Source organism: Oncorhynchus kisutch, linkage group LG14, assembly GCF_002021735.2.
Source record: "Oncorhynchus kisutch isolate 150728-3 linkage group LG14, Okis_V2, whole genome shotgun sequence".
NCBI classification, from domain to species: Eukaryota; Metazoa; Chordata; class Actinopteri; order Salmoniformes; family Salmonidae; genus Oncorhynchus; species Oncorhynchus kisutch.
In genome coordinates this window covers 83,212,926-83,317,925 of record NC_034187.2, presented here as the reverse complement: position 1 = coordinate 83,317,925, position 105,000 = coordinate 83,212,926, and the positions used below count along the sequence as shown (strand labels likewise).

The window sequence follows — 105,000 nt, the reverse complement described above, 5'->3', positions numbered from 1 at the left end:
ATATGACCCAGTGACCAGACCACATGACCCACTGACCAGACCACATGACCCACTGACCAGACCACCCCTCCACATGACCCACTGACCAGACAACATGACACACTGACTCCATATGTGACTTACATAAACGCGTGTGTGGTCGAAAGGGCACTCGTTAGTGATGCTGGCGTAGCCAATAGCTTTGGGGAACCGGCATTGAGTCAGGAGGGTCCGCCCACCATTAACTGTGACCCTCACCACAGAAACGGTGAGGCCAATCGCAGACGCTGTGGCCAGGAGACTACCAAACATGCTGACCACGAACAACGACCATGTCTGAGAGAGAGAGAGAGACAGAGAGAGAGAGAGAGAGAGAGAGAGAGAGAGAGAGGGAGAGAGAGAGAGAGAGAGAGAGAGAGAGAGAGAGAGAGACAGAGAGAGCAAGAAAGACAGTGTGTGTGTGTGTGTGTGAGAGAGAGAGAGAGAGAGAGAGAGAGACAGACAGACAGAGAGAGAGACAGAGACAGAGTGTGTGTGTGTGTGTGTGTGAGAGAGAGTGTGAGAGAGAGAGAGAGAGAGAGAGAGAGAGAGAGAGAGAGAGAGAGACAGACAGAGTGTGTGTGTGTGAGAGAGAGAGAGAGAGAGAGAGAGAGAGAGAGAGAGAGAGAGAGAGAGAGAAAGAGAGAGAGAGAGAGAGAGAGAGAGAGAGAGAGAGAGAGAGAGAGACAGAGTGTGTGTGTGTGAGAGAGAGTGAGAGAGAGACAGAGAGAGATAGAATTGAGCTCCAGTGGCACAAAAACAGTCAGTACTCTTTCATCTGCACAGAGAGGAAACAGGGATTCTCCCAGGGTGAGAAAAATACATGAATCACTACAGTCACCTACATTTGAAGTTGGAAGTTTACATACACTTAGGTTGGAGTCATTAAAACTAGTTTAACAAACTATAGTTTTGACCAGTCGGTTAGGACATCTACTTTGTGCATGACACAAGTACATTTTCCAACAATTGTTTACAGACAAGATTATTTCACTTATAATTCACTGTATCACAATTGCAGTGGGTCAGAAGTTAACATACACTAAGTTGACTGTGCCTTGAAACAGTTTGGGAAATTCCAGAAAATGATGTCATGGCTTTAGAAGCTTCTGATAGGCTAATTGACATCATTTGAGTCAATTGGAGGTGTACCTGTGGATGTATTTCAAGGCCTACCTTCAAACTCAGTGCCTCTTTGCTTGACATCATGGTACAATCAAAAGAAATTAGCCAAGACCTAAAAAAAAAATTGTAGACCTCCACAAGTCCGGTTCATCCGTGGGAGCAATTTTTAAACGCCTGAAGGTTCCAGGTTCATCTGTACAAACAATAGTACACAAGTATAAACACCATGGGACCACGCAGCCGTCATACCGCTCAGGAAGGAGACGCATTCTGAACGTACTTTGGTGCGAAAAGTGCAAATCAATCCCAGAACAACAGCAAAGGACCTTGTGAAGATGCTGGAGGAAACAGGTACAAAAGTATCTATATCCACAGTGAAACGAGTCTTATATCGACATAACCTGAAAGGCCGCTCAGCAAGGAAAAAGATACCGCTCCAAAACCGCCATAAAAAAAAGCCAGACTACAGTTTGCAACTGCACATGGAGACAAAGATTGCACTTTTTAGAGAAATGTCCTCTGGTCTGATTAAAACAAAAAAATAACTGTTTGGCCATAATGACCATCATTATGTTTGGAGGGAAAAGGGGGATGCTTGCAAGCCGAAGAACACCATCCCAACCGTGAAAACCGGGGATGGCAGCATCATGTTGTGGGGGTGCTTTGCTGCAGGAGGGACTGGTGCACTTCACAAAATAGATGCCTTCATGAGGCAGGAAAATTACGTGGATATATTGAAGCAAAATCTCAAGACATCAGTCAGGAAGTTAAAGCTTGGTTGCAAATGGATCTTCCAAATGGACAATGACCCCAAGCATACTTCCAAAGTTGTTGCAAAATGGCTTAAGGACAACAAAGTCAAGGTATTGGAGTGGCCATCACAAATCCCTGACCTCAATCCTATAGAAAATCTGTGGGCAGAACTGAAAAAGGAACACCACCCGACAGTGAGTAGAAGGACACATAAGGAAACATCAGTAACATCACCCGACAGTGAGTAGAAGGACACATGGGGAAACATCAGTAACATCACCCCACAGTGAGTAGAAGGACACATAAGGAAACATCAGTAACATCACCCGACAGTGAGTAGAAGGACACATAAGGAAACATCAGTAACATCACCCGACAGTGAGTAGAAGGACACATAAGGAACATCATTAACATCACCCAACAGTGAGTAGAAGGACACATAAGGAAACATCAGTAACATCACCCCACAGTGAGTAGAAGGACACATAAGGAAACATCAGTAACATCACCCGACAGTGAGTAGAAGGACACATAAGGAAACATCAGTAACATCACCCGACAGTGAGTAGAAGGACACATAAGGAAACATCAGTAACATCACCCCACAGTGAGTAGAAGGACACATAAGGAAACATCAGTTACATCACCCGACAGTGAGTAGAAGGACACATAAGGAAACATCAGTAACATCACCCGACAGTGAGTAGAAGGACACATAAGGAAACATCAGTAACATCACCCCACAGTGAGTAGAAGGACACATAAGGAAACATCAGTAACATCACCCGACAGTGAGTAGAAGGACACATAAGGAAACATCAGTAACATCACCCCACAGTGAGTAGAAGGACACATAAGGAAACATCAGTAACTCACCCGCACTCTGCTCTTCTTGTTTTTACACAGGAGGATGGCCAGCATTCCTACAACAACACCCTACAGGGATATATTACTGAGATAGTTATTAGACAGGATGATGGTCAGCATTCCTACAACAACACCCTACAGGGATATATTACTGAGATAGTTATTAGACAGGATGATGGTCAGCATTCCTACAACAACACCCTACAGGGACATATTACTGATATAGTTATTAGACAGGATGATGGTCAGCATTCCTACAACAACACCCTACAGGGATATATTACTGAGATAGTTATTAGACAGGATGATGGTCAGCATTCCTACAACAACACCCTACAGGGACATATTACTGAGATAGTTATTAGACAGGATGATGGTCAGCATTCCTACAACAACACCCTACAGGGACATATTACTGAGATAGTTATTAGACAGGAGGATGGTCAGCGTTCCTACAACAACACCCTGCAGGGATATATTACTGAGATAGTTATTAGACAGGATGATGGTCAGCATTCCTACAACAACACCCTACAGGGATATATTACTGAGATAGTTATTAGACAGGAGGATGGTCAGCATTCCTACAACAACACCCTACAGGGACATATTACTGAGATAGTTATTAGACAGGATGATGGTCAGCATTCCTACAACAACACCCTACAGGGATATATTACTGAGATAGTTATTAGACAGGATGATGGTCAGCATTCCTACAACAACACCCTAAAGGGACATATTTCAGCTGGGCGAGACAACACACACAGAAAATCACCCAATGTAAGTTTATTGTGATGGAGAGACTGTGATAACTACTCCACTACATTAGATATCAGTATCAGTCTCACCACTAGTCTAGTAGTACCACATTAGATATCAGTGTCACCACTAGTCTAGTAGTACCACATTAGATATCAGTCTCACCACTAGTCTAGTATAACCACATTAGATATCAGTCTCACCACTAGTCTAGTAGTACCACATTAGATATCAGTCTCACCACTAGTCTAGTAGTACCACATTAGATATCAGTCTCACCACTAGTCTAGTAGTACCACGTTAGATATCAGTCTCACCACTAGTCTAGTAGTACCACATTAGATATCAGTCTCACCACTAGTCCAGTAGTGAGTGCCATTATATTAGATATGGAGTACGCCATGGTGTGGGCTCGTGTGTTCAGGTTGATGTGTCGCAGCACAGCCCCGTGGACTAGCGCCCCCAGTAGGAAGTTGACGTGTCCTACAAGCACCATACTCAGGCCCATCTTCATCAGGGCCTTGGGCTGCTCCAGACTGGCGCAGAACCTACCTATAGAGAGGGAGGGGGGAGGCAGAGAAGAGAGAAAGAAAGAGAAAGAGAGATTGAGAGACAGAGAGAGAGAGAGACACATAGAGACAGAGACAGAGTTAGAAACAGAGAGAACAAGAGAAAGAGAGAGTGCAAGAGAGAGAGAGAGAGAGAGAGAGAGAGAGAGAGAGAGAGAGTGAGAGAGAGAGAGAGAGAGAGAGCGCAAGAGAGAGAGCGCGAGAGAGAGAGAGAGAGAGATAGATACAGGAGAGAATGTAAACATCATAAGGAGGAAGAGAGAGAAGTGAGAGACATTATGATCAAGTCCATGTTCAGGGTCCATTTACTATTGATCTGCTCCACACAGTCCCAGGGTTAAAACCACACTGGAGATGTCACAGGCATTAATGATTACCTGCTGAACACACACACACATCTCTAGGGTCTAGTACTGTCTCTGGTTCTATCCAAACAGAGCCTCTCTACAGTACATTAAGGAGCATCAAGGAGCTTCACATGTATGAAAAGCTGACATGGGTTCAAATGCTATTTAAATCATTTCAAATATTTAAGATGTGCTTGAATGAGCTTGCCATTTGCAATGGACTAATAGAACAGTCCCAAAAGTGCAAACTTATTTCACCTCTTTCTTTAACAGGGTACTTATTGACGTTTAGATGTGCTTGAATGAGCTTGCCATTTGCAATGGACTAATAAAACAGTCCCAAAAGTGCAAACTTTGCCGACAGGCCTTTCCATTCTAAAGCAAACACTTAAATTATTTGAAAGATGTCAAATATTATTTGAACCCAGTTCATGTATGATGTTGGGTAAACATTGTGGTATAACAGAGACATGCCATCTAAAATCACACAACATCTAGACAGCGTGGAATAACAGACATCTAAAATCACACAACATCTAGACAGCGTGGAATAACAGACATCTAAAATCAGACAACATCCAGACAGTGTGGAATAACAGACATCTAAAATCCCACAACATCTAGACAGCGTGGAATAACAGACATCTAAAATCACACAACATCTAGACAGTGTGGAATAACAGAAATCTAAAATCACACAACATCTAGACAGCGTGGAATAACAGACATCTAAAATCAGACAACATCTAGACAGTGTGGAATAACAGACATCTAAAATCAGACAACATCTAGACAGCGTGGAATAACAGATGTCTAAAATCAGACAACATCTAGACAGCGTGGAATAACAGACATCTAAAATCACACAACATCTAGACAGCGTGGAATAACAGACATCTAAAATCAGACAACATCCAGACAGTGTCGTATATTGATAGGCTCAACACTGATCTCAACACTGTGAAACTGAGGCATCATAATGTAAGCTTAGTGATCATAATGTAAGCTTAGTGATCCAAATGTAAGCTTAGTGATCATAATGTAAGCTTAGTGATCAAAATGTAAGCTTAGTGATCATAATGTAAGCTTAGTGATCAAAATGTAAGCTTAGTGATCCTAATGTAAGCTTAGTGATCATAATGTAAGCTTAGTGATCATAATGTAAGCTTAGTGATCATAATGTAAGCTTAGTGATCATAATGTAAGCTTATTGATCGTAATGTAAGCTTAGCGATCATAATGTAAGCTTAGCGATCATAATGCAAGCTTAGTGATCATACTGTAAGCTTAGTGATCATAATGTAAGCTCAGTGATCATAATGTAAGCTTAGTGATCATAATGTAAGCGTATTGATCATAATGTAAGCTTAGCGATCATAATGTAAGCTTAGCGATCATCATGTAAGCTTAGAGATCATCATGTAAGCTCAATGAGTGAATGGGTGTGGAGTCAGGCACAGAGAGCAAAAGGATTCAGGAAAAACACGCTTTAATGTCCAAAATTATACAGGAACAAAAATAGTAACCCAACACAGGAGTAACTATAAAACAAAATAGTGTCCTGATGTGAAATACTAGGACAGCGAGAAAACCCAACAAAAACCACTAACACCTCTCAGACATACAGGAGAACAACCCCACCCTAACAACCAAACAATAAACAGGTCAAACCAATTAGACCAAACGAACACGGAACAAAGGATCGGTGGCAGCTAGTAGACCGGCGACGACGACCGCCGAGCGCCACCCGAACAAGAAGGGGAGCCACCTTCGGTAATATTCGTGACAGTAATGTCTATTCTCTTTCAGTTTACCACAATGTGTCAGAGGACACGTTTCCAATGCACCCGCTGAGCCACCAGGCTCAGATGGGTTTATAAAGATCGAACAGTGACTTTAACCCTACTGCAGCCCATTCCTTCAGTCAAAACTGTTCCAACAGAAACAAGATGGCTCAGTGGGCTGAACTGAAGATGTATCCTGTCAAATCAAATCAAATCAAATGTATTTATATAGCCCTTCGTACATCAGCTGATATCTCAAAGTGCTGTACAGAAACCCAGCCTAAAACCCCAAACAGCAAACAATGCAGGTCTATTAAAATACTGTAGCACTCATTTTCAATTGTCAAAGGTTAAACAGGATTGTGAACTAAAGTCCAATATTCACCTGTATTGGCCATTGTTGGTGATTTGAATCCCCCCCTGGTTTAAGTCATCATCTGTCCAGATGTTGTGTTATTTTGACAATCTAATAGATTTGAATGATGATTTTATGTGTTTTCTCTTTCCCTCCTCGTGGTGAACGTTCCCCGTCAGTCCGTCCCCGAAGCGAAGCACAAGTACACATATATATAAAAGATACACCCAAAAATAGGCGGGTCCCCATGGAATTTAAACACACACACACGTGACTTGTTGTGATTTTCTATTTTATTTTAAAACAACATGAATTCAATCATAATACACACAGAAACAAATAACACAAACTATAGTCAAAATGCAGTTTTTAAATATTTCAAATAAAGTTATTTCCCCCCCCCCCCACAAAAAAAAAAAGTTATTAAAAGGAAAGGATATGATGGTACTTTGTCGCCACTAGGTGGAGAGATAGACCAATCAAATAAGCAAATATAACACAGCCAGGCCTACGTTAAGTTTCAGATATGGTTTAGCTGTGTCCTAGCACCCGCCCCTTTGCCTTGTCACTAAGCATGTGCTCTTTTGGGTGGCGGTATATATATATATATATATATATATATATATATATATACTGTATACAGCGATATATATATGTTTATATAAATATACGTATATACACTACTGGTCAAACGTTTTAGAATACCTACTTATTCAAGGGTTTTTCTTTATTTTTACTATTTTCTACATTGTGGAAAAATAGTGAAAACATCAACACTATGAAATAACACATATGGAATCATGTAGTAACCAAAAACGTTTTAAATAAATCAAAATATATTTTATATTTGAGATTCTTCAAAGTAGCCACCCTTTGCCTTGATCGACAGCTTTGCACACTCTTGGCATTCTCTCAACCAGATTCACCTGGAATGCTTTTCAGGGAGCTGCTTGTGTATGCCAGTTAAGCTTTACAATCGGTGTAGAGCCTATAGCCTATGGGCTAGGCTCCATGAGGTGTGAGACTTATGATTTGTGTGCCTTACTGCACACAAGCTGAGCATCCTTCACAGAGCTTGAAAGGATCTGCAGAGAAGAATGGGAGAAACTCCCCAAATACAGGTGTGCCAAGCTTGTAGCGTCATATCCAAGAGGAATCGATGCTGTAATCTATGGGCTAGGCTCCATGAGGTGTGAGACTTATGATTTGAAACAGCTTTGCACACTCTCGGCATTCTCTCAAACATCTTGTAATGGATTTAAATTAAAAGGTGTGCCTTTTAAAAAATGTATTTGTGGAATTTCTATCCTTCTTAAGTTTGAGCCAATCAGTTGTGTTGAAAGAAGGTGGGGGGGGGCAAGAACAGCTCAAATAAGCAAAGTGAAATGACAGTCCATCATTACTTTGAGACAATGATGTACTGCCATTTCTCTTTGCTTATTTGAGCTGTTCTTGCCCTAATATGGACTTGCGTCCCTCCGTAGAATTTCAGAATCCCGATGTGGCCCTCGAGCCAAAACGTTTGCCCACCTCTGGTCTAGGGCTATTGATGGATTCAAGATTAGCACGTTTCTATTCATCTTAGATTCTGAGTTGGGTCAGTGTCGATAATTTGTGCGGTATTAAAAAATATTCCGCTATAAATTCTCAAGTTATGTAAAATGACATTGTATAATTGTATGAAATGGGCTTTAAAAAGGCCACAGGTTACTAAAAATGTTCCCCATGTGTTCTCCATATTTAAATAAATGTTTAAAAATATAATTATATATTAAAAGACGTGTGTGCAACTTCTGTAAGCACCTCTCTACTGCTCTATGCCACTATGCAAATGTGATGATACGCAATGATGATGGATATGGAATAATTTATTATAACAATGATGATATGGAATACTGTATTATAATGTTGATGATATGGAATACTGTATTATAATGATCATGATATGGATATGGAATACTATATTATAATGATAATGATATGGATATGGAATACTGTATTATAATGTTGATGATATAGAATACTATATTATAATGATCATGATATGGATATGATATGGAATACTGTATTATAATGTTGATGATATGGATATGGAATACTGTATTATAATGATCATGATATGGAATACTGTATTATAATGATAATGATATGGATATGGAATACTGTATTATAATGATAATGATATGGATATGGAATACTGTATTATAATGATCATGATATGGAATACTGTATTATAATGATAATGATATGGATATGGAATACTGTATTATAATGATAATGATATGGATATGGAATACTATATTATAATGATAATGATAAGGATATGGAATACTGTATTATAATGATCATGATATGGATATGGAATACTGTATTATAATGATAATGATATGGAATACTGTATTATAATGATGGATATGGAATACTGTATTATAATGATCATGATATGGATATGGAATACTGTATTATAATGATAATGATATGGATATGGAATACTGTATTATAATGATAATGATATGGATATGGAATACTGTATTATAATGATCATGATATGGATATGGAATACTGTATTATAATGATCATGATATGGAATACTGTATTATAATGATAATGATATGGATATGGAATACTGTATTATAATGATAATGATATGGATATGGAATACTATATTATAATGATAATGATATGGATATGGAATACTGTATTATAATGATCATGATATGGATATGGAATACTGTATTATAATGATAATGATATGGAATACTGTATTATAATGATGGATATGGAATACTGTATTATAATGATCATGATATGGATATGGAATACTGTATTATAATGATAATGATATGGATATGGAATACTGTATTATAACGATAATGATATGGATATGGAATACTGTATTATAATGATCATGATATGGATATGGAATACTGTATTATAATGATCATGATATGGAATACTGTATTATAATGATAATGATATGGATATGGAATACTGTATTATAATGATAATGATATGGATATGGAATACTATATTATAATGATAATGATATGGATATGGAATACTGTATTATAATGATCATGATATGGATATGGAATACTGTATTATAATGATAATGATATGGAATACTGTATTATAATGATGGATATGGAATACTGTATTATAATGATCATGATATGGAATACTGTATTATAATGATAATGATATGGATATGGAATACTGTATTATAATGATAATGATATGGATATGGAATACTATATTATAATGATAATGATATGGATATGGAATACTGTATTATAATGATCATGATATGGATATGGAATACTGTATTATAATGATAATGATATGGAATACTGTATTATAATGATGGATATGGAATACTGTATTATAATGATCATGATGTGGATATGGAATACTGTATTATAATGATAATGATATGGATATGGAATACTGTATTATAATGATAATGATATGGATATGGAATACTGTATTATAATGATCATGATATGGATATGGAATACTGTATTATAATGATCATGATATGGAATACTGTATTATAATGATAATGATATGGATATGGAATACTGTATTATAATGATAATGATATGGATATGGAATACTATATTATAATGATAATGATATGGATATGGAATACTGTATTATAATGATCATGATATGGATATGGAATACTGTATTATAATGATAATGATATGGAATACTGTATTATAATGATGGATATGGAATACTGTATTATAATGATCATGATATGGATATGGAATACTGTATTATAATGATCATGATATGGATATGGAATACTGTATTATAATGATGATATGGATATGGAATACTGTATTATAATGATCATGATATGGATATGGAATACTATATTATAATGATAATGATATGGATATGGAATACTATATTATAATGATCATGATATGGATATGGAATACTGTATTATAATGATGATATGGATATGGAATACTGTATTATAATGATAATGATATGGATATGGAATACTGTATTATAATGATAATGATATGGATATGGAATACTGTATTATAATGATAATGATATGGAATACTGTATTATAATGATGGATATGGAATACTGTATTATAATGATAATGATATGGATATGGAATACTATATTATAATGATCATGATATGGATATGGAATACTGTATTATAATGATGATATGGATATGGAATACTGTATTATAATGATAATGATATGGATATGGAATACTGTATTATAATGATAATGATAATGATATGGAATACTGTATTATAATGATAATGATATGGAATACTGTATTATAAAGGGGACTTTTTTTATGTGTTCCGTTACCTTAGAACTCCCCAGGTTCCCCCCTCACTCACTTTTTGTTTCCGGCACCTTCCGATTCACAAATGAAACACTGAACACAGGTAGTGTAGACTCTAGCTAACCACCATACACTACAATATCCACACAAGCCTCTAGCCAGCCAGCCATATATCATTAGTGTGAAGATTATAAATATTTGGCTATATTCTAAAGTTATTATTTAATAGTATTGAAAATAAATCACAATCGGTAAAAAAAAAAAAAGATCTAGCTAGCTAAATAGCAGATTTCCATCAATCATCAACATCAACGACCAGCTCCCGAGTGGCGCAGCAGTCTAAGGCACAGCGTCTCAGTGCTAGAACCATCAATACAGACACCGTGGTTCGAATCCAGACTGTATCACAACCGACCGTGATTGGGAACCCCACAGGGTGGCGCACAATTGGCACAACGTCGTCGTTGTAAATAAGAATTGGTTCTTAAACTGACTTGCCTGGTTAAATAAAGGTTACGTTTCCTTAACTAAAAATCAGCTGATCGCCTTTTTCAGATCATATCTTTTGGAGGCACTGTAACTAGCTTGCTTACAGTTTGTGACGAGTGAGTGTGTTGTTGCAGAAATAAACAGGCCTGAAAACATTTTAAATGTTCGCTACAGAGGCAGCTAGTAGTCGATGTTATGAAGATCAAGACATGACTGATAAAAGTCCATTTATATTTTTCAAGGGGGGGGGGGGGGTACCCTTTTTTCATTTTGAGCACCTGCTCCCTGAAAGGTCTGTACACTGCCCTGCATTTCACTGTAAAGAAAACTTTAAATTACTAAGGAAAAAATAAAAATAAAAATTACGAATTAAGATAATAATAAATGAACCGTAAATCTAAAAAGGTAAAACAATACAGAAAAAAGCAGGGGGGCCAGATCAGATGAGCAGGGGGCCAGATCAGATGAGCAGGGGGCCAGATCAGATGAGCAGGGGGGCCAGATCAGATGAGCAGGGGGCCAGATCAGATGAGCAGGGGGCCAGATCAGATGAGCAGGGGACCAGATCAGATGAGCAGGGGACCAGATCAGATGAGCAGGGGGACCAGATCAGATGAGCAGGGGACCAGATCAGATGAGCAGGGGGCCAGATCAGATGAGCAGGGGGGCCAGATCAGATGAGCAGGGGGACCAGATCAGATGAGCAGGGGGCCAGATCAGATGAGCAGGGGGCCAGATCAGATGAGCAGGGGGCCAGATCAGATGAGCAGGGGGCCAGATCAGATGAGCAGGGGGCCAGATCAGATGAGCAGGGGGCCAGATCAGATGAGCAGGGGGCCAGATAAGATGAGCAGGGGGCCAGATCAGATGAGCAGGGGGGCCAGATCAGATGAGCAGGGGGCCAGATCAGATGAGCAGGGGGCCAGTTCAGATGAGCAGGGGGCCAGATCAGATGAGCAGGGGGGCCAGATCAGATGAGCAGGGGGCCAGATCAGATGAGCAGGGGGCCAGATCAGATGAGCAGGGGGGCCAGATCAGATGAGCAGGGGGCCAGATCAGATGAGCAGGGGGCCAGATCAGATGAGCAGGGGGCCAGATCAGATGAGCAGGGGGGCCAGATCAGATGAGCAGGGGGCCAGATCAGATGAGCAGGGGGCCAGATCAGATGAGCAGGGGGGCCAGATCAGATGAGCAGGGGGCCAGATCAGATGAGCAGGGGGCCAGATCAGATGAGCAGGGGGCCAGATCAGATGAGCAGGGGGGCCAGATCAGATGAGCAGGGGGCCAGATCAGATGAGCAGGGGGACAGATCAGATGAGCAGGGGGCCAGATCAGATGAGCAGGGGGCCAGATCAGATGAGCAGGGGGCCAGATCAGATGAGCTGGGGGCCAGATCAGATGAGCAGGGGGGCCAGATCAGATGAGCAGGGGGCCAGATCAGATGAGCAGGGGACCAGATCAGATGAGCAGGGGGCCAGATCAGATGAGCAGGGGGCCAGATCAGATGAGCAGGGGGCCAGATCAGATGAGCAGGGGGCCAGATCAGATGAGCAGGTGGCCAGATCAGATGAGCAGGGGGCCAGATCAGATGAGCAGGGGGCCAGATCAGATGAGCAGGGGGGCCAGATCAGATGAGCAGGGGGGCCAGATCAGATGAGCAGGGGGCCAGATCAGATGAGCAGGGGGGCCAGATCAGATGAGCAGGGGGCCAGATCAGATGAGCAGGGGGCCAGATCAGATGAGCAGGGGACCAGATCAGATGAGCAGGGGGCCAGATCAGATGAGCAGGGGACCAGATCAGATGAGCAGGGGGCCAGATCAGATGAGCAGGGGACCAGATCAGATGAGCAGGGGGGCCAGATCAGATGAGCAGGGGGGCCAGATCAGATGAGCAGGGGACCAGATCAGATGAGCAGGGGGGCAGATCAGATGAGCAGGGGGGCCAGATCAGATGAGCAGGGGGCCAGATCAGATGAGCAGGGGACCAGATCAGATGAGCAGGGGGCCAGATCAGATGAGCAGGGGGGTTGCGTTTCCTTGCTGAGACGTTACATGCATCAACCAATGATTGGATGCGACAACATCGACTGTGCAGTCGGGCACCAGATTATCATAAGATGCGGTTAGCTGATATGTAAAATACCGACATTTGTGTTGTAAACTCTGGTATTCGTCAGCAACGTCTGAGCAACGTCTGACCTGTTAAATCACTTTCAAGAACTCTTAACCTTCGTCAGTCTTTCACCCTCACAGAGGTGTGTCCGTAAGGGAGGGTGAGGAGGTGGTTGGCCATAAAAATTACATTTGACTAAAATAAATGTATTGATAAAACTCAGGTTTTGGTTAACAACATTTAGTCAATAAAGATTTGTCATCTAATAAAAGTTCAATTGTAAAAAGTTTAATGTCTGACTCAAAATATAGATGTACTTTTCTTCTCCATGGCTAAGTTGGCCTCGTTGCACTCCTGGTACTCTGCTGTCGCCGCCAGCGTCTGACACCCATCACAGTCCAGCTCAGAGCACCTAATGTTGGGGGAGGTATGGAGGCTTCCCCGATGACTGATCCTCAGCACACGGATGGCTATCAGGTAAAAGATCTCACACACGTTGAGCACTATACACACAGCCGACGCCCCTACCATGAAGTAGGTAAACACCCTCTTCTCTGTGGGCCGGCCGATGTAGCAATCCACCTGGTTAGGACAAGGCCAGAGGTCGCATATGACGCGTCTCGGCAGGTCAAAGTTGTTGTAGATGAGATGGAGGAGGTAGAGGAACGCCACCTCGATGGCCGTCTTGAAGAAGAGGCTGAGGAGATACGTCCACCAGAGTCCTCCGTGCTTCTGTCCTGTGTTGTCGTAGAGACGGGCATTCTCGCCGTGCGTGATGCGGTACTTGCGTTCGCGTTCCTCACGGTACGCCACGTGCATCACGACCATGAAGGTGGGACAGGTGACGAAGATGAGCTGGAGTGCCCAGAGCCGGGTGTGGGAGACAGGGAAGAAGTGGTCGTAACAGGCATTGGCGCAGCCGGGTTGCCGAGTGTTGCAGTCAAAGTCTTTCTGGTCCTCACTAAAGACGCGTTCTGCGGCCACGACGAAGACCATGACGCGAAACACGAAGACTACCGCGAGCCAGATACGTCCAAACGCGGTAGAGTATTTATTGACCCCGCTAAGCAGCGCCTCGAACGTCTTCCAGTCCATGGTGAGATCGAAAGTGGGATCCCCTTCTTTCACCGTTGAACTTTCACCCGGCTGTGTGGATGAGCTTCTGCCTTTGGACTTGAAGCTGGAGGAAGAAGAGAAAGCGATTCATTAATAAGTGTATGAATAACGGTTGAACAACCAGGGTATGTATTGAGCCCCGCCAACCTCCATTTCAGGGAAAGGGAACTACTTTAAAATCAAGTTCCAGACCCCTTGGCATCACCTAACACTGCCTTTGCCATCGCCTGCCCTACTGGAAGGAATGAGAGGTAATAAAGCCTAAAAAAACAGGAATCATCTACGAGCTGAACAACATATAATACAACTCTTAAATTTTACATAGAAATAAATTTCTTCTGGGTGTTAAAGTAGTTTTCTTTTGAAAGATCTGTTCACAGCCTTTTATTTAGACTCCGATCAAACTTTTCATCCAAATCTCCCTGCGACTCTCTCTCTCCGCCTTCTGAAGCTGTTTGCTTAAAAGGAGTGGGGTTCTTTGAAGAAAGGCGGCTTTAATATTTGATCAAAACACTGTTTGACTTCCCTCAAGAGTCTAATGCTCACGAAACCACATTTTGTTGTTGTTGCGGGATTTCGTAGGAGAACATCTTGAGCAAAGTCATTGCTTATGAAACAGTGGAATCATGTTCAGAAACAGGTAGACTATATGATAGTTTACTTGTTGTTGAATACACATCATTTTGAGGCAAAAGTCATTCGTATCACTATTACAGATGGATTAAAAGTCAAGTCGTACTTACAGTTGTTTCAGATCACTAGGCTGATTGATGCTCAATTCATTTTAGCTTGTCCGTCTCTCTGTTCAAAGCTTGTCCGTCTCTCTGTTCAAAGCTTGTCCGTCTCTCTGTTCAAAGCTTATCCGTCTCTCTGTTCAAAGCTTGTCCGTCTCTCTGTTCAAAGCTTGTCCGTTTCTCTGTTCAAAGCTTGTCCGTCTCTCTGTTCAAAGCTTGTCCGTCTCTCTGTTCAAAGCTTGTCCGTCTCTCTGTTCAAAGCTTGTCCGTCTCTCTGTTCAACTTTGCCTCAGTCTGATTTGACTAATGAATGGCAGGGCTGAACAAAATGGCTGGACTACTGTAATTCTGGACATGATGATTTAGCCACACTCTGGAGGTGTGGTCAAGCTTTGGAATCAATGCTGGGTTTCTTTTTCTCTCCGCTGACCAGTTAGTGACGCAACACCCTTGTTAAAATCAACATTGGAGTTGTCATGGTGACTAAGTGTTCCCACCAGGTGAGTCTGGTATCGGTAACACCCCAGGCCCACACAGATGAGTATTGGATTGGTACCACACCATGTCTGCCTAGTCACCCTCATTTATCCGGCACTGCCACAGATTCCGAGATAAACGCTGATCCTTTATTTGCCAGGAGAGCTGGAACTACAGAGGTATCGAGATGTGGACATAAGAGCACCTCCAGTCTCACAGAGAGCTGATACGGGGACCATAAGTGTTTGAAGTATTTGTTGTTGATTCATATTTCTAGATACTCAAACACTGAACATTTGGTGTTCATGCCCATTCAGCAAATGTACATGTATATTTGAGTCATTTAGCAGACACTCCAGACTAGACGGCTCAATCAGCTATAGAAGGTGTCACCTATCGCCACCACATCACACAGCTGTACAGCTAGTCCTGCTGCTGAGGCTGATGGGGATTTTTAGTCATGCCGGATGTGACTGTGATCAGATAATTTAGGAGGGGTCCTTTTAATGTGGATAAACTGTACTTCCACCCCTGCTTACTGACCACTCCCAACCTACTACTGCCAACCTGAAGAATAAACTACTATTGAATTCATTTCATTATCAAGGTGTGTCATTTTGTGGTTCTCTTTCATTGCAAAAAACCCCACTTTGATCTCATCAGGTGTTTGTTTGCAGCATGACACGTGGAATTCACTTTGTTACATTAAGGTTCATGTGGATGTTTTAAGAGGGACTCTTCATTCAAAATGTATACATCACATATGATCATTTATCTGTGAGATTGTTGAGGTTGCCTAGCGGTTAGAGCGTTGGGCCAGTAACCGAAAGGTTGCTGGAATGAATCCCAGAGCTGACAAGGTAAACATCTGTTGTTCTGCCCCTGAACAAGGCAGTTAACCCACTGTTCCTCGGCCGTCATTGTAAATAAGAATTTGTACTTGCCGAGTTAAACTAAGATAAAATATGTGATTTAATGACATTGTGTAAAGTGTTGAAAGTGTACTACTCAATTCAATACCTTCTAGTGGAACACTGTTGCACTTCCTGTTGTACTGTAAAATGGCCTAGAAATGGTTGCTGGAATGAATAAGAGGCTTTGGATCCAGTCAGTTTTGTGCTTAACTTTTAAGTTGAAAATCATTATGATATTTCAGTTGAAATTAAAGAGACATTTATATTTATAGAAAATACAACAACAACAAAAATATAATAGATCATAATAAAATATGTTTTATTTCAAATTACAAGCAGACTACAATCATCAGGCTTGAAATTATATTACACGTGTCAATAACTAGACAATACAAGAAATAATGTACATTTCATGAAATGAAAACTTCTTACAAAAAAACAAACAGATGTCATGTCATTCTCTAATTAATCACGACTAAATATTTTCCCGTTTTGGCAGTGACTTTGTAAACAGCATTTTGGAGTATCCCATATACTCACACTGAACAGTATATGTGGCCCTTGCCTTGACACAGACATGACAGAATGTTGCAGTCTTTCCATAGGCTTTTCTTCCAGACATACTATCTACTAACTACTACTAGACTTACTAAAACACAACTGATCAACTAATCATCAATGCCTTGATTAGATCCATCTAATCACGTATTAATACTGGGCTTGAACGGAAAGCCTTCACAAGTTATGGCGTCTCCAGGACCAGAATGAAAGATAACCGTCTTAAGAGACAGTCACACTGTAACCCGGAGCAGGGCTCTCTCTCTTATCCAGTCCACCATCCCCATCAGCCATATTCATCTTCTTCAGTTCAGACTGCTTGAACACAGAGGTATCTTTCTCTGTCAGGGGTATGGTAGCTGGCATGGTGAACTGGGGGCTCTCCCTGATGGCACGGGGTCCTCCACCGCCAATACACTCCCTGCACTTCTTCCCCAGCAGGTAGAGGATCTCACACAGGGTCAAGAGTATACACACCAAGCTTATCACCACCATGAAGACCGTGAACACTCGTTTCTCTGTTGGCCTGGGGAGCAGACAGTAAAAGATGAGCTTTGTGAAATAGTATAGGTTTTTGGTCGTTCACAATAACAAAGCATTGTAATCACATTCTGCTTTAGCTCATCAGCCGTTCATCACCTTCAACAAGTGCAGCATTTGTGATACTTCGTGCTCAATATATTCTCCTGATGGTCAGGTCACATGATCAGGATAACCCTAGGGCCATGCCAATGATCAGTGCAAAGTGTGCTCTGTTTGTAATAATAATTACCTGGCAATAAAGCAGTCCACCTCATTGGGACAGGGGTCCTCTGAGCACTTCACCACCAACGGGAAGAAGTACGCATCGTAGATGTAAAACAACAGAAAGATGAACACGCCGTCTACTGCCATCTTGAAGAGCAGACTGAAGAGGTAGGTCCACCACAGGCCGCCGCGCTTCTTCCCCGTATTGTCATACAGACGGGTGCATCCCTCGCCGTGCTTCAGACAGTGTTTCCGCTCTCGTTCATCTCTGTAGGCGACGTGGAGGACGACCAGGAGCGAGGGACAGGTGACGAAGATGAGTTGGAGTGCCCAGAGCCGGCTGTGGGAGACAGGGAAGAAGTGGTCGTAACAGACGTTGTGGCAGCCAGGTTGGCGCGTGTTGCAGTCGAAGTCTTTCTGCTCGTCACCCCACACTTTCTCCGCGGCCACGACGAAGACCATGAGTCTGAAGATGAAGACGACAGAGAGCCAGATACGACCAAACGCCGTGGAGTACTTGTTGACCCCGCTAAGCAGGCCCTGCAAAAACGCCCAGTTCATAGTGGAGGTACAAGTTGTAGAATTAGAATTCGAAGTATAAGTTCAGTTCAACCTCCAACAGGCCACTGGCTCTTGCCACAACCGCCTCTCGTTCCCAGTGGGCTTCTACCCTTCTGGTAAAAAAATATACTCAACTGCACTCAGGAAAGGCAGGTCTTTAATAAGACCTACTCAGCTTGGTACAAGAGGGGAGGGATGTGCTGCATGCCCATACTGAGTGTACTAGCTAGGTAAACATAGCTGCAACACCCTCAGCTCAGTGTTTGAGTAGATTAGGGAGTGGCTGACAACTTATTATTCAACTTTTACCATAGAGAGAAAGAGACTGTGATTCAAACCACAAAAAGGAGAGAGAGAAATATTTTCCTTGCGATAGTGAAGGTGTAAACTTAGCAAAATAAAGTCTGAACAGTATATATTTGACAGCTAACATTAAATTGTAAAAAAAAAATCAAGCAGAAAACTAGAAAAATTAACAGCAAAAAAAGTGGTTTGATGAAGAGCGTAAACAACCCTCCCCCCAACAAATAATACATTGAAACCTACCCAACCAGACACACAGACCCACAAAACTAGAACATACACCTTCACTGTGTAAAGTAAGTGCCTTAATGTGTTTGGACCACAGGAAGTGTAGCTGCCTTAATGTGTTTGGACCACAGGAAGTGTAGCTGCCTTAATGTGTTTGGACCACAGGAAGTGTAGCTGCCTTAATGTGTTTGGACCACAGGAAGTGTAGCTGCCTTAATGTGTTTGGACCACAGGAAGTGTAGCTGCCTTAATGTGTTTGGACCACAGGAAGCTGCTGCCTTAATGTGTTTGGACCACAGGAAGCTGCTGCCTTAATGTGTTTGGACCACAGGAAGTGTAGCTGCCTTAATGTGTTTGGACCACAGGAAGTGTAGCTGCCTTAATGTGTTTGAACCACAGGAAGTGTAGCTGCCTTAATGTGTTTGGACCACAGGAAGTGTAGCTGCCTTAATGTGTTTGGACCACAGGAAGTGTAGCTGCCTTAATGTGTTTGGACCACAGGAAGTGTAGCTGCCTTAATGTGTTTGGACCACAGGAAGTGTAGCTGCCTTAATGTGTTTGGACCACAGGAAGTGTAGCTGCCTTAATGTGTTTGGACCACAGGAAGTGTAGCTGCCTTAATGTGTTTGGACCACAGGAAGTGTAGCTGCCTTAATGTGTTTGGACCACAGGAAGTGTAGCTGCCTTAATGTGTTTGGACCACAGGAAGTGTAGCTGCCTTAATGTGTTTGGACCACAGGAAGTGTAGCTGCCTTAATGTGTTTGGACCACAGGAAGCTGCTGCCTCAATGTGTTTGGACCACAGGAAGCTGCTGCCTTAATGTGTTTGGACCACAGGAAGTGTAGCTGCCTTAATGTGTTTGGACCACAGGAAGTGTAGCTGCCTTAATGTGTTTGAACCACAGGAAGTGTAGCTGCCTTAATGTGTTTGGACCACAGGAAGTGTAGCTGCCTTAATGTGTTTGGACCACAGGAAGTGTAGCTGCCTTAATGTGTTTGGACCACAGGAAGTGTAGCTGCCTTAATGTGTTTGGACCACAGGAAGTGTAGCTGCCTTAATGTGTTTGGACCACAGGAAGTGTAGCTGCCTTAATGTGTTTGGACCACAGGAAGTGTAGCTGCCTTAATGTGTTTGGACCACAGGAAGTGTAGCTGCCTTAATGTGTTTGGACCACAGGAAGTGTAGCTGCCTTAATGTGTTTGGACCACAGGAAGTGTAGCTGCCTTAATGTGTTTGGACCACAGGAAGTGTAGCTGCCTTAATGTGTTTGGACCACAGGAAGTGTAGCTGCCTTAATGTGTTTGGACCACAGGAAGCTGCTGCCTTAATGTGTTTGGACCACAGGAAGTGTAGCTGCCTTAATGTGTTTGGACCACAGGAAGTGTAGCTGCCTTAATGTGTTTGGACCACAGGAAGCTGCTGCCTTAATGTGTTTGGACCACAGGAAGTGTAGCTGCCTTAATGTGTTTGGACCACAGGAAGTGTAGCTGCCTTAATGTGTTTGGACCACAGGAAGTGTAGCTGCCTTAATGTATTTGGACCACAGGAAGTGTAGCTGCCTTAATGTGTTTGGACCACAGGAAGTGTAGCTGCCTTAATGTGTTTGGACCACAGGAAGTGTAGCTGCCTTAATGTGTTTGGACCACAGGAAGCTGCTGCCTTAATGTGTTTGGACCACAGGAAGCTGCTGCCTTAATGTGTTTGGACCACAGGAAGTGTAGCTGCCTTAATGTGTTTGGACCACAGGAAGTGTAGCTGCCTTAATGTGTTTGGACCACAGGAAGTGTAGCTGCCTTAATGTGTTTGGACCACAGGAAGTGTAGCTGCCTTAATGTGTTTGGACCACAGGAAGTGTAGCTGCCTTAATGTGTTTGGACCACAGGAAGTGTAGCTGCCTTAATGTGTTTGGACCACAGGAAGTGTAGCTGCCTTAATGTGTTTGGACCACAGGAAGTGTAGCTGCCTTAATGTGTTTGGACCACAGGAAGTGTAGCTGCCTTAATGTGTTTGGACCACAGGAAGTGTAGCTGCCTTAATGTGTTTGGACCACAGGAAGTGTAGCTGCCTTAATGTGTTTGGACCACAGGAAGTGTAGCTGCCTTAATGTGTTTGGACCACAGGAAGTGTAGCTGCCTTAATGTGTTTGGACCACAGGAAGCTGCTGCCTTAATGTGTTTGGACCACAGGAAGCTGCTGCCTTAATGTGTTTGGACCACAGGAAGCTGCTGCCTTAATGTGTTTGGACCACAGGAAGTGTAGCTGCCTTAATGTGTTTGGACCACAGGAAGTGTAGCTGCCTTAATGTGTTTGGACCACAGGAAGCTGCTGCCTTAATGTGTTTGGACCACAGGAAGCTGCTGCCTTAATGTGTTTGGACCACAGGAAGCTGCTGCCTTAATGTGTTTTGACCACAGGAAGCTGCTGCCTTAATGTGTTTGGACCACAGGAAGCTGCTGCCTTAATGTGTTTGGACCACAGGAAGCTGCTGCCTTAATGTGTTTGGACCACAGGAAGCTGCTGCCTTAATGTGTTTGGACCACAGGAAGCTGCTGCCTTAATGTGTTTGGACCACAGGAAGCTGCTGCCTTAATGTGTTTGGACCACAGGAAGCTGCTGCCTTAATGTGTTTGGACCACAGGAAGCTGCTGCCTTAATGTGTTTGGACCACAGGAAGCTGCTGCCTTAATGTGTTTGGACCACAGGAAGCTGCTGCCTTAATGTGTTTGGACCACAGGAAGCTGCTGCCTTAATGTGTTTGGACCACAGGAAGTGTAGCTGCCTTAATGTGTTTGGACCACAGGAAGTGTAGCTGCCTTAATGTGTTTGGACCACAGGAAGTGTAGCTGCCTTAATGTGTTTGGACCACAGGAAGTGTAGCTGCCTTAATGTGTTTGGACCACAGGAAGTGTAGCTGCCTTAATGTGTTTGGACCACAGGAAGTGTAGCTGCCTTAATGTGTTTGGACCACAGGAAGCTGCTGCCTTAATGTGTTTGGACCACAGGAAGCTGCTGCCTTAATGTGTTTGGACCACAGGAAGCTGCTGCCTTAATGTGTTTGGACCACAGGAAGCTGCTGCCTTAATGTGTTTGGACCACAGGAAGCTGCTGCCTTAATGTGTTTGGACCACAGGAAGCTGCTGCCTTAATGTGTTTGGACCACAGGAAGCTGCTGCCTTAATGTGTTTGGACCACAGGAAGCTGCTGCCTTAATGTGTTTGGACCACAGGAAGCTGCTGCCTTAATGTGTTTGGACCACAGGAAGCTGCTGCCTTAATGTGTTTGGACCACAGGAAGCTGCTGCCTTAATGTGTTTGGACCACAGGAAGCTGCTGCCTTAATGTGTTTGGACCACAGGAAGCTGCTGCCTTAATGTGTTTGGACCACAGGAAGCTGCTGCCTTAATGTGTTTGGACCACAGGAAGCTGCTGCCTTAATGTGTTTGGACCACAGGAAGCTGCTGCCTTAATGTGTTTGGACCACAGGAAGCTGCTGCCTTAATGTGTTTGGACCACAGGAAGCTGCTGCCTTAATGTGTTTGGACCACAGGAAGCTGCTGCCTTAATGTGTTTGGACCACAGGAAGCTGCTGCCTTAATGTGTTTGGACCACAGGAAGCTGCTGCCTTAATGTGTTTGGACCACAGGAAGCTGCTGCCTTAATGTGTTTGGACCACAGGAAGCTGCTGCCTTAATGTGTTTGGACCACAGGAAGCTGCTGCCTTAATGTGTTTGGACCACAGGAAGCTGCTGCCTTAATGTGTTTGGACCACAGGAAGCTGCTGCCTTAATGTGTTTGGACCACAGGAAGCTGCTGCCTTAATGTGTTTGGACCACAGGAAGCTGCTGCCTTAATGTGTTTGGACCACAGGAAGCTGCTGCCTTAATGTGTTTGGACCACAGGAAGCTGCTGCCTTAATGTGTTTGGACCACAGGAAGCTGCTGCCTTAATGTGTTTGGACCACAGGAAGCTGCTGCCTTAATGTGTTTGGACCACAGGAAGCTGCTGCCTTAATGTGTTTGGACCACAGGAAGCTGCTGCCTTAATGTGTTTGGACCACAGGAAGCTGCTGCCTTAATGTGTTTGGACCACAGGAAGCTGCTGCCTTAATGTGTTTGGACCACCGGAAGCTGCTGCCTTAATGTGTTTGGACCACAGGAAGCTGCTGCCTTAATGTGTTTGGACCACAGGAAGCTGCTGCCTTAATGTGTTTGGACCACAGGAAGCTGCTGCCTTAATGTGTTTGGACCACAGGAAGCTGCTGCCTTAATGTGTTTGGACCACAGGAAGCTGCTGCCTTAATGTGTTTGGACCACAGGAAGCTGCTGCCTTAATGTGTTTGGACCACAGGAAGCTGCTGCCTTAATGTGTTTGGACCACAGGAAGCTGCTGCCCTAATAAATAAAAATACTAAAAACACTAAAACAGTAAATAAGAAAAATGATAAAATAAAACAGACAATAAATTCAAGTTGACTCAAACTCTTCATTATTATCCTCGGCTCTGGCATCTTCCCCAATATTTGGAACCAAGGTCTGTTCACCCCAATCCACACAAAGTGGAGACAAATTTGACCCCCATAATTTACCACGGAATCTATGTCAACAGTAACCTCATCAATGGCAGACTCCAACATTTCCTCAGTGAAAATGATGTCCTGAGCAAATGTCAAATTGACTTCTTGTTAAAATACGTGTAAATCCTGCATAACTGACAAACAAACAAACCAAAAGCAAAGTCTTCTCATGCTTTGTTAAATCCCAAAATGAAAAGCAGTGTTAGGGGGAAAAACCCCACGATATTATTAAAAATGTTCACAAACAAGTGTGAGGTCAAAATTGGCAATAAACACACATGCTTTTCATCCATCAGGGCCGGGTGGGTGAGGCAGGGAAACAGCATGAGCCCCACTCTCTTCAACATTTGTATCAATGAATTGGCTATGGCACTAGAAAAGTCTGCAGCACCCGGCCTCACCCTACTAGAATCTGAAGTCAAATGTCTACTGTTTGCTGATGTTCTGGTGCTTCTGTCACCAACCAAGGAGGGTCTACAGCAGCACCAAGATATTCTACACAGATTCTGTCAGACCTGGGCCAAGTAATTCTCAGTAAGACAAAAATAATGGTGTTCTAAAAAAGGTCCAGTCGCCAAGACCACAAATAATAAATTCCATCTGGACACCATTTGCCTAGAGCACACAAAAAACTATACATACCTTGGCCTAAACTTCAGCGCCACAGGTAACTTCCACAAGGCTGTGAACGATCTGAGAGAAAAGGCAAGAAGGGCTTTCTATGCAATCAAAAGGAATATCAAATTTGACATACCAATTAGGATCTGGCAAAAAATACTTGAATCATTTATAAACCAATTGCCCTCAGTGGTTGTGAGGTCTGGGGTCACCAACCAAAAATTCACAAAATGGGACAAACACCAAATTGAGAATTCTATTGTCTGTGTACAACAGTTCGTCTTCCAAAACTATTGTCTGTGTACAACGTCAAAAACACCAAATAATGCATGCAGAGCAGAATTAGGGCGATACCCACTAATTATCAAAAACCAGAAAAGCGATTCCCAAACCTTCCATAACAAAGCCATCACCTACAGAGAAATTAACCTGGAGAAGAGTCCCCAAAGCAAGTTGGTCCTGGGGCCCTGTTCACTAACACAAACAGACCCCACAGAGCCCCAGGACAGCAACACAATTAGACCCAACCAAATCATGTGAAAACTAAAAGATAATTACTAAACACATTGGAAAGAATCAACCAAAAAACAGTGAAAACTAGAATTCCTTTTTGTGGTTTGAATCACAGTCTCCTTCTCTCTAAAAAAAGTTGAATAATAAGTTGTTAGCCATTCCCTTGCTACTTAGTTTTTTCATTCAACTTTTTCACTCTGGACGCTTTGAGGTCTCCTTCTTCACAGTAATGCGGAACACACTTCCTCATTGTCTCCGTGCTGCTGTGTAATACTACGCCTTCTAATTGCAGTTGCTGTACTCATAATATACAGGAGGACTATCACCTTATGGTGAGGATAGCCGTGTCGCAAGCCCAGCTTCAGATGCAATCGTTAGGCAAGGGTAATTTCAGTGTAGGAAATGATGAAACAGCGTCTGTGCCACCAGTAAGTACAGATAGCAACGTTAGTATAAATCCCCTCGCACGGTCCCCGCAGCCAGACAACTTTCCCATGGCTTCTGTAAAGAAATGATTTTGCCATGCTCAACCGGTGTCGCTCATTCAGCCGACAGAAACTTTCAACCGGTTCTCCCCATTAAGCAGCGAGTCGGAGTCAGAGGCCGAGCCTTCTCTTGTCTCTACTCCTCCCGTTACGGGGTCTGAGACGCCGAAGCTTCCCACCATTAGCTCTGACAAATTGAAAACCCTAGTCATTGGCGACTCCATTATCCGCAATATTAGACTTGAAAAAGAATCAACCGGCGATCATTCACTGTTTACCAGGGAGCAGGGCTACCGCTGTAAGGCTACATCTGAAGAGGGTGCTGGCTAAGGCTAAAACTGGCGAGCTTAGATATTGGGATATTGTAATCAATTTCAGCACCAACGATGTTGTAATTGTCTCTGGTCCTTTTGGGAAAGTGGATGGGGTTATATACTGCCTGGTTGGCCCTGTCTGTGGGTATCATCGAACGGGGTCACCGTGTCCCTCGACCCACCCCCGTCTAAGCCTCCAGTATCTATGCTGCTATTGTCTATGTGCCGGGGGGCACGGGGGGGTCAGTCTGTTGTATCTGGTGTATTTCTCCTGTCTTATCTGGTGTCCTGTGTGAATTTAAGTATGCTCCCTCTAATTCTCCCTATCGCCTTCCCCTCCCGGAGGACCTGAGCCCTAGGACCATGCCTCAGGACTACCTAGCCTGATGGCTCCTGGCTGTCCCCAGTCCACCTGGTCAGCAGCTCTACCTGCTATGGAACCCTAACTTGTTCACAGGTCGTAATACCTTGTCCCGGACCTGCTGTCTCGACCTCTTAATGGTCGGCTATGAAAAGCCAACCGACATTTACTCCTGAGGTGCTGACCTGTTGCACCCTCTACTACAACCCTGCTGGTCATCTATGGACGTTTGAACGTGACACATTGGTTGATGTAAAAAGGGCTTTATAAATAAATTTGATTTTGTTGAACGTCTAACCTCAGGCTCCCGAGTGGCGCAGCAGTCTAAGGCACTGCATCTCAGTGCAAGAAGCATCACTATGGTCCCTGGTTTGAATCCAGGCTGTATCACATCCGACCGTGATTGAAAGTCCCATAGGGAGGCGCACAGTTGGCCCAGTGTCGTCCGGGTTTGGCCGACAATGTAAATAAGAATTTGTTCTTAACTGACTTGCCTAAATAAAGGTTAAATGAAAAAATGTAAGAACAATCTGACCTTAATGGCCATGTACTCTTATAATCTCCACCAGGCACAGCCAGAAGAGGACTGGCCACCCCTCAGAGCCTGGTTCCTCGCTAGGTTTCTTCCTAGGTTCCTGCCTTTCTAGGGAGTTTTTCCTAGCCACCGTGCTTCTACATCTGCATTGCTTGCTGTTTATGGTTTTAGGCTGGGTTTCTGTACAGCACTTTGTGACATGATGATGTAAAAAGGGCTTTTTTAAACAAATGTGAACAAATGTGATTGAAATTTGATTGATACTGGTAATGTCTGATTGTTTGTGTTTAATTTGCTTTGATGCTTATTTGTTGTTGTTGTGCTTTGTGTTTCCCAATAAAGGCCATTTGAATTGAGAGAGAGATTTGTTGGGTCGGAGACCAAGAAGAATACAACTTCAGCAAGGGCATGTTCATTTCATTGGTGTGTGTGTGTGTGTGTGTGTGTGTGTGTGTGTGTGTGTGTGTGTGTGTGTGTGTGTGTGTGTGTGTGTGTGTGTGTGTGTGTGTGTACGATGAGGGGAAGGCCTTCAAAAAGCATTTGCACCCCTTGACTTTTTCCACATTTTGTTGTGATACAGCCTGAATTTACAATGGATGAAACTGAGATGTGGTGTCTATGGCCTCCACACAATAACCCATAATGTCAAATTGGAAACATGTTTTGTTATATATTTTACAAATGAATTTTTTTCAATGAAAAGCTTAAATGTCTTGAGTCAATAAGTCTTCAACCCCTTTGTGATGGTAAGCCTAAATAAATTCAGGAGTAAAAATGTGCTTAACAAGTTACATAATAAGTTGCATGTACTCACTCTGTATGCAATAATAGACATGATTTGTCATCTCTTTACTCCACACATACAATTATCTGTAAGTCGAAGCTGTGAATTTCAAACACAGATTCAACCACAAAGACCAGGGAGGGCATATCTTGGTAGGTGGGTAAAAAAAAAAAAAAAAAAAAAACAGACATTGAATATCCCTTTAAGCAAGGGGAAGTTATTACACTTTGGAAGGTGTATCAATACATCCAGTCACTACAAAGATACAGGTGTACCTCCTAACTCAGTTGCCGGAGAGGAAGGAAACCGCTCAGGGATTTCACCATCAGGCCAATTGTGACTTTAAAACAGTTACAGAGTTTAATGGCTGTGAAAGGAGAAAACTGAGGATGGATCAACAACATTGTAGTTACTCCACAATACTAAACTAATTGACAGAGTGAAAAGAAGGAAGCCTGTACAGAATAAAAATATTCCAAAACATGTAACTTGTTTGCAACAAGGCACTAATATAATACTGCAAAAAAATGTGGCAACATTGGAAACAGGAGACAAAGGGCTGTGACACAGAGATGTGATTGAAGACAACTGAGGATGGATCAAAAACATCGTCGTCATTAGTGACTTTATAACAGTTACATAGTTTAATGGCTATGATAGTTTTCTCCTAAGGCTGGATCAACACCTTTGTAGTTACTACACAATATGAACCTAAATGACAGAGTGAAAATAAGGAAGCCTGTACAGAATATAAATCCAATAAAACACATTACTGAGTACTACTCTAAATATTTTCAAGCATATTGGTGGCTGCATCATGTTATGGGTATGCTTCTAATCGTTAAGGACTCAGGAGTTTTTCAGGATAAAAAAAACAGAATGGAGTTAAAGCACAGGCAAAATCCTAGAGGAAAATCTGGTTCAGTCTGCTTTCCACCCTGGGAGATGAATTCACCTTACAGCAGGACAATAACCTAAAACACAAGGTCAAATCTATGCTGGAGTTGCTTACCTAGAAGACATTCCTGAGCGGCCGAGTTACAGCTTTGACTTAAATCTACTTGAAAAGCTTTGGCCTGAGAATGGTTGTCTAGCAATGATCAGCAAACAATTTGACAGGGCTTGAAGAATTTTATAAAGAATAATGGGCAAATGTTGCACAATCCTGGTGTGGAAAGCTCTTAGAGACTTACCCAGAAAGACTCACAGCTGTAATCACTGCTAAAAGGTGCTTCTACTGTATTGACTCATGGGTGTGAATACTTACAGTATCAGTCAAAAGTTTGGACACAGTCACCTGGAATGCATTTTAAATAACAGGTGTGCATTCTTAAAAAGTTCATTTGTGGAATTTGTTTCCTTCTTAATGCGTTTGAGCCAATCAGTTGTGTTGTGAGAAGGTAAGGGTGGTATACAGAAGATTGCCCTATTTGGTAAAAAGACCAAGTCCATATTAAGTCAAGAACAGCTCAAATAAGCAAAGAGAAATGACAAGCCATTATTACTTTAAGACATGAAGGTCAGTCAATCCGGAACATTTCAAGAACTTTGAATTTTTCTTCAAGTGCAGTCAGAAAAACCATCAAGTAATATAATATGATGAAACTGGCTCTCATGAGGACCTCCACAGGAAAGGAAGACCCAGAATTACCTCTGCTGCAGAGAATTTCATTAGAGTTAACTGCACCTCAGATTGCAGCCCCCCAAAAATGCTTCACAGTGTTCAAATAAGACATATCTCAACATCAACTGTTCAGGGGAGATTGTGTGAATCAGGCCTTCATGCTCGAATTGCTGCTAAGCAACCATTATTAAAGGACACCAATAAGAAGAAGAGACTTGCTTGAGCCAATAAACATGAGTAATGGTCTGGTGGAAATCTGTCCTTTGGTCAAGCTTCTTTTTAGAATTTAACTAGGCAAGTCAGTTAAGAACAAATTTTTATTTACAATGACGGCCTACCGGGGAACAGTGGGTTAACTGCCTTGTTCAGGGGCAGAACGACAGATTTTTTACCTTGTCAGCTCAGGGGATTCGATCCAGCAACTAGGCCACCTGCTGCCCCAAAATGGTAACTTCTACACCTGCATTGATTGCTGTTTGGGGTTTTAGGCTGGGTTTTTGTATAGCACTTTGCGACCTCTGCTGACATCTGCTGATAAATAAAGTTGATTGATTAATGAGTCCACATTTTTAATTTTTGGTTCCAACTGTCGTGTCTTTGTGAGACAGAGTAAGTGAACGGATGACCTCTGCATGTGCAATTTCCACCATGAAGCATGGAGGAGGAGGTGCAATGGTGCTTTGCTGGTGACACTGTCAGTGAGATGGTTTAGGATGATTTGGACCACAGAGTGAAGGAAAAGCAGCCAATAAGTGTTCAGCATATGTGGGAACTCCTCCAAGACTGTTGGAAAAGCATTCCAGGTGACTACCTCATGAAGCTGGTTGAGAGAATGCCAAGAGTGTGCAAAGCCATCATCAAGGCAAAGGTTAGCTACTTTGATGTGTCTAAAATCTAAAATCTATTTTGATTTGTTTAACACTTTTTTGGTTACTACATGATTCCAAATGTGTTATTTCATAGTTTTGACATCTTCCCTATTATTCTACAATGTAGAAAATTGTGAAAAAATGAGTAGGTATTATCCAAACCTTTGACTGACCTGTATTTTCAGTAAAAACACGTTTTCACTTTGGGTGTAGATGTGTGAGAGAAAAATAAATGTAATCCTTTTATTTTCAGGCTGTAACACAACCAAATGTGTAATAAGTCAAGTGGTACTTTCTGAAGGCTCTGTATATTTCACTCGATGTCATTTATAAGTCTGCATGATAGGGGATCATTCCGGATGAAATACATAAAGAGACATATACACTGAGAATGAAACACATTAAGGACACCTGCACTTTCCATGACATAGACTGACAGGGTGAATCCAGGTGAAAGCTATGAATCCCTTATTGATGTCACGTGTTAAATCCACTTCAAAAATCAGTGTGGATGAAGGGGAGGAGACGGGTTTAAAGAAGGGACGTGTGTGCTATTCAGAGAGTGAATGGGCAAGACAAACTATTGAATTGCCTTTTAACGAGGTATGGTAGTAGGTGCCAGGCACACCGGTTTGTATCAAGAACTGCAACGCTGCTGTTTTTTTCCCCCACACTCAACAGTTTCCTGCGTGTGTGTATCAAGAACGGTCCACCACTCAAGGGACATCCAGCCAACGTGACACAACTGTGGGAAGCATCGGAGTCAACAAGGGCCAGTGTCCCTAAGGAATGACACCTTATAGTGTCCATGCCCAGACAAATTGAGGCTGTTCTGAGGGCAAAAGCCCATAGTGTAGTTGTTCCTGGACTGTCATTAGGCCTACTTTATAAACAGATAAGATATAGAAATATCAACAGGCTACAGAAGGAATAGAATGTTGCCTAATAGTGTTTTTATCGATCAATCAATGTATCAAGCAAACGTATTAACAAAGCCTTTTTTGTCACAAAATGCTTTGCCTCAAAGTACTTTACAGATCACTTTATTATTAGGCTAATGTCTATAAGGTTTGCACTATTCACTTTTTGTGGGGAGAACTGAATGTATTAATGAATAATAAAAAATAAAAAACGTTTTGATTTTCCCTCCCAGATGAATAACTTCCTATATCATCCCGGGACAGTGTGGTGGGGTTAGAGGTCAGAAACTGAGACCGACTCCCCGTTTACCGTTTCTTTACGGTTCTGCTGTTGCATCCCGGGACAATGTGACCCTGCACGGATCACCTTCATTAGCTGGTTGGAAACCGTTACGAAAGTTTTGTTCGGTCGACGTGCACGGTTGAACGTTTCAAGAGAAGTGCCCACATAGCGTCCCCTGCTGCGTTATAGCTACCCATTTAGACGGCTGCGGCTTGCCACAGCAGCGGGAGGTAAGATAAGAGGGGCGCTGCCGGTTAGCATCATGTGTCTGCATTAGCATGCCATTATCTCCCACCTCGGCTAAACCAAGATACCATTTGGTGCAAAGTGCTCTGGTTTGTGACCTAATTAGCGTGCGCTAGTTATTGGTGCAAGGTGGATGCAATGAGTTAGCTAGCTTTACAACTTAGCTCAAGTTTGCTACTTTTAATAGCTTGTAAGTTACTGTCAACAGATAAGAGATAGCTAGCAAGCTAATAATTAGCTAGCGTGATAAGCTAACCATATAGCCGAACCAGGCTGCAGCGCGTCAGTGAAAGTGACTGGCGCTTCTCACCTGGTAAACAACAAGCCAACTTGATAGCTAGTTAGGTCATTTTTATTTAGCAACAGGCCACATCTAATTTAACTACAAAACTTGAATCATATTTGAAGTGAAGTTTCTAGCTAGTTGACCCCAGTGGCATTTCTTCCCTAGTCCCTACACCGCATCATCAAGTGTCGCCTACCTCTCCCCCCCCCGGCAGCTCCATCGAGCCATGCGACAGTGGTGCCTCCCGGCTGCGGCACCGCGAACCGAGCCTCTGCCCACAGGGCGCCTCTCACCCCCGCTGTCAGGTAGGCTGCAGTCGGGCACTGTAATGCCATGGGCAGGGGCAATGACACACATTATTTTACAATCAATGCACAGATTTATTTATTAAGTACATAGCTAACGTTAAACATCATGGCAATAAATACATAGGTTATTTCGGGAAAGTATTCAGACCTATTGACTTTTTCCAAAACGTTTTATGTTACAGCCTTATTCTAAAATAGATTCAATATATATTCCATAAACCCCATAATGACAAAGTAAAAACAGGTTTTTAGAAAAAAATAAAAGGAAATATCACATATACATAAGTATTCAGACCCTTTACTCAGTACTTTGTTGAAGCACCTTTTGGCAGCGATTACAGCCTCCATTCTTCTTGGGTATGATGCTACAAGCTTGGCACACCTGTATTTGGGGAGTTTCTCCCATTCTTCTCTGCAGATCCTCTCAAGCTCTGTCGGGTTGGATGGGGAGCGTCGCTGCACAGCTATTTTCAGGTCTCTCCAGAGATGTTCGGTTGGGCTCTGGCTGGGCCACTCAAGGACATTCATAGACTTGTCCCGAAGCCACTCCTGCGGTGTCTTGGCTGTGTGCTTTAAAAAAATTTTTTTTAACCTTTATTTAACCTGGCAAGTCAGTTAAGAACAAATTCTTATTTTCAATGACAGCCTAGGAACAGTGGGTTAACTGCCTGTTCAGGGGCAGAACGACAGATTCGTACCTTGTCAGCTCGGGGGTTTAAACTTGCAACCTTTCGACTGCTAGTCCAACGCTCTAACCACTAGGCTACCCTGCCGCCCGAGCTGTTGTCCTGTTGGAAGGTGAACCTTCACCCCAGTCTGAGGTCCTGAGAGCTCTGGAGCAGGTTTTCATCAAGTATCTCTCTGTACTTTGCTCTGTTCATTTTTCCTTCGATACTGACTAGTCTCCCAGTCCCTGCCGCTGAAAAACATCCCCACAGCATGATGCTGCCACCACCACCATGCTTCACCGTAGGGATGATGCCAGGTTTCCTCCAGATGTGACGCTTGGCATTCAGGCCAAAGAGTTCAATCTTGGTTTCATCAGACCACATAATCTTGTTTCTCATGGTCTGAGAGTCCTTTAGGTGCCTTTTGGCAAACTCCAAGCGGGCTGTCATGTGCCTTTTACTGAGGAGTGTCTTCCGTCTGGCCACTCTACCATAAAGGCCTGTTTGTTGGAGTGCTGCAGATATGGTTGTCCTTCTGGAAGGTTCTCCCATCTCCACAGAGGAACGCTGGAGAGCTGTCAGAGTGCCCATCGGGTTCTTGGTCACCTCCCTGACCAAGGCCCTTCTCCACCCATTTGTTCAGTTTGGCTGGGCGGCCAGCTCTAGGAAGAGTCTTGGTGGTTTCAAACTTCTTCCATTTAAGAATGATGGAGGCCACTGTGTTCTTGGGGACCTTCAATGCTGCAGAATGATGGAGGCCACTGTGTTCTTGGGGACCTTCAATGCTGCAGAATGATGGAGGCCACTGTGTTCTTGGGGACCTTCAATGCTGCAGAATGATGGAGGCCACTGTGTTCTTGGGGACCTTCAATGCTGCAGAATGATGGAGGCCACTGTGTTCTTGGGGACCTTCAATGCTGCAGAATGATGGAGGCCACTGTGTTCTTGGGGACCTTCAATGCTGCAGAATGATGGAGGCCACTGTGTTCTTGGGGACCTTCAATGCTGCAGAATGATGGAGGCCACTGTGTTCTTGGGGACCTTCAATGCTGCAGAATGATGGAGGCCACTGTGTTCTTGGGGACCTTCAATGCTGCAGAATGATGGAGGCCACTGTGTTCTTGGGGACCTTCAATGCTGCAGAATGATGGAGGCCACTGTGTTCTTGGGGACCTTCAATGCTGCATATCTGTGCCTCGATTAAATCCTGTCTCTGAGCTCTACGGACAATTCCTTCGACCTCATGGCTTGGGTTTTTGCTCTGACATGCACTGTCAACTGTGGGACCTTTTATATAAACAGGTGTGTGCCTTTCCAAATCTTGTCCAATCAATTGAACTTACCACAGGTGGACTCCAATCAAGTTGTAGAAACATTATCAATGGAAACAGGATGCACCTGAGCTCAATTTCGAGTCTCATAGCAAAGGGTCTGAATACTGATGTAAATAAAGTATTTCTGTTTTCTATTTTTAATAATTGTGCAAACATTTCTTAACCTGTTTTCGCTTTGTCATTATGGGGTTATTGTGTGTAGATTGATAAGGAATTGTACTGATTTAATCCGTTTTAGAACAAGGCTGTAATGTAACAACATGGGGAAAAGGGGAAGGGGGTTTTCGATACTTTCCAAATACACTATATTATTATAACTTAATGAGTCATCGGGCTGTGAATCACCACTGTCTTATGCTCAGGACAAATATGTAAGAGATGTGACTGTGGCAAAGTTCAGCCCGCAACTAGGCATTTATATTAACAGTTCTGACTTGTGCCTTTTATTTGTATTTTTACTGAGGCCTCAGTGAAAGTAAGTCAGAGATGTTAAATGATAATATAGATGCCTAGTTGTGGGACAAGGGAAGCCAGATTTAAAAAATATATATATATATATTTTACCTTTTATTTAACTAGGCAAGTCAGTTAAGAACAAATTCTCATTTTCAATGATGGCCTAGGAACAGTGGGTTAACTGCCTGTTCAGGGGCAGAACGACAGATTTGTACCTTGTCAGCTCGAGGGTTTGAACTTGCAACCTTCCGGTTACTAGTCCAACGCTCTAACCACTAGGCTACCTGCCAACCCCCCACTCTAACCACTAGGCTACCTCCCAAACCTTCCACTCTAACCACTAGGCTACCCTGCCACCCCAGGGCCTTAGCCAGATTCATTATCATTTGTAAATCAAGTTGATAACAACGTGTCTCTGATATTTTAGAGACCTTTTTTTGAAAGTGTCTGTGAACTATTCATGTCTGTTTTAACCCATTAGATGCCAGGATGGAGTGTTGTGAGGTGGAGCCACGCTATACCATCGAGCAGATCGACCTCCTTCAGCGTCTCCGTCTCTCAGGGATGACCAAGCCACAGATCATCCAGGCTTTAGCATCCCTAGAGCGGCTAGATCCCGACCATCGCCCCCCGTACTGCAATGACACCCACACCGCCAACCCCACAACCAACACTACCCCTACCACAGCCTCCGCCCCAGCCCCCTCCTCCTCCTCCTCCTCCTCTTCCTCCCTCTCCTTGGCCTCCGTCACCACGCAGACACCCGGGCAGGATGGCGCCTCCCTGTCGCCTAGCAACAGCTACGAAACCTCGCCCCCGCCGCTGTACCCCCCGGCAGTCGGAGTTCAGAGGTCATTCAGCTATGACATCATGGCGGAGGAGGACTGGGACCTGGAGGAGAAGGTAGAGGAGTACATGAGGTGAGGAGGGGGCAAGAGGGCTGTTGAGAGAGTGGGTTTCATTTATGGAGACAGGAAAAGAGATGTGGGCCTATAGGACAGTAATGAGGAGAGATGTGGGTCTATAGGACTGTAATGAGGAGAGATGTGGGCCTATAGGACTGTAATGAGGAGAGATGTGGGCCTATAGGACTGTAATGAGGAGAGATGTGGGCCTATAGGACTGTAATGAGGAGAGATGTGGGCCTATAGGACAGTAATGAGGAGAGGTGTGGGCCTATAGGACAGTAATGAGGAGAGGTGTGGGCCTATAGGGCAGTAATGAGGAGAGGTGTGGGCCTAAAGGACAGTAATGAGGAGAGGTGTGGGCCTAAAGGACAGTAATGAGGAGAGGTGTGGGCCTATAGGACAGTAATGAGGAGAGGTGTGGGCCTATAGGACTGTAATGAGGAGAGATGTGGGCCTATAGGACAGTAATGAGGAGAGGTGTGGGCCTATAGGACAGTAATGAGGAGAGATGTGGGCCTATAGGACAGTAATGAGGAGCGATGTGGGCCTATAGGACAGTAATGAGGGAGAGGCCTATAGGACAGTAATGAGGAGCGATGTGGGCCTATAGGACAGTAATGAGGAGCGATGTGGGCCTATAGGACAGTAATGAGGAGCGATGTGGGCCTATAGGACAGTAATGAGGAGAGATGTGGGCCTATAGGACTGTAATGAGGAGAGATGTGGGCCTATAGGACTGTAATGAGGAGAGATGTGGGCCTATAGGACTGTAATGAGGAGAGATGTGGGCCTATAGGACTGTAATGAGGAGAGATGTGGGCCTATAGGACTGTAATGAGGAGAGGTGTGGGTCTATAGGACTGTGATGAGGAGAGATGTGGGCCTACTGCTTAAAGAGATGGTAGAAGAAGATTAGGAGCGAACGGTGAATCATGAAAAAGAGAAGGATGGTTATTTGAGGTGAACACCGTAAGAGAGGGGAGGTGGGGAGAAACTAGTCTTGCGCCTGGAGAGGAGGATGATTATATCATTATCAGACAACTGCCCGAGGCCCAGGTGACGATGACTTACTCTCCTGTTAGCTGTTAGTCTGGCTAATTTGGGTCAGGTGTGTAGGGAGGGAAAGAGATGATTGCATCCAGGCAATCATCCATATCTACCTCCATCACTCCAGTAACCCTGTACAAATCTACCTCCATCACTCCAGTATCCCTGTACATATCTACCTCCATCACTCTAGTATCCCTGTACATATCTACCTCCATCACTCCAGTATCCCTGTACATATCTAGCTCCATCACTCCAGTATCCCTGTACATATCTACCTCCATCACTCCAGTATCCCTGTACAAATCTACCTCCATCACCCCAGTATCCCTGTACATATCTACCTCCATCACTCCAGTATCCCTGTACATATCTACCTCCATCACTCCAGTATCCCTGTACATATCTACCTCCATCACCCCAGTATCCCTCTACATATCTACCTCATCACTCTAGTATCCCTGTACAAATCTACCTCCATCACTCTAGTATCCCTGTACATATCTACCTCCATCACTCTAGTATCCCTGTACATATCTACCTCCATCACTCTAGTATCCCTGTACATATCTACCTCCATCACTCTAGTATCCCTGTACAAATCTACCTCCTACTGACCCTGTATATAGTAACCTTACCCACTATATATATCTACCTCCTACTGACCCTGTATATAGTAACCTTCCCCCTATATATATCTACCTCCTACTGACCCTGTATATAGTAGCCTTCCCCACTATATATATCTACCTCCTACTGACCCTGTATATAGTAGCCTTACCCACTATATATATCTACCTCCTACTGACCCTGTATATAGTAACCTTACCCACTATATATATCTACCTCCTACTGACCCTGTATATAGTAACCTTCCCCCTATATATATCTACCTCCTACTGACCCTGTACATATCTACCTCCTACTGACCCTGTACATATCTACCTCCATCACTCCCCTGTACATATCTACCTCCTACTGACCCTGTACATATCTACCTCCATCACTCCCCTGTACATATCTACCTCCTACTGACCCTGTACATTGTGTTTTTGTTCTTCCTTGTCAAAGTTGTTTGTGCTACATGGATATTGATTATCAGTTCTAATAGTTGTAATTAATAGTTCTAATTATAGATTATTACCACATGGCTGTGTTTTGGAGTAAGAAGTGAGTGTCCGCAGCACGTGACATTAAAACTTTAGGCAGCACGGCGCATCAACCAGAAACATACATCTCTTTTTAACATAGAATATATGTTAAAAATAAAATTTTGGGATTTCCAACAAATTGTTTCTTATATATATATATATATATATATAAATAACTGATGCCTTCAGTTTTCATTGGGAAGAAACATTGGGAAAATAAAATGTTTGTTTAAAAGAAAAATCTAAAATCAATCACTTTTGCAAATGTGAAAACACAGAATCATTTTTAATTACTACAGATGCTTAAATATGTCACGTTTGCTTTGGAGATGACTTTGCTTTCCGCCAGACCGGGGCTCCTTCCTCCTTCCTGGAGGCAGCCCAGGTTCCACTTTGCTTTCCGCCAGACCGGGGCTCCTTCCTCCTTCCTGGAGGCAGCCCAGGTTCCACTTTGCTTTCTGCCAGACCGGGGCTCCTTCCTCCTTCCTGGAGGCAGCCCAGGTTCCACTTTGCTTTCCGCCAGACCGGGGCTCCTTCCTCCTTCCTGGAGGCAGCCCAGGTTCCACTTTGCTTTCCGCCAGACCGGGGCTCCTTCCTCCTTCCTGGAGGCAGCCCAGGTTCCACTTTGCTTTCTGCCAGACCGGGGCTCCTTCCTCCTTCCTGGAGGCAGCCCAGGTTCCACTTTGCTTTCCGCCAGACCGGGGCTCCTTCCTCCTTCCTGGAGGCAGCCCAGGTTCCACTTTGCTTTCCGCCAGACCGGGGCTCCTTCCTCCTTCCTGGAGGCAGCCCAGGTTCCACTTTGCTTTCCGCCAGACCGGGGCTCCTTCCTCCTTCCTGGAGGCAGCCCAGGTTCCACTTTGCTTTCCGCCAGACCGGGGCTCCTTCCTCCTTCCTGGAGGCAGCCCAGGTTCCACTTTGCTTTCCGCCAGACCGGGGCTCCTTCCTCCTTCCTGGAGGCAGCCCAGGTTCCACTTTGCTTTCCGCCAGACCGGGGCTCCTTCCTCCTTCCTGGAGGCAGCCCAGGTTCCACTTTGCTTTCTGCCAGACCGGGGCTCCTTCCTCCTTCCTGGAGGCAGCCCAGGTTCCACTTTGCTTTCTGCCAAACCGGGGCTCCTTCCTCCTTCCTGGAGGCAGTCCAGGTTCCAAATCACATGTAATCAACTTGCACACGCGGCAACAACAAAAAATCAAATACACACATATGTAGCAGATGTTATTGAGGTGTGTAGTTAAACACTTGTAAACAAAACAAACCAACACGGGAACCCGGGTGACATTAATCTAAACTCCCTCAGTCTCTGACAATATAGGAGACAACGATGCTTCAGAAGTCCAAGTGTTGTGATTCTGCCAGATAACTTCCAACTAATGACGAGAAGCTGCGGGGAATCATTGGTGGCTCATCTTTATCTTGTTCTTGATACCGTGTCTTGTTTTGACTGGTCTATTTTGACATCTATGTAAATATGACTAAACATTTGCCCCCTAGCTGACTAACCAACAACTATTAACACTGTATTCTGAGAGAGACAAGTCCTCCCCTTGTGAAAATGTATTGATGTTTTCAGTGATCATTGGAAGGTTTTAGACATTCCAGAAACCAGAGTCGCTCTGATTTTATGTGTACATTGTAGATTACCAGAAATGTTGAATCTTGAGTCAACATCTTGTTTATGTGAAAATACAGGGGAGGTAAAACCCATATGGTGAAGAATGCATTCACTTCCACCATTAGTGTTTCCCAAACATTTTGTAATCCCGTACCCCCAAACATTCAACCTCCAGCTGTACCCCTTCAAACATTCAACCTCCAGCTGTACCCCCTCTAGCCCCAGGGTCAGCTGTACCCCTTCAAACATTCAACCTCCAGCTGTACCCCCTCTAGCCCCAGGGTCAGCTGTACCCCTTCAAACATTCAACCTCCAGCTGTACCCCCTCTAGCCCCAGGGTCAGCTGTACCCCTTCAAACATTCAACCTCCAGCTGTACCCCCTCTAGCACCAGGGTCAGCTGTACCCCTTCAAACATTCAACCTCCAGCTGTACCCCTTCAAACATTCAACCTCCAGCTGTACCCCCTCTAGCCCCAGGGTCAGCTGTACCCCTTCAAACATTCAACCTCCAGCTGTACCCCCTCTAGCCCCAGGGTCAGCTGTACCCCTTCAAACATTCAACCTCCAGCTGTACCCCCTCTAGCCCCAGGGTCAGCTGTACCCCTTCAAACATTCAACCTCCAGCTGTACCCCCTCTAGCACCAGGGTCAGCTGTACCCCTTCAAACATTCAACCTCCAGCTGTACCCCTTCAAACATTCAACCTCTAGCTGTACCCCCTCTAGCACCAGGGTCAGCTGTACCCCTTCAAACATTCAACCTTCAGCTGTACCCCTTCAAACATTCAACCTCCAGCTGTACCCCTTCAAACATTCAACCTCTAGCTGTACCCCTTCAAACATTCAACCTCTAGCTGTACCCCCTCTAGCACCAGGGTCAGCTGTACCCCTTCAAACATGCAACCTCCAGCTGTACCCCTTCAAACATTCAACCTCCAGCTGTACCCCCTCTAGCCCCAGGGTCAGCTGTACCCCTTCAAACATTCAACCTCCAGCTGTACCCCTTCAAACATTCAACCTCCAGCTGTACCCCCTCTAGCCCCAGGGTCAGCTGTACCCCTTCAAACATTCAACCTCCAGCTGTACCCCCTCTAGCACCAGGGTCAGCTGTACCCCTTCAAACATTCAACCTCCAGCTGTACCCCTTCAAACATTCAACCTCTAGCTGTACCCCCTCTAGCACCAGGGTCAGCTGTACCCCTTCAAACATTCAACCTTCAGCTGTACCCCTTCAAACATTCAACCTCCAGCTGTACCCCTTCAAACATTCAACCTCTAGCTGTACCCCTTCAAACATTCAACCTCTAGCTGTACCCCCTCTAGCACCAGGGTCAGCTGTACCCCTTCAAACATTCAACCTCCAGCTGTACCCCTTCAAACATTCAACCTCCAGCTGTACCCCCTCTAGCACCAGGGTCAGCTGTACCCCTTCAAACATTCAACCTCCAGCTGTACCCCTTCAAACATTCAACCTCCAGCTGTACCCCTTCAAACATTCACTATCCAGCTGTACCCCTTCAAACATTCACCCTCTAGCTGTACCCCTTCAAACATTCAACCTCCAGCTGTACCCCCTCTAGCACCAGGGTTAGCTGTACCCCTTCAAACATTCAACCTCCAGCTGTACCCCTTCAAACATTCAACCTCCAGCTGTACCCCTTCAAACATTCAACCTCCAGCTGTACCCCTTCAAACATTCAACCTCCAGCTGTACCCCTTCAAACATTCAACCTCCAGCTGTACCCCTTCAAACATTCAACCTCCAGCTGTACCCCTTCAAACATTCAACCTCCAGCTGTAACCCTTCAAACATTCACCCTCCAGCTGTACCCCTTCAAACATTCACCCTCCAGCTGTACCCCTTCAAACATTCACCCTCCAGCTGTACCCCTTCAAACATTCAACCTCCAGCTGTACCCCTTCAAACATTCAACCTCCAGCTGTACCCCTTCAAACATTCACCCTCCAGCTGTACCCCTTCAAACATTCAACCTCCAGCTGTACCCCTTCAAACATTCAACCTCCAGCTGTACCCCTTCAAACATTCACCCTCCAGCTGTACCCCTTCAAACATTCAACCTCCAGCTGTACCCCTTCAAACATTCAACCTCCAGCTGTACCCCTTCAAACATTCAACCTCCAGCTGTACCCCTTCAAACATTCAACCTCCAGCTGTACCCCTTCAAACATTCAACCTCCAGCTGTACCCCTTCAAACATTCAACCTCCAGCTGTACCCCATCTAGCACCAGGGTCAGCACACTCTCAAATGTTGTTTTTGTTGCCATCATTGTAAGCCTGCCACACACACACTATACAATACATTTATTAAACATAAGAATGAGTGTGAGTTTTTGTCCCAACCCGGCTTGTGGGAAGTGACAAAGAGCTCTTATAGGACCAGGGCACTAATAATAATATCATAATAATCAGTCATTTTGCTCTTTATTTAACCATCTTACATATCAAACCTTTATTTGTTCATCAAAAATGGTGAATAACTCACCACAGGTTAATGAGAAGGGTGTGAATAACTCACCACAGGTTAATGAGAAGGGTGTGAATAACTCACCACAGGTTAATGAGAAGGGTGTGAATAACTCACCACAGGTTAATGAGAAGGGTGTGAATAACTCACCACAGGTTAATGAGAAGGGTGTGAATAACTCACCACAGGTTAATGAGAAGGGTGTGAATCACTCACCACAGGTTAATGAGAAGGGTGTGAATCACTCACCACAGGTTAATGAGAAGGGTGTGAATCACTCACCACAGATTAATGAGAAGGGTGTGAGTAACTCACCACAGATTAATGAGAAGGGTGTGAGTAACTCACCACAGATTAATGAGAAGGGTGTGAATAACTCACCACATGTTAATGAGAAGGGTGTGAATAACTCACCACATGTTAATGAGAAGGGTGTGAATAACTCACCACAGGTTAATGAGAAGGGTGTGAATAACTCACCACAGGTTAATGAGAAGGGTGTGAATAACTCACCACAGGTTAATGAGAAGGGTGTGAATAACTCACCACAGGTTAATGAGAAGGGTGTGAATAACTCACCACAGGTTAATGAGAAGGGTGTGAATAACTCACCACAGGTTAATGAGAAGGGTGTGAATAACTCACCACAGGTTAATGAGAAGGGTGTGTTTGACAGGATGCACATAACTCTGTAATGTTGGGTTGTATTGGAGAGATTCTCAGTCTTCAATCATTTTCCACACACAGGCTGTGCCTGAGGGCTGAGAATCCACTCTCACATAGGTATGTGGTTGCAAAGGGCATCAGTGTCATAACAGCGCGATTTGTTAAGGCAAGAAACTCTGAGCGCAGCCCTATCCAGAAATCTGGCAGTGGCTTCTGATTAAATTCATTGAATATAGTTGAGAGTCCCTGTAATCCTAGATTCAGATCATTCAGGTGAGAAAAAACATCACCCAGACAGGCCAGTCGTGTGAGAATCTCGTCATCAGGCAAGCTGTCAGACAAGTGAACATTATGGTCAATAAAGAACTTTTTAAGCTGGTCTGTCAATTAATAAAACAACAACCTGTCAGTACTTTGCCCCGTGATAACAAGCGGCCATCTATATGTTTGGCTACATAGGGACTGTTAGTGGAATTCCCACGAGAGAGTATCGGTTAATGTGATTGGATGTTAATTATTTGACTAGGCTTCATGTATTTTGACATTGTGTTGTTATTTTGCTGAACACCTAAAATGGTTTAGTTTTTATTTTTGGCAGTGAAACGAAGCTACTCAGGTGAGAAAAAAACCTCACTGAAATGTATAGCCCCTTTGGAAAGGCAGGAAGTGTGTGTGTGGTCTGTTCTTACTCTGTGGTGTCTGTTGCAGGAAGTGTGTGTGTGTGGTCTGTTCTCACTCTGTGGTGTCTGTTGCAGTAAGTGTGTTTGTGTGTGTGGTCTGTTCTTACTCTGTGGTGTCTGTTGCAGGAAGTGTGTGTGTGTGTGGTCTGTTCTCACTCTGTGGTGTCTGTTGCAGGAAGTGTGTGTGTGTGTGTGGTCTGTTCTCACTCTGTGGTGTCTGTTGCAGGAAGTGTGTGTGTGTGTGGTCTGTTCTCACTCTGTGGTGTCTGTTGCAGGAAGTGTGTGTGTGTGTGGTCTGTTCTCACTCTGTGGTGTCTGTTGCAGGAAGTGTGTGTGTGTGTGGTCTGTTCTCACTCTGTGGTGTCTGTTGCAGGAAGTGTGTGTGTGTGTGGTCTGTTCTCACTCTGTGGTGTCTGTTGCAGGAAGTGTGTGTGTGGTCTGTTCTCACTCTGTGGTTTCTGTTGCAGGAAGTGTGTGTGTGGTCTCTTCTTCAAATTAAATGTTATTGGTCACATACACATATTTAGCAGATGTTATCGCGGGTGTAGCTAAATGCTTGTGTTCCTAACTCCAACAGTGCAGTACTATCTAACTGAGTGTGTTCCTAGCTCCAACAGTGCAGTAATATCTAACTAAATGAGTGTGTTTCTAGCTCCAACAGTGCAGTAATATCTAACTAAATGAGTGTGTTTCTAGCTCCAACAGTGCAGTAATATCTAACTAAATGAGTGTGTTTCTAGCTCCAACAGTGCAGTACTATCTAACTAAATGAGTGTGTTTCTAGCTCCAACAGTGCAGTAGTATCTAACTAAATGAGTGTGTTTCTAGCTCCAACAGTGCAGTAATATCTAACTAAATGAGTGTGTTTCTAGCTCCAACAGTGCAGTAGTATCTAACTAAATGAGTGTGTTTCTAGCTCCAACAGTGCAGTAATATCTAACTAAATGAGTGTGTTTCTAGCTCCAACAGTGCAGTAGTATCTAACTAAATGAGTGTGTTTCTAGCTCCAACAGTGCAGTAATATCTAACTAAATGAGTGTGTTTCTAGCTCCAACAGTGCAGTAATATCTAACTAAATGAGTGTGTTTCTAGCTCCAACAGTGCAGTAATATCTAACTAAATGAGTGTGTTTCTAGCTCCAACAGTGCAGTAGTATCTAACTAAATGAGTGTGTTTCTAGCTCCAACAGTGCAGTAATATCTAACTAAATGAGTGTGTTTCTAGCTCCAACAGTGCAGTAATATCTAACTAAATGAGTGTGTTTCTAGCTACAACAGTGCAGTAATATCTAACTAAATGAGTGTGTTTCTAGCTCCAACAGTGCAGTACTATCTAACTAAATGAGTGTGTTTCTAGCTCCAACAGTGCAGTAATATCTAACTAAATGAGTGTGTTTCTAGCTCCAACAGTGCAGTAATATCTAACTAAATGAGTGTGTTCCTAGCTCCAACAGTGCAGTACTATCTAACTAAATGAGTGTGTTCCCAGCTCCAACAGTGCAGTAATATCTAACTAAATGAGTGTGTTTCTAGCTCCAACAGTGCAGTAGTATCTAACTAAATGAGTGTGTTTCTAGCTCCAACAGTGCAGTAATATCTAACTAAATGAGTGTGTTTCTAGCTCCAACAGTGCAGTAATATCTAACTAAATGAGTGTGTTCCTAACTCCAACAGTGCAGTAATATCTAACTAAATGAGTGTGTTCCTAGCTCCAACAGTGCAGTAGTATCTAACTAAATGAGTGTGTTTCTAGCTCCAACAGTGCAGTAGTATCTAACTAAATGAGTGTGTTTCTAGCTCCAACAGTGCAGTAATATCTAACTAAATGAGTGTGTTTCTAGCTCCAACAGTGCAGTAATATCTAACTAAATGAGTGTGTTTCTAGCTCCAACAGTGCAGTAATATCTAACTAAATGAGTGTGTTTCTAGCTCCAACAGTGCAGTAATATCTAACTAAATGAGTGTGTTTCTAGCTCCAACAGTGCAGTAGTATCTAACTAAATGAGTGTGTTTCTAGCTCCAACAGTGCAGTAGTATCTAACTAAATGAGTGTGTTTCTAGCTCCAACAGTGCAGTAGTATCTAACTAAATGAGTGTGTTTCTAGCTCCAACAGTGCAGTAATATCTAACTAAATGAGTGTGTTTCTAGCTCCAACAGTGCAGTAATATCTAACTAAATGAGTGTGTTTCTAGCTCCAACAGTGCAGTAATATCTAACTAAATGAGTGTGTTTCTAGCTCCAACAGTGCAGTAGTATCTAACTAAATGAGTGTGTTTCTAGCTCCAACAGTGCAGTAGTATCTAACTAAATGAGTGTGTTCCTAGCTCCAACAGTGCAGTAATATCTAACTAAATGAGTGTGTTCCTAGCTCCAACAGTGCAGTAGTATCTAACTAAATGAGTGTGTTCCTAGCTCCAACAGTGCAGTAGTATCTAACTAAATGAGTGTGTTTCTAGCTCCAACAGTGCAGTAATATCTAACTAAATGAGTGTGTTCCTAGCTCCAACAGTGCAGTAGTATCTAACTAAATGAGTGTGTTTCTAGCTCCAACAGTGCAGTAGTATCTAACTAAATGAGTGTGTTTCTAGCTCCAACAGTGCAGTAATATCTAACTAAATGAGTGTGTTCCTAGCTCCAACAGTGCAGTAGTATCTAACTAAATGAGTGTGTTCCTAGCTCCAACAGTGCAGTAGTATCTAACTAAATGAGTGTGTTCCTAGCTCCAACAGTGCAGTAATATCTAACTAAATGAGTGTGTTCCTAGCTCCAACAGTGCAGTAATATCTAACTAAATGAGTGTGTTCCTAGCTCCAACAGTGCAGTAGTATCTAACTAAATGAGTGTGTTTCTAGCTCCAACAGTGCAGTAATATCTAACTAAATGAGTGTGTTCCTAGCTCCAACAGTGCAGTAGTATCTAACTAAATGAGTGTGTTCCTAGCTCCAACAGTGCAGTAGTATCTAACTAAATGAGTGTGTTCCTAGCTCCAACAGTGCAGTAATATCTAACTAAATGAGTGTGTTCCTAGCTCCAACAGTGCAGTAGTATCTAACTAAATGAGTGTGTTTCTAGCTCCAACAGTGCAGTAGTATCTAACTAAATGAGTGTGTTCCTAGCTCCAACAGTGCAGTAATATCTAACTAAATGAGTGTGTTTCTAGCTCCAACAGTGCAGTAGTATCTAACTAAATGAGTGTGTTTCTAGCTCCAACAGTGCAGTAATATCTAACTAAATGAGTGTGTTTCTAGCTCCAACAGTGCAGTAATATCTAACTAAATGAGTGTGTTTCTAGCTCCAACAGTGCAGTAATATCTAACTAAATGAGTGTGTTCCCAGCTCCAACAGTGCAGTAATATCTAACTAAATGAGTGTGTTCCCAGCTCCAACAGTGCAGTAATATCTAACTAAATGAGTGTGTTCCTAGCTCCAACAGTGCAGTAATATCTAACTAAATGAGTGTGTTCCTAGCTCCAACAGTGCAGTAATATCTAACTAAATGAGTGTGTTTCTAGCTCCAACAGTGCAGTAGTATCTAACTAAATGAGTGTGTTTCTAGCTCCAACAGTGCAGTAGTATCTAACTAAATGAGTGTGTTTCTAGCTCCAACAGTGCAGTAATATCTAACTAAATGAGTGTGTTTCTAGCTCCAACAGTGCAGTAATATCTAACTAAATGAGTGTGTTTCTAGCTCCAACAGTGCAGTAATATCTAACTAAATGAGTGTGTTTCTAGCTCCAACAGTGCAGTAGTATCTAACTAAATGAGTGTGTTCCCAGCTCCAACAGTGCAGTAATATCTAACTAAATGAGTGTGTTTCTAGCTCCAACAGTGCAGTAGCATCTAACTAAATGAGTGTGTTCCCAGCTCCAACAGTGCAGTAATATCTAACTAAATGAGTGTGTTTCTAGCTCCAACAGTGCAGTAATATCTAACTAAATGAGTGTGTTCCTAGCTCCAACAGTGCAGTAATATCTAACTAAATGAGTGTGTTCCCAGCTCCAACAGTGCAGTAGTATCTAACTAAATGAGTGTGTTCCTAGCTCCAACAGTGCAGTAGTATCTAACTAAATGAGTGTGTTCCCAGCTCCAACAGTGCAGTAGTATCTAACTAAATGAGTGTGTTCCTAGCTCCAACAGTGCAGTAATATCTAACTAAATGAGTGTGTTCCTAGCTCCAACAGTGCAGTAATATCTAACTAAATGAGTGTGTTCCTAGCTCCAACAGTGCAGTAGTATCTAACTAAATGAGTGTGTTCCTAGCTCCAACAGTGCAGTAGTATCTAACTAAATGAGTGTGTTTCTAGCTCCAACAGTGCAGTAGTATCTAACTAAATGAGTGTGTTCCTAGCTCCAACAGTGCAGTAATATCTAACTAAATGAGTGTGTTTCTAGCTCCAACAGTGCAGTAGTATCTAACTAAATGAGTGTGTTCCTAGCTCCAACAGTGCAGTAGTATCTAACTAAATGAGTGTGTTCCTAGCTCCAACAGTGCAGTAGTATCTAACTAAATGAGTGTGTTCCTAGCTCCAACAGTGCAGTAATATCTAACTAAATGAGTGTGTTTCTAGCTCCAACAGTGCAGTAGTATCTAACTAAATGAGTGTGTTCCTAGCTCCAACAGTGCAGTAATATCTAACTAAATGAGTGTGTTCCTAGCTCCAACAGTGCAGTAATATCTAACTAAATGAGTGTGTTTCTAGCTCCAACAGTGCAGTAATATCTAACTAAATGAGTGTGTTTCTAGCTCCAACAGTGCAGTAATATCTAACTAAATGAGTGTGTTCCTAGCTCCTACAGTGCAGTAATATCTAACTAAATGAGTGTGTTCCTAGCTCCTACAGTGCAGTAATATCTAACTAAATGAGTGTGTTCCTAGCTCCTACAGTGCAGTAATATCTAACTAAATGAGTGTGTTCCTAGCTACAACAGTGCAGTAATATCTAACTAAATGAGTGTGTTCCTAGCTCCAACAGTGCAGTAGTATCTAACTAAATGAGTGTGTTTCTAGCTCCAACAGTGCAGTAATATCTAACTAAATGAGTGTGTTCCTAGCTACAACAGTGCAGTAATATCTAACTAAATGAGTGTGTTCCTAGCTCCTACAGTGCAGTAATATCTAACTAAATGAGTGTGTTCCTAGCTCCAACAGTGCAGTAATATCTAACTAAATGAGTGTGTTCCTAGCTCCAACAGTGCAGTAGTATCTAACTAAATGAGTGTGTTTCTAGCTCCAACAGTGCAGTAGTATCTAACTAAATGAGTGTGTTCCTAGCTCCAACAGTGCAGTAGTATCTAACTAAATGAGTGTGTTCCTAGCTCCAACAGTGCAGTAGTATCTAACTAAATGAGTGTGTTCCTAGCTCCAACAGTGCAGTAGTATCTAACTAAATGAGTGTGTTCCAACAGTGCAGTAATATCTAACTAAATGAGTGTGTTCCAACAGTGCAGTAGTATCTAACTAAATGAGTGTGTTCCTAGCTCCAACAGTGCAGTAATATCTAACTAAATGAGTGTGTTCCAACAGTGCAGTAATATCTAACTAAATGAGTGTGTTCCTAGCTCCAACAGTGCAGTAATATCTAACTAAATGAGTGTGTTCCAACAGTGCAGTAATATCTAACTGAGTGTGTTTCTAGCTCCAACAGTGCAGTAGTATCTAACTAAATGAGTGTGTTCCTAGCTCCAACAGTGCAGTAGTATCTAACTAAATGAGTGTGTTTCTAGCTCCAACAGTGCAGTAATATCTAACTAAATGAGTGTGTTCCCAGCTCCAACAGTGCAGTAATATCTAACTAAATGAGTGTGTTCCTAGCTCCAACAGTGCAGTAGTATCTAACTAAATGAGTGTGTTCCTAGCTCCAACAGTGCAGTAGTATCTAACTAAATGAGTGTGTTCCCAGCTCCAACAGTGCAGTAGTATCTAACTAAATGAGTGTGTTTCTAGCTCCAACAGTGCAGTAGTATCTAACTAAATGAGTGTGTTCCTAGCTCCAACAGTGCAGTAATATCTAACTAAATGAGTGTGTTTCTAGCTCCAACAGTGCAGTAGTATCTAACTAAATGAGTGTGTTTCTAGCTCCAACAGTGCAGTAATATCTAACTAAATGAGTGTGTTTCTAGCTCCAACAGTGCAGTAGTATCTAACTAAATGAGTGTGTTTCTAGCTCCAACAGTGCAGTAATATCTAACTAAATGAGTGTGTTCCTAGCTCCAACAGTGCAGTAGTATCTAACTAAATGAGTGTGTTTCTAGCTCCAACAGTGCAGTAATATCTAACTAAATGAGTGTGTTCCTAGCTCCAACAGTGCAGTAATATCTAACTAAATGAGTGTGTTCCTAGCTCCAACAGTGCAGTAGTATCTAACTAAATGAGTGTGTTCCCAGCTCCAACAGTGCAGTAATATCTAACTAAATGAGTGTGTTCCCAGCTCCAACAGTGCAGTAGTATCTAACTAAATGAGTGTGTTCCTAACTCCAACAGTGCAGTAGTATCTAACTAAATGAGTGTGTTCCTAGCTCCAACAGTGCAGTAGTATCTAACTAAATGAGTGTGTTCCTAGCTCCAACAGTGCAGTAGTATCTAACTAAATGAGTGTGTTCCTAACTCCAACAGTGCAGTAGTATCTAACTAAATGAGTGTGTTCCTAGCTCCAACAGTGCAGTAATATCTAACTAAATGAGTGTGTTCCTAGCTCCAACAGTGCAGTAGTATCTAACTAAATGAGTGTGTTCCCAGCTCCAACAGTGCAGTAGTATCTAACTAAATGAGTGTGTTTCTAGCTCCAACAGTGCAGTACTATCTAACTAAATGAGTGTGTTCCTAGCTCCAACAGTGCAGTAATATCTAACTAAATGAGTGTGTTCCTAGCTCCAACAGTGCAGTAGTATCTAACTAAATGAGTGTGTTTCTAGCTCCAACAGTGCAGTAGTATCTAACTAAATGAGTGTGTTCCTAGCTCCAACAGTGCAGTAGTATCTAACTAAATGAGTGTGTTCCTAGCTCCAACAGTGCAGTAGTATCTAACTAAATGCTTGTGTTCCCAGCTCCAACAGTGCAGTAATATCTAACTAAATGAGTGTGTTCCTAGCTCCAACAGTGCAGTAGTATCTAACTAAATGAGTGTGTTCCTAGCTCCAACAGTGCAGTAATATCTAACTAAATGAGTGTGTTCCTAGCTCCAACAGTGCAGTAGTATCTAACTAAATGAGTGTGTTCCTAGCTCCAACAGTGCAGTAGTATCTAACTAAATGCTTGTGTTCCCAGCTCCAACAGTGCAGTAATATCTAACTAAATGAGTGTGTTCCTAGCTCCAACAGTGCAGTAGTATCTAACTAAATGAGTGTGTTCCTAGCTCCAACAGTGCAGTAATATCTAACTAAATGAGTGTGTTCCTAGCTCCAACAGTGCAGTAGTATCTAACTAAATGAGTGTGTTCCTAGCTCCAACAGTGCAGTAATATCTAACTAAATGAGTGTGTTCCCAGCTCCAACAGGGCAGTAATATCTAACTAAATGAGTGTGTTCCTAGCTCCAACAGTGCAGTAGTATCTAACTAAATGAGTGTGTTCCTAGCTCCAACAGTGCAGTAGTATCTAACTAAATGAGTGTGTTCCTAGCTCCAACAGTGCAGTAGTATCTAACTAAATGCTTGTGTTCCCAGCTCCAACAGTGCAGTAATATCTAACTAAATGAGTGTGTTCCTAGCTCCAACAGTGCAGTAGTATCTAACTAAATGAGTGTGTTCCTAGCTCCAACAGTGCAGTAATATCTAACTAAATGAGTGTGTTCCTAGCTCCAACAGTGCAGTAGTATCTAACTAAATGAGTGTGTTCCTAGCTCCAACAGTGCAGTAATATCTAACTAAATGAGTGTGTTCCCAGCTCCAACAGGGCAGTAATATCTAACTAAATGAGTGTGTTCCTAGCTCCAACAGTGCAGTAGTATCTAACTAAATGAGTGTGTTCCTAGCTCCAACAGTGCAGTAGTATCTAACTAAATGTATCTAGTATCTAACTATACACAAATCTAAAAGTACAAGAATGCAATTAAGAAATATATAAATATTAGATTGAGCGATGTCAGAGTGGCACTGACTAGAATACAGTAGAATACAGTATGTAAACATTATTAAGGTGACTAGTTAGTAAATACAGTAGAATAGAATACAGTATATACATATGAGATGAGTAAAGCATAGACTAAACTACAGTAGAATAGAATACAGTATATACATATGAGATGAGTAAAGCAGTATGTAAACATTATTAAGGTGACTAGTTAGTAAATACAGTAGAATAGAATACAGTATATACATATGAGATGAGTAAAGCAGTATGTAAACATTATTAAGGTGACTAGTTAGTAAATACAGTAGAATAGAATACAGTATATACATATGAGATGAGTACAGCAGTATGCACACATTATTAAAGTGACTAGTTAGTAAATACAGTAGAATAGAATACAGTATATACATATGAGATGAGTAAAGCAGTATGTAAACATTATTAAGGTGACTAGTGTTCCATTATTAAAGTGACCAGTGATTCCATGTCTTTGTATATGGGGCAGCAGCCTCTAAGGTGCAGGGTTGAGTAACCGGGTGGTAGCCGGCTAGTGATATATAACAGTCTGATGGCCTTGCGATAGAAGCTGTTTTGCAGTCTCTGGATGATAGCGGGGTGAACAGGCAGTGGCTCGGGTGGTTGTTGTCCTTGATGATCTTTATGGCCTTCCTGTGAGGTCGTGTGCTGTAGGTGTCCTGGAGGGCAGGTAGTTTGCCCCCGGTGATGCGTTGTGCAGAGCCTTACAGTTGCAGGGCGGTGGAGTTGCCGTACCAGGCGGTGATACAGCCCGACAGGATGCTCTCAATTGTGCATCTGTTGAGGGAGAGGTTATTTTCCTGGCACCCCTTCGTCAGGGCCCTCACCTCCTCCCTGTAGGCTGTCTGGCCGTTGTTGGTAATCAGGCCTACTATGGTTGTCGTCTGTTAACTCTGTGGTGCCTGTTCTTCTAGGAGGGACAGTAACCTGGTGAAGGAGGAAATTAAAACCTTCCTCAACAACCGCAGGATCTCCCAGGCCATCGTGGGACAGGTCACAGGTAATACATTTATTCTGCTCAGACAGCTTTCAGTGTACCTGTAGGGGGGAGGGTTACATCATTTTTGTTTGGCTATTACTGTCTTTCTGTCTAGGATATTTTCTAATGTGTTCACCCTGGCCCTCTCCTCCTCCCCTCTTTCTCCCCTCCTCCCCTCTTCCTTTCTCTCTCCCTTCTTCCCCTCTCTCTCTTCTCCTCTCCTCCTCCCCTCTTTCTCCCCTCCTCCCCTCTTCCTTTCTCTCTCCCTTCTTCCCCTCTCTCTCTTCTCCTCTCCTCCTCCCCTCTTTCTCCCCTCCTCCCCTCTTTCTTTCTCTCTCCCTTCCTCCCCTCTCTCTTCTCCTCTCCTCCTCCCTTCTTTCTCCCCTCCTCCCCTCTTCCTTTCTCTCTCCCTTCCTCCCCTCTCTCTCTTCTCCTCTCCTCCTCCCCTCTTTCTCCCCTCCTCCCCTCTTCCTTTCCCTCTCCCTTCCTCCCCTCTCTCTCTTCTCCTCTCTCTAGGTATCAGTCAGAGTTACATCTCCCAGTGGTTGCTGCAGCAGGGCTTGGAGATGAGCGACTCCAAACGCAGATCTTTCTACCGTTGGTACCTGCTAGAGAAGAACAACCCAGGTAAGAGCCACGGTAGGAGGTGGAGGCTACTGTTTGCTGGGTCTGTCGGGGAGGGAGGAAAGGGTTCATGTTGACTCTATGACACGTTTATGGGCTCTTTTAGGAGCTGTTTGTCCATTAGTTTATGTCCCGTCTCTTGTCTCCTGATCTCTGTCCTTCACTGAACTCTAGCCAGCCCTGTGTGTGTGTGTGTGTGTGTGTGTGTGTGTGTGTGTGTGTGTGTGTGTGTGTGTGTGTGTGTGTGTGTGTGTGTGTGTGTGTGTGTGTGTGTGTGTGTGTGTGTGTGTGTGTGTGTGTGTGTGTGTTCGTCCGAGTGGGGGGTTGGCAGGTAGCCTAGTGGTTAGAGCGTTGGACTAGTAACCGAAAGGTTGCAAGTTCGAATCCCCGAGCTGACAAGGTACAAATCTGTCGTTCTGCCCCTGAACAGGCAGTTAACCCACTGTTCCTAGGCCGTCATTGAAAATAAGAATTTGTTCTTAACTGACTTGCCTAGTAAAATAAATAAAATAATTTTTTAATTAAGACGAGCTAGAGTAGCATCGTGACCTGATGAGAGAATTAACACCAACCACAGACATGCACTAGGACGGTTTTCTAAACAACACTAAAGGTTTTGCTCAATTCTACGTCAGCAAACGATGAAATAAATAAATAAATAATGGAATGTTTAAGCTACGTCCCACCAGACAAGTGATTTTTACTCCTATGTCAGTCACATGCATGAAATAAGCGCCTCCTCACACCATCTCCTCTCCTATGTCAGTCATATGCATGAAATAAGCGCCTCCTCACACCATCTCCTCTCCTATGTCAGTCACATGCATGAAATAAGCGCCTCCTCATACCATCTCCTCTCCTATGTCAGTCACATGCATGAAATAAGCGCCTTCTCATACCATCTCCTCTCCTTTGTCACTGCTGCTATCTTTCTGTGGTACTCAGTCGTGTTTCTGGACGTGCTGGTTTTCATTCCTACGTGGCTAACAATGATAACTCTTATCGCAACGCTAACAGAGATGCTAATTCTGGATACAAATGCTAACGTGTTGCCTAGCATTTCTCTACGCTTTTTCCCCTACCGAGCAGGCACTTTAATAATTCTACAATTATTTGCTTCTTTGGCGCTAAATACCTGTTCAGAACAGAACTCCAACGTTCAGTATGATTCGGCGATAAAACAAGTTATTTCTGGCCTGCCATTTTAATAAACTATATTCCTGTTGATAGCCATATAAACAGGTCATTTTGATTGACTGCAAGTATCAACTTGGCTTCTGCTAAAACTCTCAAAACGTCTCTGTATATCTGGCTTTGGCCTGACCACTGGTTTGGTTTTGTCCTGAAGGGCTGAGGTGGAGTGAAAGCCAGCATGGCCCGGCGGGTCTGGGCCTGGGGCTCAGTGGTCTCGGCCAGGGGCTGGGACAAAACCTGGGCTCTGGACCCAGGTCAGCCAGGGGAGGGGACAGAGACGTCACGGCGACGGGCAACGCCGCCACGGGCACCACGGCCGCTACAGCCGCGACCGCCTCCACCACCTGGGGCAGACAGAGAGAACTGCTGATGCACCTGCTGCCATGGTACACTGCAGCCTCCTCACAGCCAGGTAACCAGCCTCCCCACAGCCAGGTAACCAGGTAACCAGCCTCCCCACAGCCAGGTAACCAGCCTCCTCACAGCCAGGAAACCAGCCTCCTCACATCCAGGTAACCAGCCTCCTCACATCCAGGTAACCAGCTTCCCCACATCCAGGTAACCAGCCTCCTCACATCCAGGTAACCAGCCTCCTCACATCCAGGTAACCAGCCTCCTCACATCCAGGTAACCAGCTTCCCCACATCCAGGTAACCAGCCTCCTCACATCCAGGTAACCAGCCTCCTCACAGCCAGGTAACCAGCCTCCTCACAGCCAGGTAACCAGCCTCCTCACAGCCAGGTAACCAGCCTCCTCACAGCCAGGTAACCAGCCTCCTCACAGCCAGGTAACCAGCCTCCTCACAGCCAGGTAACCAGCCTCCTCACAGCCAGGTAACCAGCCTCCTCACAGCCAGGTAACCAGCCTCCTCACAGCCAGGTAACCAGCCTCCTCACAGCCAGGTAACCAGCCTCCTCACAGCCAGGTAACCAGCCTCCTCACAGCCAGGTAACCAGCCTCCCCACAGCCAGGTAACCAGCCTCCTCACAGCCAGGTAACCAGCCTCCCCACAGCCAGGTAACCAGCCTCCCCACAGCCAGGTAACCAGCCTCCCCACAGCTAGGTAACCAGCCTCCTCACAGCCAGGTAACCAGCCTCCCCACAGCTAGGTAACCAGCCTCCTCACAGCCAGGTAACCAGCCTCCTCACAGCCAGGTAACCAGCCTCCTCACAGCCAGGTAACCAGCCTCCTCACAGCTAGGTAACCAGCCTCCTCACAGCCAGGTAACCCCCCCCCCCCCCCCTCCTCTCCTCCAGGGTTATAGTGCAGTATAAACTGGGTTTACATTTAGTTTTGTATATCGTTTCACATTTGAATTGTCTTTTTGGCCAAATCAGATTTTGGAATGGAATAAAGGTGTGAGGCCTGTATTATTTTAGACTCAATAAGGGCATTGTGTTGTGTGACATCTGTCTGAGTCATGGAGGACTGGAGCTGACACATGCCTGTGATCACATGACCTAGTCCACTCTGTCTGACACATGCCTGTGATCACATGACCTAGTCCACTCTGTCTGACACATGCCTGTGATCACATGATCTAGCCTGCATGTCTACAGTGCATTCGGATATTATTCAGACCACTTCCCCTTTTCCAAATGTTGTTACGTTATAGCCTCGTTCTAAAATGGATTGAATAAAAAATATGAGGTCCCACAGTTGACAGTGCATGTCAGAGCAAAAACAAAGCCACGAGGTCGAAGGAATTGTCTGTAGATCTGGGGAAGGGTATGCAGCATTGAAGGTCCCCAAGAACACAGTGGCCTCCATCATTCTGCAGCATTGAAGGTCCCCAAGAACACAGTGGCCTCCATCATTCTGCAGCATTGAAGGTCCCCAAGTACACAGTGGCCTCCATCATTCTGCAGCATTGAAGGTCCCCAAGAACACAGTGGCCTCCATCATTCTGCAGCATTGAAGGTCCCCAAGTACACAGTGGCCTCCATCATTCTGCAGCATTGAAGGTCCCCAAGAACACAGTGGCCTCCATCATTCTGCAGCATTGAAGGTCCCCAAGAACACAGTGGCCTCCATCATTCTGCAGCATTGAAGGTCCCCAAGAACACAGTGGCCTCCATCATTCTGCAGCATTGAAGGTCCCCAAGAACACAGTGGCCTCCATCATTCTGCAGCATTGAAGGTCCCCAAGAACACAGTGGCCTCCATCATTCTGCAGCATTGAAGGTCCCCAAGAACACAGTGGCCTCCATCATTCTGCAGCATTGAAGGTCCCCAAGAACACAGTGGCCTCCATCATTCTGCAGCATTGAAGATCCCCAAGAACACTGTGGCCTCCATCATTCTGCAGCATTGAAGGTCCCCAAGAACACAGTGGCCTCCATCATTCTGCAGCATTGAAGGTCCCCAAGAACACAGTGGCCTCCATCATTCTGCAGCATTGAAGGTCCCCAAGAACACAGTGGCCTCCATCATTCTGCAGCATTGAAGGTCCCCAAGAACACAGTGGCCTCCATCATTCTGCAGCATTGAAGGTCCCCAAGAACACAGTGGCCTCCATCATTCTGCAGCATTGAAGGTCCCCAAGAACACAGTGGCCTCCATCATTCTGCAGCATTGAAGGTCCCCAAGAACACAGTGGCCTCCATCATTCTGCAGCATTGAAGATCCCCAAGAACATAGTGGCCTCCACCATTCTTTAATGGAAGAAGTTTGGAAACACCAAGACTCTTCCTAGAGCTGGCCGCCCGGCCAAACTGAACAATGGGTGGAGAAGGGCCTTGGTCAGGGAGAAGACCAAGAACCCGATGGTCACTCTGACAGCTCTCCAGCGTTCCTCTGTGGAGATGGGAGAACCTTCCAGAAGGACAACCATCTATGCGGCATTCCACCAATCAGGCCTTTACGGTAGAGTGGCCAGACGGAAGCCACTCCTCAGTAAAAGGCACATGATGGCCCTATTGGGAGTGTCAGACCATGAGAAACAAGATTATCTGGTCCGATGAAACTAAGAATGGACTGAATGCCAAGTATCACGTCAGGAGGAAACCTGGCACCATCCCTACGGTGACGCATGGTGGTGGCAGCATCATGCTGTGGGGATGTTTTTTAGCGGCAAGGACTGGGAGACTAGTCCGGATCGAGGGAAAGATGAACGGAGCAAAGTACAGAGAGATCCTTGATGAAAACCTGCTCCAGAGCTCTCAGGACCTCAGACTGGGGCGAAGGTTCACCTTCCAACAGGACAACGACCCTTAGCACACAGCCAAGACAATGCAGGAGTAGCTTCGGGACAAGTCTCTGAATGTCTATGAGAGGCCCAGCCAGAGCCCGGACTTGAACCCGATCGAACATCTCTGGAGAAACTTGCAGCGACGATCCCCATCCAACTTCACAGAGCTTGAGAGGATCTGCAGAGAAGAATAGGAGAAACTCCTCGAATACAGCTGTGCCAAGCTTGTAACGTCATACCCAAGAAGAATCGATGCTGTAATCGCTGCCTCTGTTGCTTCAGCAAAGTACTGAGTAAAGGGTCTGAGTACTTTATTTAAATTTGATATTTCATGTTATTATTCGTAAAAAAAAAAAAAACATGTTTTACCTTTCTCATTGTGTGTGTAGATAAGGGGAAACAACATGTTTTACCTTCTCATTGTGTGTGTAGATAAGGGGAAAAAACAACATGTTTTACCTTTCTCATTGTGTGTGTAGATAAGGGGAAAAAACAACATGTTTTACCTTTCTCATTGTGTGTGTAGATAAGGGGAAAAAACAATAAGTTTTACCTTTCTCATTGTGTGTGTAGATAAGGGGAAAAAACAATAATCGTTTTTTTGAAAAAGGCTGTAACGTAACACCATTTTGAAATAGTCAAGGGGTCTGAATACTTTACGAATGTGCTTGTATGTCCACTGTCTGTCCTCCTGATGGGTTTTCACTGTGTCCTGTATCGTAAATGTTGTCTTGAAACAGGTTTATACTTTCTTCAATAACTATTTTATTTTGCTATCAGGCTACTAGTTGCAATCAGTGATCTTTTTAAATGTTTTTAATTTAAAAATGTTCTCCTCTGTTTTTTTTAAATGTCATCCCTCCCTCCCTGTCACCCGCTATAGGTGCTACCCTGTCGATGCGCTCCCTGGTGAAGGAGGAGCCTGATTGGAGGACGGGGGTCAGCCCCGGAGAGAGGGGCGGGGTGGCGGGCGGTCCTCTTAGGCTGCGGAGGGGAAGCAGGTTCACCTGGAGGAAGGAGTGCCAGTCCATCATGGAGAGGTGAGCCAATCACAGACCCTGATTGAGTCCGGTTTCCATGACAACCGATCCAAAACAGATTTTCCACCAATGGTGGTTGAGTCTATTCATGTCAGTGATTCTGTCACTAAACATTTTTAGGGGTGCGTTCATTTCGTTTCAACGTTTGCTACGTTGCGTGGCGGTTTGTATTGAATGACAACATTTCCCCAAAATAGTGTATTTTTAAGGTGTATTTACTCCCCTTTTTTGTGATTGATGAGGTGTGGCTTGATCAATACAGGTGTGGCCATTTTAAATTGCTTGAGCCGCACTGAGAATTCGGGAAAAGCTTGAAAGCCAACTGTCCAATAATCTAGAACACTGCTGTGTGGACATGTTTTTGGAGTCTGAGTGCTTTACTCTACGAGGGCCAGTGGTCCCCAACCCTGATCTGGGCTGGAGAGCTATGCTGGAGAGCTATGCTGGAGAGCTATGCTGGAGAGCTATGCTGGAGAGCTATGGGTTGTCCAGGCCTTTATTCCAGCCCAGCACTAAACAATAAAAGCGGTTGAGTCTATTGACGTTTGTGATAAGGCTTCTAATTTAACTCCCGAGTGACGCAGTGGTCTAAGACACTGCATCTCAGTGCTAGAGGCCTGGTTTGATCCCCGGGCTGTATCACAACCGTCCATGATCAGGTGTCCCATAGGGCGGCACGCAATTGGCCCAGCGTCGTCCTGGTTAGGGGAGGGTTTGGTCAGGGGGGGGGAAGGCTGTCATTGTAAAATAAGAATTTGTCTTTAACTGACTTGCCTAGTCGACATGATTCAATGACAAGGTGTGGCCCTAACAATGTCACCTTGTCATTGAATCATGTCGATTGTTTTTATTTTATTTTAAATTTAACCATTTTTTAACTAGGTAAGTCAGTTAAGAACAAATTCTTATTTTACAAGACAGCCTTCCCCCCGACCAAACCCTCCCCTAACCAGGACACATTGGGCTTGTTAAGGCTCTGAAGTCCAAACAATTGGGTCGCATATACGGCAAAATATCGATAGCATCACGGTTGCACCATTTATCTAGCTCAACCAGGTCAAAAAAAGATCTGACCTACAGTACATGTATATTTGAGTCATTTAGCAGACACTCCAGACTAGACGGCTCAATCAGCTATAGACGGTGTCACCTATCGCCACCACATCACACAGCTGTACAGCTAGTCCTGCTGCTGAGGCTGATGGGGATTTTTAGTCATGCCGGATGTGACTGTGATCAGATAATTTAGGAGGGGTCCTTTTAATGTGGATAAACTGTACTTCCACCCCTGCTTACTGACCACTCCCAACCTACTACTGCCAACCTGAAGAATAAACTACTATTGAATTCATTTCATTATCAAGGTGTGTCATTTTGTGGTTCTCTTTCATTGCAAAAAAAACCCACTTTAATCTCATCAGGTGTTTGTTTGCAGCATGACACGTGGAATTCACTTTGTTACATTAAGGTTCATGTGGATGTTTTAAGAGGGACTCTTCATTCAAAATGTATACATCACATATGATCATTTATCTGTGAGATTGTTGGGGTTGCCTAGCGGTTAGAGCGTTGGGCCAGTAACCGAAAGGTTGCTGGAATGAATCCCAGAGCTGACAAGGTAAAAATCTGTTGTTCTGCCCCTGAACAAGGCAGTTAACCCACTGTTCCTCGGCCGTCATTGTAAATAAGAATTTGTACTTGCCGAGTTAAACTAAGATAAAATATGTGATTTAATGACATTGTGTAAAGTGTTGAAAGTGTACTACTCAATTCAATACCTTCTAGTGGAACACTGTTGCACTTCCTGTTGTACTGTAAAATGGCCTAGAAATGGTTGCTGGAATGAATAAGAGGCTTTGGATCCAGTCAGTTTTGCAGTGACATTATTGTGTGTAGATTGATGAGGAGAAATATATATGTAATCCATTTTAGAACAACGCTGTAATGTAACAATAAGGGGGTCTGAATACTTTCCGAATGCTCTCTATATTACCGGCGCAACATTTTGTCTCGTCCTATAGCGGGATCGCATTTTCCGTTCATAAACCATGTCGTGGACCGTTTTTTTAAAACTACTCTCTCGTTGACGTCGTTAACCATCTGTTTACACTTTGTTCAGTCGTGTTAACTCGTCGGTGGGCGAGCTGAGGGGCCGCGGGAAAGAAAGGGGATCAATGATCATAGCAACACACTTTCTTCGCTAGCAATGAATGTATGACTCTTGTCATTCCACGTCGTCATCACAAACCCGCCATTTTTTGTTTTTTTAAAGAGACAGTGTACAATTTTCAAGGTGTTGCGTCTCAATAGGAAAACAGAGTGCTTTTAGACTGAAACCTACTATTTACACATGGCTTTTGTAATTTCACCGACCGGTGTTTTGTATAAACATTTTAGTTTTCATAATAGACTGAATGTATTTCGTTTCTAGGTTACAAACATGTCCTTTCGAAAGTAGCTAGAATTCATATAGTTCGTGTCTCAATAAATTGTAAAAAAAAAAAAACATATTTTATATGATGCTCCTCTTTTTTAAATGAATGAATTTTTTTTATTCACAGCCTATTATGTATCTTTACAGATTCTTTATAACCACTCTATGGTTTTCTGTTTTTTTGTGTTTTTTTTTTTAAACAGGGCGCCTAATATAAGCGATCGACTCCTCTGTGATATTTCTTAGCAGAGGGCACTCTCAGTAATGAGAAATACACAGGTACTTAGACAAGCCACACCATCCCACCAGCTCTCTGGATTACGCAATACCACTGCAGTGCTGCTACTCCTTTTATGGGCTAGTTTAGAGTCACTGAAGGACAGCAACATAATTAGACCCAACCAAATCATGAGAAAACAAAAAGATAATTACTTGACACAATGGAAAGAATTAACAAAAAAACTGAGCAAACTAGAATGCTATTTGGCTCTACACAGAGAGTACACAGCGGCAGAATACCTGACCACTGTGACTGACCCAAACTTAAGGAAAGCTTTGACTATGTACAGACTCAGTGAACATAGCCTTGCTATTGAGAGAGGCCGCCATAGGCAGACCTGGCTCTCAAGTGCTCACTGCCCACAAAAGGAGGTGGAAACTGAGCTGCACTTCCTAACCTCCTGCCCAATGTATGACCATATTAGAGAGACATATTTCCCTCAGATTACACAGATCCACAAAGAATTCGAAAACAAATCCAATTTTGATAAACTCCCATATCTCCCATATCACTTTTGTATATTATCTACCTCACTTGCTTTGGCAATGTAAACATATGTTTCCCATACCAATAAAGCCCTTGAATTGAATTGAGAGAGGGGAGGGGCATGGAGAGAAAAAGAGAGGGGCAGGAAGAGAAAAGGAGAGAGGGGAGGGGCATGGAAAGAAAAAGAGGAGGGGCAGGAAGAGAAAGGGAGAGAGGGGAGGGGCATGGAGAGAGGGGAGGAGCAGGAGGAGAAAAGGAGAGAGGGGAGGGGCATGGAGAGAAAAGGAGAGAGGGGAGGGGCATGGAAAGAAAAGGAGAGAGGGGAGGGGCAGGAAGAGAAAAGGAGAGAGGGGAGGGGCATGGAGAGGAGGGGAGGGGCATGGAGAGGAGGGGAGGGGCATGAAGAGAAAAGGAGAGAGGGGAGGGGCAGGAAGAGAAAAGGAGAGATGGGAGGGGCAGGAAGAGAAAAGGAGAGAGGGGAGGGGCATGGAAAGAAAAGGAGAGAGGGGAGGGGCAGGAAGAGAAAAGGAGAGAGGGGAGGGGCATGGAGAGAAAAGGAGAGGGGAGGGGCATGGAGAGAAAAGGAGAGATGGGAGGGGCAGGAAGAGAAAAGGAGAGAGGGGAGGGGCATGGAAAGAAAAGGAGAGAGGGGAGGGGCAGGAAGAGAAAAGGAGAGAGGGGAGGGGCATGGAGAGAAAAGGAGAGGGGAGGGGCATGGAGAGAAAAGGAGAGAGGGGAGGGGCAAGAAGAGAAAAGGAGAGAGGGGAGGGGCATGGAAAGAAAAAGAGAGGAGGGGCAGGAAGAGAAAAGGAGAGAGGGGAGGGGCATGGAAAGAAAAAGAGGGGCAGGAAGAGAAAGGGAGAGAGGGGAGGGGCATGGAGAGAAAAGGAGAGAGGGGAGGGGCATGGAAAGATGGGGGGAAGAGAGAGATGGGGGGAATGGGGGGAAGAGAGAGATGGGGGGGGGGGAATGGAAAGAAGAGAGGGGGGGGAATGGAAAGAAGAGAGGAGAGGGGCGTGGAGAGGAGAGGGGCGTGGAGAGGAGAGGGGCGTGGAGAGGAGAGGGGCGTGGAGAGGAGAGGGAGAGGGGCGTGGAGAGGAGAGAAGAGGCAGAGGGGCGTGGAGAGAAAATCTGACGAAGCTGGGCCAATTGTGTGCCTCCCTATGGGACTCCCAATCACGGCCGGTTGTGATACAGCCTGGATTCAAACCAGGGTGTCTGTTGTAATGCCTCTAGCACTGAGATGCAGTGCCTTTAGACCGCGTAGCCACTCGGGAGCCCAACCACTCGGGAATCTAACCCAAACCACACTGCTAACCTTAAATTAAGACAAAAAAAAAAAACGATTTTCTTTCACCCCATGAATCTTACGATATGGATGTTGTCTGTGGTAACCAGTGGAAACATTTGGTGCAGTTTATCTTTCTGTTATTGTTACATTTGGTTATTATTTATGTCCTCCTAGAAGAGGAGTGGCTAGTTTGCCCTTATATGGTTAATGGCCCTGATTTAGGCTGATGTAGCTGCACTCTCATTGGCTGGATGGTGTCTTTCTCCCGCCTCCACTATGATGATCTCATTGGCTGGATGGTGTCTGGATGGTGTCTTTCTCCCGCCTCCACAGATTTGGTTATGGTCATGGGCAGGAAGGACTCATCTTTCTGTTTTCTTATTGGCTATCAAGTTTCTTCATGGAGAACCAGTACCCTGACGAGGCAAAGAGAGAGGAGATCGCTAACGCCTGCAACTCAGTCATCCAGAAACCCGGTCAGTTTGGTTTGTTTGGCAAGACACCTGTAATCAATCTGTCTGTTAGGTCTCTCAAATGTCTGCTTTGTCAATCGAAAATCATGTTTAAAAAGGCTCTCATTTTGTCATGAAGAGAGAGCAGCTCACCCAATGAAATATATTCACTTGTTCATCTTTTTTTTTTTTCCTGTTGTCATTACCCAGGAGGCAAGCTGTCTGAGTTTGAGCGTGTCACGGCTCTGAAGGTGTACAATTGGTTCGCCAACCGCCGGAAGGAGATGAAGAGGCGGGCTAATATAGGTGAGAATCTCTGATGCTCAACACCGAGTGTCGCACGCCACACCGAGTGTCGCACGCCACACCGAGTGTCGCACGCCACACCGGATCCCGCACGCCACACCGAGTGTCGCACGCCACACCGAGTGTCGCACGCCACACCGAGTGTCGCACGCCACACCGAGTGTCGCACGCCACACCGAGTGTCGCACGCCACACCGAGTGTCGCACGCCACACCGAGTGTCGCACGCCACACCGAGTGTCGCACGCCACACCGAGTCCCGCACGCCACACCGAGTCCCGCACGCCACACCGAGTCCCGCACGCCACACCGAGTCCCGCACGCCACACCGAGTCCCGCACGCCACACCGAGTCCCGCACGCCACACCGAGTCCCGCACGCCACACCGAGTCCCGCACGCCACACCGAGTCCCGCACGCCACACCGAGTCCCGCACGCCACACCGAGTCCCGCACGCCACACCGAGTCCCGCACGCCACACCGAGTCCCGCACGCCACACCGAGTCCCGCACGCCACACCGAGTCCCGCACGCCACACCGAGTCCCGCACGCCACACCGAGTCCCGCACGCCACACCGAGTCCCGCACGCCACACCGAGTCCCGCACGCCACACCGAGTCCCGCACGCCACACCGAGTCCCGCACGCCACACCGAGTCCCGCACGCCACACCGAGTCCCGCACGCCACACCGAGTCCCGCACGCCACACCGAGTCCCGCACGCCACACCGAGTCCCGCACGCCACACCGAGTCCCGCACGCCACACCGAGTCCCGCACGCCACACCGAGTCCCGCACGCCACACCGAGTCCCGCACGCCACACCGAGTCCCGCACGCCACACCGAGTCCCGCACGCCACACCGAGTCCCGCACGCCACACCGAGTCCCGTGTCCCGCACGCCACACCGAGTCCCGTGTGTCGCACGCCACACCGAGTCTCGCACGCCACACCGAGTCCCGCACGCCACACCGAGCCGTACATCAGGGACCATCAACTAGATTCAGCCGCGGTATGTTTTTTTCCGAAAGCGGATGGTTTGCGGGACCAGAACACAATTGCAAATAATTTGTAGACTGGAAATAGATCGCAAGTAGTTTCCCCTCTCTCATTCGTTATTTACCTTCCTTACTCTTTCCTTCCTCCCCTCTCTCGCTCCCTCAGAGGCGGCCATCTTGGAGAGTCATGGTATCGAGGTTCGCAGCCCGAGCTGTCACTCAAACGGGGAGGAGCTGGAGCCACATGACTACGCAGAGCAAGTGAATCAACGATTCTCAGAGCAGGTGAGTCAGTGAATCAACGATTCTCAGAGCAGGTGAGTCAGTGAATCAACGATTCTCAGAGCAGGTGAGTCAGTGAATCAACGATTCTCAGAGCAGGTGAGTCAGTGAATCAACGATTCTCAGAGCAGGTGAGTCAGTGAATCAACGATTCTCAGAGCAGGTGAGTCAGTGAATCAACGATTCTCAGAGCAGGTGAGTCAGTGAATCAACGATTCTCAGAGCAGGTGAGTCAGTGAATCAACGATTCAGTTAGCGATTTGTTAACCTATCCCGTAAACAATGAACTGAATTGCATGTATCGGGAGTCAACTGTTTTAATAAATGAATACCTATTTCCTTCACAGGAAGAGATTTCATCCAGGAAGGACCTTGATCAACAAGACCCCTCCTCATTGGCTGCCGTCAATGTCCTTCCCCCTCCTAGCCCCGCCCCTCAGGTCCTGGAACACAAAGCTGACGAATCGAAAAGGGAGACTGTGGATGAGGAGTGACCTATGGGAGAAGAACGTCACTAAAGTGTGGATTTTTACATATATAAGGGATTTTTTTTTAAAGAAAAGAAAAATGACTGCTCTGAGTATCTGTCCTCCTAGAGGTCTTCAGGGGTTATGACTGCTCTGAGTGTCTGTTTCTCCTAGAGGTCTTCAGGGGTTATGACTGCTCTGAGTATCTGTCCTCCTAGAGGTCTTCAGGGGTTATGACTGCTCTGAGTATCTGTCCTCCTAGAGGTCTTCAGGGGTTATGACTGCTCTGAGTATCTGTCCTCCTAGAGGTCTTCAGGGGTTATGACTGCTCTGAGTATCTGTCCTCCTAGAGGTCTTCAGGGGTTATGACTGCTCTGAGTATCTGTCCTCCTAGAGGTCTTCAGGGGTTATGACTGCTCTGAGTATCTGTCCTCCTAGAGGTCTTCAGGGGTTATGACTGCTCTGAGTATCTGTCCTCCTAGAGGTCTTCAGGGGTTATGACTGCTCTGAGTATCTGTCCTCCTAGAGGTCTTCAGGGGTTATGACTGCTCTGAGTATCTGTCCTCCTAGAGGTCTTCAGGGGTTATGACTGCTCTGAGTATCTGTCCTCCTAGAGGTCTTCAGGGGTTATGACTGCTCTGAGTATCTGTCCTCCTAGAGGTCTTCAGGGGTTATGACTGCTCTGAGTATCTGTCCTCCTAGAGGTCTTCAGGGGTTATGACTGCTCTGAGTATCTGTCCCCCTAGAGGTCTTCAGGGGTTATGACTGCTCTGAGTATCTGTCCCCCTAGAGGTCTTCAGGGGTTATGACTGCTCTGAGTATCTGTCCCCCTAGAGGTCTTCAGGGGTTATGACTGCTCTGAGTATCTGTCCTCCTAGAGGTCTTCAGGGGTTATGACTGCTCTGAGTATCTGTCCTCCTAGAGGTCTTCAGGGGTTATGACTGCTCTGAGTATCTGTCCTCCTAGAGGTCTTCAGGGGTTATGACTGCTCTGAGTATCTGTCCCCCTAGAGGTCTTCAGGGGTTATGACTGCTCTGAGTATCTGTCCCCCTAGAGGTCTTCAGGGGTTATGACTGCTCTGAGTATCTGTCCTCCTAGAGGTCTTCAGGGGTTATGACTGCTCTGAGTATCTGTCCTCCTAGAGGTCTTCAGGGGTTATGACTGCTCTGGGTATCTGTCCTCCTAGAAGTCTTCAGGGGCTATGACAGTCAGAGTTAATAGTGGAAAGGGTGCTACAGGTCGCTCTGGTGCCTCTAGTGGTAGGGAGGCCACTGTATGTATACAGTAATCATGCTTTATAGTAATGGCAATATTTATCTCTCTCTATATATATATATAGTGCATTCCAAGACTGTCTTAAACGAAGAAAAAAAAAACTCCTTAGAAGGAAGAGGGTTTTACCGGTAAGCGGATCTATCGTCCCTTCTATAAGCTAAAAGCCTTTCTTTTAAAAAATGGATTTGCGATTTTTCTTTTTAAAAGGTATTGACGAGTGGTTGTGTAAAATGGAGCTGGAGCTAAGTGGAGGGAGTAAGGAATGTTTTCAACCTGCAGGTCAGGTGTGTTTGATGATAAGGTGAGTCCGGTGTGTTTGGTTGAAGCAAGCGAGGCTGAGTTTGGTTGATCTTTGTTGTGACGATAGTGTTTTAAGATAATACCAGTATGATAATATCCGCCTTCTCTGCTCGCTTGAATGTCTGACCTGATCTTAGTAACCTTTGTTAGACTTTGGGCTCAATCTATCGATCCGTCAAGTGATCGATCAAGTAGTCTGGTCAGTGTTAAGAGTCCAACCCCTGAGGGACAAACGGAATCTCAGGTAAACCCAAACATGGTGGATGAGGCTGATGAATCGTCCAATATTTCTCTGTAGTAAGCTTGTTCAATGGAATGTTTCATATCATGTAATAATATTGACTGTTTTCTGCCAAAACATGAACACCCAGTGAGCAAAAATGGGTTGAAAGGACGTCTTTTTTTAACTTGTTTTCCTCACTGCATTTACTATGTATTATGTACAGTTGAAGTCTGAAGTTTACATACACCTTTAGCCAAATACATTTAAACTCAGTTCTTCACAATTCCTGACATTTAATCCTAGTAAAAAGTCCCTGTCTTAGGTCAGTTAGGATCACCACTTTATTTTAAGAATGTGAAATGTCAGAATAATAGTAGAGAGAATGATTTATTTCAGCTTTTATATATTTCCTCACATTCCCAGTGGGTCAGAAGTTTACATATACTCAATTAGTATTTGGTAGCATTGCCTTTAAATTGTTTAACTTTGGTCAAATGTTTCGGGTAGCCTTCTACAAGGTTCCCACAATAAGTTGGGTAATTTTTGGCCCATTCCTCCTGACAGAGCTGGTGTAACTGAGTCAGGTTTGTAGGCCTCCTTGCTCGCACACACTTTTTTTAGTTCTGCCCACACATTTTTCTATAGGATTGAGGTCAGGGCTTTGTGATGGCCACTCCAATACCTTGACTTTGTGGTCCTTAAGCCATTTTGCCACAACTTTGGATGTATGCTTGGGGTCATTGTCCATTTGGAAGACCCATTTGCGACCAAGCTTTAACTTCCTGATGGATGTCTTGTGGATATATTGAAGCAACATCTCATCAGTTTCTTTCCACATGATGCCATCTATTTTGTGAAGTGCACCAGTCCCTCCTGCAGCAAAGCACAACATGATACTGCCACCCCCGTGCTTCACGGTTGGGATGGTGTTCTTTGGCATGTAAGCCTCCCATGGTGTTTATACTTGCGTGCTATTGTTTGTACAGATGAACGTGGTACCTTCAGGTGTTTGGAAATTGCTCCCAAGTATGAACCAGACTTGTGGAGGTCTACAATTGTTTTTCTGAGGTCCTGGCTGATTTCATTTGATTTTCCCATGATGTCAAGCAAAGAGGCACTGAGTTTGAAGGTAGGCCTTGAAATACATCCACAGGTACACCTCCAATTGACTCAAATGATGTCAATCAGCCTATCAGTACCTTCTAAAACCATGATGTTTTTCTGGAATTTTCCAAGCTGTTTAAAGCTGTCAACTTAGTGTATGTAAACTTCTGACCCACTGGAATTGGGATACATTGAATTTTAAGTGAAATAATCTCTGTAAACAATTGTTTGAAAAATGACTTGTGTCATGCACAAAGTACATGTCCTAACCGACTTGCCAAAACTATAGTTTGTTAACAAGAAATGTGTGGAGTGGTTGAAAAAAACGAGTTAATGACTCCAACCTAAGTGGATGTAAACTTCCCACTTCAACTGTATGTCTTATTTTTAATCAGTAAGCCAAGGTAGCCCAGGGTTCCCTTCTATATACTTCCGTCTACTCGTCTTTCTTTGTCAATGAATGTCTCTATTAATCAAAGGAACGTTATGTATTAGTAACTAATTATAATTAGTTATGTCCCTTTTTTTCTCTCTGTTCAACATTAACCACTCAAGTCTACTATTCTCTGAAAACCCAGATAAGCTAGTCTGTAGTCTACAGGTTTGATTTCAAAAAAAAAAAAAAAAAGTTCTTGGCCACATAAAATGTGTTTGTTAATCATGACTTGTAATGTCTGCTGTGCTATAAGTACCTCTGCTCATTGTAGTATAAGCTACTCTTTACATATGTGTGTGTATGACTGAAAGCTGCACTTCCTGGTCACTTCCTTTTTTATTTCATGTATTTTCCAAGAAGTGGAACAACTATGGTAATGTGCTTTCAAGTTCATTTTCTGTCAATTCTTTGCTCTTGGTCGAGAGCTTGGGTTTTTGTTTTTGGGGGGGGGGGGGGGTGAAACTAAATGATTATTATGCATATGAAACAATTCTCTGCATGATGTGTTTTCCCTTCTTAAAAATGACATAGACAGTGTTTTAGGAAACACTTTGTTTCCAATATGTATTTAGCAGTTCTCCCCCCTTTAGCCACTGGCCCAAGGCCATTCTCTATTGGTCACCAAGACATTTCTGTTATCACAAGGCCTGAATCCTAACTTTACTGACATATCCCTAACTCTGTGACCTCTCCATAAATCATACATTTTAAGTAAATAGGAAAGATGAGCCTGAAAAGGCAGGTTAAGCTCAGACGACCCTCCCCACACCCCTATACAAGCCCGCTAACATTTGACCTCCTAATGCCAAAGCTATGCCAAGGTACAGACGAGTGGTGAGGTAGACTCATTTTGGAACCAGTAGACATGTACAGGTTACAGTGCATTTGGAAAATATTCAGACCCCTTGACTTTTTTCCACATTTTGTTTCATTACAGCCTTATTCTAAAATATATTTTTTTAAATCCCCTCATTAATCTACACAACACATAATAACAAAGAAAATAGTTGTTGTTTTTTTACACATTTTATTGAATTAAAAAAAAAACTGAAATATCACATTTACATAAGTATTCAGACCCCTTTACTCAGTACTTTGTTGAAGCACCTTTGGCAGTGATTACAGCCTCTAGTCTTCTTGGGTATGACGCTACAAGCTTGGCTCACCTGTATTTGTGGAGTTTCTCCCATTCTTCTCTGCAGATCCTCTCTGCAGCTCTGTGAAGTTGGATGGGGAGTTTGATGCACAGCTATTTTCAGGCCTCTCCAGAGATGTTCGATAGGATTCAAGTCCGGGCTCTGGCTGGGCTACTCAAGGACATTCAGAGACTTGTCCCAAAGCCACCCTTGCATTGTCTTGGCTGTGTGCTTAGGGTCGTTGTCCTGTTGAAAGGTGAACCTTCACCCTAGTCTGAGGTTCTGAGTGCTCTGGAGCAGGTTTTCATCAAGGATCTCTCTGTACTTCGCTTTGTAAATCTTTCGTTTGATCCTGACTAGTCTTCCAGTCCCTGCTGCTGAAAAACATCCCCACAGCATGATGCTGCCACCACCATGCTTCACCATAGGGATAGTGCCAGGTTTTCTCCAGACATGACGCTTGGCATTCAGGCCAAAGAGTTCAATCTTGGTTTCATCAGACCAGAGAATCTAGTTTCTAATGCTCTGAGAGTCCTTAACTCCAAGCGGGCTGTGATGTGCCTTTTTATTGAGGAGTGTCTTCCGTCTGGCCACTCTACCATAAAGGCCAGATTGGTGGAGTGCTGCAGAGATGGTTGTCCTTCTGGAAGGTTCTCCCATCTCCACAGAGGAACTCTGGAGCTCTGTCAGAGTGACCTTCTCCCCGATTGCAGCCAGCTCTAGGAAGAGCCTTGGTGGTTCCAATCTTCTTCCATTTAAGAATGATGGAGGCCACTCTTCTTGGGGACCTTTTAATGCTGCAGAAATGTTTTGTTACCCTTCCTCAAATCTGTGCCTCGAAATAATCCTTTCTTGACGCTCTATGTACAATTCCTTCGACATGATGTCCTGGTTTTTGTCCTGTTTTTTTCTGACCTGCACTGTCAACTGTGGGACCTTATGTAGACAGGTGTGTGCCTTTCCAAATCATGTCCAATCAATTGATTTTACCACAGGTGGACTCCCAAGTTGTAGAAACATCTTAAGGATGATAAATTAAAACAGGATGAACCTGAACTCAATTTTGAGTCTCATAGCACAGGGTCTGAATACTTATGTAAATAAGCTATTTCTGTTTTGTTTGTTTGTAATAAATTAGCAAAAACATGTTTAAACCTGTTTTGTTATCATGGGGTATTGTGTATAGATAGATGATTAAAAAAATATATTTTAGAATGTGGAAAAAGTCAAGGGGTCTGAATACTTTCCGAAATTTATGTCCCCTGACTTATCCCTGTTATAACACATACCACTGCGTAGGTTACCTCATTAACTTGATTTAGTATATTGTATGGGATTTGGGAGTAGCCTCGACCAGGACTCGATACTGGGTCCAGGGACTGTCAACCAAACAGCCGTTATGCTGTTTGTTATGCCGATGACCCCTTGATGAGGTTGTTCGGTGTCGGGTTAAAGTCGCTGCAATATCTACTGTAACTTTAGCCAAGTAGCCTGACCTGCAATTTCTACAGTAACTTTTTCTAAGTCGCTGACTGGCAGTATCTACAGTAACTTTAGCCAAGTAGCCTGACCTCTGGGTTAGGGAGGTTATAAAGTCAGCGGTCGTACACATAACATTAGTTGTTATGACTGTTTTATGACACCTCTTATGTTATTGCTACGACAGCGTTATGTAGACCGGATGATAAGAGGAGTGTAAAGTAGCGTTACCCTGTTGTTTATAGCAGTGCAATAACAACAGATTAGGGTTGCTATGGTAACTTTCCCCCTAAACTCCCCAGGTTTTTCCAGTAATCCTGGTTTGGGAACATTCCTGAAAATTTAGGAGAGCATGAGCTGTAATTCCGAGAATTCTGCAACCAGGCCTTTCTGTAAAACCAGGGAATGTTAGGAAAGTTACTGTTAACCTACTACAGACCCAGTCCGAGGGGGGAAGGGTTGCCGCTACACACATTCTAAGGCTCGCTATAGGACCAGGATTAAATTAAGAATAAGATGATCCTAGATCAAGTTACCCACTGACACCGATATCAAGTCAGTTATGTGTCCCTCCGCCATAATATTTAATGGAAGGTAGTCTGATCCTATACTAAACAAAATTATAAACGCAACTTGTGTGTCCCTCCGCCATAATATTTAATGGAAGGTAGTCTGATCCTTTACTAAACAAAATTATAAACGCAACTTGTGTGTCCCTCCGCCATAATATTTAATGGAAGGTAGTCTGATCCTTTACTAAACAAAATTATAAACGCAACTTGTGTGTCCCTCCGCCATAATATTTAATGGAAGGTAGTCTGATCCTTTACTAAACAAAATTATAAACGCAACTTGCAACAATTTGTAAACGTTTTTACTGAGATAAAGTTTATAGAAGGAAATCTGTCAATAGGCCCTAATCTATGGATTTCACATGACAGCAGGGGCGCAACCACGGGTGGGCCTGGGAGGGCCAGCAAATCAGAATTTCTTTGTTTTTTCCCACAAAAGAGCTTTACAGAAATACTCCTGAGCACCCCCCCCCCCTTCTCAGACGATCCCGCAGGTGAAGAAGCCGGATGTGGAGGTCCTTAGCTGACATGGTTACATGCGGTCTGCGGTTGTGAGGCCGGTTGGACGTACTGCCAAATTCTCTACAACAACGTTGGAGGCAGCTTTATGGTAGAGAAATTAACGTTCAATTCTCTGACAACAGCTCTGGTGGACATTCCTGCAGTCAGCATGCCAATTCCACGCTCCCTCAAACATGAGACATCTGTGGCATTGTGTTGTGACCAAATTTACACATTTTAGATTGGCCTTTTATTGTCCCCAGCACAAGGTGCACCTGTGTAATGATCATGCTGTTTAATCAGTTTCTTGATATGTCACACCTGTCAGATGGATGGATTATCTTGGCAAAGGAGAAATGCTCAATAACAGGGATGTAAACACATTTGTGCAGAAAACTTGAGAGAAATAAGCTTTTTGAGCATCTGGAACATTTCTGGGATATTTAATTTTAGCTCTTCAAACATGGGACCAACACTTCATGTTGCGTTCATATTCTAGTTAAGTATAGATCTGTATTAAGGGGCTCTCCGTATGGACGGCCCCTTAAAGCTCTTCTTTTCTGTCTGCTTATACCTGTCAACAAATAAATAAATAAAAATGAAAACAACATGTAAACAAGCTTTAGTGTTTTGGTTCCATCAGTCTGACCATGTAAAGTCATTAAAAAAAGTACAGTGTGTATGTATGCAGTACAGTGCAATTCCAGTGTAGGTTTACATAGTTCTCGTATATCTATCTGCCAGTAATAACTCATGAAGCTGCATCAAGCCTGTGATTCCTCATTTTCACCACAAGGGGGGGTAACGTGTAGTCATTCATTGTTGGCCATTGTAGGCTGACATTAAAAGTTACCTTGTTATTCTGACATCCCCAGACCTAAGGCAATGAGCAGTATGGCTGGTGGTATTGTCATGCTGGAGGGTCATGTCAGGATGAGCCTGCAGGAAGGGTACCACATGAGGGAGGAGGACGTCTTCCCTGTAACGCACAGCGCTGAGATTGCCTGCAATGACAACAAGCTCAGTCCAATGATGCTGTGACACACTGCCACAGACCATGATGGGCCCTCCACCTCCAAATCGATCGCGCTCCAGAGTACAGGCCTCGGTGTAACTCTCATTCCTTCGACGATAAACACGAATCCGACCATCACCCCTGGTGAGGCAAAACTGCGACTTGTCAGTGATGAGCACTTTTTGCCTGCCAGTCCTGCGACGGTGGGTTTGTGCCCATAGGCGACGTTGTTGCCTGGTGATGTCTGGTGAGGACCTGACTTACAACAGGCCTACAAGTCCTCAGACCAGCCTCTCTCAGCCTATTGAGGAAAGTCCGAATTATCTTTGAAAGACGGGGTTCTGAAAAAGGGATGTTTAATTTTTTTTGGCTGAGTTTAGTCTTGACAACTTTCTTTTGTCATTCTTGTTGGCACCAAACGTTTAAAAAGTGTTGATAGGGGTTAGAATGCGGTCGGACCATAAGATATTTGGCATATATATTACTCTTACTGAATCCTGACATGGGTGAGGATATTGGAAATTGAATCAAAAGCCTATTGGATGATAACTTGTTTTTAACTAGGATAGAGGAATTTACAACTGCATTTTTTGGGGGGAATAACATCGGTACAGCAAATCCCCTTATTGTATAGGACACTTTTAAATGTGCCTTTAGAGGCCATGCAGTTCTGTACTCATCTCTACAACAAAAGCAATTTAGGTCAAAAGAGTCCGTACTAACAAAGGAGTCCATACTAACAAAAGAGTCCATACTAACAAGAGTCCATACTAACAAAAGAGTCCGTACTAACAAGAGTCCATACTAACAAAAGAGTCCGTACTAACAAGAGTCCGTACTAACAAGAGTCCGTACTAACACAAGAGTCCATACTAACAAAAGAGTCCATACTAACACAGGAAATAGAAGGTCTAACAGAACAGATAGATGGTAATAAAAACTTTACCATAAAGACTCAGAGAAAGTTGGAGGAAAAACAGAAAGAAATGGAGGAATTCATTCAAGAAAGATCAAGTGTAAAATATTATTAAAAAATTAAGCAATCTAGATATGGGGGAAAATAACAGCCGTACAGACAGACTCATGTGAAGGCCAAATTGTAGATGGATGCTGGCCTTCTAGGCAGAGTTTCAAAGAAAAAGCCATATCTCAGACTGGCCAATAAAAAGAAGAGATTAAGAAAAAGAACACAGACACTGGACAGAGGACCTCTGTCTAGAAGGCCAGCATGTTAAAAAATTAACAGAAAAATGCATTCAATTATTGTTTATTCTTCAACATAGAAATGCTACCAAAATTTTTTTCCTGAACCATTTTTTTTTTTTACAAAGGACGGAGTCACCCGTTATTCACAAAATTATAGTTTGAAAAGAGGAAGCAAAGTACCCTAAGGAAATGTTTTTGTTTCAGTCTCCTCCATCTCCTCTAACCACAGATAACTGTGTTAAATGAACAGCAGTATAGAAAGACTCATGTGAAAGCCAACCCAATTAAAGCCTTTACGTCCGGGAAATCTCCAGGGCTGGATGGCGGTACAGGAGGTATACTAAACCTTTTTTAACATACTCAGAGGACTGTTATTAAATGTTTTAACCATCATAATGTTCCGATATTATGTTTTTGGTCGATACCGATATCCAATATTTTCCTTGTCCCCCCCCCAACAAAAAAAACAATACCGATAAATGCATTTTAAGCATTCTCGTAAAAGTTCAATAGTTCCAGAATGTATCACATCTGGTCGTGATTGGGAGTCCCATAGGGCGGCGCACAATTGCTCCAGCGTCGCCCGGGTAGGCCGTCATTATAAATAAGATATATGTTAACTGAAATGCCTATTTAAATAAAGGTTACACCCACCACACCACACTGACTAAACAGTTATTTTGTTGGCCTTTACTTATGTCCCCATTACCACTAAAACATCAAAACCTATTTCTTTCACTTTCAGTCGTTTCATTCTCAACCAGAATTTCTATGGAACGCTGTTTGGGTCGTTGCTATGGAACGCTGTTTGGGTCGTTGCTATGGAACTGGTCGTTGCTATGGAACGCCGTTTGGGTCGTTGCTATGGAATGCTGTTTGGGTCGTTGCTATGGAACGCCGTTTGGGTCGTTGCTATGGAACGCCGTTTGGGTCGTTGCTATGGAACGCTGTTTGGGTCGTTGCTATGGAACGCCGTTTGGATCGTTGCTATGGAACGCAGTTTGGGTCGTTGCTATGGAATGCCGTTTGGGTTGTTGCTATGGAACGCCGTTTGGGTCGTTGCTATGGAACGCCGTTTGGATCGTTGCTATGGAACGCCGTTTGGGTCGTTGCTATGGAACGCCGTTTGGATCGTTGCTATGGAACGCTGTTTGGGTCGTTGCTATGGAACGCCGTTTGGGTCGTTGCTATGGAACGCCATTTGGATCGTTGCTAAGGATTGCCGTTTGGGTCGTTGCTATGGAACGCCATTTGGAACGTTGCTATGGAACGCCGTTTGGATCGTTGCTATGGAACGCTGTTTGGGTCGTCGCTATGGAACGCCGTTTGGATCGTTGCTATGGAACGCTGTTTGGGTCGTCGCTATGGAACGCCGTTTGGATCGTTGCTATGGAACGCCGTTTGGGTTGTTGCTATGGAACGCTGTTTGGGTCGTTGCTATGGAACGCCGTTTGGGTCTTTGCGTGTCAAAAGATATACTATTTAATACTATTTGACGTGTCAATTAAGCTTGTTGACCAATCAGGACCTGAATATGACTGCACGTCACATAATAATTTAACACTTTCATAAATGTTTTTTGTAGTTTTTACATTGATTACACTATCACTCGTATTTCATATGTCACAACGATTCATCGATAAGTATGCTATGATGCTGGTAAAGTTGTCTCTCGCACCTACAGTGCTGGTCATTTTTTTTAAAAGCTAGAGCATGGATGCAAACAATGTTCTTCCCCAAAAACATAGAAAAATGACATGTGTTTCAGTAGCTATCGTTAGCTAGCTAACTATAAAGCTAGGTGTCATCATCTAAAATAATTATTCATTATTAATAATAATTTATACAACAGTTCTTATTTGATTAATGCTGGTCGGACCCATCTATGTGAAGCTAGCCACAATAAGGATTAGCCATAATAGTGGACTTTGCGGTTAGCCCTCAAAATAAAAGTATGTCATTGACAGTGATGCAAATGAATACAAATAGTAGAATTATGCCATAATTGAATAGCTAGTTTCCTACCTTCACCACCGGGTGGCGACCCGTTTTGAAGTCCATGACCCAATTGCACAGGGCGGGGTCGAGACCCAGGGTCTCAAGCTTAACGATGAGTCTGGAAGGTACTATGGTGTTGAATGCTGAGCTGTAGTCAATGAACAGCATTCTCACATAGGTATTCCTCTTGTCCAGATGGGATAGGGCAGTGTGCATTGTGATGGCGATTGCATCGTCTGTGGACCTATTGGGGCGGTAAGCAAATTGAAGTGGGTCTAGGGTGACAGGTAGGGTGTAGGTGATATGGTCCTTGACTAGTCTCTCAAAGCACTTCATGATGACAGAAGTGAGTGCTACGGGGCGATTAGTCATTTAGTTCAGGTGTTTACGGACATATTCCCTAAACACCCCAGCCAGCTGGTCTGCGCATGCTCTGAGGATGTCAGGGTTGGGATGCCGTCTGGGTTGGCAGCCTTACGAAGGTTAACACTTTAAAATATTTTACTCACATCGGCCACGGAGGAGAGCCCACAGTCTTTCGTAGCGGGCCGTGTCGGTGGCACTGTATTATCCTCAAAGCAGGCAAAGAAGGTGTTTAGTTTGTCTGGAACCAAGACGTCGATGTCCACAAAGGGGCTGGTTTTCTGTTTGTAATCCGTGATTGTCTGTAGACCCTGCCACATACGTCTCGTGTTTGAGCCGTTGAATTGCAAGTCCACTTTGTCTCTATACTGACGTTTTGCCTTATGGAGGGAATAACTACACTGTTTGTATTTGGCCATATTCCCAGTCACCTAAATGTGGTGGAACGTGCATTCAGTTTAGAGCGAATGCTGCCATCCATCCACGGTTTCTGGTTAGGGAAGGTTTTAATAGTCACAGTGGGTACAACATCTCATACACTTCTTTATAAACGCCGCGTGTAAGTGTATATGTCAGTCCACGTGATCGAAACAATCTTGAAGCGTGGAATCCGATTGGTCAAACCAGCGTTGGATAGACCTAAGGACGTGCGCTTCCCGTTTTAGTTTCTGCCTATAGGAAGGGAGCAACAAGATGGAGTCATGGTCAGATTTGCCAAAAGGAGGGCGGGGGAGGGCCTTGTATGCATTGCGAAAGGGCCCTGTATGGATCGCGGAAGTTAGAGTAGCAATGGTCGAGCGTGTTACTCGCTCGTGTACTGCATTCGATATGCAGTACACGAGTGAATAGAATTTAGGTAGCCTTGTTCTCAAATTAGCTTTGTTAAAATCCCCAGCTACAATAAATGTAGCCTCAGGATATATGCTTTGCAGTTTGCAAAAAGTCCAGTGAAGTTCCTTGAGGGCTGTCTTTGTATCAGCTTATGGGGGATAGACACCGCTGTGACAATAACCGAGGAGAGATAATACGTTCGGCATTTGATTGTGAGGAATTCTAGGTCAGGATGAACAAAAGGTCTTGAGTTCCTGTATGTTGTTACGATTACACCATGAGTCATTAATCATGAAAAATACACCCCGCCCTTCTTCTTACCGGAGAGATGTTTATTCCTGTCGGCGTGATGCACTGAAAATCCCGTGGGCTGTACCGACTCCGACAGCATATCCCAAGCTAGCCATGTTTCCGTGAAACAGAGTATGTTACAATCCCTGACATCTCAATAGAAAGCAACTCTAGCAACTCTAGCCCTGAATTCGTTGACTTTGAACTGGACATTAGCGAGTAATATACTCGGAAGCGGTTGGTGGTGTGCACGCCTCCAAAGCGTCACTATAAGACCGCTCAGGCTCCCTCTCCTCCGGCGGCGTTGTTTTGGGTGGGCTTCTGGAATCAGTTCAAATGCCCTGGGAGATGCAGACAAAGGATCCGCTTTGGAAAAGCTGTATTCCTGGTCGTAGTGCTGGTTGTGCTGGTAAGTTGTCGTCTCTCTGATATCCAATATTTCTTCCCGGCTGGATGTAACAACACTTAAGGTTTTCTGGTCTAACAATGTAAGAAATAATACATTAAAAAAATATACTGCACAGTTTCCTAAGGACTAGAAGCGAAACTGCCATCTCTATCAGCACCATCTTGTTAACTCTGAGGAAAAAATATCTTGGGTATTGAGTAGACTGATACTCCATTTCATTGATCCCCAATCCTTAGGTAAAGCTGTACAGTGCAACATGAATGTCAATACACACAATAGGCTGACTGGGGAGGTGATTTCACTCAGTCACAGTCTCGCGATAAGAGCTACAACGCTAATATTTGCGTAAACGCTTCACAGTTGTGTTCTGTGGGTGTCACCAAGTAGACTGATACCCCATTTCATTGATTCACATTCCAACCTTGTTTAACAGTATCTAGTCTAAATATGGCAAGATTCCACACATTTTAACCTTCTGCATCATGTTCAAAGAGGTACTTTTATTTTGAAGGCAAACCGCAAATTCCACTATTGTGCCTAATCCTTATTGTGGCTAGCTTCACAACACATGACCATGTCCGGTTGACCCTCACTAGCCAGATGAAGCTAGCTGGCTGCTTATAATGTTAGCTTTGGGCAACAGGGTTAAGTAGCTGGTGTTGTGGAAATTTCCTGTATTACCAAATCACAAGAGAGCAAACCACGCACAAGATAGAGTTATCATAAAGTCCATCTTTAATTATGAGCTCCATCACAACCCTGTGACTCTCAGATCAATTCAGTGTCTATGAATGAATTCTCTGAGAGTGCTTACACATTGCAACTGAGATCCTTTATAGCAAAGAAACACATAGCCAGACAGAATTGGCTATAAATTATCGTTCAGCTTTGGTCTCCTAAACTATGTTCTTATCTCGCTCTTGGTACCACTCAGAACCAAAAACACTACCTCTTCCAATGGCATATATCAAATACACCCCCTCCTGGACAAGATCACAGAGAGACAGTGACTGGCACACAGACATTGTGGAGCCATCTATCTGGTTCCCCATTTATCACACCATCCCTCCACATGATTAAGGAATAGTTTACAGACACATTCACAGATAAGACTTACCTTTCCCCTCTCTGGGGCCCAATGTAACTTAGCCCTAGCAGGAAAGGGATAACTGCAAACTGCAAACAGTATTATCCAAAAGAAGACATTCTAATGACAAATATCTCACATAAGCATGCAATAAAATGAATAAAACATCTTATTTATAAATGTTACCTATTTATTTTCATGAACTGAAGTTCAATTTCAGTAGGTGAACAACAAGTGGCAACCTAGCTAATACTTACTCACAAGGATCCTTAAATCATTGCTAAGAATAATGAAAATGACTGCAGTTTCTACTGGTCATTGTTTTCAGGTTAGTTGTATTGTTGCTAGCTAGCTATCAAGCTAAAGCAAGCTAGCTACCCCAGAAGTTGCCGTCGATACTTCACTACCAACGCGGTATTGTAAACACATCGTTCGTGGCCGGTGTTTGCTTGTTTGCAGACATTTTTTTGTACAGCTTTGACAGGGCTACTGATAGTAGTGGTGGCGCTTGGCTTGCAAATTCAGAACACACAACATTCTATAATAGAACTGTGTAATTTGACGTTTCAAATTGAAAGCTTATTTAACACGTCAAATTGTGTTATTGTCAAATAGTGTTATTTGACGTGTATCTTTTTTGACCCAAACGGCATTCCATAGTATGTCGTGAAGCTAATAGCAGTGATGCTATTACTGTGTGTCGTGTCTCTGGCTATCATTAAATGTGAAGACTGTTATTTTATCAAATCAATTCTCTGTAATTATTATTACGTGATTAAACTAATCATGTGCATTTTATTAATTAGGAAGTCGGGGCACCACGGAAAATCTTCAGATTACAAAGTTATAATTGTCTGAATATAACTCTTCAGATATTTTAATATCTGATCAATTAGTCTTCTAATTAATTAATTATTCTTTTCAGTCTCATTTCAAACATCTTAGAATTGTTGGTTATCTGCACGAACCCAGACTAAACCACAAATCATCCATACACCAATTGGCTTAATCATTTATTTACTAACTAAATAATCACAGAAATGCATGAACAAACAAACAAACAGTAGATATTAGTTACTAACAAATGATAGGGAAGATTCCGTAGTGGGCTAAACCAATATGACGGCTTGGTGGGTAAAGGAAAGGGGGTGTGGGCCGATAAAGGAGAGGGAAAGACAAAATGGATTCACACAGTGGGTAATTATATTCATTGAAATACTAATCCTTTGCACATGAACAGCCGCTCATTCAGGAATAATTGCAATAAATATATTTCCGCCCGTATGTCATTGTTGTCTTCTCTGTTGGAATCGTCGGTCCGTCTGCTGGAGAGTCAGTTCATCAGAGACTTTCTGGTTACATCCCCAGAAGTCACAACATCTTTCATGGTTGTAGCTTTATCAGCGGCTCGGGATAGTGTCTGATAGTGTCTGTTGTAATGGATACGTCAGGCGTCCATTGTTTTTTGAATAGATGTTTTGGCGGTTATCGGTAGTTTCACCCTAGGTTTACATCATTTCTAGCTGAAGTCTAGTAATGATATCTAAGATTTGCTCTTATTCTTTAGGGATCGATAGTCTCAGAGTTGAACCATTTCAATGCTCCACTCGGTGTGGTTTTGTAGTCTTAGAAATTCAACCATTTGCAACCTCAGCTCACGCTGGGTTTTGCTTTGTCTGATGTGAATTTCCTCAGGAGAGGGTTTTATTCATAACAATAACAAAAGGGTGGTTCCGTGACACCTGATCATGTCTGTGCTCACGGGGACGTGGCCACTGACTAGTTTACAGGGAATACAATTCTCTTTAAATGAAAGTTTAACATCACATTACGTCAGTTCACAAATAGTTTCATCTTTACTCATTCATTTTATACAATAATTCGATGCAAACCCCATAATTGAGAAATGTACACATTCAGAGATCTAGTCCTTTTATGAGGTCACGACATTAAACACACTCAACATAACTATTCCTTAACGGACCATTCAGACATTGAGAGAGATTGAGAGAGAGAGGGGGAGGGAAGCCACGATCTACACCTTGAAAGGGCCCCGTCATGACATGTGGAACTCTGGTAGGGCAACATCTGAAAAAATAGAGCACTTGGTATTGTGTACCGCTGCATCGACCATGTCGCGATCGCCAACATCACCCATGACAGAGAACAGTTGATTATCAAGGACAATGAATTCCATTATCTTGGGGTAAATGGATCACCTTTTGAGTTGTCTCGCTGAAATGTTCTTACTCTTTCAAATGACTACTCGACTTATTGACTGCTCGATCCACACAGCAGACATTGTGGGCTAAGTTAGGAATGCTGTGTTGCACGTCTAGAGCAAAGTTTTCCGCTGCGCCATTAAGTCATGTACGTTATATAGGTATGCACGTCATCTACCTACTTTATACAGGTATGTAGGTCATCTACCTACGTTATACAGGTATGTAGGTCATCTACCTACGTTATATAGGTATGTACCTCATCTACCTACGTTATACAGGTATGTACCTCATCTACCTACATTATATAGGTATGTAGGTCATCTACCTATGTTATATAGGTATGTAGGTCATCTACCTACGTTATACAGGTATGCACGTCATCTACCTACGTTATATAGGTATGTAGGTCATCTACATATGTTATACAGGTATGTAGGTCATCTACCTACGTTATACAGGTATGTAGGTCATCTACCTACGTTATACAGGTATGTACCTCATCTACCTACGTTATACAGGTATGCACGTCATCTACCTACGTTATATAGGTATGTAGGTCATCTACCTACGTTATACAGGTATGTACCTCATCTACCTACGTTATACAGGTATGCACGTCATCTACCTACGTTATACAGGTATGTACCTCATCTACCTACGTTATACAGGTATGCACGTCATCTACCTACGTTATACAGGTATGTACCTCATCTACCTACGTTATACAGGTATGTACCTCATCTACCTACGTTATATAGGTATGTACCTCATCTACCTACGTTATACAGGTATGTACCTCATCTACCTACGTTATACAGGTATGTACCTCATCTACCTACGTTATACAGGTATGTACCTCATCTACCTACGTTATACAGGTATGTACCTCATCTACCTACGTTATACAGGTATGTACCTCATCTACCTACGTTATATAGGTATGTACCTCATCTACCTACGTTATACAGGTATGTACCTCATCTACCTACGTTATACAGGTATGTACCTCATCTACCTACGTTATATAGGTATGTACCTCATCTACCTATGTTATACAGGTATGCACGTCATCTACCTACGTTATACAGGTATGTACCTCATCTACCCACGTTATACAGGTATGTACCTCATCTACCTACGTTATACAGGTATGTACCTCATCTACCTACGTTATACAGGTATGTACCTCATCTACCTACGTTATATAGGTATGTACCTCATCTACCTACGTTATACAGGTATGTACCTCATCTACCTACGTTATACAGGTATGTACCTCATCTACCTACGTTATACAGGTATGTACCTCATCTACCTACGTTATACAGGTATGTACCTCATCTACCTACGTTATACAGGTATGCACCTCATCTACCTACGTTATACAGGTATGTACCTCATCTACCTACGTTATACAGGTATGTACCTCATCTACCTACGTTATACAGGTATGTACCTCATCTACCTACGTTATACAGGTATGTACCTCATCTACCTACGTTATACAGGTATGTACCTCATCTACCTACGTTATACAGGTATGTACCTCATCTACCTACGTTATACAGGTATGTACCTCATCTACCTACGTTATATAGGTATGTACCTCATCTACCTACGTTATACAGGTATGTACCTCATCTACCTACGTTATACAGGTATGTACCTCATCTACCTACGTTATATAGGTGGCACGTCAGCTTTGATAACGGTTTTGCACATCGGCTTTAAACTAGACATCGGGCCGGTACCGATGTTTGCATCTTTAGCTAATATTGGCCGATTCCGATATGTTCACTGTTCTATTGTGCATCCCTAATATACATGTATACATATATATACATATTCATATATATATATATATATATATACATATATACATATACACATATATTTACATATACACATATATATACATATACACATATTTACATATACACATATATTTACATATACACATATATATATATACATATACATACACATACATATATATACATGTGTGTGTATGTATGTATGTATGCAGGCCTGTATGTGTGTGTATATATATATATATGTATATATTATATGTGTGTATATATGTATATATATGTATATAATATATATATTATATGTTATATGTTATATATATTATATGTGTGTGTGTATATATATATTTGTATATATTATATGTGTGTATATATGTATATATATGTATATAATATATATATTATATGTTATATGTTATATATATTATATGTGTGTGTGTATATATATATTTGCAAAAAATATATGGGGTATTGGAAGTGATGCAGGCAATTACATTGATGGAAGCTACAATCTATTGGCAATATTGAAGCTGATCTACCACCTAAAAAAATACATCTATTAAATAAAAACATTGTTGGAGGCAACAATGTGTCTGTGTCTGTCTAGATCACTTTTGTCTGGCTAAAGCCTGGGAAACTATTGTCTGGCTAAAGCCAAGTCAGACACTCAATACTGTTGTTTTGTTGATCTCAGGCTGACTCCTTGTATTACATTGTCTGGTTTCACACAGGTTGTGACAGTAAAAGGAGCTGTAACAAAAACAATGCAATGGCCTAATTACAGTTATGACATAAATCGTCTTGAAAAGCCGATTAGTAGGAACGTCTCACCCCATGTTAAAGAATGGCCTTTTCCCTTTTATTCAGATTACAACCTCTCACTTTTGGTTATTTGAAATTAAAAAGAATCTCCAAAATATTGCTATTTTTCAAACAAGTCATACTTCTAATCTGAATAAAGGGAAAAAGGCCATTCTTTAACATGGGGTGAGACATTCTTACATTCTTGAGACATTCTTGAGACATTCTTACTAATCGGCTTTGATTGCAATTTCAGTTTAATCCAACAGAAAACACAGAACTAATATTACAACAAATATAAACTCAAATATACAAACTGATTAAATATATAAAACAATGAAAATAAAAAGAAATAGGTATTATCATAAATAGGACAGGTGGAGTTAGTTCTCACACAACAAAAAAAGATGGAAATGTCTGTTCCACTCAAAATTGGTACCAATTTATTGCAGCATTGCGGCAAAAAAATGCAAGAGAAAAGTGGAAGGAGGTGAAAGGATAAGGAACTTTACTTTAAATTAAAGAATAAAATTGGATAAAGATAATTGCAATAAATAAACATTTCAATTTCAATTAAGGACCAAAAACATTGACAGCTGTGCAATATGGATTTGCAAAATTGTTGGGAAGAAATGTTCAATGCGCAAATTCCATGGCACATGGTTTATGAACTGATACACAAATGCTGGATTCAAAACTTAAAGAGTTTTTCCAATTTGAATTATTATATTATTATTATTGATTATTAATTATTAATTAATTATTAAAATTCTTGTAACCAATGGAATGTTATTTATATGGGGGATACAACCATCCCAGCTATGCAGATTTTTCTGCGAAGAGACAGAATCATTAGATCATTTGTTTTTGTACTGTCCATGTGAAGCTTGTTTTTAGTCTCAGGTACAAGGGATGGCTGTAGAATTGCAATATTTACCTGGAGCTAGCTCTGGAAATAGCCCTGCTGGGTGATTTGAAAAGTTATAGTCAATTGAAATAATAGTATAATACTCTTAGCAAAAATATTTATCTTTAATTTACAATATATAGAATCTATGAATATAGAACGGTTCAGAACTTTTGTGAAACATCACAGCACAGTTGAAAAATATACGGCAAATAGGAATCAAAACTGGATGGTGTTCAGCGATAGATGGGAGGGGTTGAGTGGAGCTGAAGGATCGGACTGGATGGTGTTCAGAGATAGATGGGAGGGGTTGAGTGGAGCTGAAGGATCGGACTGGATGGTGTTGAGAGATAGATGGGAGGGGTTGAGGGGAGCTGAAGGGTGGGACTGGATGGTGTTCAGAGATGGATGGGAGGGGTTGAGGGGAGCTGAAGGGTGGGACTGGATGGTGTTCAGAGATAGATGGGAGGGGTTGAGTGGAGCTGAAGGACTGGATGGTGTTCAGAGATAGATGGGAGGGGTTGAGTGGAGCTGAAGGACTGGATGGTGTTCAGAGATAGATGGGATGGGTTGAGTGGAGCTGAAGGACTGGATGGTGTTCAGAGATAGATGGGAGGGGTTGAGTGGAGCTGAAGGACTGGATGGTGTTCAGAGATAGATGGGAGGGGTTGAGTGGAGCTGAAGGACTGGATGGTGTTCAGAGATAGATGGGAGGGGTTGAGTGGAGCTGAAGGACTGGATGGTGTTCAGAGATAGATGGGAGGGGTTGAGTGGAGCTGAAGGACTGGATGGTGTTCAGAGATAGATGGGAGGGGTTGAGTGGAGCTGAAGGACTGGATGGTGTTCAGAGATAGATGGGAGGGGTTGAGTGGAGCTGAAGGGTGGGATTGGATGGTGTTCAGAGATAGATGGGAGGGGTTGAGTGGAGCTGAAGGACTGGATGGTGTTCAGAGATAGATGGGAGGGGTTGAGTGGAGCTGAAGGACTGGATGGTGTTCAGAGATAGATGGGAGGTGTTGAGTGGAGATGAAGGACTGGATGGTGTTCAGAGATAGATGGGAGGGGTTGAGTGAAGCTGAAGGGTGGGACTGGATGGTGTTCAGAGATAGATGGGAGGGGTTGAGGGAAGCTGAAGGGTGGGACTGGATGGTGTTCAGAGATAGATGGGAGGGGTTGAGTGGAGCTGAAGGGTGGGACTGGATGGTGTTCAGAGATAGATGGGAGGGGTTGAGCAGAGCTGAAGGATGGGACTGGACGGTGTTCAGAGATAGATGGGAGGGGTTGAGTGGAGCTGAAGGATCGGACTGGATGGTGTTGAGAGATAGATGGGAGGGGTTGAGTGGAGCTGAAGGATCAGACTGGATGGTGTTCAGAGATAGATGGGAGGGGTTGAGTGGAGCTGAAGGGTGGGACTGGATGGGGTTCAGAGATAGATGGGAGGGGTTGAGTGGAGCTGAAGGATGGGACAAAAGATAACTATTTTAAACTATACAGTGTCCGTAAAATGTATATAGAATGTATAAACTGGAAGTAGAAGCCTAAGAGTTGTTGTCCATTAGTTTCTTAAATTAGATAAGGGATGGTAGGGTTAAGGGAAGATAATCAAGCAATGATCAACAACCAATTTGAAGGAGATTGAAGAATTGTAAAAATAATAAATGGGCAAATATTGAACAATACTGGTGTGCCCCTTGACCTTTTCTACATTTTGTTACGTTACAGCCTTATTCTAAAATTGATTAAAAAAAATATCAAAAAAATATCTAAACACAAAAACACATAATGACAAATCAGGATTTTAGAATAAAAAACCCACTGAAATATCACATTAACATAAGTATTCAGACCCTTTACTCAGTACTTTGTTGAAAAGTACGGATGTCTCAAGGATGATCAATTGAAACAGGATGCACCTTAACTCAATTTAGAGTCTCATAGCAAAGGGTCTGAATACTTACGTAAAGAAGCTATCTGTTTTTTAATTTTTTAATTTTAATACATTTGCCAAAATTTCTTAAAACCTGTTTTTACTTTTTCATTATGGGATATTGTGTGTAGATTGATGAGCACAATAAGGCTGTAATGTAACAAAATGGGTTCTGAATACTTTCAATGCACAAAAGGCATTTCCCACTCGTTTCCCATAAACACTGTTCTGGATTGTGGTTGGGGCCCCTCCCACCAAATCTGTCAGACTGTTTCCCCTCAGGTCTGTAATGGCAAAGTCTCTCAATAGAAGCTTTGTGTCTGGTTCCCTTTCCAGTAATCTGACCCATGTTGGGCAATGGAGAGAAAAAAAGAGTCATTTAATGTTACCACCATCTAATGAAACTGTGATTTGTTGTTACTGCCAGACTGACAACTGGATTTCCAGCATTCTCAGCTCCAGGAAGGATGATACCATGACGCTACTAGACCAGAAACACACGTTGGACTTGGCAGAGAATGACAAAGGAGTCTCTTAAACTTCATGTACTGGGCTTGGAGGTGAGACGTCCGATTCGCAGTTGGATGTCCCTGCCTCTAGAGGACTAGTGTTCTTGTCACAAGTTCGTTTACGCACAGTTATTTCTGTCATATTTTCTGATTTAGATGTGGCTTTCCATGTCCGTTTGTGTCGAAAGTAAAGGAATATGAGGAAAATAAACAAGCCTCCAGCAGGGATGAACGACATCAGCAGTGTAGATCTGTCTCTGGGACAGTCGTCATAGTTTCTACTGCTTGACTCTGTTGACACAAAAGAACAAATGATAAACACAGAATTCGCAGAGTCGCAGAATTATTAAACAAACTCAGTATATATCCACCCTGAAGAAGGTAGTAATATAATACCCTCCTATAGTACCCTCCTATAATACTCTCCTATAGTACCCTCCTACAGTACCCTCCTATAATACCCTCCTATAATACCCTCCTATAATACCCTCCTATAGTACCCTCCTATAGTACCCTCCTATAGTACCCTCCTATAATACCCTCCTACAGTACCCTCCTATAATACCCTCCTATAGTACCCTCCTATAGTACCCTCCAATAATACCCTCCTACAGTACCCTCCTATAGTACCCTCCTATAATACCCTCCTATAGTACCCTCCTATAGTACCCTCCTATAATACCCTCCTATAGTACCCTCCTACAGTACCCTCCTATAGTACCCTCCTACAGTACCCTCCTATAATACCCTCCTATAGTACCCTCCTATAGTACCCTCCTATAGTACCCTCCTACAGTACCCTCCTATAATACCCTCCTATAGTACCCTCCTATAATACCCTCCTATAGTACCCTCCTACAGTACCCTCCTATAATACCCTCCTATAGTACCCTCCTACAGTACCCTCCTATAGTACCCTCCTACAATACCCTCCTACAGTACCCTCCTATAGTACCCTCCTATAGTACCTTCCTATAGTACCCTCCTACAGTACCCTCCTATAGTACCCTCCTATAGTACCCTCCTACAGTACCCTCCTATAGTACCTTCCTATAGTACCCTCCTATAGTACCCTCCTACAGTACCCTCCTATAGTACCCTCCTATAGTACCCTCCTACAGTACCCTCTTATAGTACCCTCCTGAAGAAGGTAGTAATATAATACCCTCCTACAGTACCCTCCTACAGTACCCTCCTATAATACCCTCCTACAGTACCCTCCTATAGTACCCTCCTATAATACCCTCCTACAGTACCCTCCTATAGTACCCTCATACCGTACCCTCCTATAGTACCCTCCTACAGTACCCTCCTATAGTACCCTCCTACAGTACCCTCCTACAGTACCCTCCTATAGTCCCCTCCTACAGTACCCTCCTATAGTACCCTCCTATAGTACCCTCCTGAAGAAGGTGGTAATATAATACCCTCCTATAGTACCCTCCTATAGTACCCTCCTATAATACCCTCCTATAATACCCTCCTATAGTACCCTCCTATAGTACCCTCCAATAATACCCTCCTACAGTACCCTCCTATAATACCCTCCTATAGTACCCTCCTATAGTACCCTCCTATAATACCCTCCTACAGTACCCTCCTATAATACCCTCCTATAGTACCCTCCTATAGTACCCTCCTATAATACCCTCCTATAGTACCCTCCTACAGTACCCTCCTGTAGTACCCTCCTACAGTACCCTCCTATAATACCCTCCTATAGTACCCTCCTATAGTACCCTCCTACAGTACCCTCCTATAATACCCTCCTATAGTACCCTCCTATAGTACCCTCCTACAGTACCCTCCTATAATACCCTCCTATAGTACCCTCCTATAATACCCTCCTATAGTACCCTCCTACAGTACCCTCCTATAATACCCTCCTATAGTACCCTCCTACAGTACCCTCCTATAGTACCCTCCTACAATACCCCTCTACAGTACCCTCCTATAGTACCTTCCTATAGTACCCTCCTACAGTACCCTCCTATAGTACCCTCCTATAGTACCCTCCTACAGTACCCTCCTATAGTACCCTCCTATAGTACCTTCCTATAGTACCCTCCTATAGTACCCTCCTATAGTACCCTCCTATAGTACCCTCCTATAGTACCCTCCTACAGTACCCTCCTACAGTACCCTCCTATAATACCCTCCTATAGTACCCTCCTACAGTACCCTCCTATAGTACCCTCCTATAGTACCCTCCTATAGTACCCTCATACCGTACCCTCCTATAGTACCCTCCTACAGTACCCTCCTATAGTACCCTCCTACAGTACCCTCCTACAGTACCCTCCTACAGTACCCTCCTATAGTACCCTCCTATAGTACCCTCCTGAAGAAGGTGGTAATATAATACCCTCCTACAGTACCCTCCTACAGTACCCTCCTATAGTACCCTCCTATAATACCCTCCTACAGTACCCTCCTATAGTACCCTCCTATAGTACCCTCCTATAGTACCCTCCTATAGTACCCTCCAGTAGTACCCTCCTATAGTACCCTCCTATAGTACCCTCCTACAGTACCCTCCTATAGTACCCTCCTATAGTACCCTCCTGAAGAAGGTAGTAATATAATACCCTCCTACAGTACCTCATACAGTACCCTCCTATAGTACCCTCCTACAGTACCCTCCTATAGTACCCACCTATAATACCCTCCTATAGTACCCTCCTATAATACCCTCCTACAGTACCCTCCTATAGTACCCTCCTATAGTACCCTCCTATAGTACCCTCCTACAGTACCCTCCTATAGTACCCTCCTACAGTACCCTCCTATAGTACCCTCCTATAGTACCCTCCTGAAGAAGGTGGTAATATAATATGTCATTATTAAACTATACAGTTTGGTTCAAAAGTTAAGTTTCACTTAGAAATGTCCTTGTTTTTGAAAGAACCACAAATTTTTTTGTCCTTTAAAATAACAACAAATTGGTCAGAAATACAGTGAAGACATTGTTAATGTTGTAAATTACTGTTGTAGCTGGAAACGGCCAATTAGATTTTTTTATGGAATATCTACATAGGCGTACAGAGGCCCATTATCAGCAACCATCACTCCTGTGTTCCAATGGCACGTTGTGTTAGCTAATCCAAGTTTATCATTTTAAAAGGCTAATTTATCATTAGAAAACCCTTTTGCAATTATGTTAGCACAGCTGAAAACTGTTGTCCTGATGTTGGATTTACTATGAATAAATGAATAAACAATATCCCCATTTTAAATAGAATTGTTACTAAGTAAACTTATACTCTGTTTTATTATATCTGATTAACAATATGAGTTCATAAGAAGGGATTGTGTGACACGGACAAGGAGTAATTAAAATTAATGAACACCATTCCAACTAGGAAGAAACGAATGGGTTGGGGACTGAGTAAACACATAAGGTTGGTAACCTAACGTTGAACCTACAGAAACTTAGCTCTGGGGTTTTTAGATAAGGCCGTGAGTGCATTCCTAGGTTTTCTGTTAATTAAAACTGTCTGTTCAGTGGTGATCGATAATGTTGAGGGGTCAAAAGTTATCTGGGAGTGTGTTAGTAAGTTAGAATGAACTTTTCACCTCACTTTGTCCCGGTCGAGAGGAGGGGATTCTGTTAAAGCAATGAAATGACGTCATGATCTGTATATAAACTGTTGTTCGTGGTTAAGTGGGAGCGCGCTCCGAGAATAAATTCTATGACCTATTATTGAAAGACTGGTCTGCGTCTATTTTATGCAAACAAGAAATCTTAGAAATTCTCATAAAATAGATGAAGGGTTTTCAATTGATGAAAGCACATTGGCATAATTAAATTATAATAACACCTGATTAAAGAAGCAATAAAACTGGCCTCCTTTAGACTAGTTGAGTATATGGAGCATCTGCATTTTTGGGTTCGATTACAGGATCAAAGTGGACAGAAACAAAGAACCTTCTTCTGAAACTCGTCAGTCTATCCTTGTTCTGAGAACAGGGGGCAGGGCTACCGACGTTAAGGCTAATCTGAAGATGGTGCTGGCTAAAGCTAAAACTGGCGAGTGTAGAGAGTATAGAGATATTGTTATCCACTTCGGCACCGACGATGTTAGGATGAAACAGTCAGAGATCACCAAGCGCAACATAGCTTCTGCGTGTAAATCAGCTAGAAAGATGTGTCGGCATCAAGTAATTGTCTCTGGCCCCCTCCCAGTTAGGGGGAGTGATGAGCTCTACAGCAGAGTCTCACAACTCAATCGCTGGTTGAAAACTGTTTTCTGCCCCTCCCAAAAGATAGAATTTGTAGATAATTGGCCCTCTTTCTGGGACTCGCCCACAAACAGGACCAAGCCTGACCTGCTGAGGAGTGACGGACTCCATCCTAGCTGGAGGGGTGCTCTGATCTTATCTACCAACATAGACAGGGCTCTAACTCCTCTAGCTCCACAATGAAATAGGGTGCAGGCCAGGTAGCAGGCTGTTAGCCAGCCTGCCAGCATAGTGGAGTCTGCCACTAGCACAGTCAGTGTAGTCAGCTCAGCTATCACCATTGAGACCGTGTCTGTGCCTCGACCTAGGTTGGGCAAAACTAAACATGGCGGTGTTCGCCTTAGCAATCTCACTAGGATAAAGACCTCCTCCATTCCTGTCATTGTTGAAAGAGATCATGATACCTCACATCTCAAAATAGGGCTACTTAATGTTAGATCCCTTACTTCATAGGCAATTATAGTCAATGAACTAATCACTGATCATAATCTTAATGTGATTGGCCTGACTGAAACATGGTTTAAGCCTGATGAATTTACTGTGTTAAATGAGGCCTCACCTCCTGGCTACACTAGTGACCATATCCCCCGTGCATCCTGCAAAGGCGGAGGTGTTGCTAACATTTACGATAGCAAATTTCAATTTACAAAAAAAATATATACGTTTTTGTCTTTTGAGCTTCTAGTCATGAAATCTATGCAGCCTACTCAATCACTTTTATAGCTACTGTTTACAGGCCTCCTGGGCCATATACAGCGTTCCTCACTGAGTTCCCTGAATTCCTATCGGACATTTTAGTCATAGCAGATAATATTCTAATCTTTGGTGACTTTAATATTCACATGGAAAAGTCCACAGACCCACTCCAAAAGGCTTTCGGAGCCATCATCGACTCAGTGGGTTTTGTCCAACATGTCTCTGGACCCACTCACTGTCACAGTCATACTCTGGACCTAGTTTTGTCCCATGGAATAAATGTTGTGGATTTTAATGTTTTTCCTCATAATCCTGGACTATCGGACCACCATTTTATTACGTTTGCAATTGCAACAAATAATCTGCTCAGACCCCAACCAAGGAACATCAAAAGTCGTGCTATAAATTCACAGACAACACAAAGATTCCTCGATGTCCTTCCAGATTCCCTCTGTCTACCCAAGGACGCCAGAGGACAAAAATCAGTTAACCACCTAACTGAGGAACTCAATTTTACCTTGCGCAATACCCTAGATGCAGTTGCACCCCTAAAAACTAAAAACATTTCTCATAAGAAACTAGCTCCCTGGTACACAGAAAATACCTGAGCTCTGAAGCAAGCTTCCAGAAAATTGGAACGGAAATGGCACCACACTAAACTGGAAGTCTTCCGACTAGCTTGGAAAGACAGTACCGTGCAGTACCGAAGAGCCCTTACTGCGGCTCGATCATCCTATTTTTCTAACTTAATTGAGGAAAATAAGAACAATCCGAAAATCCTTTTTGATACTGTCGCAAAGCTAACTAAAAAGCAGCATTCCCCAAGAGAGGATGGCTTTCACTTTAGCAGTGATAAATTCATGAACTTCTTTGAGGAAAAGATAATGATTATTAGAAAGCAAATGACGGACTCCTCTTTAAATCTGCGTATTCCTTCAAAGCTCAGTTGTCCTGAGTCTGCACAACTCTGCCAGGACCTAGGATCAAGAGAGAGGCTCAAGTGTTTTAGTACTATATCTCTTGACACAATGATGAAAATAATCATGGCCTCTAAACCTTCAAGCTGCATACTGGACCCTATTCCAAATAAACTACTGAAAGAGCTGCTTCCTGTGCTTGGCCCTCCTATGTTGAACATAATAAATGGCTCTCTATCCACCGGATGTGTACCAAACTCACTAAAAGTGGCAGTAATAAAGCGTCTCTTGAAAAAGCCAAACCTTGACCCAGAAAATATAAAAAACTATCGGCCTATATCGAATCTTCCATTCCTCTCAAAATTTTTAGAAAAGGCTGTTGCGCAGCAACTCACTGCCTTCCAGAAGACAAACAATGTATATGAAATGCTTCAGTCTGGTTTTAGACCCCATCATAGCACTAAGACTGCACTTGTGAAGGTGGTAAATGACCTTTTAATGGCATCAGACCGAAGCTCTGCATCTGTCCTCGTGCTCCTAGACCTTAGTGCTGCTTTTGATACCATCGATCACCACATTCTTTTGGAGAGATTGGAAACCCAAATTGGTCTACACGGACAAGTTCTGGCCTGGTTTAGATCTTATCTGTCGGAAAGATATCAGTTTGTCTCTGTGAATGGTTTGTCCTCTGACAAATCAACTGTAAATGTTGGTGTTCCTCAAGGTTCCGTTTTAGGACCACTATTGTTTTCACTATATATTTTACCTCTTGGGGATGTCATTCGAAAACATAATGTTAACTTCTTCGATATAGGGGGCGCTCTTTTAATTTTTGGATAAAAAAACGTTCCCGTTTTAAACAAGATATTTTGTCACGAAAAGATGCTCGACCTATGTATATAATTGACAGCTTTGGAAAGAAAACACTCTGACGTTTCCAAAACTGCAAAGATATTATCTGTGAGTGCCATAGAACTGATGCTACAGGCGAAACCAAGATGAAATTTCAAACAGGAAATGCCCCAGATTTTGAAGGCGCTGTGTTCCTATGTCTCCTTATATGGCTGTGAATGCGCAAGGAATGAGCCTACACTTTCTGTCGTTTCCCCAAGGTGTCTGCAGCATTGTGACGTATTTGTAGGCATATCATTGGAAGATTGACCATAAGAGACTACATTTACCAGGTGCTCGCTTGGTGTCCTCCGTTGCAATTATTGCGTAATCTCCAGCTGCGTGCATTTTTTCATTTGCTTCAGAGGAGAAACCCAACTGCCACGAATGACTTATCATCGAATAGATATGTGAAAAACACCTTGAGGATTGATTCTAAACAACGTTTGCCATGTTTCTGTCGATATTATGGAGTTAATTTGGAAAAAGTTCGGGGTTGTAATGACAAAATTTTCGGGGGGTTTTCTTAGCCAAAGGTGATGAACAAAACGGAGTGATTTCTCCTACACAAATAATATTTTTGGAAAAACTGAACATTTGCTATCTAACTGAGAGTCTCCTCATTGAAAACATCCGAAGTTCTTCAGAGGTAAATGATTTTATTTGAATGCTTTTCTTGTGAAAATGTTGCCTGCTGAATGCTAGGCTTAATGCTATGCTAGCTATCAATACTCTTACACAAATGCTTGTGTAGCTATGGTTGAAAAGCATATTTTGAAAATCTGCGATGACATGTGTGGTTAACAAAAGGCTAAGCTTGTGAGCCAATATATTCATTTCATTTGCGATTTTCATGAATAGTTAACGTTGCGTTATGCTAATGAGCTTGAGGCTATGATTACGCTCCCGAATACGGGATTGCTCGACGCAAGAAGTTAACTTTCACTGCCATGCAGATGACACACAGCTGTACATTTCAATGAAACATGGTGAAGCCCCAAAATTACCCTCGCTAGAAGCATGTGTTTCAGACATAAGGAAGTGGATGGCTGCAAACTTTCTAATTTTAAACTCGGACAAAACAGAGATGCTTGTTCTAGGTCCCAAGAAACAAAGAGATCTTCTGTTGAATCTGACAATTAATCTTAATGGTTGTTGTAAGGGGTTTCCTGTGGTGAAAGAGAGGCGGACCAAAATGCAGCGTGGTGGTTATTCATGTTTAATTTAGAAAGACGACAATAGACAAACCAGACACACAACATAGAATGCCCACCCAGCTCATGTCCTGACCAACACTAAAACAAGGAAAACACATACGAACGATGGTCAGAACGTGACAGTTGTACAGTCGTCTCAAATAAAACAGTGAAGGACCTCGGCGTTACTCTGGACCATGATCTCTCTTTTGAAGAACATATCAAGACCATTTCAAGGGCAGCTTTTTTCCATCTACGTAACATTGCAAAAATCAGAAACTTTCTGTCCAAAAATGATGCAGAAAAATGTATCCATGCTTTTGTCACTTCTAGGTTAGACCACTGCAATGCTCTACTTTCTGGCTACCCGGATAAAGCACTAAATGAACTTCAGTTAGTGCTAAATACGGCTGCTAGAATCCTGACTAGAACCAATTTTTTTTATCATGTTACTCCAGTGCTAGCCTCCCTACACTGGCTTCCTGTCAAGGCAAGGGCTGATTTCAAGGTTTTACTGCTAACCTACAAAGCATTACATGGGCTTGCTCCTACCTATCTCTCTGATTTGGTCCTGCCGTACATACCTACACGTACGCTACAGTCACAAGACGCAGGCCTCCTAATTGTCCCTAGAATTTCTAAGCAAACAGCTGGAGGCAGGGCTTTCTCCTATAGAGCTCCATTTTTATGGAATGGTCTGCCTACCCATGTAAGAGACGCAAACTCGGTCTCAACCTTTAAGTCTTTACTGAAGACTTATCTCTTCGGTGGGTCATATGATTGAGTGTAGTCTGGCCCAGGAGTGTGAAGGTGAACGGAAAGGCTCTGGAGCAACGAACCGCCCTTGCTGTCTCTGCCTGGCCGGTTCCCCTCTTTCCAATGGGATTCTCTGCCTCTAACCCTATTACAGGGGCTGAGTCACTGGCTTACTGGGGCTCTTTCATACCGTCCCTGGGAGGGGAGCGTCACTTGAGTGGGTTGAGTTACTGATGTGATCTTCCTGTCTGGGTTGGCGACCCCCTCTTGGGTTGTGCCGTGGCAGAGATCTTTGTGGCCTATACTTAGCCTTGTCTCAGGATGGTAAGTTAGTGGTTGAAGATATCCCTCTAGTGGTGTGGGGGCTGTGCTTTGGCAAAGTGGGTGGGGTTATATCCTTCCTTTTTTGGCACTGTACGGGGGTGTCCTCGGATGGGGCCACAGTGTCGCCTGACCCCTCCTGTCTCAGCCTCCAGTATTTATGCTGCAGTAGTTTATGTGTCGGGGGGCTAGGGTCAGTTTGTTATATCTGGAGTACTTCTCCTGTCCTATTCGGTGTCCTGTGTGAATTTAAGTGTGCTCCCTCTAATTCTCTCTCTCTCTTTCTTTCTCTCTCTCGGAGGACCTGAGCCCTAGGACCATGCCTCAGGACTACCTGAAATGATGACTCCTTGCTGTCCCCAGTCCACCTGGCTGTGCTGCTGCTCCAGTTTCAACTGTTCTGCCTATTATTATTATTGGACCATGCTTGTCATTTATGAACATTTGAACATCTTGGCCATGTTCTGTTATAATCTCCACCCGGCACAGCCAGAAAAGGACTGGCCACCCCACATAGCCTGGTTCCTCTCTAGGTTTCTTCCTAGGTTTTGGCCTTTCCAGGGAGTTTTTCCTAGCCACCGTGCTTCTACACCTGCATTGCTTGCTGTTTGGGGTTTTAGGCTGGGCTTCTGTACAGCACTTTGAGATATCAGCTGATGTACGAAGGGCTATATAAATACATTTGATTTTATTTAATTTGAGAAATGAAGGCTAAATTGCCAAGAAACTGAAGATCTCGTACAAAGCTGTTTACTACTCCCTTCACAGAACAGCACAAACTGGCTCTAACCAGAATAGAAAGAGGAGTGGGAGGCCCTGGTGCACAACTGAGCAAGAGGACAAGTACATTAGAGTGTCTAGTTTGAGAAACAGACGCCTCACAAGTCCTCAACTGACAGCTTCATTAAATAGTACCCCGCAAAACACCGGCCTCAACGTCAACAGTGAAGAGGCGATCCCGGGATGCTGGACTTCTAGGCAGAGTTCCTCTGCCAATCTTTTGCACATCTTAATCTTTTCTTTTTATTGGCCAGTCTGAGATGTGGCTTTTTCTGTGCAACTCTGCCTAGAAGGCCAGCATCCCGGAGGAAACTTTTCAGACCCCATTACTTTTTCCACAGTCCCTGCCGCTGAAAAACATCCCCCACAGCATGACGCTGGCACCACCATACTTCACTGTAGTGATGGTGCCAGGTTTCCTACAGATGTGACGCTTGGCATTCAGGCCAAAGAGTTCAATCTTGGTTTCATCAGACCAGAGAATCTTGTTTCTCATGGTCTGAGGGTCCTCTAGATGCCTTTTGGCAAACTCCAAGCGGGCTGTCATGTGCCTTTTTCTGAGGAGTGGCTTCTATCTGACCACTCTTAACATAAAGGCCTGATTGGTGGAGTGCTGCAGAGATGGTTGTCCTTCTGGAAGATTCTCCCATCTCCACAGAGGATTCAGATCATTCAGGCGAGAAAAAACATCACCCAGATAGGCAAGTTGTGTGAGAAACTCATCATGCAAGAGGTCAGACAAGTGAACATTATGGTCAGTAAAGAACTTTAAGCTGATCTCTCAATTTAAAACCAGCGCACTTCTGTATGTTGTAAAAGCGTTACATGGTCGCTGCCCATATCATTGCATAATGCAGAAAATACACGAGTTTTGCGGTCTTGCTTTAACACAAAGTTAACCATGTTCACTGTAGTGTCCAAAACCTCTTTACAGCTGTCAGGCATTCCCTTGGCAGCAAGAGCCTTTCGGTGGATGCTGCAGTGGACCCAAGAGCCTCTCGGTGGATGCTGCAGTGGACCCAAGAGCCTCTCTGTGGATGCTGCAGTGGACCCAAGAACCTCTCGTTGGGTGCTGCAGTGGACCCAAGAGCCTCTCGGTGGGTGCTGCAGCGTACCCAAGTGGCATCAGGAGCAACTGCTTGCACGCGCGTTACCACTCCACTATGTCTCCCTGTCATGGCTTTTGCACCATCAGTACAGATACCAACACATCTTGACCACCAAAGTCAATTTGATGTCACAAAGCTGTCCAGCACTTAAAAAATAGCCTCTCATTTTTTTATTGAAAGTCAATATATATAAAAAAATATATATTAAAAATAAGAGTTTCCAGTGGTTTGCAGGAGAGGATCTTCCTTAACTGACCCCCCATGAACATAACGGACATATACCAGGAGCTGTGCCAGGCCACGTCTGTTGACTCATCCAACTGTAACAGACATATACCAGGAGCTGTGCCAGGCCCGCCATGTCTGTTGACTCATCCAGCTGTAACAGACAAATACCAGGAGCTGTGCCAGGACCTGTTGACTCATCCAGCTGTAACAGACATATACCAGGAGCTGTGCCAGGACCTGTTGACTCATCCAGCTGTAACAGACATATACCAGGAGCTGTGCCAGGCCTGTTGACTCATGCAGCTGTAACAGACATATACCAGGAGCTGTGCCAGGCCCGCCATGTCTGTTGACTCATCCAGCTGTAACAGACATATACCAGGAGCTGTGCCAGGCCAGCCATGTCTCTTGACTCATCCAGCTGTAACAGACATATACCAGGAGCTGTGCCAGGCCCACCACGTCTGTTGACTCATCCAGCTGTGATGCATAGAATTCACTGGCTTGTTTGCGAAGCAGTAATTGTTTCAAAACCTCTCCTGCCATGTCACTGATGCGTCGTGAAGCAGTGTTGTTTGATGAAGGCATTTTCTGTATAGTTTTTTTGGCTTTTCCCCCAGCATTGTCCCAGCCATATCCGCGGTAGCAGGAAGAATTAAGTTCTCCACAATAGTATGCGGCTTGTCTGTCCTAGCCACTCCTCCACAATAGTATGGGGCTTGTCTGTCCTAGCCAGTCTTCCACAATAGTATGGGGCTTGCCTGTCCTAGCCACTCCTCCACAATAGTATGGGGCTTGCCTGTCCTAGCCACTCCTCCACAATAGTATGGGGCTTGCTGTCCTAGCCACTCTTCCACAATAGTATGGGGCTTGTCTGTCCTAGCCACTCCTCCACAATAGTATGGGGCTTGCCTGTCCTAGCCACTCCTCCACAATAGTATGGGGCTTGCCTGTCCTAGCCACTCCTCCACAATAGTATGGGTCTTGCTTGTCCCAGCCACTCCTCCACAATAGTATGGGTCTTGCTTGTCCCAGCCACTCCTCCACAATAGTATGGGGCTTGCCTGTCCTAGCCAGTCTTCCACAATAGTATGGGTCTTGCTTGTCCTAGCCAGTCCTCCACAATAGTATGGGGCTTGCCTGTCCTAGCCACTCCTCCACAATAGTATGGGGCTTGCCTGTCCTAGCCACTCCTCCACAATAGTATGGGGCTTGCTGTCCTAGCCACTCTTCCACAATAGTATGGGGCTTGCCTGTCCTAGCCACTCCTCCACAATAGTATGGGGCTTGCCTGTCCTAGCCACTCCTCCACAATAGTATGGGGCTTGCCTGTCCTAGCCACTCCTCCACAATAGTATGGGGCTTGCCTGTCCTAGCCACTCCTCCACAATAGTATGGGTCTTGCTTGTCCCAGCCACTCCTCCACAATAGTATGGGTCTTGCTTGTCCCAGCCACTCCTCCACAATAGTATGGGGCTTGCCTGTCCTAGCCAGTCTTCCACAATAGTATGGGTCTTGCTTGTCCTAGCCAGTCCTCCACAATAGTATGGGGCTTGCCTGTCCTAGCCACTCCTCCACAATAGTATGGGGCTTGCCTGTCCTAGCCACTCCTCCACAATAGTATGGGGCTTGCTGTCCTAGCCACTCTTCCACAATAGTATGGGGCTTGCCTGTCCTAGCCACTCCTCCACAATAGTATGGGGCTTGCCTGTCCTAGCCACTCCTCCACAATAGTATGGGGCTTGCTGTCCTAGCCACTCTTCCACAATAGTATGGGGCTTGTCTGTCCTAGCCACTCCTCCACAATAGTATGGGGCTTGCCTGTCCTAGCCACTCCTCCACAATAGTATGGGGCTTGCCTGTCCTAGCGACTCCTCCACAATAGTATGGGGCTTGCCTGTCCTAGCCACTCCTCCACAATAGTATGGGTCTTGCTTGTCCCAGCCACTCCTCCACAATAGTATGGGGCTTGCCTGTCCTAGCCAGTCTTCCACAATAGTACGGGGCTTGCCTGTCCTAGCCAGTCCTCCACAATAGTATGGGTCTTGCTTGTCCCAGCCACTCCTCCACAATAGTATGGGGCTTGCCTGTCCTAGCCAGTCCTCCACAATAGTATGGGGCTTGCCTGTCCTAGCCACTCCTCCACAATAGTATGGGTCTTGCTTGTCCCAGCCACTCCTCCACAATGGTATGGGGCTTGCCTGTCCTAGCCAGTCTTCCACAATAGTATGGGTCTTGCTTGTCCTAGCCAGTCCTCCACAATAGTATGGGTCTTGCTTGTCCCAGCCACTCCTCCACAATAGTATGGGGCTTGCCTGTCCTAGCCAGTCTTCCACAATAGTATGGGGCTTGCCTGTCCTAGCCAGTCCTCCACAATAGTATGGGTCTTGCTTGTCCCAGCCACTCCTCCACAATAGTATGGGGCTTGCCTGTCCTAGCCAGTCCTCCACAATAGTATGGGGCTTGCCTGTCCTAGCCACTTGGTAGCTCACCATATAAGACTCTTCTAGCCCTTTCTCATTAATGGTATCTGTTACTTGAATTGTGAAGATTCTTATTATTTCTTTCCCAAATATATTTTTTAATGTGAATCACATTTTTATATGGCTCCCGACAGCTGTACCCCTTACCCCAGTTTGGGAATACCTGCTCTGGAGTGATGAATCATACTCCACCATCTGGCAGTCGGACGGACAAATCTAGGTTTGGCAGATGCCAGGAGAACACTACCAGCCCCCAATGCATAGTGGCAACTGTAAAGAACGGAAATGTGTCTTTCTGTTTTCATTATTCCGGCTCCGAGACAGACTGACACACAACATCTGGAGATTTGGGCTCTTCTTTCTAATAATAGGTTTGTGGTTGAGAAGAAATACACTGGCTATGTTCCAATGGAAAGGTGTTTGTGGTTTCTGTGCTGTAAACACTACTTAGCCCAAATTAAAGGCTTAGCTAATTCCATGTTTGTCAGATATGGAGTAAATATTTTTCAGACAAGTTGGCATGGGAATATGGACTCAGCTTGACTTAATGTCGCAGGGTGGGGTCTGAATCTGACACGCCCTGACCTTAGTATTCTTTGTTTTCTTTATTATTTTGGTTAGGTCAGGGTGTGACATGGGGAGGTTTGTTTTTAGTTTTTGTATTGTCTAGGGGTTTTTGTATGTCTAGTTTTTTTTCTTCTAGTTTAGGTGTTTGTCTATGGTTGCCTAGATTGGTTCTCAATCAGAGGCAGCTGTTTATTGTTGTCTCTGATTGGGAACCATATTTAGGTAGCCATATTCCTTGGGTATTTTGTGGGTTCTTGTTCTATGTTTAGTTGCCTGTTCTGCACTACACATATTAGCTTCACGGTTCATTTTGTTATTTTGTTAGTTTGTTCAGTGTTCTTTTGTTAATTAAAGAAGAATGTACGCTTACCACGCTGCGCCTTGGTCTCCTCTTTATGATGACCGTGACAGAACCCAAGTCTCCCACTGGGGGAACCAGGCATCTTAACCATTAGCACAATAGGAAATTCACTCTTGGCCAAAGGGTGACAGTAGTTATGTTTCAATTAACTTTCAATTAACAGTGTTTTTTTAAATCTACATTTAGAAAGTTTGCATATAAAATAGATGTGACAATTTCCCGCTATGGTGTTTCCATTCAACCATCTTCTGTGGATAAAAACAGCCGTAATGACACACACAAACAAGTAACAAACTGTAGTGACCCTATGTTTATAAACGAGGATATCGATATAAACTTCAGCATGATTTTGTCACACAGTCGATGCCACTCAAGGGTACGGACCAAAAGGTTGAGGGTTTGCCGACCACCTGCGGGATCGTTTGACACCAGCCTCCCTTGTGTGTATGGAACATTTCTGGGATCTTTTATTTCAATGGTGACTTTAAAACAGTTACAGAGTTGAATGGCTGTTATACTGTCCTCCGTATGCGTTACTGTGCCTATTTTGACAGCAAGATAAACGCCTTCACATCAACAACCCTCAAAGCATGATCTCCATGTTCCCAAGATATGAGTTGAAAGAGCGTGAAACTGAAACACAAAGACAATAATGTCTGCCTCAGACAATGTAATCTGTCCTAAAATACATACTAGATATGAACGTAACCTGATATTTTGCTAACACTGACAACTAGCAAAAGCCAAGCTAACAAACTGTAGCAATTAAGCTAGTGCTCTACATCTATTCCACAAATAATGCTCTGAAATGAAAGATATATGAAAAAGGAATGAAAATACTCAGTGACAAAGCTTCCTAAGGTATACAACATAAAGGATGGGTGAAGATTGTAAGCAGACAACTAAAACAGAGCACTCTGATCTCTACATGAGGCAACAATGAACAACTTCCTCCTAACAGGTCATGTGACGGGTCATTTTCTAGCTAAAGGAAAATACTCCAGATCAACACTAGGGGAGCCAAATTCAAGGTAAGTAATATAGGTATGCATTGGAACTAGAACAGAACAGCTGATAGGAGAAAACCGAGGATGGATCAACAACATTGTGGTTATGCCACAATACTAACCTAATTGACACAATGAAAAGAAGGACGCCTGTACATTAAAATATTCAGAAACATGCATCCTGTTTGCAATAATGCACTGAAGTAAAACTGCGGAAAAATTTGCAAAGAAATGACATTTATGTCCTGAATACAAAGCATTATGTTTGGGGCAAACAACACATCACTGAGTACCACAAATTATTTTCAAGCATGGTGGTGGCTGCATCATGTTATGGGTATGCTTGTCATCACCAAAGACTAGTGAGTTAATGATTTAAAAAAAAACACGGAATAGAGCTAAGCAAAGGCTAAATCCTAAAAAAAACTGTTTCTATCAGGAATCAAGGTAAGACCCAAGTGCAGACTGTGTGAAGTAACAATGTTTATTGTAACAGGGACAGGCAAATGACAGGTCAAGGCAGGCAGGGGTTGATAATCCAGAGTAGAGGTCAAGGTAGAGGACGGCAGGCAGGCTCACCCAGAAAGACTCACAGCTATAATCACTCTTAGAGACTCACCCAGAAGACTCACAGCTGTAATCACTGCCAAAGGTGATTCTATGTATTGACTCAGGAGGTCGAATACGTATCTAATCAAGACATTCGTTTTTTTTTGACATCACAGAATATTTTGCGTAGATCGTTGACAAAATTGTTCAATTAAATTTGTAAAACAACTACCTCATGAGCTTATTAGTTCAACAGTTTTATCCCATCAGAGCACAACATGTACAGTGCCGAGACAAATTAATTGCCCCCCCCCAATTGAGATGTCACGGAAGGACTTGAAACGAGCTTGAAAACCCACAAAATGTCGCTGAGTTAAAGCAGTTCTGCATCAAAGATCACCGATGTGAGAGACTGATCAACAACTACAGAAATACTTTTTCAGAGAGAGGAGTGGGATAGAGAGAGAGAGAGAGAGAGAGAGAGAGAGAGAGGAGTGGGATAGAGAGAGAGAGAGAGAGAGAGAGAGAGAGAGAGAGAGAGAGGAGAGAAGAGAGAGAGAGAGAGAGAGAAGAGTGGAATAGAGAGAGAGAGGATAGAGAAGAAGAGATAGAGAGAGAGAAGGAGATAGAGAGAGAGAGGGTGGATAGAGAGAGAGAAGAGAGAGAGGAGAGAGGAGTGGATAGGAGAGAGAGAGAGAGAGAGAGAGAGAGAGAGAGGAGTGGATAGAGAGAGATAGAAGAGAGAGAGAAGAGGAGGGATGAGAGAGAGAGAGAGAGATGGAGAGAGATAGAGAGGAGGGATGAGAGAGAGAGAGAGAGAGAGAGAGAAGAGAGAGGAGGAGAGGAGTAGAGAGAAGAGAGAGAGAGAGAGAGAAGAGGAGTGGGATAGAGAGGAGAGGAGTGGGATAGGAGAGAGAGAGAGAGAGAGAGAGAGAGAGGATAGAAAGAGAGAGAGAGAGAGAGAGAGAGGAGTGGGATAAGAGAGAGAGAGAGAGAGGAGGGAGAGAGAGAGAGAGGAGGATGAGATAGAGAGAGAGAGAGAGAGAGGAGTGGGATAGAGAGAGAGAGAGAGAGAGAGAGAGAGAGAGGATGGTAGAGAAGAGAGAGAGAGAGAGCGAGAGAGAGAGAGAGAGAGAAGGAGAGGGATAGAGAGAGAGAGAGAGAGAGAGGAGTGGGAAGAAGAGAGAGAGGAGTGAATAGGAGAAGAGAGAGAGGTGAAGAGAGAGGAGAGAGAGAGAGAGGAGTGGGATAGAGAGAGATGAGAGAGAGAGGAGAGAGAGAGGAAGAGGAGTTGGATAGAGAGGAGAGAGAGGAGAGATGGAGAGAAGAGAGAGAGAGGAGAGAGAGAGAGAGGTGGGATAGAGAGAGAGAGAGAGAGAGAGAGAGAGAGGAGTGGGATAGAGAGAGAGAGAGAGAGAGGAGTGGAAGAGAGAGAGAGAGAGAGAGAGAGAGAGGGAGAGAGAGAGAGAGGAGTGGGATAGAGAGAGAAGAGAGAGAGAGA

General features: G+C 43.7%; 4 protein-coding genes across 8 annotated transcripts in view; 1 reads left to right on the top strand and 3 right to left on the bottom strand.

The window, feature by feature from the left end:
* LOC109884034 (transmembrane protein 54) overlaps positions 1 to 6,786 on the bottom strand; it is a 13,363-nt gene extending 6,577 nt beyond the window's left edge. For 2 of the 3 annotated variants that reach the window (XM_031789081.1, XM_031789082.1), the window contains exons 1-4: positions 6,611 to 6,786; positions 3,881 to 4,077; positions 2,773 to 2,832; positions 124 to 315 (exon numbers count right to left, since the gene is read on the bottom strand). In XM_031789081.1, the coding sequence (XP_031644941.1) occupies positions 124 to 315; positions 2,773 to 2,832; positions 3,881 to 4,077; positions 6,611 to 6,623 (462 nt within the window). In that variant the 5' untranslated portion in view covers positions 6,624 to 6,786. The remainder of the gene's footprint in view (positions 1 to 123; positions 316 to 2,772; positions 2,833 to 3,880; positions 4,078 to 6,610) is intronic. The other variant, XM_031789083.1, reaches the window with a different exon arrangement.
* A 4,105-nt stretch (positions 6,787 to 10,891) lies between these two features.
* LOC109884032 (gap junction beta-3 protein-like) lies at positions 10,892 to 15,735 on the bottom strand. Its single transcript, XM_031789080.1, has 2 exons — positions 15,366 to 15,735; positions 10,892 to 14,686 (listed from the first exon to the last, which is right to left on the bottom strand). Exon 2 carries the CDS (start codon positions 14,599 to 14,601, stop codon positions 13,807 to 13,809), a length of 795 nt encoding a protein of 264 aa, XP_031644940.1. The 5' UTR covers positions 14,602 to 14,686; positions 15,366 to 15,735; the 3' UTR covers positions 10,892 to 13,806.
* Positions 15,736 to 17,042: 1,307 nt separating this feature from the next.
* Positions 17,043 to 18,774, bottom strand: LOC109884031 (gap junction beta-4 protein-like). Its single transcript, XM_020476036.2, has 2 exons — positions 18,078 to 18,774; positions 17,043 to 17,831 (listed from the first exon to the last, which is right to left on the bottom strand). The coding sequence occupies exons 1-2, from the start codon at positions 18,611 to 18,613 to the stop codon at positions 17,528 to 17,530; spliced, it is 840 nt and encodes a 279-aa protein (XP_020331625.1). The 5' UTR covers positions 18,614 to 18,774; the 3' UTR covers positions 17,043 to 17,527.
* Positions 18,775 to 30,992: 12,218 nt separating this feature from the next.
* LOC109884030 (homeobox-containing protein 1-like) lies at positions 30,993 to 69,226 on the top strand. Of its 3 annotated transcripts, none has more exons than XM_031789077.1 (11): positions 30,993 to 31,253; positions 31,721 to 31,860; positions 34,803 to 35,241; positions 51,886 to 51,971; positions 52,467 to 52,577; positions 53,923 to 54,180; positions 57,844 to 58,000; positions 62,885 to 62,967; positions 63,154 to 63,249; positions 64,411 to 64,529; positions 64,874 to 69,226. In XM_031789077.1, the coding sequence occupies exons 2-11, from the start codon at positions 31,782 to 31,784 to the stop codon at positions 65,018 to 65,020; spliced, it is 1,575 nt and encodes a 524-aa protein (XP_031644937.1). In that variant the 5' UTR covers positions 30,993 to 31,253; positions 31,721 to 31,781; the 3' UTR covers positions 65,021 to 69,226. The 3 variants fall into 3 exon arrangements, with proteins under 3 accessions (XP_031644937.1, XP_031644939.1, XP_031644938.1); XM_031789078.1 differs by having other exon boundaries at positions 31,021 to 31,253; positions 31,770 to 31,860; XM_031789079.1 differs by lacking the exon at positions 31,721 to 31,860 and having other exon boundaries at positions 31,011 to 31,253.
* Positions 69,227 to 105,000: the final 35,774 nt, after the last annotated feature.

Bases quoted from the DNA above. Each gene is read 5' to 3' on its own strand.
- LOC109884032 (XM_031789080.1), bottom strand. From the start codon at position 14,601: ATGGACTGGAAGACGTTCGAGGCGCTGCTTAGCGGGGTCAATAAATAC.
- LOC109884031 (XM_020476036.2), bottom strand. From the start codon at position 18,613: ATGAACTGGGCGTTTTTGCAGGGCCTGCTTAGCGGGGTCAACAAGTAC. The intron at 17,832-18,077 runs GTAATTATTATT...TCTGCTCCCCAG, and splicing joins GTGGACTGCTTTATTGCCAG to GCCAACAGAGAAACGAGTGT.
- LOC109884030 (XM_031789077.1), top strand. From the start codon at position 31,782: ATGCGACAGTGGTGCCTCCCGGCTGCGGCACCGCGAACCGAGCCTCTG. The intron at 52,578-53,922 runs GTAAGAGCCACG...TTTGTCCTGAAG, and splicing joins GCTAGAGAAGAACAACCCAG to GGCTGAGGTGGAGTGAAAGC. The intron at 64,530-64,873 runs GTGAGTCAGTGA...TTTCCTTCACAG, and splicing joins ATCAACGATTCTCAGAGCAG to GAAGAGATTTCATCCAGGAA.